The 108550-nt window shown below is 45.8% G+C and overlaps 1 protein-coding gene and 1 long non-coding RNA gene across 2 annotated transcripts; one reads left to right on the top strand and one right to left on the bottom strand.

Moving 5' to 3' along the window:
- Positions 1-19608: 19608 nt before the first annotated feature.
- Positions 19609-71074, bottom strand: RGS10 (regulator of G protein signaling 10). The gene is made up of 5 exons (XM_010601222.3): positions 70941-71074; positions 55001-55119; positions 53548-53634; positions 40600-40743; positions 19609-20878 (listed from the first exon to the last, which is right to left on the bottom strand). The coding sequence occupies exons 1-5, from the start codon at positions 70987-70989 to the stop codon at positions 20732-20734; spliced, it is 546 nt and encodes a 181-aa protein (XP_010599524.1). The 5' UTR covers positions 70990-71074; the 3' UTR covers positions 19609-20731.
- LOC111748510 (uncharacterized) lies at positions 41792-46932 on the top strand. The gene is made up of 2 exons (XR_002784219.2): positions 41792-46276; positions 46365-46932. It is a non-coding gene; the product is annotated as an uncharacterized LOC111748510 (long non-coding RNA).
- Positions 71075-108550: the final 37476 nt, after the last annotated feature.

Raw genomic sequence — 108550 nt, 5'->3', positions numbered from 1 at the left:
GCACACAGCCACTAAATCTGATACATGAATTCAGCAAGGTCTTGGGATACAAAGTCAACATGTAAAAATCAATTGCATACCTATATACTAGCAACAAAGAGTTGGAAAACAAAATTTAAAAATCAATGCCATTTTCAACAGCACCAAAAAACAAAATACCTAGGGGATAAATTTAACAAAAGATAGACATAGCTGCACTACAAGTCAAAATTCATTGCTGAGAGAAATTAAAGAAGACTTAAATAAGTGGAGAGATATGCCAGGCTCATGGGTTGGGAGACTCAATATTGTAAACATGCCAATTTCCCAGAAACTTAACTATGCTTTCAATGGAATTCTAATCAAGACCCCAGCAGACTTTTCGTAAAGGTTGATAATCTGATACTAAAATCTATATGGAAGTGTAACAGACCTAAAAGAGCCAAGATAATCTTGAAAAAAAAAAGTAAATTTGGAGGATTATACTACAGATTTTAAGACTTCTATAAAATGACAGTAACGAAGACAGTGTGTTCTGGCATTAGATAGACAAATAGATCAATGGAGCAGAATAGAGAATCCAGAAATAGACTCACAATTATATGATCCATTGTTTTTTGACAAAGGAAAATTTTGGTAACAAATGATGCTGAATCAACTGAATATCTGTGTGTGTGTGTGTGTATACATATTTTTTTAATTGAAACTTTCCCATACTTCACACCATTCACAAAATAGATTTCAGACATAAATGTAAAAGTTAAAGCTATAAAGCTCCTAGAAGAAAACACAGGAGTCTAACTTACAAACTGGTGGTAGGCCAACAGTTCTTAACCTCCCCTTCCCCGCACCCCCACCCCACACGACTATCTGGAGCTCCCAGAAGAAATACAGCCCTGTCTACCCATTTTAGACTTCTGACCTCCAGAACTATAAGAGAACACATTTGTGTTGTTTTAAGCCACTGTATTTGTAGTAATCTGTTGCAACAGGAAACAAATACAGTAATCGATACTAGTGCATTCCGTATCTCAATAGTGCTTTACTATTACGATGTAATTGAGTGCTTCACTGCTCACCAAGCGTTTTCCATCCTCGTCTCCCTAACTGGGTTATAAGCAATTTAAGGGCATCAACAGCCTTTAGATGTCTCTTGAACTCGGTGATGTCCAACACAGCTCTAGGAACTTGGGAGGGGAGGAAGGAAGGAAAAGGCTAATATTTATTCACTACACACTGTCTCACAGGCGCTCTCCTCAAAGTTTTATATGCTTTATCTCCTTAAATCTTTACACCCCTAAAAAAAAGGAAGAAAAAGGAATCTCTCTATTTTATAAGCTCAATGACATTTTATAAGTCCTCATGTTTCTATTGCTTATTTCCCTTTGGGCTTTGTGGGTTGTCAGTAAAGTTCCATTTGAAAACTCCTGCCAGTGTCCTTTAAGCCAAGAGAAATGAAAAGACAGAATCCACTTTGCCCACACTTGGCCAGAGAGCAGAGCCAGGCCCACTGTGGGGCTAAGGGGGACCCTGGGCCAGGAGAGCGGGTTTTAGTCGGCTCTGTAGTCACTGGCTCCCTGACCTCGGGCAAGTTACTTATATCCCTAAACCTAAATCTCTGTAAAATTCATTCAACATCCATTCTACAGACATTTATTGAGGTCTCACCCTGTAACAGGCACTGTTCTCGGCCCTAGAAAAACAGAAATAAACAAAAGAAGGGGAAGTCCCTGCTCCCACTGGGCTTACATTGTAAGGGATGGGAGGGGGAAGTAAATTAATGCCAAGAAGAAAGCAATAAAGCAGCTGGAAGCAACCAAAATGTCCTTCAGCAGGTGAACGGCTAAACACACTGGTACGTAGAATACTATTACAGAATACTATCAGCAACGAATAAACTATTCATACACACAACTTGGATGGATCTCTGGGGAATTACAGCAATTTCAAAAAGGTCACATGCTGTATGATTCCATTTATATGTCATTCTCAAAAATATCAAAATTATAAAGACAGAGAACAAATTAGTGGTTGCCAGGGGTTAGGGATGATGGGGTGGAGGAGGGGGGTGGGTGTGATTATAAAGGGTAGCATGAAAGAAAGGAGTCCTGGTGGTACGGTGGTTATGTGCGCGGCTGCTAACCGCAAGGTTAGCTGTTTGAACCCACCGGCCACTCCATTGGAGAAAGATGTGGCAGCCTGCTTCTGTAAAGATGACAGCCTTGGAAACCCTATGGGGCGGTTCTACTCTGTCCTATAGGGTCACTATGATCAGAATCGACCCGGGAGCGGTGGGTTTAGCTTGGTTTTTAGCACAAGAGACATCTTTGTGGTGGTGGAAGAGTTCTCTTGATTGTGGTGGTGGTTACATCAACCTAAATGTGACGAAATGGCATAGAACCCCCCCCCCCCCCACACACACACGGTGCCAGTGTGCGCTTCCTGGTGTGCTGTGCAGCTGGGTTTCCTCCTGTGTCTTCCACAATGCCCTGAGGAAAGTTGGACTGGTGGTCCTGTCTCCTCCAGTCCTAAACACAGGAGCCCCATCCCACTTATAGGTGGAACACCAGTGTGTGTTCAAGGTAATCAGAGCCAGACAACCCAGAACTGGAGAGAATCATTAAGTTCAAGCCTTTGGTCTGCCTACCAGGGGCCCAGGGGGTGTTCATAGCACCCCATTTTCTTGGAACGAAGGGAATTTGTCACTGTCTTCAGATCTCTAAGGAACAGTGGCCTATGCAAAACATCTTCATTAATGAAGATAATAACAATTATCAATATATCAGCTCATGTGCTTAACATGCATCCTTCATTCAGCTCTCCCAGATGGTTTGGGTATCATTATGATTGTTATCCCTATTTTACAGATGGGGACACTGAGGCTTACAGAAGTAAAACAACCTATCCAAGGTCATACAACTAGTAAGTGATGGAACTAGGAATCAAAACCCAGGTCTGTCAATTCCAAAGGCCTCACTTTTTCTTTTTTGAAGGGTTGGTGAAAAGTATTACCTGCAAGATCCCCCTTATCCATGGAAGTGAGTTTTCATCTCTTCTGTTGTCCTCTGGAGATATTCCATGTACATATAGCTCTTTTTTTTCTTAGTCAAAATGGCGGCTACATACATCGCTCTCTGCTGGCTTTTTTCACTTAGCAGTAGATCTTGAAGATCGTATCAGTTCATATAGATTTGTCTCATCTCTTTTTACCTGCTTAGTATTTCGCGTATATGGACCATATCCATTTTGTAGCCAATCCTCTGTAACTGAGCATTTAAGTGGGTTCCAGAGATTTCTTACCCCAAAAGATACTGATGATCACTGATAAACCACACTGCCTCTGGACAAGCCATGTGGCCATTTCCTTTCTCTAGGCCTAGGCACCTTCATCCTTCGAATGAGGAAGTAAACATGAAGGTTCCTTCCTTCTTTCTACAGCCTCCGGCCTGCTGGTGGAAAAGGGCTGGACCTGTGTTCTCATCCCCTCCTGGCATGGTACCAACGGTCTATAGGATGGGTAGAAGGGGCTGGAAGGGCCCGCTGCTCCATTTGTCTCCTCGGGGCATGGCTGTGTACGGAACCCCCAGAGGAGCCTGCCGGACATGCCTTCTCCCCTGGGAGAAGAAACACAGCACTTGCAGATGGACATCTTGCCCGGATCACTCTGTCTCTGCCCTTTCCTGCCCTTGTCTCCCTTGGGCCTGAGCCTGTAATCCACATCTTCTTTCAATTTCCTACCCTCAGGCCAACTTCCCTTCCTTCTGCTCCCTCTGCAGAGACCTGGTGGTGCTGCAGGGTGGAGCAAATGGCGGCCCTGTTAACCAGGTCAGCAGCTGCCTGTCCGTGGCCCTTCAGATGGCCCCAGGATGCCACATCCAAGAGGAGACATCTGGTAGGCAGCAGGCCTGGGGCCTCCAACAAGAAGGTGCTGGAACGTGAGGGAGCGGAGGGACATGAGGCTACAGGCAGGTTGGGAAGTCACCCCAAACCCAAGTGACCCCCACCCCAACTGAACCAAATTAAGCACTAAATGAACTAAACCAAGTTTTAGTAACTTTCTACTCTGTCATGGATTGAATTCTGTCCCCCCAAAATATCTGCCAACTTTCTAGGTCATGATTCCATCGTATGATTGTCTACCATTTTATCTTCTAATATAATTTTCCAAAAAAAAAAAAAAATTTTCCTACATATTATAAATTCTATCACTATCATGTAGTAAGATGGATTAGTGGCAGTTATATTGATGAGGTCTATAAGATTAGATAGTGTCTTCAGCCAATCTCTTTTGAGATATAAAAGACAGAAGGGAGCAGAGAGACGTGGGACCTCATACCACCAAGAAAGCAGCACCAGGAGCAAAAGCGCATTCCTTGGACCTGAGGTTCCTGCTCTGAGAAACTCCCAGACCAAGGGAAGACTGATGACAAGGACCTTCCTCTAGAGCCAACAGAGAGAGAAAGCCTTCCTTTGGAGCTGGTGCCCTGAATTTGGACTTCCAGCCTACTGGACCGTGAGAGAATAAACTCTTTTTTTTTAAAGCTATCCACTTGTGGCATTTCTGTTACAGCAGCACTAGATGACTAAGACATACTCCTACAAAGCTCCAAAGAGAAGCAGGAAAGGGAAGAGGAAAGAACGTAGACTTTGAAGTTCTAGTTTTGCATTTTTCTCAATGTGATACCAAAAAGCATACATGGGAGGCAGAGAGATCTGAGTTTGAATCCTAGCTGCAGAACAGGTTAGCAATGTGACCTGGGATAAGTTACCCTCTCTAGGTCTCAGTCTCACCAGCTATAAAGTGGGGGATACAAATGCCAACCTTATGAATTGCTGTGACAGGGCATATAGAACATCTGCCACAGTGCCCAGCATATAGTCACTACTCAATACACGTTCTTAATGTTGCTGTCCATCTTAGGTCCACTTCTCTAGAAACACAGCAAGCAATTCGCTGAGGGAAGCAGGAGCGGAGGAAGCTGGGCAAAGATGAGCTTTCAAGGGAGGTCCAGCCTCAACCTGGTCCCACAGAGAGCCCTGGAGCATGAACTGCACCACAGAGGTTGTCCCTGACCAGAGGCAGGTGGGCTGGTATACCACACCTCCCAGCCTCTAATTGCCCTTCACCCCCCTCCCACTTAAGCAGAGGTCCCCAGGCTGTGGAAAACTCCACTGCCTCAGGCAGTTTGCTTGGCACACCCCCATAGCTTTACCTTAGAATCCTGGTTCCCCTCTCCTCAACTGCTGCCTGAAAACTAGAGGAAATTGGCAGAAACCTGTTTAGGCACCGTGTTGTCGTTCAGGATAACCTTTTAGTCCTCATCCATAGTAACTTCCTCGACTCTGGGTGTAGTTTAACTTCCATTTTCTGAACACACGATGCACGAAACCCCATTGCACCTGCGTAGTATGTTTAAGAATGCTGCTGACATAACTTGTATGAACTTTCTACATGTAAACCCCTTAAAAGTAACCTTCCCCCTCACTCTTGCTGAGCGGTCTTGGCGGCAGCAGCGCCAACTGTTTCCTGTCCTTGCGCAATGAAATGAAGGCACTTTTCTGCTTTTCTCACTTCGATCTCTCGTTTATGGGCTGAAATGAGTCAGGTCAAGCAGAACCTGGGGTTTCCCCCTGTCAACACAGTGGCCCCCACGGGAGGAGCAGGAATGGGCTGGGAAGAGTCTCCTTGTTCTTCTTGACTATGGGCAGGTTTTCTCCTCAGAAACTGCCTCCAGCCCCCAGGAGATGTTCAGGGTCTGCTAATTCCAGGGACCCCACCTGCCCCCTTAGCTGTCCTGGGAGGGGCCTTGTTCAGAGGGTCTGAGAGGCGGAGGCTCCTATCTGCCTCCTTCACTGGGGCTCTTCCTCAGTCTCTCCCTGACTCTCTTTTGCTCTCCATAGCTTGCACTGCATCTCTTTGTCTGCCTGTGCCTCCATTCTCTGTCTTTCCCTCAGTTTCTGTCTCTGCTGGTTCCTCTGTCCCTGAGTCTTTCTGTGTCTCTCTTTTGTCTTGCTGTCTCTCGCCCTCGTTCATCTCTGGCTGAGTATCTATTTCTGTCTAGTTCTATCACTCTTGATCTCTCTGTATCTCTGCCTATCTCTCATATGTTCTCTCTCTCCTGTTCCACTTGCCTTTAGCACCCCCCTCACCCTCGGTTTTCTCTCTCTGAAAAGAACTCCATTCCCCAAGTGCCGAACCTCAGTTCTCCGAGGTTCCCAGGAAGGTGGTGTCTGGGGACTCGAAGGCCACCAGAGCCCTCGCAGTGAAGCAGTCGGCAGCTTCCCCAGCGGCCCGGCCCAAGGAGCTGTAGCCGTGACTACCCCTCCATGTGGTCAATTAGCTCATTTGTCTCTAATGCATCCCACATGGAGCAACAACCAACTCCAGGTCCACTCTCATCCCAGGCCCCCTTCCTTCCAAGGACCTTTGTCATTGAGAGCTTCTGGACTCAGTGGAGAATAGGGCAGGGATGGGCAGCATGATCCCAGCCAGCAGCATCTGAGGGGCAACTAATTGGGCTTTCTGAATTTTTCCCCCAGCTTGTCCAGCCCACCTTGGTTTGGAGTTGGCAGCCCATGCTGGGCTAGAATGGTGCAATGCAAGCTGAAATACCTGGGGGCCATGAGGAGACCCTACTCCTCTCCAGAAACATGGCCAGGCTTTTGCCGGGACTGGGAGCAAAGGGTAGTCCCAGACAGGACCTCTTGCCTGGCCCTGCCCCCAGGCTCTGGCTGGGCATAATTGGCCCAGATTCAGCCAGCAGGGTGGGTCATGTTCATTCCCTCTGCCGCCCTCTGTGGGATCCACTCCACCCGGCCCAGTGGACAAGTGCCCCAGGCCTCTTTCAGCAGCTGACCAAGACCTTCCAAGTTCACCCCTGTGTCATTTCCAGCTCCGTGGCCATTCAGGCCCCATTTTAACTGGAAGTGGGTTGGCAAGGAGCTAACAAAGAGCTCCCAGCCAACCTCCTCGCCCTCGAGCTTTTTATTCTAAAGCCATCTTTATGCCAGTCTCATAAAAAGGAGCCCAAACCAGCAACCAGAAAGAAAACCAACAATAAAAATGTGGAGGGCTCAGTGGATTTTTACCCTGGGTCCTTGTGGGTACAGAGAGAGGTCCCTTTGTGTGGCCCGGGCTTGGCCTGTGACAGGGACTGAGCATCTAAGTTTCCTGAGCCACTGGCCAGCTACAAAGTCAGAAAGTTTCTCTTCTGCAGTGGCCCGGGGCTCACTGGAAATTCCAAGAACAACAAGTGGGTTTGAGGTTAGAAAGCGTAGTTCAGAGGTTTTGCTCATGTTTTTGTAAGAGATACACAAGTATTCACTCAAGTAATGGAAAAGCTTAGATGATTTAAACATTGCAGAGAGCAAGGGCAAGATGATGTCACAGTCGCTGGCTTACCCGCCCCCTCCCGGGCCCAGGCTGTGGGCATTGTTTTCAGAATAGCCTTTGTCCCCATTGGTGCCAAACTTGGAGGTGGGTGTTGGGGCCACTTCTAGAGGACTCGGAGAGGGGCCAGGACATGGCACCAATTCTACAACAGAATTTGTTAAACTCCTGGAGGGCTGGAGAAGGAATGGTTTTTTAAAAAATAAGCTTTTTATTCTCTTAAATAGAATTGAGTTGAACTTTATCCCTGTCCTCCGAGGTCTGCCTAACAGGTATTTCTGTTTATTCTGTTCTCCACATTCTTCACATACCCACTGCCCAGGTCTGAGCTCATGAGTAGTCCTTAGGGGCAGGGAATCTGTTTCTGTTTGCTTTGAATGGATCCCCCTGACAGACATTTATAGAGGAAATCATTAGAGAGCAGAGACCAGGAATTCAGAGCTGTCGCTCACCTGCCCAGAGGCTCCTGGTGGTCTCCAGCCACATTAGAGACCACTTGTGCACGGGCATGCTCAGTAGTATGCCGGCAAACGTAACAACAGGCTCTCAGGAGAGGGAGGTGAAAAGCCCTGATCTGTAGCGTTTGCCAATTTCCACAGTGTAAATATTTCTAAAAAATCCAGTTGACATCGAGTCGCCTCCAACTCACAGCGACCCATGTGTGTCGGAATAGAACTCGCTCCACAGGGTTTTCAGTGGCAGATGTTTCAGAAGTAGATTGCCATAGCTTTCTACCTACGCACCTCTGGGTGTACTTGAACCTCCAACCTTTCAGTTAGCAGCCGAATCCCGTCAGCATTTGCAGTATCCTGTAAATACTCCCACCAGGGCTGATTTTGCCACTGTGATGTCACTGAACGTTGGGAAGGGATGTGCATTATCAACTCTCACAGCCTGAAGGTACTGACCCAGCACAGCATCTTGGGGACGGTTGGGGGTGGAGACAAATGGCCTCTTAGCCAGGGAGACTCCTCGTTCTGTAGTCCATTACAGCCCCCGGAGGTTTGGATGCTCTTTCCTGTGGGGCACATTCCCCTTGCCAGCTTTTGCCCTTTCCCCTCATTTCCTGTTCCAGCTTCCACCCTCCTCTCCGTCCCCGGAAGTCCAGAAACTAGACGGGCAACAGTCTTCATCAACCCACTGACTGCAAAGCCAGCCAGAATAACATGCTTTTTTCCTTTTACACAGCTATAAACCAAACCAAATAAATGTATTGCTTTATTCCAGGTATGTAAAAAGAAAATATATACTCGTTATTGAAAGTGGAGGGGGGAAGGGAAATGGGTGGTGGTCACCAAGGGGACAGGCCTCACTGAAGTGGCCAGGGCAGTGTCTGCTCCAGGTCATGTGGAGTCTGGGAAGGAGGAAGAGGCAACTCAGGGCTGGAATGGGTCAGCTTAGGGCCCGAGGAGCAGAGAGACACAGAGGAAAAGGGGAGGCCTTTGAGTATGTGGAGTCCCCAAGTAATGCAAACGGCTAATGTGCTCGCTGCTAACTGAAAGGTTCAAGTCCACCCAAAGGTGCCTCGGAAGAAAAGCCTGGGGATCTACTTCCAAAAAATCAGCCACTAGGAACCCCATGGAGCACAGTTCTACTCTGACACAGATAGGGTCACCATGAGTCCAAATCAACTTGATAGCAACTGGCTTTTACTGAATATGGAGTAGGGATTCAGGGAGTGAGACCATACACACCATCTAAGGGTCTCCAGGACAAGTGACACTGATTGGCCACTTATGGCAGTGATCTAATTTTATTTTTTTAAGTAAATATATTTAAGTAAAGAAGTGAACGAACTTTTCAATGTTACCAGGTACTACCTGGGTACGGTAAGCATTCTGAAGGTGACGCCTGCAGGACTAAAGTTTGGGGAAATCTGATCTAGCCTAAGATGCTCACAAATGTTGATTGGATTGAGCCAATAAGCAACGGCCCAAGGGCTCCAGGCTGGCTGTGTTAGAGCAAGAACTGGAGCCCAGAGCCCTAGCTCCAAGTCCAGAGCCTTTCTAGCACACTCAGTGCTACACCAATTGATGTCTAGTGGCACACTCAGGGGCAGTGTAGTTCTGTGGTTAAGAAAGCAGCCTCGCAAGTCTTGTCCCTACCCCTTCCCCGCTGTGACACATTGGGCAAGTCTCTTACACTCTCTGTGCCTCTAGCCTTTACCTCACAGGGTCATGGTAAGGATTGTTGCTGTCGTTAGCTGCCCTGGAATTGGCCCCCAACCAGTGCACAAGACAAAACACTGCCCAGTCTTGTGCCATCCCTGTGATCTGTTATGGATTGAACTGTTGGGATCCACAGGGTTTCCACTGACTGATTTTCAGAAGTAGACCACAAGGCCTTTCCTCCTAGTCCCTCTTAGGTAGGAAACTCTGCTGAGACCTGTTCAGCATCATAGCAACACGCAAGTCTCCACTGACAGATGGAGACTCAGGTCTCCTGCCTGGAAGGGGGGAGTTCTTGAACCACCACTGTGTCAGCGGCTAAGCCATGCCTTTCCTTCAGCCATTTTGGAAACATGCTTCAAGCCAAACTTGCCCTTTAACCTTGGCTTTACTACCCTAAAGGAGCCCTGGTGGCCCAGTGGTTAAAGCAATCAACTGCTAACCGAAAGGCCAGAAGTTCGAAACCACCAGTGGCAGTCTGCTTCCATAGAGATTTCCAGCCTTGGAAACCCTGTGGGGTTGCTATGAGTCACAATCGACTTGAGGGCAATGGGTTTGAATTTTACACTATACTGCCTTTTCTTTCTTTCCCACAGATTTCTGCTTTATAAATCTTTGTCACCCATTATGGTTCAAAACTGCTCCATGGAGCAAAAATAAATAGAAGGGGGGGCCACTGGAGAGTGCACAGCTCAGTGCAGGACCAACTCAGGGGCACGATACAGCCAGGGGCTGAGGGCTTTGCAGCATGAGCCCAGGGTGCTTTCTGTTTAAGGGAGATACATCAGAGACCAATAACCAAACCAAAACCAAACCCAGTGCCTTCGAGTCGATTCCGACTCATAGTGACCCTATAGGACAGAGTAGAACTGCCCCATAGAGTTTCCAAGGAGTTCCTGGTAGATTTGAAATGCTGACCCTTTGGTCAGCAGCTGTAGCACTTAACCACTATGCCACCAGGGTTTCCCAGAGACCAATAGGCCACAGCAAATCAACACTGTAAGGGAAGCCTTCATAAAATGGAAACCTACAAAGGCCTCAAGATGCGGTGGGAAGAAAGCAGGCCCCATGCTCACTGCTGCGGGACCAAGGCAAGTCCCAGGGTCCTTTGGCCTCTCACTATCTGAACTGAAGGAACAAAGGGACCTATCTTACTTAATGCAAGTTTGCAGCGTTAGTAGCGTCTTGGAACTTCTTTTTCTCAACATTAAAGAAAAGAAAAAAATCCAGTGAACTTGCTTCATCTCTTAAGAAACTAACTCTGTGGTTTCTATAACCCCAACTTGAGCAAAACTGGAACATCAGAAAATTCCTTCCTTCTGTGGCATTTCATAAAATCTTCCGATGCAATGCCTGATCCATTTCCCCCATTTCCATGATAGAGAGCTGGTGGACCAGGTGGCCTTGATTGAGTTCCTTTTGAGGCTGTCTCCAAAATATATTTATTTCCTTGCCCCCTTTTTCCGTCTCTGTGCCTTGCCCCCTCCCTCACCTCATCTGGGACCCAGAGAAGGGAGCTCTTGTTGACAGGGCTGATCCAGCAGCTTGCCCTCTTTGAGATGAGCTGCCAAGGAGTTCGTTTGCTTTTCTTTTTCATCTAAACCCCAAATACCTCAGACCCAGCACCTGTCATTTTTTTTCTAGCAAATCCTTTGAACTTGCTGCAAGTTGAACCATAACGCGGTTTTGTTTCTCGGTTGCAATTTATGTTGCCTTCCCCCGACTCCACTTGCTTCCAAGAAAATCCCTCTTCTTCCCTTCCTACCCCACCTCCCGAGAAGAAAAGAACTGGAAACAAGAGCTTCAGCAATGCCTTTCCTTGGCTCTCAGTAAACACCACAGAGAGGATAAAGCCGTGGGCTCTCTCGCCCTCCTCCCATTCACGTCTGAGTGTCTGAGCTCAGAGCATCGACAGCCCCTCGCTGGGGGAGGCAGGCAGAGGGGGCAGATGGGTACATCTAGGCGGGCCATGTGCAATTAGCAGCATCGTTTCTTTGTGTGTGCAGAATAGATAGCAGAATGCCACCACCCACATGACGCTCTGGCAAATGTACTGTCACTCATACTCAAAAACAATTCAAAGGGTCTTTTAAAAGTGCCTACAACAAGCAAAGAAAGGAATGGAAAAACAAAAAAACCAGAAGAACAATTCAGCCTTCAGTTCCAAAGTTACTTAGAGTTACCCTGGGGCCACCGAAGCCAAACGGACTTGGTCCACTCTTCAAGCCCAGGTTCAGAGGACTAGAGCCTGGTGGTCATGGGATTGTATTCATGCCCCGTGGGTAGAGGGCCAGAACCGAGGGCAGAAAATGTAAACCCAAATACCACCACCTCCCACAGGCAGCTGTCATGATGCCTCAGAGTCTGACTTTTCCCATCTGCTTAATGGGCATATCAACGCCAGCCTATCTCCAGACTTGCATTAGGCTCAAAGGAGAGGGAGGTCCCTTAGAGGAGTGAGTGCTCTGTGATCTCCAGGGTGGGGTTAGGTGAACGGAGTGCCTTGGGAAACTGCGGCCACAAAGGCAGTGCCATTCCTAAGGTAAATCCAGTGAGTGGAGAGCCTGTCTAAACCCACATCCTGCAACACAGAGACTGAACTGCGCAGCGGCAATCCCACCCTCTCCTCAGGAAGCCCAAGCATAATAAAGTAACCCTTACAAAACCCAGACCCTACATGGTCCAGTCTCAGAAATAAAGTCCAGTGTGTTTTTCTTTTGTTTCCCCACAACTCTGAAGAAGATCCAAATACCGAGTTCTGGGACCTTATTAAAACCCCCATTTCTCCCCCACCCAACCCCTTCTCACCCCTCCACCCCTGGCAGCCATCCTGGCACCTCCCCTGCTTTTCTCTCCCTTATCCCTCCCCCCCTTCCGGTAGTATGCAGCTTAGTGGTGGGAAGGATGCTTCCTGTTTAGTGTGTATGTGAAGGGAGGGCAGGCTGACGAGGGGGCAGTCAGTGATGGGCTTCTCCTGGGCCGCTGGGAAGCAGGCGAGGCTCCCAGGTTAATATTTATTCTCACCACAACTGTTTTGTTTGATGGTGTCCTAAAAGCTTTCCAGGACCCCAAATTAAAGTCTCGTGCAAGTGTGGAAACAAATCGTGCCTTTTGGGATATTTTTTTCTGTCCTAAATCTCCCTTTAAGTTCATTTCCTACTTTCCCTCGGGTAAAAATGAATATTTTTGCCCCCACCCACCTCTCTTAAAAAGCATCTTCCAAAACATAAACCCACGGCCTCTCAGAGTTGGATGAAGCTTTAGAGTTCAGCTAGTCCAATCCCAGGGGGTGTTTGAATCTCTGTATGACATCCCAGCAGGTAGCTGTCCAGCCTCTGCTTGCATGCCTCTAGTGACGAGGAACTCTCCTCCTACCTCCTGAGGCTGAGCAGACAGTGTTCAACTTCTCCCCAAACAAATCTTCCCCAAAGAGCCTGTGGCCTTCTCATGTCCTCAGAACCCTTCTCATCCCACAACCTGACGCCCAGCAGTGGTGGTGGGATGTCTAAGGGAATGACCCAAAAGTATCCACAGTGTCTGTTGCATAGTTGTTGTTGTTGTTGTTAGCTGCCATGGGGTCGACTCTGGTGGCTTTAGGAATAGTAACTACATTTCAGAACAAAAGTCATGTGAAGAGGGAAGGAGAAAGAAGCGATTTGGAGATAAGTTTTTAAGCTTCAGCCATGGGAAAGGGAGAAGATTATACCTCAACCTTCTTCAACCTTTCAGCCTATGTACACGTGACCAGTCACTTCTTGATCTCTTTGTTCATATAACTTTAGTACCAGGAAGTTTATTATACAATGTCCTGCAGCTCTTTAAGTAATAATCGCCCATGAAAGCATTGTTTCCAAGCATTAAAAAAAAAAAAAAAAGATTAGCATTGCTTTTAAAAATGAATGAAATGAGCGAGAAACAGTCTCCTCCCACTGGTGGACCAAACCACAGAAGGACAGGCAGGCGGGCTGGCAGAGGAGAGGCCGAGGGGTGGGGAGAGTCAGGGGGTTAGGATCCTGTAAAGGAGGTGGCAGAAGAAAACTTCCTTGCAAGCCCAGGAAGTGCCTGGAAACCTCACCTTCCTGCCAACACAGCCATGGAACTGTGGGGCCTGGGAAAGGGGGTGGGACCAGCTACCCCACCTGCCTGCTCAGTTCCAGCCCCCATCCCACTCACACCTGGAAGCCAGGGCAGACTTGGCTCACATGGCTCAGATCTGGCAGTTCCAAGACTGTTCCTTCTGGGACCTGGGTGCTCAGGAGCAGGTGAGCACAAAGCCCCTTGACAGTTGGACCTGGGGAGGGGGCACTGCAGGGCGTCTCTTTGGGGATTCCCAGGATTGGCACCTAAGGCCTCGTCCTCCACAGACAGCCAGCTGCTCTGTCCCTCCACAGCTCACCAGCTCGCCCCTAAGCTCCAGCTGGGAACTTTAGGAAGGCTGTCCTCCTCCTCTGGGTCCCCAGGGTGGAGCCTGGAGAGCCTGGGCATCCTGGACACCACCTGGATAGCCCTTCCCTGGGAAACCATTCATTGCATGCCAAGGGAAAGCCACTGAGGGTACGAGCTGCTCTTCCTAGGAACACCTACTGGATTCCCTCATCGTCTGGAGATGGAGAGGGGACAACCAGCTCACTGCCTTCCTTCTACTTTTCCCTGGAGTCACACTCCAGCCCACTCCGCTCCACGAGAACATTCTCTCACATTCACCAGGGGCCTGATTGCCACCCAGGGGCCTTCTTCCTGACTTCCTTGCCTTTGACTTGGCCACTGTTCTCAAAACTTGGCTCCAGGTTGGAAATGGAGCTGCATCTGCCACCCAGGTCTCCCACTCACCTCACTGGCTGTCCCTGGCACATCTTCCTCTGGACTTCCATGTGTAGCTGCACCTGAGGCCCTCACCCTCTCCTGCTCTGAGAGCCCACCTACGTTCAAGACTCCCATCATTCCAATGACATTCAGATCCAGCTCACTGGTCCTGGGGCTCTTCCCGGGAACACTCAAACAACATAGGGGGCGTTTTAAGGGGAGGGGGCTGGGCAGTGAAAAGAGCCCAGCCCAGGAGTCAGGAATCAGACCAGACCAGAAATCTGCTACCCTTCTCTGTGAGGCCTTGGGACCATAATAATAGGGTTGCTGAGTTGGAATCGACTCGATGGCAATGGGCTTTGGGTTTATGTATGTATTTATGGAGTACCTGATGGTGCAAATGGTTAAGCGCTTGGCAGCTAACAAAAAGGCTAGACGTTCAAGTCTACCCTGGAGGTGCCTCAGAAGAAAGAAAGTCCTGGCGATTTACTTCTAAAAAATCTTCGATTGAAAACTCGACGGAGCATAGTTCTTCTCTGACACACCCGGGTTTGCCATGAGTCAGAATCAACTCCACAGCAATGGGTTGGGTTTTGATTTCATTTTTCAGAAGATTGTCAGGCCTTTCTTCCAAGGTGCCTGTGCGTGGACTCGAACTGCCATCCTTTTGGTTAGCAGCCAAGCTTAACCATTTGGGCCATCCATGGACACTGCAAATTTAGTAAAGGTGGACCCAGATTTTCGTATCTCCTGGTCATGGCAAGTGACCTCAGTGCCTAGGAAAATGCAGAGAAACCCTCCCTCGGAGAGGGTCAGGGATGGTCCTCCTGGGAGCTCAGGGCTTCACCTCTGCAATCAGCCAGAATCTGTCAATATAAATATTTACCTCACAGCCCGCAGCCCCATATTTCTTCCCTGTTCTTCCTACGAAGGGGAGAGGGGCGACATGTGGACCAAAAGCCACGTACTTGAAAGGCGTTCCTCGTCTGGAGACCAGTAAGCAGCACATTCCTTTCCTGGGAAACATCTCTATCAGGATGACATCTGTTACTCTCAGACGATGCGTATGCCATAACAGTTTTAAAAATGGGGTTTAAATGCTTAAATAAGAAGAAAACAGCTTGGCCGCACTGCAAAACAGCATGTCAACTGTGCTGGAGTTAGCACAGGGAAACATTTATCTTCCCAGGAGAGCTTGAAACTGGACTTTAAAGGAGCGTTTGGCTCAGGCCCCCTGCTCATCCTGCAGAGGAGTGAGAAGAAAGAGCATGGCTGGGTGGCAGCCTCTCCCCGAGAAAGAGAGGCAGAGTCATTTTCTAGCCGTAATGGCCCCAACCTGCCTGGACTGAAATTTGGCCTAGCCTGGGGTCCTGAAAGATTATGATGTGGGATCAAAACAACCTGGTCTCCCATCTTAGCTCCACCAGCTGTGAGCCGTGGTGACCAGGTGGGAGTCCCTCAATACCAGTGAAATGACACTGAACACCCGCCCACATCTGAGACTTTCTGCAGTGCATCGGGCACAATGGCTGGCAAGTGGGAAATGTTAACCAGCTGCCATCCAGTGGACTCCAGCTCATGGCAACCCCCGTGTGTGTCGGAGTAGAACCATGTTCCACAGGGTTTCCAATGGCTGATCTTTCAGAAGTAGATTGCCAGGCCTTTCTTCCAGGGTGCCTCTGAGTGGCCTTGAATCTCCAGGCTTTTGGTTAGTAACTGAGTGTGTTAACTGCACGATCCAAGGACTCCTGGTCAATGGCAGGAGTGTGGAAAAGAGAATGATCAGGCCACTTCCAACTCCCCCTACCCAGTGATTTTTCAGGAATGGGGAAAGGCGCCCCCTTTTCTCCAGGCAGATGCAGCATCGAGCCATGCACAAGGTCTCATGAGAGGAGCACCCCCGCAGCTAAGGACTCCAGCTCAGGGCAACCTGCTGGCCCCCATTCGAACACCTTGAAAGAGGGACTCTCAGGTTTTGTCTTGAGCAACTTTGGACTTGCCAAGCTTTCCGATGCCCGTGCCCACGAGATCCAAGGAGAGCCTTGGCTCTGCCTGAGGTTCTAGATCATTCCAACCCACTGATCCCACCGCCTCCCCAGCAGTACACCAGGTTTCTTCCTTCCCTGCCTGGCACCAGCCCTTTTGCCAGGGCTCACCACGTTGTCCACAGCTAAGCTTGTGGAGAAAAGCAATTTAAAACCCTGGAAGCTAATGGTACAACAATACTATTTAACAAATAAAGGCAAGTTCTAGAACATCCGCGGCCAAAATGAAAGCAAATACAGAGTGAGTCACAGCTGTAGCTCGCCTCATGGTTGGCAAAGCTTGTAAACAACGCACGCTCCGAAGTCAGAGCTGGGGCCTGGGCACCGGGGGCCCAGTGAATCGGCTCCCAACTATACGACTCATAAAACGACGTGTCCCCATCCTCCAACCCTAACAGGCAACTTCACTTACTCTGCATTCCCTGGAGTTATGCATTGAATTGTGTCCTCCAAAGCATGTGTTGTAAATCTTAAAGCCCCGTACCCGTGGATGTGATCCCATTTGGTAATAGGACCTTGTTGTGTTAATGAGACCATATCGGTGCAGAGGGTGTCTTAAACCTATCATCTTGGAGATATGAAAAAACCAGATTCGGCACAGAGAAGGAAGCACAAATGGAAGGGAAGATACATGCCACATGAAGATCACTAACGAAGTGAAAGACCAAAGCTGAAACGAGACAAGGACCTTCCCCCAGAGCTGACAGAGACAGAAATGCTTCCCTTAGAGCTGGTGCCCTGAATTTGACTTCTAGACTCCTGTGAGAGAAGAAATTTGTTTGTTAAAGCCACCCCCTTTTGTTTCTGTTACAGCAGCACTAGGTAACTAAGACACCTGAGAATGAAATAGAAAGTGACCATCCTGAGAGCACCCACCTCCAGTGAACATGAAGTGTGACATCCTGGTATCTGGGGAAAGACAAAACCACCGGCGTATGAACTTAGAGATGAGCACAGCCAGGCTGCCACGTCCCATGGGTGACTCCCCCAGGGGCTGGTCGCTCCCTCACAGTAGAGCTTTTCAGAAAGACCCCTCCTTTCATCTTCTGACCAGTTGCTCTGAAGGTGGGTTTATGCCTCATTCTTTTGTCCCCCATGTGCCTGTATAATACGCTACTTGGTTTGGGAAGTGACAAGTGCTCGTGAAGTATGTATTTTGTGAGAAAATCAGCATATTTGCCCAAAAACCAGTATTGCCCCAGCCCTGGGCTTCTCTGAGCACTGTCCAGGCTGAGGAAGGACAGAAGGGAGCTGGGTCAGGAGTCAGGGCTTGGTTCCAGTTTCAGACTTCACCACTCACAAGCACACCTGCTGGTGCAACACTGCCGTCATTTCTTTCGGTTTTCCCGTCTCTAAAACGGCAGTAATAGCTGCTCTCACACTTTTTATGATTTGAGGCAGTGAGGGAGAAGCACTTTGGAACTGCAAGTGTGACATGCTTGCTGAAGGTGAGCGAGAGCAAAGATGTAGGACCAAGGAAAGGAAATGAGCCACAACTTACCCTCAGAAAAGCGGGCAGGTAAGCAGAGTGGATATGAAGGTATAATAAATGACTACAAAGTCACAAAGGAAAAGGTCCTTCAGGCTGTGCTTTCTGCACCAGGAAAATAAAGACCAAGGCATAAACTCAGGAGCTAGCAGATATCATAAACATGTTAGAGGCCTGTTGTAATGCAATAGAGAATGGTGGGGTCTGTGGCCAAGTGGGAATTACACACACACACACACACACACACACACACTGCCTCAATCATTCACATTGAAAGTTTAAACCATGCCAGCCCAAATACAACCAAATGTATCCTGTAGCCTATGGACTGAGGGTCTGAGACCCCTGTGGATTCCACTGGAGCAAGGATCGTCATGCCTGCTTTAGTTCCCACAGTGAATCTCAGTCCCTAAAACGGTTCCTAGCACATGGTAAAACCAGTTGCCATGGAGTCCCTTCCGACTCACGGCAACCCCACATGTGTCCGAGTAGAATGATGCCCCATGGGGTCTTCAATGGCTAATGTTTCAGAAATAGATCACTAGGTCTTTCTTCTGAGGTGCCTCTGGGTGAACTCAAACTTCCAACCTTTTGGTTAGCAGCCGAGCTTGTTAACCGCTTGCATCACCCAGAGACTAGCACATGAGAGACACAATTGAATCAGTGGACGGATGGACAGACACAGGGATGAGAGTGAAAGGCTGGCTAGAAGCTTCCATCTGGCCAAGTGGGTTCCTACACTTCGGTCTCAGTCCTGCTCTTGGTTCAGGAGCCTAGATTATGTACGCGCCTCAGTTCTTCCATCGGTAGATGCAGGCAGCCAGGCAGGGGCGAGTTGGAGGAAGTGGCATGAGCTCACGCTGGTAGGAGTTGGCTGGGGCTAAACTCACGAGGCTTAGCGTCCCACTGTGTTCTCCAGCAGCTCCTAAGGGAAGGGCTTCTCTTCCGGCAGACAATCTCCTCACTAACTGGCCATTTTCCTTTATTCAAGAGCTTATAAGATCACCACCCCAAATGGCCTCTGAGCCCGGTGTAAAAGGGTAAAAAGGAAAGAGATCTCCTCGCCCACCTCAGCCTCAGGGACCTGCCTAGTTCAGCTCTCTGGGGGAGGACAGTTCCGTGGCACCCCTAGATCACCCCCGTATGCAGTGGCTGGGTCTCCATCCCTGGACTTTCTCAGTTAGTGCGCTGACAGTTGAGCTAGAGAGCCTGTGTTGTTATTGACCCTTCCCCTCTATGGCGTATCAATCTCCTCTGCTTGGAAGTGGACTGGCTTTTTCTGATGGCAGGGATGACAGGGCACCTGGGTGTCCTTCTCAGCATCAATATCTCATACAAGGTTCTGAAGATGGAAAGAGAAGAGACAGGAGGCAGCCTGTTGGGAGGGACCTGGGGGAGGGTAGGTATCCCTTCTGTAGGGGGCCGGGTGGCACTTACTGCTTCTGATGAATGCCCAGCTGGGTGACTCAATTCTCGGCAGTGAATGGCTCCCCATAGGCCATCCTTTCCCCTCACCCAAGATGGGAGGAGGTGGGGGGTAGGGAATGGATGAGCCTAGAGTATCTGGGGGGCCACAAAGTAATGACTATATGACCTGGTTTACCCAGAACTGAGCCAGTGCGTGCATACTGCCCCAGTGTAATTATTAACTCATCTCTCTGAAAATTATCCTGATTTGATGGATAAATTATAAGGTTACCTCGACACTGAGTTCTTCAAATGGGCTGGAAGGCTCACAAGTAACAGAGTGAGGTTGGTTGCTTTATTTGTGAAGTAGGAGTTTAAGGTCTGCAAACCGGCTGGGGCAGGCCTGCAGCAGCACCCCGCACCTGCAATGGCAGGACTCCCAGCAGAAGGGAGCCCTGGCCGCCCCTGGCCCTGGGTCTCCACTCTAAAGAGGAGTTACCTGGGCAGGCTGAGCTGGCCTAGGCCAAGTACGGCTCCTTCACAGCCTCCGCCCAGGAGAGGAGACTTTCAAAGACACCGTTTCTTCCCCAGGTTGAAGCCTCTAGCCTGAAGTTAACAAGTCTTGCAAAGGGTAGGAGTTGAATAGAAATGGGCTGAGGGAGAAGGGGAACAGCCACCCCACCAACTCCATCTTCAGTGCTCGCCTGGAGCTAGGCTCCCATTCAACACCACCTTGCGTTGCCATGGGGACCCTGAACAATTTCCCATGTGTCTTTTCTGCTTCCTGGTTGAGACCTTGTTTCTGTCAAGATGAACTATTTATCTGTGTTACATGAAATGTCATGGATTGGGGGCAAAACCAGGACCAACCCACGCACGAGAAATTGTAATAACCCTCTGACTATGTTCACACACAGCTCCCCCAAACCTTTAGAGGCCGTCGGTGATTAATTTTCTATTTCTAGCACTAGACTCATTCTCGAGAAGTATTTAACCCAAAGGCGCTTGACAGGCGATGCCCCCGGCGGCCTGAGTCCACCAGACCCACTCATTCTTGAGCCAATCTGCATGGTAATTGTCAGGACAGACCTGGACCCTCGCCCCAGGGGCAAAGACTTCCAAGGTAAAGTGCTTCTGGGATTCACCTGTGGCCTCATGCGAAGTTTAATCAAGCTACAAAATGCTCAAAATGTCCAGTGTTTCAGGGTCTTCCCACCCCCTTCTTTGCATGTATGTGTGCGAATCGAAACTTCAAAGCTGTTTGTTTTTTTATGTAAGATTAGCCATCATGCAAAACTTACTGGTCAAGCAGTTAATAAAATACATGTATCCCGTGGAAGGGTGTTGTATGTTTCAGTCCTTGCAAATAACAAAGCAACTATCAACCCAGCCAGGTCTTGACAGTGAGTCCGTTGCTCCTTCAAGCGGAGGCCCCGGCTCTTTGGGGGATTCACGTGTTATAAGTTCTGGAGGCTCTTTTAGCTGCAGTTTGGGTATCGGGTAGATCTTCTTCTTCGTCCTCAGTTCTCCTGTGTTTTAAAAATAAGTCGGACTTTAAGAAGCGGCTGTAGCTGTCATACTTCATAAGATTGAAAATCTAAGGAAGAAAAGAAAACGTGTTGGAAGTCTGAGGCTACAAACCATCCGATCAAATACGTATTAAATCCTTACCACGCGCCAGAGAATACAGACATGTACAAGACACACAGAGAGCAAGCTCAGGGAAGCCATACGGTGGGCAGAGCAGACTCCCTGAAGGTTTGGGTCAATCTGAAATAGCTCATGGGACGTATAGTTTAGAGTCACATGAACAAAAGCATCTGTATTTTCTGCTGAAGTCCAGGTTCACACAGCACCACCTCATACCCTCATTATCAAGAAGTCAAGGAAACTCCACTTTATTCTACTAGATAACACAGGGACGCATTGCTCCAAGACCTTTAGATGACAGGACAGGAACAGTAATCCATCACTGAGACAACGGTGTCATAGAAGTCCCTGTCATATCAGATGCTGCCAATATTAAGACCCGCAGAAAGGATGGCATCTGAGACTTCAAATAAACCTGCTATTTCGCCAAGAAACAAAGTGGGACTTACTCAGTGCAGGGTGGCTGTTGTTGTGAGCTGTTGTTGAGTTGGCCCCTGACTCGTGGAGACCCTATGCACGATGAGCCCTGACGCTGCCCCTGGCCCAGCATCATCCCCATGGCTGGATGCAGACCAGACTGTTGTGGCCCACAGGGTTCTCACTAACTGCTTTTCAGAAGTAAATCGTCAGGCCTTTCTTCCTCGTCTGGAAGTTCTGCTGAAACCTCTCCAGCATCATAGCCATATACAAGCCTCCAGTGATAGATGGGTGGTGGCTGCACATGAGGTGCGCTGGCCGGGAATGGAACCCGGATCTCCCGCATAGAAGCGAGAACTCCACCACTGAACCACCACAGCCCCATCCAGGCAGGGTAGGAGAAGAAAATCGCAGTCTCAGCAAGGGGCGGCTTCAGGGACAGCCCCCAATGAAAGAAAACAGCAGTCGGCTGCAGAACGCAAACACCTGCGTGATCACACTGGCTGAGGCATGACTCTGAGATGATTATAACATATACTCGGGGGGTGAGGAGGACCCTGACCTGGCCTAAACTGGCTGCAACACCACCAGTCCCCAAGGGCTGTCCCCAGGCACAGAAGACTCTGGCTCTTCTCCATGGTCCCTATCCCAGCACCCACCATCCTTGCCCACCTCATTGATAAGCCATCCATCCTCTCCCCTCACCCCACAAACCAACCCAGTTGCCGGTCACCCTACAAAAGAGGCAGGGAAAGGAGAAGGGGGGAGCACTTGCTGGCTACCAAGGGGTACAATCTGTTTTGAAAAACCACTCACCATTTCTTTCTCTCTTCCTCTCGACTTAACTTTGAGGGCATTCTGCAGGCTGCTCCTGGGGGGTGCTAAGAATTCATGCACTAACAGGCTCAGCAAAGTAGAAATTTCCCGAGATGTCTAGAATGCTGCGTGCTGCCAGGCCAGGTTGTCAAGTGGATGGTAAAACTCTGACATCTCCCAACACACACACAAACTATTTTGTGAATTAAATGTCTGATGGATGATGCTAAGAACTCAGACATCTGCTGGCGGGATAGGAGGGAGCCTCAGGACAGAAGTGGAATGTTACAGCTTCAATTTCCCAGGATGGCCTCAGCCGCAGGAGGACGCCTGCAGAGCTCACAACCCAGGGAAAAACAGGGTTTTTAATTTCTTTAAATGACTAAATGACTGCCTACCCTTGCCCTGGGTTCCTTCCAGTCTTGCCCAGGATCTCCAGCTTCTCACAAAGACCACGTCACCTTAACCCCCATTTTGTACCTCTCTATACTGATTATCAGAGGCCTGGTGGTGCAGTGGTTAAGAGCTTGGCTGCTAAGCAAAAGGTTGGCAGCTCAAATCCACCAGCGGCTCCTTGGAAACCCTATGGGGAGATTCTCCGGTCGTACAGGGTTGCTATGAGTCAGAATTGACTCAAAGGCAACGGGTTTGAGTTTTATACTGATGATCAAGGAGCTCCGGTGGCACAGTGGTTAAAGCACTTGGCAGCTAACCAAACAGTTACTTCACGGAAGAAAGATGTGGCAGTCTGCTTCTATAAGGATTTACAGCCTTGAAAACCCTATGGGGTGGTTCTACTCTGTCCGATAGGGTCACTATGAGTTGGAATCAACTCCACCACCGTGAGTTTGGTTAGTAGGTATACCGGTTACCAAGGAGCCCTGGTGGCACAATGGTTAAGTGCTCAGCTACTAACTGAAAGGTCAGAGATTCAAACCCACCAGTAGCTTCATGGGAGAAAAGACCTAGCGATTTGTCCCTGTAAAGATTACAGCCTTGGAAACCCTATGGAGCAGTACTGTCCTACAGTGATGCTCTGAGTCGGAATAGGCTTGACGGCACACAACAATAACAACATACTGGTGATCTAGAGGGCAAGAGTAGCTCAGAAGTGGAATTCTTGCCTTCCGTGAGGGAGAGCTGGGTTTGATTCCCCACCAACGCGCCCCATGCACAGCCACCACCTGCCTGTCAGTGGACACTTTCATGTTGCTATGACACTGAACAGGTTTCAGCGGAGCTTCCAGGCTAAAATGGACTAGAAAGGCCTGGTGATCTACTTCTGAAAATCAGCCAGTGAAAACCCTGTGAATCACAAGGTTCTGGCCTGCAAACCATCACGGGGCTGGTGCAGGACCGGGCAGCGTTTCGTTCCAGTATGTGTGGGCTTGACATGAGTCCAGGGCCAACTCAATGGCAGCTAATAGTAACAACATGCCAGTTATCTATTTTATGTCAATTCTGTAACCCTAGATGTGATTTGCAGAGGTTTGGAGAAATCATTAAAACAAAAACTCCGAGAAGATACAAAAATCATAGCCAGGGACAAGGGGGATGAGGAACACCATTGTCATTTTGGCCTCCCCTAAATGTGCCAAGCAGGTACCCCCATCCTTCCCCACCTGCAAGACTTGGGCCTTTCGTGCGCAAGACCTCCCAAAGGAAATTTCCAGGTGCCCACCTCATTCAAAGCCTTGAACAGATGGATGCTCAAAGTATGACTGATGAAGCCAGCTTTGTGAGTGCCCCTCCGATACCCAGCCTGTCACCCTCCTGCACCCAGACCCACAGCCCAAGGGACCCACCATCTGAGCAGGATGCGGTGTCTCATCTGAGCCTCCGCGTAGGAGTGCAGCTTCCTGTTTGCCTGTAGTGGCTCTGAGGCTCGTACTTCAAAGAAGGGAAGAAAAGGGCCCACTGGAGCCCCAGAGGGCGGTGGAGGCGGAGAGGGGAGAGGCCAGCTTGGCTGAGAGAACAGCGTGGAAAGTCATGCCAGGTGACGTGAAGGGGCTCCGGAGGGCCCAGGAGACTGCAGGCACATCAGAGGGGAGTGGACTGCTATTTCACAGGAGCATAAGGGCCACTCATGGGCACGAGTGAAGTGACCGTGAGCACAGAAATCCTGCAGGCTGGGGGTTCTTCCCTGCGAGCCTTACTGCCGCCAGTGCTGCTCCGAGTCACTGTGGAGTGAGATTTGAGGAAGGGAAGGGCATGGCTCCTGGTGGCCTCATCTTTCCAGGCTGTGAGCTGCCTAGTATCTCTACAAAGGGTCTGCAGGACAGAATTCCCAGGGAGTCTCCTGAGCACTGGCCTGGGAGCCTATGCAATAGGGCCGGCCCATCACAGAGCCACTGACGGATGGCACTTTGCCAGCATGGCTGAGGAAGTGGAGACAGCTCCCAAACTCTCTCCCAAGAGGGTGACCAAAGATCTGAGTGCAGCTACTGACCACAGCCTTATTTATCATAGAGGTCAATGGTCATGACTGGGCTTCAGTAAATGTTTACCATGTGAGCAAACAGAAACTACCCTGTGAGCAACAGCAGGGGACTGGAGAGAGGAGTCAGGTCAGTACTGGTACTGCCCAGAGCGGCACTATGCACCCAGCTACCAAGCACCTGGCACTGCACCACTCGGTCCCTCCTTTAATCCTTATGTGAGGGCCCTGGTTTTACAGACAAGGAAACTGGGCTCAGAGGCCCAGTGCTTTGCCCACCCTGGTGAGTGACAGAGATAGGATGTGAAGACTGACAGCTGCCTCTTGGGACACACTCCTAGCCCCTGTGATCTACTGCCACAGGTACGGCAGAACATGCCGTCATTAAAAACGATGTCTGCAGAGAATACAGATAGAAGGCAACTGTACATGAGTGTTAAATGACCAAATACTACATTTCAAAACTGGACCCTACACCAAAATCAATGATCCCAAATTTATTCTTTACATATGTGTGCGTGGTGTGCGTGTGCAAATAGGAAATGTTGTTGGGTGTCATAGAGTCAATTCCAACTCATAGCAACTCCATGTGACAGAACAGAACTGCCCCATAGGGCTTCCTAGGCTGTAATCTTTCTTTTTCTATTGTACTTTAGATGAAGGTTTACAGAACAAACTAGTTTCTCATTAAACAGTACACATATTGTTTTATGACATTGGTTAACAACCCCACAACAGGTCAACACTCTCCCTTCTCAACCTTGGGTTCCTTATTACCAGCTTTCCTGTCCCCTCCTGCCTTCTAGCCTTTGCCCCAGGGCTCATGTGCCCCCTTTAGTCTCATTTTGTTTTATGAGCCTGTCCACTCTTTGGCTGAAGGGTGAACTTCAGAAGTGACTTCATTACTGAGCTGAAAGGGTGTCTAGAGGCCATACTCTTAGGGTTTCTCCAGTCTCTGTCAGGCCAGCAGTCTTTCTTTTTGAGTTAGAATTTTCTTCTACATTTTTCTCCAGCTCTGTCTGGGACCCTCTATTATGATCCCAGTCAGTGGTGGTAGCCGGGCACCATCTAATTACACTGGACTCAGTCTGGCGAAGGCTGTAGATGTGGTCCATTAGTCCTTTTGACTAATCTTTCCCTTGTATCTTTAGTTTTCTTCATTCTTCCTTGCTCCTAAAGGGGTGAGACCAGTGGAGTAAACTAGATGGCTGTTCACAGGCTTTTAAGACCCCAGACGCTACTCACCAAAGTAGAATGTAGAACATTTTCTTTAAACTATGTTATGCCAATTGGGCTAGATGTTCCCTGAGACCATGGTCCCCACATAGGCATTTGTCAGGTCTTTTCTCCTATGGAGTGGCTTGGTAGGTTCAAACTGCCAACCTTTTGGTTAGCAGCTGAGTGCTTAACCATTGTACCAACAGGGCTCCTTAAGTAGGAAATAAATACCCCCAAAGGTCAGCTAATTGATTCTGCTTACTCCTACTCAAGCCCAGGAAATGCAGTGGTCCCAGGGGTCCCCATGGAGAGAAACTGACCTCACCCGGGACTGAACCGTGACCATCCCTGGCCAACATGGTCAGACGCCTCAAGATGTTGCAGAGAAGAGAAAGAAGAAAGTAGAGACAAACCTGGGGTGTAGGAGGGGAGGCTCAAGGTGGGCAGGAAGCATCCAAGAAAAGCCAGATGCTAAAGCAGATGGTCAACCCAGGGGACTGGCGGGCGATGAAGCAGAAAACCAAGTTAGCAGCTAAGCTGCGTTCTGTACCTTGGTTTTGGGGATTTTTTGTTTACTTTTTTTTTTTTTTATTCCAAAACAGCTGCATCTCAGCAGGGCTCTGAGCTTTGGCAGCCCCCATCTGTGAGCTGCAGGCCTGGACGGTAAACTGTTTAACATCCTTGCCTTGGGACCCAATCCTGCAGGCTTCTGGAGGCTGGCCTCTTGGTGGAGGATGAGAAGGGTGCCTCCCTGCCAATGTACTGCCATCCACAAGGGTCCTGCACCACAAAGCCCCTAAACAACCAGGGCACCCCCTCCCCTCCAAATCCCAGCCAGTGCAGGGATCGATGGGAATGTGCCATTGTACAAGGAAAAACACCCAACTTCAGGTGTAAGCTCTTTAGGACGTGCTGCTTCCAGAAAGGACTCCGTCACCGGCACGTGCTCACCCACCGAAGAGTGAGGAGCTTAACTTGCCTGGAAGCTGCTCGGGGAACATTTCATCACTGTCTCAATTAATGGCATTTCAAGCCCAATAAATATTTTAACACTTCTCAAAGACAAGTACATGAAAAGGCCTAAGCTAAACACGCATCTTCCCCTCTCCCCTTTAACACCCTCCGGCACGTTATTTCAACAGGGTTCAAGGGAAAAAAAATAATCCTTTAATGCGACAGAACATTTTAGTAATGTGATTTCATATTTGCTTTAAGAACTTGGCTTAATTTTTATATGAAAATTGCTGAATGAAGGCAGCAAGCAGTGCCGAGCCCGAGGCACGGTTCTAAAATGTGTTTCCTCTCCACACACACACACACACACACACACACACACACACACGCAGAGGCTCTATACACTTAAGACTTATTATTCACAGACTCTGTATTTACAAAGGCACCGAACTAAAACCAAAAAACCAAACCTGTTGCCATTGAGTTGACTCTGATTCATAGCAACCATACAGGACAGAGTAGAACTGCCCACTGGGGTTTCCATGCAGCGGCTGATGGATTTGAACTGCCGATCTTTTGGTTAGCAGCCGAGCTCTTACCCACTGCTGAGTTGGAATTGACCCGACGGCGATGGGTAAATGTACCTACTCGCTAAAATTTATTTTGACTCCAAAATCAATACTTGCAGCACCCTCACGGTCATTCACAGACATGCACACGTCCCCAGCTGAGGCTGAACAAGGCGAACTCTGCTTTCCTGTTTCAGCTCTCAGACTGTAAACAGGAGTTCGTTTTGCGGTCTATTCAGCACCACATTTTTCATGTTTATCCTTTCTGTTGGTGGTCTTGCTGTTTAAAATGACCCCAAGTGTATTGCTGAAGTGCCATTCGTGTTCCTCAGAGCCAGAAGGCTGTGATGTGCTATTGTGGATTGAATTGTGTTCTCCCCACACATGTGTTGTAAATCCTAACCCATTTGGGAATACGGCTTTCTCTGTTATGTTAACAAGGCAGATCAGGGTAGGGTGTATCTTAAGCCAATCATCTTTGAGATATAAAAAGAGCTGATTGGGCACAGAGAAGCAAGTACATGTCACATGAAGATCACCAAGGAACCGAGGAACAGAGGTCAAAAGCGTCAAGGACCTTCCCCTAGAGCTGGTGCCCTGAATTAGGACTTTGAGCCTTCTAAACTGTGAGAAAATAAATTTTTGTTCATTAAAGTCACCCACTTATGGTATTTGTTATAGCAGCACTAAATAACTAAGACACATGCCTTACAGAGAAGATATGTGTTAGATTAGCTTCATCCAGGCATGAGTTATAGGGCAGCTGGCCTTGAGTTCAATGTGAATGAATCAACCAAAACCAAAAACCAAACCTGTTGTCATCAGGTTGATTCCGACTCATGGCAACCTCATGTGTTATAAAGCAGGACTGCTCTGTAGGGATTTCTTGGCCATTATCTTTACGGAAGCAGATCACCAGGTCTTTCTTCCAAGGCACCTCTGGGTGGGTTTGAACTACTAGCTTACAGGTCAGTAGTCCAGCACAAACCATTTGCACCACTCAATGAATCAACACTATATATTAAGTAATGTGTCTTTAAACGGAAACACACATAAGGTTATGCATTGACAAAAAATGTTGTGACCAGAGGCTCACAGGAACCTAATCCTGCTATGGATTGAACTGAATTTCCCCTAGAAGCAATGGCTCAGTTGTTGCTAATTCAGTATTGGAGACAACTTTCTAGAACACAGCTGCTGTGAACTGACTGTACATACTGTCACACCCACATGAACAGACAGGAAGTGGGAAGAATCAAGTCCCTCTCCCTCTAACCTCAGACAATGCAATGATGACAGAGATGGCTGGCCCTGAAGAGGCTGCTGGAGCAGGGTACAAATGGGGCGTTCCCACCCCAGAGATGAGGGGTACCTCCCTCCTCTGATGTGGGATGGGTGTCCTTAGAGCAGGCTGACAGAGGGCAGGTGAACAAAGCAGCTCAAGGCAGCCTTCACCCCAAAGTGCAAGAGTGGCCACCTGGAGGGTCTACAGCCTGAGACGAGGCTCCAGCCTCTTAGATGGTACTGACAGGTTCCTGGATCCAGTACTAAAAAGCTTCGGTGCTGCTTTGAGCACTTTTTTCTAGAGTCTTTGACACTCAGACCCAAAACCCAAATGGTACTGCTTTCTACTTGGAGTGAAGGCGTTTTATCTTTGCTTTTTGCCATCACGAAGAGAGCTAAGTGCTATTCTGGCGCCCAGCCTTTCCTTCCTCTTCCCCTAAACACCATGTTAAAGTTGTAAAAAAAAATCTCAAAGTCTTTCAAATCCTGTCCTTCATGCCCCGTCCCTCATAAAGCAAATGGCTGTGGAAGCCGCAGGCGGCCAACCTTTCTTCCATTTAAGCTAAAAATCAAGGCTTGCCCTCTCAGGCGTTGCACGCTGGAAAACGCCAGGTTCTGCACGGGGCTTGCTCTACGGGAACGAATGTCAGCTGGCACCCACAGGACAGAAACATCCAGAATACCCACTCCAGCCTCCCCATTGTGGTTAAAGGAGCTCAGGCCAGGGTCTCTTTTGAAGAAATAAGGGGCTAGGGGAGGAGTGCACCCCACGTGGCTCCTGGAGGCAAAGCAGCCCCTCATCAATGGCGAGTCCTCATCAGCTGGACCAACCCTTATTTCTCTCTGAAAAGGAGGGATTTCTTACTTCTTGACGTCCCTGGTGGTGCAAACAGTTAAGCGCTCAGCTGCTAACTGAAAGGTTGGAGGTTTGAGTCCACGCAGAGGTACCTCGGAAGAAAAGTCTGGTGATCTACTTCCAAAAAAATCAGCCACTGAAAACTGTATGGAGCACAGTGCTACTCTGACACACATGGGGTCGCCATGAGTGGGGATCAACTCCATGGCAGCTGGCTGGTTGGTTTCTTACTTCTTGGATCCTGAGTAAATTCAAAGAAACTACATTGTTAAAAAGAGACCCAGTTCATGGTTCTTTTCTCTGTCCCAGGATGTGGCTGGGAGCACTCACACCTCCCTGAAGACTTGTTTTTGTTTTTTTTTTTTTAAATAATTTTTACTGTGCTCTAAGTGAAAGTTTACAAATCAAGTCAGTCTGTCACATATAAGCTTATATACACCTTACTACATACTCCCATTTATTCTGCCCCTAATGAGTTGGCCCGCTCCCTCCTTCCAGCCTCTCCTTTCATGACAATTTTGCCAGTTTCTAACCCTCTCTACCCTCCCATCTCCCCTCCAGAGAGGAGATGCCAACACAGTCTCAAGTGTCCACCTGATACAAGTAGCTCACTCTTCATCAGCATCTCTCTCCAACCCATTGTCCAGTCCCTTCCATGTCTGGTGAGTTGTCTTCGGGAATGGTTCCTGTCCTGGGCCAACAGAAGGTTTGGGGACCATGACCGCCAGCATTCCTCTAGTCTCAGTCAGACCATTAAGTCTGGTCTTTTTATGAGAATGTGGGGTCTGCATCCCACTGATCTCCTGCTCCTTCAGGGGTTCTTTGTTGTGCTCCCTGTCAGGACAGTCATCGGTTGTGGCCGGGCACCAACTAGTTCTTCTGGTCTCAGGATGATGTAAGTCTCTGGTTCATGGGGCCCTTTCTGTCTCTTGGGCTCACAGTTATCGTGTGATCTTGGTGTTCTTCATTCTCCTTTGATCCAGGTGGGTTGAGACCAATTGATGCATCTTAGATGGCCGCTTGTTAGCATTTAAGACCCCAGACGCCACACTTCAAAGTGGGATGCAGAATGTTTTCATAATAGAATTATTTTGCCAATTGACTTAGAAGTCCCCTTAAGCCATAGTCCCCAAGCCCCCGCCCTTGCTCCACTGACCTTTGAAGCATTCAGTTTATCCCGGAAACTTCTTTGCTTTTGGTCCAGTCCAGTTGAGCTGACCTTCCGTGTATTGAGTATTGTCCTTAAAGTAGTTCTTATCTACTAACTAATCAGTAAATAACCCTCTCCCACCCTCCCTCCCTCCCCACCTCGTAACCACAAAAGAATGTGTTCTTCTCAGTTTATACTATTTCTCAAGATCTTATAATAGTGGTCTTATACAATATTTGTCCTTTCGCATCTGACTAATATCACTTAGCATAATGCCTTCCAGGTTCCTCCATGTTATGAAATGCTTCACAGATTCATCACTATTCTTTATCAATGCGTAGTATTCCATTGTGTGAATATACCACAATTTATTTAACCATTCATCCGTTGATGGACACCTTGGTTGCTTCCAGCTTTTTGCTATTGTAAACAGAGCTGCAATAAACATGGGTGTGCATATATCTGTTCGTGTGAAGGCTCTTATTTCTCTAGGGTATATTCCAAGGAGTGGGATTTCTGGGTGGTATGGTAGTTCTATTTCTAACTTTTTAAGAAAATGCCAGATAGATTTCCAAAGTGGTTGTACCATTCCCACCAGCAGTGTATAAGACTTCCAATCTCTCCGCAGCCTCTCCAACATTTATTATTTTGTGTTTTTTGGATTAATGCCAGCCTTGTTGGAGGGAGATGGAATCTCATCGTAGTTTTAATTTGCATTTCTCTAATAGCTAATGATCAAGAGCATTTTCTCATGTATCTGTTAGCTGTCTGAATATCTTCTTTAGTGAAGTGCATGTTCATATCCGTTTTGATTGGGTTGTTTGTCTTGTGGTTGAGTTTTAACAGAATCGTGTAGATTTTAGAGATCAGGCGCTGGTCGGAGATGTCATAGCTGAAAATTCTTTCCCAATCTGTAGGTGGTCTTTTTACTCTTTTGGTGAAGTCTTTAGATGAGCGTAGGTGTTTGATTTTTAGGAGTTCCCAGTTATCTGGTTTCTCTTTGTCATTTTTGGTAATGTTTTGTATTCTGTTTATGCCTTGTATCAGGGCTCCTAACATTGTCCCTATTTTTTCTTCCATGATCTTTATCGTTTTAGTCTTTATGTTTAGGTCTTTGATCCACTTGGAGTTAGTTTTTGTGCATGGTGTGAGGTATGGGTCCTGTTTCATTTTTTTGCAAATGGATATCCAGTTATGCCAGCACCATTTGTTAAAAAGACTATCTTTTCCCCAATTAACTGACACTGGGCCTTTGTCAAATATCAGCTGCTCATATGTGGATGGATTTATATCTGGGTTCTCAATTCTGTTCCATTGGTCTATGTGCCTGTTGTTGTACCAGTACCAGGCTGTTTTGACTACTGTGGCTCTAAAATCAGGTAGAGTGAGGCCTCCCACTTTCTTCTTCTTTTTCAGTAATGCTTTACTTATCTGGGGCTTCTTTCCCTTCCATATGAAGTTGGTGATTTGTTTCTCCATCACATTAAAAAATGTCATTGGAATTTGGATCGGAAGTGCATTGTATGTATAGATGGCTTTTGGTAGAATAGACATTTTTACTATGTTATAGACTTGTTTTTAACAGGACTTCAAACTGGTTTGCTCTGGCTCGAACCCCTGCTGAGAATTTGCATGTCTAACAAGTTCCCAGGCAATGCTAATGCTGCTGGTTAGGGACCAATTCTGAGAACCACCAGTGGAGCCACCAAAACCCACTGCCATGGAGTTGATTCCAACTCATAGCGACCCTATAGGACAGAGCGGAACTGCCCCACAGGGCTTCCAAGGAGCGAATGGTGGGTTAGAACCGCTGACCTTTTGGTTTGTAGCTGTAGCTCGCCGTAGCTCTTAACCACTGTGCCACCAGGGCCCCATTAGTGGAGCAGTGGGTTTCAAAGTTTATTACACATAAGAATCACCTGGGGATCGTGTTAGGATGTAGATTCTGATTCAGTATATCTGGGGTAGAAATGCAAATCCTCAGCAGGGGTTCATACCGGAAGGAAACTGTTTTTAAGCATCAGAAGGTTAAGGTCTTCCTTTTCCTAGTGGAGAGGACACCTCCACTCTGCCTTCCTCAGGCTAGACTTTGGCACCAACTCCAAAGTCCAGGTGAGGGCGTCCAGGCAGCACATGAAATTCCACTTTGAAGTGTAGGCATTGGGATCCCTAAAATTTACAGAAGGATAAGCACCCCTCTCCCCCTCAGACCTGCGACCTTTTGTGTGGACAGAGAAAGCAGCCACCTAAAGTTAAAGCTGCCTTTTGAGATGATCCTGATCTTTCTATCTTCACAAATCTTGCTGTTTCAGGGGAAACAGGTCATGCCGTGCTGTGGGATCCAAACAAGAGGCTGGACAGCAAGAAAGCCCGTAAAGTGGGGCTGAGGAACTTGCAGGACCAGGTTTTTGTTTTAAACCTTGCACATACACAAACTCAAGTCACTGCAGATTTCAAAGTGTTCCACTCTTCCAAAGAATTGACAAAAAAAAAAAACAAAAAAAACCCTCCTGGTATAATAAGTGATTCTAGAAAGGTTGCAGGATACAAGGCTAATATACAAAAGTCAATTGTTTTCCCACATGCCAGCAATGAACAATTGGGATGTGAAATTAAAAACACAGCATCATTTACACTAAACAAACAAACAAACTATTGCTGTCGAGTTGATTCCGACTCATAGCGACCCTATAGGACAGAGTAGAATTGCCCCATAGAGTTTCCAAGGAGCGCCTGGTGGATTCGAACTGCTGACCTTTTGGTTAGCAGCTGTAGCTTTTAACCACTACACCACCAGGATTTCCTCATTTACATTATTACCCCAAAAAAGGAATTCTTAGGTATAAATCTTACAAAATAAATAAATCTATATGAAGGAAACTACAATATACCGATGAAAAAAAAATCAAAGATTTAAATAAATGGAGAGATAGTCTATGTTCAAGCAGGGACCTGAGGTTGAGGGCAAAAGGCAGGTGAACTCTGCCACATTTTAGGAAGTCACATTAAGACAGTTTCTCAGCCTCAGCGCTATTGACATTTGGGGCTGGAGAATTGTTGAAGAGGCTGTCCTGTGCATTGTAGGATGTTTAGCAGCATCCCTGGCTTCTACCCACCAGATGCCGGTAGGGCTCTTCTCCCTTTGTGACAACCCAAGATGCCTGCAGACATTGCCCCAGTAGAGAGCCACTGTACTAAGGTAACATCCATCTTCCTGCTATGTTCCACGGGACACGAACAGTTAACACTTATGGAGGGCTGAGCAAACACCAGGCGCTGCACTAAGGAATCACATCACAAACGCGACTTCACTTCACCCTCAAGACCACCTGATCATAGCTCCTACTTCACAAATGAGGAAACCGAGGCAGGGAGGGGCTGAATCTCTGCCCAAGCCCTCAAACCTGTGACTCATTGCCTTCAAGTTGATTTCACAATTCATAGCGATCCTATAGGACAGAGAAGAACTGTTCCTTAGGGTTTCCAAGGCTGTAAATCTTTACAGAAGCAGATCACCACCTCTTTCTCCTACAGAGCTGCTGGTGGATTCGAACCACCGACCTTTCAATTAGCAGCCGAGCGCTTAACCACTGTGCCACCAGGGCTTCTTGCCCATGTTCCCAGAGAAGAAGGAAGGTGTCAGGTCTAAGGAAAAAGGTTGTGGCTGTTTAGGAGCGACTGTTTAACAGCAGGGGACTGATCGGGGTAGACTGCTTTGCAGCATCGCTCAGGGAGGCAGCTAAGTGTTTGCAAGCCCAGTATTACAGATAAGAACACAGAAGCTGCACTAAGAAATAGGACCCACCTGGAGTCAGATGGATGTCAGGTGCTAACCTAGCCTGCAGTGATGATGACATGAATCCAAGCTTAGCATCCAGGATGTGACTACTGGGGAGAAGTGGAGGTTCAGAGCCACGTCAGGCCGTCTGGGACAAGCGATGAGCCATAGTCAGGAGGTCACTGTTTGCAGCTGACTTGCTCTGCACTGAGTCGTCCCCGTTCTCTTGCCCGGCTGGTGAGGGACAGGCACAGCTGGTGCTGGGGATCAGAGCCAGGCTGCCCAGGCTTCAAGCAAGCCAAACGTTATTAGCCCAACTGGCACATTCTATAAATAGCCACCACTCAAAATTCCCCAAATTAAACTGGTTGCCACAGCCTCTGGGCCTGACCCCAGCCAGTCCCTTCCCCATTAGCTTCCACAACCCCCATCACCCACTACGCTCCAGCCACACTAACTTCCTGGTCCTAAATACACCCAGCTGATGCCTGCCCCAGGGCCTTTGCATGTGCCTTTCTCTGGAAGGTTCTGCCCACAGGTCTTCTCACCCACTTCCCCCTTGTCATTCAGGTCTGTCACCTCCTCAGGAAGCCCTCCCTGACCACCAGACCAATAGCAGGCCCCTCCCAGGTACTCTTAGCCCATCACCCTGTTGTATTTCCTTCTTAGTATTTCTCTTGCTCTGATGTGATCTGTTTATTATTGGTCTCCCCCAACCAGGACGGAGGCCCCATGTGGGTGGACAGTCTCTGCTGATCCTTGCTGCACCCCGAGTTCCTAGCAGCTAAACAAAGACAACAATCTCGAGGCAAGTTCTAGACACTTTCTGCGCCTATCTTTGTATCTGTAAAATAAGGGTTGCTGTTAGCCGCTGCTGAGTCAGTACTGACCCCCATGTGTTATAGAATAGAACTGCTCCACACGGTTTTGGCTGTAATCTAAAGGAATGCAGGTCACCAGGCCTTTCTTCTGCACTGCTGGGTGGATCTGAACTGCCAACCTTTAGGTTAGCAGCCAAGCGCAAACTGTTTGTGCCACCCAAACCCAAACTAAAAACCAAACTCGCGGTCCTTGAGTCGACTCTGACACACAGTGACTCTACAGGACGAAGTAGAACTGCCCCATAAAGTTTTCTAGGCTGTAATCGTCACAGAAACAGATCACCAGGTCTTTTCTCCCATGGAGCCACTGGTGGGTTCGAACTGCCGACCTTTTGGTTCGCAGCTGAGTGCTTAACCACTGCGCCACTGGAGCTTATTTTGTGCCACCTAGGGACTTAGAGAACTGGGTTTTAGGGACTTAGAGGAGCCCTGGTGGTGCAGTGGTTAAAGTGTTTGACCGCTAGCCAAAAGGTCAGCAGTTTGAAACCACCAGCAGCCCCACAGGAGAAAGATGTGGCAGTCGGCTTCCAAAAAGATTACGGCCTTGGAAACCCTATGGGGTTGCTATGAGTTGGAATCAACTTGATGGCAGTGGATTTGTTTTTTTTTTTTTTGAGGGACCTTAAAATAGGGTTAATGGAGCCTGGCGGCACAATGGTTAAGAGCTTAAGAGCTCAAGAGTTCAGCTGCTAACCAAAAGGTCAGCAGTTCAAATCCACCAGCCACTCCTTAGAAACTCTATGGGGCAGTTATACTCTGTTCTACAGGGTCACTATAAGTCAGAATCGACTTGATGGCAATGGGTTAATAGGGTTAATATATCTAAATTAGGCTGGTGTTGCCTGGCACAGAATAAATTCTCAATGTGATTTTTTTTTTTTTTTAAAGACACTTAAGAAAATTGTAATTTCTCAAAGAAACCAACTCTTCACCAAGTGGCCGTCTTCCTTTCTGCTTTCCACAGCTTGACCTCGTCCAGTAGCAGCCTTTGACTCCAGGCTAAAGAGCCAAAGAAAGGCCCACAACATGACCTGCCTCTCTGGCTTCACTGGCACCCCCTGGGCTCTAGCTGCAGAACTGAGTAAATCAGAGAACCAGCTGCCCACTGGCTTCACTGGCACCTCCTGGGCTCTAGCTGCTGAACTGAGTAAATCGGAGAACCAGCTGCCCACTGGCTTCACTGGGACCCCCTGGGCTCTAGCTGCTGAACTGAGTAAATCAGAGAACCAGCTGCCCACTGGCTTCACTGGCACCCCCTGGGCTCTAGCTGCTGAACTGAGTAAATCGGAGAACCAGCTGCCCACTGGCTTCACTGGCACCCCCTGGGCTCTAGCTGCAGAGCTGAGTAAATCAGAGAACCAGCTGCCCACTGACAGCAATCTTCCAGGTAATCAAGTTCACCGCCCAAACTTCTCTTAGGATGTTTTGATGAAATACTTGCTAAAATGTATAACACATTCTTCACAAAACACGTTGGTCATAATTTAACTTCTGTTTGATGATTTGGGGTCACTAGGAGCCCTGGTATTGCAGTGGTTAAAGCGCTCAGCTGTTAACCGAAAGGCAGGTGGTTTGAACCCATCAGCCACACCGCAGGAGAAAGATGTGACAGTCTGCTTCCATAAAGATTTACAGCCTTGGAAACCCTATGGGGCAGTTCTACTCTGTCCTATAGGGTTGCTATGAGTTGGAACTGACTCGAAAGCAGTGGGATAAGGACCACGAATCATGCCAGGGTTCTGTGGGACAGGGACACCCACAGTGTGGTGTGTGGGGCTCTGGCCCCACGACCGGTGGCTCCCAATTACTGCAGTGTGGTTTTGTGTCTAGTATCATTTTTCTTTCTCCTCTTAGTCTCTTAGTCACCACTTCTTGCCACCTATTATTCTAACTAACCAACACCTTCTAATCTGCTGTGAACTGAAAAGCAGAAATTGTTAGAACCATGTGTAAACCAAGAGTAAACAGGATCTGAATGAAGGTCAGAGACGCTCGCCCTTAAATAAATACACAGATACCTTAGTTTCCTACAGCAGCTGTAATAGAAATACCACAAGTGGGTGGCTTATAAAGAACAGAAATTTATTTTCTCACAGTTTAGGAAGTTAGAAGTCTGAATTCAGGGCACTAGCTCTAGGGGAAGGCTCGCTCTCTCTCTGTCGGCTCTGGGGGAGGATCGTCTCAGCTTTTGTAGCTCTGCGATGCCTTGGTGACCTTCACGTGACATCTATTATCAGTGTTTTCTCCTGTTTTTAATCTGCTTTTTTTTTTTTATAACTCAGGAGTGATTAGGTTTAGGACATCCTGCACTGATACGGCCTTACTAGCATTAACAAAGAAACCCTATCCCCAAACCGGATTACATCCACAGGCACAGGGGTTAGTATTCTAACACATATTTTGCAGGGAGGCGGGGGGGGTCCACAATTCAAACCCTAACAACAGGTCATCTAATGTGATGTTCAGAGAGGGTTTTCTGGATCCTTCTAGGTTGCGGGCTGTGCCCCACAGAGTCAACGCTGTCATATCAGCAGCGCCCAGAGCAGCAGGCACTGCCCTGCCATAAGGGAAAGCTCAGGCTATCTGAGGTTTTCTTGCGGAGTGGGTGCTGGGAGCTCGGGAGGTGTCCTGCTCAGCCAGCAACTTGATAAAGCCACTCAGCCTCCGGCCAAGCCAAAGCTGCAGAGGAGGCTTTTTATTAAGTTCTGTGAAATCGCATGGTTCCAAACAAATTCCCCTCAGCTTTGCTCTCCTTCACTGAGGAAAACAGGGCTCTTTTGGGGGCTGTCTGGGAGCAGAGTACCATAAACCATGCAGATTATATGTCTTCAGTTACTAGGAAGGTCCCTCAGCAGCAGAGTTTTCAGAAGTGAAATGGAACCCAGAGCCCCTTCACAGGTACCCACTGTGGAAGCAGCTCGGACTCCAAATACCTTGTGTTAGGGATTGAACTGTGTCCCCCACCCCCAAATATGTGTTGAATTCCTGGCCCCTGCGCCTGTGGAGGTGATTCTGTTTGGAAAGAGAGCTTTTCTTCTGCTATGTTAATGAGGTCCTAGCTTTGTAGGGTGGGTCCCAAACCTCATTACTTCTGAGTTAGAAAGAGTGGAATAGGCACAGGGACACACACACAAGGGGCAGACAGGTGCCATCTGAACATCATCTACAAGCCAAGGAACGCCAAAAAACCAAGGAATGCTGCGGTGACTCACAAGGAAGGAAGAGACGTAGCCGAGACCCTCATTTGGACTTTTAGCCTCCACAACTGTGAGAAAATAAAATTCTGTTCTTTAAAGCCACTCACTTGTGGTGTTTGTGTTGCCCATGTGGCTATAGGCACAAGAACAGCTTTCTCACCATGCATTCCACTTCCTTTTCCCTCCACAAATCCATGTCCACAGCATCCTTCCCATCGACCCAGAATCACCACCTCCAGGAAGCCCTCAGCAAGCCTTCCGTGCTAACTCCAGCTCCTTCAACCCTCATTTAATTCAGAATTCATATGGGAATTGCCACTGCATCAACTGGAAAACATTCTCAAACTGCTTCTTATCTTTGTGTTTTCTCCCCGTATGTCTGTTTTCTAGCTGATGCTGAGCAGAGGGGAGGCCACCTGGATGCAGACATGTCTGAGCTCTGTGATCAAAAAAGGCCAACTAAGGCAGGAAGCCAGCAGTTCTCACAGTCCCGGGACCTGCAGCCTTAGCACCACCTGGGAACTTGGTAGGAATGCAAACTCTCGGCCCACCTGAGTGTGGTGGTTAACCCTGGGTATGGGCCCAGCCATCTGTCTTAACAAGCCCTCCAGGTGACTGGGGCCCGCTCAAGTTTGTGGGATTAAGCTAAAAGCTGGTCTCCACCTGGATGCCAGGTAGGACGGTGCTGCCTCAAAAAGGTCACGGCCAGCAGATACGTGAATTTTGTCTGTGTTCTATTTGTCTGCAAGTTTGTTTATATCACTTTCTAAGAACAAAGAGCCCTGGTGGCACAGTGGTTAAGTGCTCAGCTGCTAACTTAAAGGTTGGCGGTGCAAACTCACCAGCCACTCCTTGGGAGAAAAGATGTGGCAGTTTGCTTCCATGAAGATCACAGCCTTTGGAAACCCTATGGGGCAGCTCTACTCTATCCTATAGGGTCATCATGAGTCAGAATTGACTCACCGGCAACAGGTTTGGTTTTTTTAAAGAACAGAGCCTAGTCAAGTCTATAAATTCATGTCAAAAAGTCTTTCAAATTTCATCCCCTTTGCCTGTTACTGCTGTCATTCCTAAGAAAATTTGCCAGAAAAGCAAAGTTTATCCCTGATGGGTCCATTTTAAAAGCCTTATTTTTCCTGCTTTCCTAAGTGGAATATGCTGCCGAATGCTAACCTTTTCATCACGGCCCAGGGGCCACCGGCTGAACCGGCTTACAGTATTAGGCCGCCAGAAGTAGGTGGAGCTGTGTGGATGATTGCACAAAAACAGCCACTTTGCTTTCTAGATTTTTTTCTGTCTGTCCCTACAGACAGTTATCACGTGTTGCTTCCTCGGTGTGGGTTCCGCAAATAGCCCCCACCATCACCACCGAATGCCACTGAGTCGATCCCCACTCACAGCGACCCCGTGTGTGTCAGAGTAGAACTGCGCTCCACAGGGTTTTCAATAGCTGGTTTTTTTGAAAGCAGATTGCCAGGCCTTTCTTCTGAGGCTCCTCTGGGTAGACTCAAACCTCCAACATTTTGGTAAGTAGTTGAGGGCTTAACCATTTGGGGCACCCAAGGACTCCTCAAATAGCTCCCCCAAAAAACCAAACCCAATGGCACTGAGTCAATTCTGACTCACAGCAGCCCTACAGAGCAGAGTAGAGCTGCCCCATAGGATTTCCAAGGCTGTAATCTTTATGGAAGCAGACTGTCACATCTTTCTCCCACAGAGTGGATGGTGGGTTCAAACCATTGGCCTTTTGGTTGCCAACTGAGCACTTAACCACTGTGCCACCAGGAGTCCTTCGAATAGCCCCAGCCTTCCTCTCGTCTAGGCTGAGAAGGCAGATAACTCAGCTGGTTCAAAATGTGTGTAGCTCAAGAGCAAACGGCACCAGGGTGGGGGATGGGTGCAGAGGCGCCCCTCTAGGTCAAGTCCAGATTCCAGATTTCAATACACCGTCCCACAGTCCTGGGCCCTCAACATGCCCCAGCTCTCCCAGCCCAAGGCTGGAAGAGATGATGGCTTCTAGAAGTCCAACACTTGGTGTTTCACTGACTTCTTCAAGGCCTGGAAGAAATACAGGTTTTCAAATCAAAGTATAGGCAGGGAAGCCAGGTTACCTGGTCCTGGAGTTTCTGGAACATCAGAGGGTGTGGTTCTTCCAGAATCTTCTCATTGAGCTGGGACTGGCCCTCCACGTTGACTTGGGATGAGGCTTTACTGGACAGGAAGGTCATGTAGATCTCCTTGGCCTTTTCCTGCATCTGGAAGGGACACAGGGAGCCTGTCTGTTATCTTCCAGCACAGCCTTCCCAGCCTGAGCCCAGCTTCCCGCTCTGGCCAGGCGGGGCCTCAGAGGAACTGCCAGGGCAAGTAAGCAGCCCGGCCCTGCCGCCCCGGGGGCTCTGCTGCTGCTCCCCAGTTAAACTCTATCTGCAAGGGCTCCCAGTCAGCCTAGCCTCCAACCCCCTCCCTTTTCATGCACCTACAGTCACACCTCCAGTAACAAAATCACTTCCCTGCCCGTTGGAGGAACGACTGAAAGAATCATCGCCCAGAGTAAGCATTTAGGACCATCCTGTGAATTCTCCAAATTTAAGGCTCATGGTAATATTACGCAGCCATAAAAAGGAACAAAGTGCTGACGCATGCTACCACATGGATGAATTTGAAAACATGATGCTGAGTGAAAGAAGCCAGTCACAAAGGACCACATGCTGTATGGCTCCATTATATGAAATGTCCAAAATAGGCAAATCCAGAGACAGAAAGCAGATTCTTGGTTGCCAGGCCCTGGGGACTTGCGGGGAGTGGGAAGGACTACTAAAAGGACACCTTTCTCACCTTTTGGGTGGTGAGAAAGTTCTAGAACTAGATAGTGGTGATAGTTGTACAACATCATGAATGTACTTAATGCCACTGAATTTACACTTTAAAATGGTAATTTTTATGTTATGTTTATTTTACCACAATTAAAAAAAAACACACAAGTTAGACCACACACATACATCCCTACCAGCTATTAAGTACCTACTATGCCCCAGATGAAGGAGTCCTGGTGGCAAAGTGGTTAAAGCATTGACTGTTAACTGGAAGGTCAGCAGTTTGAAACCACCAGCAGCTCCGTGGGAGAAAGATGGGGCAGTCTGCTTCTGTAGAGATTTACAGCCTCAGAAACCCTATGGGGTCGCCATGAGTTGGAACCAACTCAACGGCAGTGGGTATGCCCCAGACACATGACAGGTGTTTTGCAGTCAAGGCCTCCTTTCCTTAAACCTCTGAAAATCCAGCGAAGTGCCTTTTTTCTATTATGCCACTTTCCTGACAAAGACACAGAGACCAGGAGAGGGGATGTGGCTTGCTCAGGGGCCACAGCGAGACTTAGAGTTGCAGGGCTCCAGGTCAAGTGGAATGTCAGCTTTCCAGAGCAGAAGTTTTTGTTTGTTTCTTTGTTTGCTTTTTCAGGTAATGGAATACTGACAACTTTGACAAGCTGTCAGTGATTTCATTTTACTCTGCGCAACAATCAATGCCCATGGAAGCAGCAGTTAAGAAATCAAATGATGTATTGCACTGGGAAAATTGGCTGCAAAAGATCTCTTTAAAGCTCTAAAATGCAAAGATGTTGCAAAAATGCAAGGACTAAGGTGCACCTGACCCAAGCCATGTTCTTTTCAACTGCCTTATATGCACGCAAAAGCTAGACAACGAATAAGGAAGACTGAGGAAGAATTGATGCCCTTGAATTACAGTGTTGGCGAAGATATTGAACATCCCATGGACTGCTAGAAGAGCAAACAAATCAGTCTTAGAAGAATATAATCAGAATGCTCCTTAGAAACAAGGATGGTGAGACTTTAGCTGGCTTACTTTGGATACGTCATCAGGAAAGACCAATTGCTAGAAAAGGACATCATTGTTGGTAAAGCAAAGGGTCAGGGAAGGCAAGGAAGGCCCTCAGTGAGACAGATTGAAGGAGTAGCCAAAACAATAGACTAAAACATAGCAACAATCATGAAGATGGTGCAAGACTGGGCAATGTTTCGTTCTGTTATACATAAGGTCTCTATGAGTGGAAGCCAACTCAACACCAACTAACAAACAACACAACAACAGTGAGATACTAAATGTAAGCAATGGACAGAGGACCTGCTACCAGCCCTGCAGCCCCTAAGTGCTGGGGCCCCTAAGTGCGTAGATTCCAGCCACCTTAAAAGTCTCGTAAGCAGAGCTAAAAGGCTGAAGGCTCACCTGCACTCTTGTGCCCTGAAAATCCCAGTGGCTAGCGCAGTAACACTCCCTGATGGAAGGAGACGAACCTCAGGGCAAATGCTTTGTGTGAAACAGTATGCTCACCGCCCATTGCCGGGGCAGCAGATGCTGCAGCCTGGTCCCTCAGGACCTCCCCCAAGTTCTATTTTCTTTTCGAGAAGGAAGCTTCCTGTGCACTTACCACACTGGCGGCAAAGATGGGGGCCGTTTCTCTAAACATGATTCTGAAGTATTACCTTACTGTACAGAGGAAGCAGCCCATAAAGCTTCTGAAGTACAGAGCTATGATTTGTGGTGGGGCCGGGGGCTCAGGGGGCCTGGAGCACAGCCCTTCTCTGCAGAAAGCCCAGCTGGGTCTCTGCACAGGCTCCAGAGCTGGGCTGAGAAATCCCCAGCCCTAAAAACCCTCTGACTTTAATGGAAACTGTCAGAAGGCTTCAATACCTGGTGCTTGAAAGCTGGGGAACAGAAGTTCTTTAGTTTTTTGTTTTTTTTTGGTTCTGAAGACTCACTGACTAAAGTCCCGCTAAGTCCCAAGCCTGACTGTCTCCTGTTCTTCCAGAAAGCAAGCCTTGCCAACACCTGCAGAAAGATACCCAGGTGGGCATCAATACCCAAGGCCATGGGGACTGTTGTTTATTGATGAGCAGTGTGAACAGTTAAATGGATGCCAGACTCAAAGACACAGACACGTATCAAGAGAAATGTGGATACTCCAGGGACAAATCTGGGGACCATCAGTGAAACCCAGATGGGGTGGCACTTTGGAACTGCTTGCCTCTCAAAGACCCACCACTCCAAACAGCCATGGGCCTCCTCCCTCCACCCCCATCCTGTCAGGAAGGAACTTTTTTTTTTTTTGGAAAACCACTTCCTGTTTTAAAGCGACTTCATGAAAGCAGAATTTCAGCAGGTAAAATCAACAGCCTCCATACAATGAGAAAGGCAACATGAGTAATTTTGGACTTTCTTATGACAAAAAAATGAAGGACCTCGACAACTAGAACAGTTTCTCAACCACTTTGAATCTATTTACCTTCATTTGAACGTCTTCTAGAACATGTAAAAAGTGATAAATACAATGTAATCTTCCGTGCTTTATGTATAATAAGAGCTTCTGTAACGGTACTTATGCCTTTGATGTGTTTTCCCCTCAAGACGACCAACCGTGTTTGATAAGTGAATATTAAGTACATACGTGATCCGCTGAGAATAGCTTAAAAAAAAAATCAGCAAACTCCACGTAGAGCTTGGAGACAAGGGTCACTTTAGTCTTTCTCCTTGAACACACACAATCACACACACACATTCACAGACGCACACACGACCATGTGAATCCAGGCTATCTTGGGTAGCCCTGAAAAAAAGCCTAGTGAGTAGCTTAGAATCCCTGGGTGGTGCAAACAGTTAACACACTCAGCTGCTAACTGAAAGCTTCGAAGTTCAAGCTCACCCAGAGGTACTTCAGAAGAAAAGCCTGGCAATCTACTTCCGAAAAATCAGCCACTGAAAACCCTACAGAGTACATTTCTACTCTGACACACATGGGGTTGCCATGAGTTGCAGTCCACTCAATGGCAACAGGCTTTTTTAGTGAGCAGCCTGAGGAGGGGTGGGAGCAGCCAGAGGAGCGTAAGCAGGCTCCTGGGTAGGCTGTAGGTCTCCCAACTCCAGCATCGAGCCCACCACAGCCCCTCCTGAGTCTCTGAGAATGAGCAGTGTGGGGTCCCCAGAAGCCCAGAGCCCACGTTGCCAGCCCCACCCCCGCCCCCACCCTGCCCCCTGCCAGGGGAAGGTTCCAGCAGCTTCAGAGCTTTTCTGGGCTGGGACAGGAAGTGCGACTGAGAAGGGGAACCCTGAGACTGCCGACCGCAGCCAGTCACGGGAAAGCCTGGTGTCCACGCCGAGACACATCACAAGAAAGAAGAACTGGGACTGGCAGCTATTTTGGTAGATTTTCCGAATAGATCTGTTACCCTGATGGTAGCTGCTGTCAGGATAGGAACAAAAACACCCATTCAGGGGCAGAGCCCCCGACGTCCACAATTCGGGGTGTGACCTGGAGACCCGGTTGCCTTCTCTGGTCTTACAGACCCACTCAGTCACAGCCTGGGACTGGCCGGTCCCCTCGCACAGAGATGCTGCCCCCGAAGGAGCTGGAAAAGGTGCCTGGGCCTGTGTGTTAACTCTCAATTTTCCAGAGACAAGCTCCTCCCAGACACCCCACAAACCCGGGGCCTCAGCCAGGAAGAGTCCTCAGCAAGCAGTCTGTGATTTGAACCCGCTCCCATTTGAACACGAGTCCACAGCAGCAAATTCCCTGTGACATCAGCCCCAGGATCATCATTGGCTCAGAACAGCGGCATGAGGCCCCAAAGCTCAGATGAGCGTGGCTTTGTGTTTGCTGGTGCCCCTCTCCTCCCATAAACATGCTTAAACTTTGTCGGTTAGGAAATAAAAACAAAACCTCCTTTCAGGCCACGTACCCTAGAGCTAATGGCCTCACCGCCTCCACTGTCTAGATGAAACGTCTCAAAGGGAAAGCGTGCACTTCTTGTCTCATTTCCTCCATCCGTCGCTCAGCCCTATATTTCAGGATCTCTCTCAGGCACCTGGTCTGCTCACCATCCTGCCTTCTTCCTCTTCCCCACTCCCTCCACAGCAAGGGCTGCCTCTTCCTTATTCCCCTACACCTCCCTAGCCTCTGTCTATTCTATAAATGCTGGGGTCCTGCCCTCAGCTGACCGCTGTTTTGACTCGCACCCAAGATTTTGGCCCAACCCTGTCCTCACGCTACAGACTAGGGTTGTTGTTGTTCGTTGCTGTCGAGTCCAACTCATAGCGACCCCATGCGTGCAGAGTAGAGCCACTCCATAGGGTTTTCAAGGCTGTGACCTTTCAGGAGTTCTTACTTCAAAGGCATCTCTAGGTAGGTTCAAACCACCAACCTTTTGGCTTGTAAGTGAGCACTTAATCGTTTGTGCCACCTAGGGACTACTACTGACCCTTATACCCAACTGATTTCAGGAAATGTGGGCTTGAATGTCCCACCGACACCTCAAACTTAACCTGAAGGAGAGAAGCAGCCCCCTCCTCACTAGCAGGGCCTGCAGTCTCTACTCTGCGAAGCTGGAACCCAGGGTCCCCCTAACACCCTCACCCCATGTCCAACCAGTCACCGAGTTCTGCTCATGTCATCTGCCTCCAGAACATACCGTCAGTCCTCTCCATTCCTGCCACTCTGCTGGAGGGATAATGGGAGGGGGCACACAAGAAAAGTAAAAGATCAACCCCCTAACTTTACTAACATCAGATACAGGAAGAGAGAACACAGAAAATAGCAAATAAGTGGTACACGACTATTTCTGAGAGCAGGTTTGGGAAATGCGAAGTGGATGGAGGAACAGCAAGGGCTCGGCAGACATCACGAGGAGCCACCTGAGGCCCGGCCACGCTGGGAGGGGGTGCAGCAGAAACAGGCCTTTCCGCCCAGCGTGCTCCAAATGCAGGCCTTCAGGGAATCAGGTAACCCAGAGGCCCCTGGGTCCTCAACACCCCCACCCTGAGCATTCAGTGACTGTCTCCTTGTCTTCCTTCTCTCTCCCTACCCCAGGAGAATTCCTGCCAGCTGCTCTCCACCAAAATGAGGGGATCAATCAGGAGAAAGGAGGATCAATCCCGGAAACAGGAAACTAGAGTTTTCTCCACTCAAGAAGGCTCCAGAAGAGAGGCGGGAAAGCACACCGGAATGAGATGAAATCCACAGGCAGCACCAAAATGCCAACCATCAGGGTGCGACCCACTAGGAGGAGACCCCCAGCAAGAGACCTGAGGACCCTTGTTCGGAGAAAAGAAGAAGCAAAAGTAGAAATGATTCAGTAGGAGGATTCAAAGATAAAGTGGTAATCTCCATAAGATAAAAACCAAACCCATCGCCATGGAGTCGATTCCGACTTATAGTGACCCTGTAGGACAGAGGAGAACTGCTCCATAGGGTTTTCAAGGAGCGCCTGGTGGATTCGAACTTTTGGTTAGCAGCTGAGCACTTTAACCACTACGCCACCAAGGTTTCCCCAAAAGATAAGTAGGAACCAAAAGTCAAATACATGAAAACAGAAAAAGAAAAAAAAAAGATAAAATTAAAGCTCAATCCAGGGGAAAGCCATTGTTGAAAAAGAGAACAGAGAAAAAGGCAAGAAAGACATTACCTAATAATAATGAGACCATTTCCTAGAACTGTAACTTCCCAGATGAAAAAGCTTTAAAAACAAAGTGCCCACACAATGAACCACCTCCTCCCTGCAAAGTCCCTGATTGCACGGTTTTAGAATACGGGTGATGTACAGGTGATGAAGAGCCTGCAATACTCCAGAGAGAAAGGAAGCAAAACAAAACAAATCAGTTTACGTGTAAAATGCTGATTCTCAACAAAAGCAGAAGACAGTGGGACAATATCTCTGTGAAGTTCATTTCAACCTAGAATTCTATGCTCTATCAATGAAATGGGGGAGTAGGAAAAAAATTTTTTTTCTCTCAACGAGGTCTTTACTGTCTATCTCCCATGCCCCCTTTCTCAGGAATTCCTGCCAGCCGCTCTCCACCAAAATGAGGGGATGAATCAGGAGAAAGGAGGCTCCATCCCGGAAACGGGAGGTGGCAGAGAACGCCCAGGGTGGTGCAAAGGAAGGCCGGAGGGCACCACGCAGAAGGCTGACATTAATCAGCCCAGGGGAGTGGGCGTCAAGGACTCAGGGAGGCGTGTCCCCGGGGAAATTAAATCAGAGATTAGCCAACAGACAGCCTGACCCCAGGCAACATCGCAACAAGAGGCATTTTAAAGGGCTACAGGAAAATGTGAAAATAGGAAAAGCAAAAAATCCCAAGAAGGAAAATACATTTGTAGCATCCTATTTGGCTGAGCAGTGAACAGTATACATGAAATCTAATAATGAAAATACCGTCGCAGGGGTGTAAGCCAACTAAATCTCAGCTGCAGTAAGGGGAAATCAGAACATAACATCTACAACTGACGGCGTGAGCTTAGAAACAGGACTTTAAGTACCCGGAGATGCAGCTAAAGGAGTGAAAGGCAGCTCGAACAAGACTCCATGCTGGAAGACAGCACAGCACCGAGGCTCAAATCTAGATTTTGCACATGCTCCCCTTTAACTTTAACCTCCCTGGATCTCAGTTTTATCATCCATAAAATGGGTATGGTATCAGCAGCAACAAGACTCCGCAAGCTAAATAAATATATTGGCCAGCTTAATTCTGCGGGTAGTCACCAGTTGGGAACCTTGGGACACGATGAATTCTAGAGCCCTGTTATGGGTTGAATTATGCTCCCCGCAAAAAATATGCACTGGAATCCTGGCCCCTGTACCCATAAATATGATTCTGTTTGGAAACAAGAGTTTTCTTTGTTATGTTAATTAGGTCATGCCCTAGTAGGGTGGATTCTAAACCTAATCACTTCTGAGTCATAAAAAGAGCAGAAGGGACAGGGAAACACAAAGGGGAAGACACTGGAGAAGACAGCTACACATGGCAGATGTACCTGCAAGCCCAGGAACTCCAAGGATGACCATCTACTCGAAGCTGAAATAGACAAAGAAGGGCCCCCCCCCGCCACCCCGAGCCATGGCCTGAACTTGGGCTTCTCACCTGAACTGTGAGAAAAGGCATTTCTGTTCTTTAAAGCTAAAAAAAAAAAAAATGAGTATGATAACAGCAATAGTACCTACCTTGTATGTTTGTGGAAGATTAAACAAAATAATACAAGTAAAAGCCCTTAGAACAGTGCCCAGGACAAAATACCTAAGCAAATGTCACCCACGGTTATTGTTGTTACTGCTGTTATTTTGACTTGTTGCTCCTGTTGTTAGGTGCCCTCCAGTTAGCTCCCAACTCACGGCGGCTCCACGCACAATGGACAAAATGCATTCTAGCCCTGCGCCAGCCCCATGATTGGTTTCGGATCAAACCACTGTGATCCGTACGGTTTTCACTGGCTGACTTTTCCGAAGTAGATCGCCAGGCATTTCTTCCAAGGCACCTCTGCATGCAGTCAAAACCCTAATCTTTCAATTAGCAGCTGAGCGTGTTAACCATCTGCACCACCCCGGGACGCCAATAAATAACATAGATGCCCCTCAAAGAACTCTGTAAACTCTAAAACACTATAAAATACATGACACTATTATATTGAAGTACTAGAGCAAATTATGACTATTAGAAACCAAGCACCATCCCATCAGCTACCCCCCTCACCAAGTCTCAGTTTGGTTTTTACAAATCTGTACAAGCTGTATCCCCTTCAGTTCCTGCCACATAGTTAACAGGCTCAGTAGAGAGTGTGCTGATTAATGAAAGAATAAACAGATTCAGTATAGCCAAGAATGAAGACCTTCTTGGAGCTTTTGCTGAGGTTTCTGAAACATAAAAGCCGCTTTGTTTTAGAAAATAGATATATTTCACATGCTATCATGGGGAAGAAGCACTTTATAGAAGAAGGTTAAACCATATAAACAAATTGCAAAGGGAGAAGGGACTGCTTTGAAAGCTGACCACTCAAGGTGGACACAGGCAGGGAGGGGTAGGAGGTGTTGCCCCTCTGTCTAAGTTCTGGCTTCCCTGCCATGTACACAGAGTGTCCAGACCTTCCCAAACTCAAGGGCGGCGTTCCTGCCTGCCAGGGTGCAGCACAGACCAGGGAAGGTAGCTGGGCACCAAGACGTCCCACTGTTGAGCGCTTCTGAGAGTAAGAGCCCCAGCAGAATAGACAGCGTGCTCATGTTTGAAGTTCCCCCTCAAAGGCTGTGGCTGCACCCCAAGGAAGGCGGGGAGACCAGGCCCTGCTTGTGGTCAGGGGGAGTTGGGGATCTGCTGACTGGAGTGGAGAGAATACATTCATCCTAGAAAGAAGAAGTGGAATTGCGCTGAGAGAGGGAATGGCAACACAGAAAACGAATAAGCAAATTATACAGGACATTAGAAGCTGCTCGGTGCTATAGGCCAAGGGGCAGCGGTGGTTCAGTGGTGGAATTCTCCCCTTCCGTACTTGATTCCTGGTTACATTGCCTGCCAATATGCCTCATGTGCAGCTGTCACCCATCTGTCATTGGAGGCTTGCATGTTGCCATGATGCTGGACAAAGCCCTGACAGCACAGTCGTTAAAGTGCTTGGCTGCTAAGCGAAAGGTCAGCAGTTCAAACCCCCCAGCTGCTCCGTGGGAGAAAGATGTGGCAGTCTGCTCCTGTAAAGATTTACACCCTTGAAAACCCTGTCGAGGAGATCTATTCTGTCCTACAGGCAACTAGAGTCAGAATCGACTCAACGGCAATGAGTTTAGTTTTTTTGGTTTATGATACTGAACAGGTTTCAGTGGAGCTTCCAGACTAAGAGAGACTGGGAAGAAAGACCAGGCAATCTACTTCCAAAAGTCAGCCAAGTGGAAACTCTATGGATCACAAGAGTCCACTCTGCAACCCATGATGGGAATGGCACAGGACCAGGGAGCATTTCATTCTGTTGTGCACAGAGTCGCCATGAGTCAGGGGCTGACTCGACAGCAGTTAACAACAACATCAAGTGCTATAGCGAGAACCAGTTGGATAGTCCAAGTAAAATGGAAAAAAAAAAAAAGTTCCATTTAAAACAAGGAAGGCAAAAGTGAGATTTGCGTTGATCCTAAAGCTGCCTTAGCTGACAGGCTGAGCAAGGGAAACCCTCCCAGCCATGCCTGCTGGGCCAGATGTGACAAGTCTGCTCTAAAATTCAGTTGGGCCGCCTTCTCCCATTGCCGAGGTCCTCCTCCCCTTTTATAAATTAAACTTAAAACTTCCTCCCTGCTTTTCCTTCCCACACAGTTTACCCCACTGGAGAATGTAGGGGCCCTGGAGTCAGAGACCCATGGGTGTGAGTCCTGGTTCCGCCTCCAATGAGCTGGAGTCCTCGGTGAGATGCTCTGCCTCTCTGCCCGTCTCTGCACCTGCACTCATGGGTGGCTCTGTGGGATAACCAGACGGGGTATCTCCAGGGCACGGGCACCTCGGACATCACAGATGCATCTACCCTTCCTAGCACCTGCATCCCAGGCAGCTCGGGGTGCGGGCAGCTTTCGCTGCACTGAAGGAATCGCCAGGCACGTGATGGCCAGGCACGTTACAGACTTAAGGATGCAAACCTTCAAGGTGTTGTATGTTGAGGGATCGGGGAGATGCAGAGAAGGGCTGCCTGATTCTGGAAGCTCTCTCTATATACGGTGCAGACAGGGTGGTGCAACTCAGCACCAGGGCTACCCACCCTGAAAGGCAGGAGGAAGCCCATCGAAGGTTTCATAACCTCTCACCCAATGAACACACATTAAAGTCCTGCAATGGCTGCCCAGGGTCCTAGCAGGGGCCCATTCCTCAACTTGGCACACAGGTTCTCACCCAGCCTCAGCCTCAACCAGAGCCAGCTCCCCCTCAAAAAAACACTTTGCACATGCTGTTCCCTCTTCCAGGAACGCTGTTCCCTCTTCCAGGAACACTGTTCCCCACCTCCACACCCACTGCAGCTCCCAGTTTAAAAGTCATTTCCCCAGGGCCCTCCCTGATAGCCCACTGCCAATGCTTCCACGGCACCACACTGCCCATTTTCACACTCACTGCACTCAGGAGGGCTGTTGAATCACCAGCTTCCCCTCCAGATGCAGGTTCCCTAGAGAAGTTCATTGTCTTGTCCTGTGGGACCTCCAGTTCCTGTCACAATGCCTGATACTGAGTAGCACTCCACTGGGAGTTAGTGAATTAAACTGAACTGAGGAACAAACCCTGTGGTGTGCAGGGGAAAAAGGACTGAGTGAAGTCCAGGGTGATGGTCCAAGCCCAGCTCTGCCACGGGGGGTCCGCTTCCTCTCCCTGGGCCTCAACTTCCTTGCCGACAAGCAGGGAGAGTGTGCTAGCTGACCTTTAGGCCCTTCCCATCGCTACAACTCAAAGGATAAAGCAGATGAGTGATACCTGTTCACCTGCTGACTCAGAGTTGCAATTTTAGGGTCAGGCTAGAAGAATCAGTTGCACCCGTTGCCATCGAGTCAACTCCAACTCATGGTGACCTCACGTGTCAGAGTAGAACTGTCCCCCATAGGGTTTTCAGTGGCCGATTTTTCAGAAGTTGATTGCCAGGCCTTTCTTCCAAGGTAATTCTGGGTGGACTCAAACCTCTACCCTTTCTGCTTGCAGTCAGCATTTGTGCCTCTCAGGGCCTCCCCTTTAGTTGCACAGCCTGGGGTTTACTGATGGGTGTCCCTGTCCTGGGTGCTGAGGATGAAGACCAAGGGACACTCTTGCCCTGAAGGAAGTCAGTCCACACCCCAGCTTTCTGAAGCAGGTCTTCTCACTTGCTCTCTCACTTTTCCCCTGAGGTGTTCATCCTCCAGGAGGCTCAGGACAAACCACCTGAGGGGAGAAGAAGCCAGAGGAAAGCAAAAGCCAGATGCCACGGCCAATGATGGCTTTCCAGGCCCACCAGGAAATTCACAGTAAAGGAAGTCCATCTTAGAGAGCTCCTCGGCCACCAACAGAGTGGAAGACAGCTGAGGAAGGGCTCACTGCGGCACCAGGGAATGTGTGTTCCAGTCCTGCAGAGCCTCTGAATATCCTATGACATACACTTCCTGAGCTGTTGCCTACAAACACTCAATGGCTGCTGGCCTGTGGATTCTGGCTTTTGGAGATGCTGTATAGAGGCTGAAACCTGGCAGCCACAAGCCACATCTGCATGCGGACGTGCTTTGTTTGGCAGGCAAGGTTGCAAATTTCTCAAAAATTAGCTCCAACATTTAAAAATCAGATGATTCCACACAAGAATCCAAATGTCCAGCTTCTCCAGAAAAATAGGCAGCCCTGGGCTGAAGAAAGACCCCTTAGGGTCCCGGGGACAAGCGTGGCCAAGTTAAGACTGAAGAGACTACTATCCATGAGCTGGTAGAGACAGAACTTGAAGCAGGAAAAGCCCAGACAGCCACAGACCCCACAGTGTTCATTGCCAAACTTGGTAAACAACCAGCTGCAGTCCCCACCACTCCCTATAGCCTTGCGCCAGCAGCCTCACTCATTCACACTGCTTACCCAGCCCCTGTAGACATTTAGCTAGTAGCCTTTTGGGAACACACAGGCATAGGCCTTGTGAACACACTCAATCCTCAGGCCTCTTCCTTTTAATCCCACCCACCGCCCCTTACACCCAACCTTCAGTGATGGAAAATTCAGCTGACATTGGGAAGCTGACATCAGCTACCCCCTACAAAGAGCACACATCCACCTAGGAGAACAGTCAGAAACTTCCGTGAAGAGTGCCTGCCAACTACGGGACGTTCTGTATAGATATACTGAATAACCGACAATCCATCAGATGCATGTTGTGCTTTTATCCCTACATATCTGCTTAGCGTTTTATTACCTCCGTACAAAATACCGACATGTCAAATTCTGGGAGAATCATCCTCATAACTTATTCATGAAGAAAAAAAATCATAAGCAATGATGAACCCTAAATGGCCTAAATCGTTATTTTTACTTTAAATATTTGTCCATTTGAATAGCTCCATTTAAGACTAGACTCACACACTGTTTTTAAAATAATTAATATTTGATCAACACAAGATACCTAGCCTGAAGCTTAAACCTTCCAAATCCATATGAACCAGGTTTCTTTAGGCAACTTCGTAATCTACTGGAAAGGTAGCTTTAACTTTATAAGGAGAGAGAAAAAGCAAATCAAGACAATGATTACAGAATGGGAGATATACCTGTCTCTTATCTTGCATTTTCTTAAAGTCTTCACATGCCAGCCAAAACAAAACATTTTCTTCGCTGAATTCCTTTTTTAAAAACTCCTATGGATAAAAAGAAAAAAAATCATACAGTAAACTACCTTAAAAAAGATTTTTTTTTTTTAATGCATTCTTTTCAAGGACTGATTTGGCAAGTAAGAATGGTTCAACTACCCTTTAAAAACCCCACCCTGTAAAGCAAAGTGTAAGTTTAATGTCAAAGCCAAAATTTTAGGAAGAGTGAAAATGAAGAAAGAATCTACCAGCAAGTCTAGCTGACAATAAATTACCAAAAAGTAAATTAAAGTGAAAGATATATTAGTTCCTTCCAGCCAGTGTTTAAACAAAGTACATTCCTCTATAATCAGGCTATTTTTTTTTTTTTTTTAGCAGAAGAAAAAGAAAACATATTAAGTATTTCTAAAAATGCCATGAGGAAAATGATTTTCAGTTGGAGGCGTGTTTTCTCCTGGCAGATGTCGGCAGATGTTGAGGAGCTGGCAGCGCTGGCAGCTACCCTGTGCTCCCTGAGATCCGCAAGGAGCCTACAGCAGCCTGGTGCCCAGGCACAGTAGGGTCCCTGGTACTGCCTGCCACCCTCTCCCTGGGAGCCAAGACAGAGACCAAGAGCCAGGAGGGCTTATCCTAGCCTGACCCAAGTTCAAAGACAGAAGCTAGTGGGACCCAAGCAGATTCAAGGCATTCTTGAAATTCATATGTGGTTCTCCTAGCAGACACCTGGGGTTTCTGCTGGGCTAAACAGCTATTTCCAGGTGGCACTGACACTTCCCCAACCCTGGGTCTCTCCTCTTTGAGTTCCCTTTTACCAAGCTCTTTTTGCCAGCTGTTGGCAGCCTCTCTTACTTTGTGGCTAATGGTATCCTGAGAATCCCTGAGGCACACGAGAGCAAGCCTTCAAATCAAAGAGACGTAGACTCCCCCTTCCCAGGTGTCACAGAGCTGGAATTCCTCGTACAAACAGACCCCCAACGAACCCAGTACCTTTCCTCATCACCTCCAACCTCTCCCACTCTCACAAACTGGAAGCAGACTGCATGCCCGTTGGAGTTGGTCTGCCTTGGTAATGGCAGATGGGAAGTCCTTGCTCTCAAGGGGGGACCGAACCTGCTGCCATCGAGTCAATTCCGACTCATGGCGACCCCATGTGTTACAGAATAGAACTGTTCCATAGGGTTTTCTCGGCTGTAATCTTTACAGAAGCAGATTGCCAGGCCTTTCTTCCACGGTGCTGCTGGGTGGATTTGAACTACCCACCTTTAGGTTAGTAGTTGAGTGCAAACCATGTGTGCCACCCAGGGACCTCAAAGTGGGACAAACGGTGTTAAAAACTGGCCCGATCCCTCCCCCCACACTCAGCTAAACCTCTTCACGTTTTGCATCAATCCCGATCAACAATGAAAAGGCAAACCCTAAATCTTTTCACGCCTTCTGGGTCTTCAAGCAGATTCTCCAGGGAGGTTGCCCACTTGGTCGTGCTTTTGAGGTTCTGGTGGCTGCTGCTGGAACTCCCATCCCGGTCGTGGATGTCTGCGAAACAAAGTTTAGACTGGGTATGTGGTCCAAAGACACTGCCATGTAAAAACCCTATATACAATGGTCACCATCGGCATTGCCATCGTGGCTCGCGGTCTACGTACCAGGCTCCCTTTTAGGTGTTTAACACAACTCACTCGTGCTAGTCCTCATGACAACCCTATGTGGTAGGCACTACTATTGCCTCCATTTTACAGATGAGGAAAACTGAGGCTCAGAGCAATGAAGGGACTTGTCATTTCCTTGACACACTCCATCCATTCACCCTAACCATGTATCCACAGGCCAACTCCCAGGCAGCCTCAAGTTCCGCTCAAGCCCCCTCCCAGGGAACCTAGGCTCCACAGGGACCGCTTCGCCAAGGTTACCATCATATACAATTCACAGTCTTATAATAATCTTCCTGTGTTCCATTTGCATCACTGACTGCCATTATCCTGTGTTTGTTCATCTTGCACCTCCAGCACCTAGCTTGCTGCCTGGAGCATAAATCAAAGTGTGGAGCAGGACCAGGACTAGGATGAGGCAGGTGAGGTACTCACTGCAGGTGCAAAACTTAAGGGGATTGCCAAATAAACTCAGGCATCAAGATAAATGACGTTTCCCCCTCCCCAATATTTCAAAAAAAAATCAAAATTAGAGACAAAAAAATCCATGTTGGGACGAACAAAACACTAGAATTTTAAACAAAGATGAGATGGGTACTACTGATCTTTCCCTTTCGCCTCAGGCTCCAGTGCCATTCGGCACCACCATCATTGTTGATCTTGTCTTGATTTAAAATTCTGAAATTTTGTTCATCCTGTGTGTTTTTGCATTCAATATTTTCTTAAAATATTGCATTAAATACCATTTATCTTGATGACAAGGAGTCCTGGTGGTGCAACAGTTAAGCAGTCGACTGCTGAGAGGTTGGAGGTTCAAACCCACCCAGCATCTGAGTGAGAGAAAAGCCTGGTAATCTGCTCCCATAAAGATTACAGCCTAGGCTTGCAAGCAGCCATCTAAGATACATCAGCTGGTCCCAACTCACCTGGGGCAAAGGAGAACGAAGAACACCAAAGACGCAAGGAAAATATCAGCCAAGAGACAAAAGGGCCACATAAACCAGAGACTCCATCAACCTGAGACCAGAAGAACTAGATGGGGCCTGGCCACCAACAATGAACACCCCAACAGGGAATGCAACAGAGAGTCCCTGACAGAGCAAGAGAAAAGTGGGGTGCAGAACTCAAATTAACATAAAAAGACCAGACTTAATGGTCTGAGACTAGAGGAACCCCAGAAGACATGGCCCCCGGACTCTCTGTTAACCCAGAACTAAAACCATTCCCGAAACCAACTCTTCAGACAAAGATTAGACAGGACTATAAAACATAAAATAATACTCGTGAAGAGTGTGCTTCTTAGCACATGAAACTAAATGGCAGCTCCTGTCCGGAGGTGGGATAAGAAGCCAGAAAGGGACAGGAGCTGGTTGAATGGACACAGAAAATCTGGGATGGAAAGGAGGAGTGTGCTGTCACACTGTAGGGATAGCAACTAGGGTCACATAACAATACGTGTATAAACGTATAAACGTTTGTATGAGAAACTAACTTGAGCTGTAAACTTTCACTTAAAGCACAATTAAAAAAAAAAAAGATTACAGCCTAGAAAACACTATGGGGCAATTCTACTCTGTCACATGGGGTCGCTATGAGTCAGAATCGACCTGACGGCACCCAATACGAACATCTTGATGACAGAGTTTTTTTGGCACCGTATGAGTCAGAATCAACTTGACAGCAATGGGTTTGGGGTGTAGAGTGAATGAATGATGCCCTCCTTACTCAAGGCACTTAAAAAACCTCTTGAGGAAAGGAAAGGGGAGAGAGGAACTCCAACTAACGGCTTGGCTACTTGCCTAAAGGAGGAAGTGGTCACGTAGACATCCTTCCTTCTACGGAGTTTGGGCCCTTCCTTATGTCAGGGAAAAAGCATGCAACATCACTTCAAGACAGGACCAGGTTCAAAACCCGGTAAGGCCAATTTGAACCGTGTGACTGACCCAGGGCAAAATTCTTGTGTGTAAAAATGAAGATAACCCCCTAACTCTTGGGGTATCCTAAGGATTAAAAGAGGAAGCCCTCAGGCACCTAGTGGTAGACGTGGCTCCCAGCAGACTCCCCACAAACATCAGTTCCTCTCTTTCTTTCCTTAAAAAAAAAAAAAAAAAAAGATCCGTCAAGGGAACTACTAATTTTACACCTAACACTTTCCCCGTTGACTTTTTTCTCCCCAAAGGCAGAGATGTGTTTCTGTAAGGACAAGTTTGAATCCAGGAGAAAATAAACTTCTAATAAAGAAATTAAAAAAAAAAAAAAAGAAATCAGCAGAAATGTATTGATCCATGATCAGGAAATCACTTTAAAAGGATAAATGACAAGTCTTATGAATATTAATTGCTGCAAACAGCTGGAATCACAGAGCTAAAATTTTTCAGAAAATTTGTATCAGAACACACTGGACTTAATAGTAATTGAGCTTCTCTGATATTCTATTAGGAGTCAACTCATGCATTAATCTCTTAACTACTTAAGAGACCCTATCTCCCGGCAAGGAGGAAACCACCTGGATTTTAGGCATTCATGGGTTGATGGGCTAAATGAAGCAGACGCCATAAACACAGTGGAGGCTGGGTTTTAATATGCACTGGAGATGGAATACACATGAGAATTACTTAGGATGCATCCATTCTTCTAATCGAGAAGCAAACCCACTCGAGCGCACCACCAGATGGACCCGACACTTCTCTAAAGTGAATCTTCAGTTCCTGGTTATTAAATTAGTTCCCTGCTTTCTTTGTAAATGCTGGAGCAGCAAGCTTCTGAACATGGAGCTGCTCCCCAACAACGCATAAATCAAATTAAAACATCATGATTATTTAGAAATTTCTGCAACAGAGTTCATTCCTGTGAGCATCGCACTAATTTATTCTTCTCTTCTGTAAGCAGAGCATACAGTGAGACAGTTTATTCCATTCCACTCGCAGGCCTTCTCTTAAGTAAATAAACGCAGAGACACGAGTTTGATATTCCACAATCTTAAGCTGCCACAAATTTCTCTTGCCATTGCAGAACTACTTTGGCCATGAGTTTTCAACCTTGGTCTGAAATCGCTCCAAAACTCTCGACATTCTTTTCAGTAATAAACCAAGCCACACTGGGCTTTCACTGCCATGCTGTCTTGCAAATAAATATATGTGGTGAATCCTCACTTAGCCGTCAGTGTTCCTAGTAGCCAGAGCTCCTGGTTAACTGACAGTTAAGTCAGCTGGCCCCAGTGTTAGGCAATTGCTCCCTCCCCTTTATTTTATATTCTAATCTTTTTTGTATATTAGGTTGCTGGACTGGCTTTCATTTGAACAGAAAGTTTTACAACTCAAAAATATGTGAACTCCACTGAGCTGGTCTGTTGTTATTGTTAGCTGCCATCGAGTTGCTGACTCATGGCGACCCCACACACATCGGAACAAAACGCTGCCCAGTCCTGCGCCATCCCCATAATCGGGTGCAGATAGGACCAGTGTGATCCACAGGATTTTCACTGGCTGATTTCTGGAAGTAGATTGCCAGACCCTTCTCCCTAGTCTGCCTTAGTCTGGAAACACCATTGATACCTATTTCGCATCATAGCATCATGCAACCCTCCACTGACAAACAGTGGCTGCTCGTGAGGTGCACTAGCCAGGAATTGAACCTGGGTCTCCCACATGAAACACGAGAATTCTATCACTGAACCACCACAATCCCCTTCTTTTAGAGACTGGGAAACAAAGGCCCACAGGATGTAATGTCCTGTCCAAGGTGTAACCCAGCTAAGGAACCACAGGGATAGAATCACAGGGTAGAATCACCAGGTGGGACCCATGTGTGAGGGCAACTGCGCCCACCGGAACCACAGTCATGGAACCCAGGGCTCCTCAGAACATAGTCAGAAAACTGGTGGGCCCTTCCATTCACTCCCCTGGGCTACCATCTCCCTTGCACCAAATGCAATGAAATACCCTTCCCACTGCCACTATCATGGAAGAGCTTGGAATTTTCAGGGATGTCTTGGCAAGTACACCAAGGTGCAGCTACTCTCAGTAGCCATGGTTTAAAAAAAAAGTCTGGTTACCTGGTTTCCTGGCTCTGGGGCCTTAGATAAAGAACAATTCCCTGGCGCCCTTTTGCCCACCTTCTGCTCCCAGCAGTCCCCTCCATAGGGTTCTCCTGGCCACCGTGTGCCTGTCAAGTGGTTTCACTTTTCCTAGAAATATTGGATTTTTCCAAGACTTCTTGTCTTTCAACTTTGATTAAGGCTTCTGGCCATTTTTTTTTTTTTTTTTGCTTTTTGGGTGGAAGGGGAGAGGCTTTCTGATTGCTATCCATTTAGATAGATCTTGATGGTGCATCATTTGCAAATTCCATTCACTCAGTGGTGTCTCTCTTTTCCAAGTCACCTTCCCAGAGCTCCGATGAGCCTGAGCAGAGGTTTGCTTCATTTGGCCCTGCTTGGACACCATCCTTTAACTTGGGGCATTGCCAGTACCCAGGGTCCCTTGCTCAGGATACTGCTGCCATTTTCTGATGCATCCCAGCCATCTCAGCCCACTTTAGATGTTATAGTCAGTTCAGGAATGTACAGGAGAAATAACAACCTTTCTCGATAGCAAGCAGATTTGCTTCTGAACTAACGACAAAAACAAAGCCAAGATTTCACCGCATCCAGTGATTCCTCCCAACTCATGGCACTTGCGGCCACATAGCTCCAATGCCCACCCCCCTTTTTTCATTGATAAAAGTTTCCATTTTAAATGGATTATGCAAGAAAGCAAGTTTGGAATGCAAAGTGGAAAAAATATTAATTATATTTTTCTAGCCACTTTAAGATCTTTCTGGCTAGTAAGGAGTTGTTTGTGATCACATTTGTTGGTCTCCATTTTGTCCTGCTCTGTTTATGTTTTCTTTTGTTTGAGTCCAACTGTCAAAAATTTTCCCAATGGGAGGAAAAAAAAAAAAAATCTCCTAGGCCCTTTCAAGCATTTTTGATCTTCAAATTTTTGCATGAGCAGTGCTTATTTTTCAATAAATTTATCTTCAGATTCATTATTCAGGAGCTGATAATAATAGTTAACACTTACAAATCTATGATGTGTTGGGTACTGCTCCAGGAGCCCTGGTGGTGTAGTGGTTAAGTGCTCAACTACTAACAGAAAGGTCAGCAGGTCAAACCCATCAGCTTCTTGGTAGAAGAAAGATGTGGCAGTTGCTTCTATAAAGATTGTTGTTGCTCGACCAAAAAAAAAAAAAAAGAGTAGCTGCTGAGGCTGCTGATGTACAACCCAAATCCTCATGGGACTTGGCTTCTTGGTTAGGAGGTTTAGGGTCATGGTTTCATGGGACATCCCAGTTAATTGGCCTAATAACTTGTTTAGTGCTTCTGTTCTATCTCCTAGTTCACTGCATAGGGCCTGGGATCTTAAAGGCTTGCAAGCAGCCATCCAAGGTACAACAATTGGTCTCTATTCGCCTGGAGCAACAGAGGAAGAAGGAGCTCAGGTACAGAAGGAGGCAATGGAATGTGTGGCTACTGTCTCCATGAACAACTGCCTCCTTTGCCCTGAGACCAGAAGAACTGGATGGTGCCCGCTACCATTACCAAACGTTTTGATCAAAGATTCTATAGAATCCTGATTAAAGGAGGAAAATGCAGAACATAATTGCAAATTCTCATGGATTCCAGGATCCTAGAGCCATGAAGACTGGATGGGCCTCCGAAACAATAGCCCTGAGATAATCTTTAAATCTTAAACCGAACAATGGTTTAGCTTAACTAGTAAAAAAATGCCTGTCTTGAGCATCATATTCGTATAAGAACTATCTATATGGGATCATATTGACAATAGCAACTTGAAAGATTAGATAGGAACCTTGAGGGGGCAGTGAATTTATGTTAATGGAGGAGGAACAAGACAAAAAAGAAGGGGGAGTGAGAATGGTTAGTTGCACAACTCAAAGAATATAATCAAAGTCACTAAATGGTACTTGTAGAAACTCTTGAATTGTTGTGTGCTTTGCTGTGTATATTCTTAACGACACCAAAATAAATTAAAAAAAAAAAAAAAAGATTGTTGTTAGGTGCTGTAGAATCTGTTCCCACTCATAGCAACCCTATGTACAACAGAACGAAACACTGCCCAGTCCTGTGCCGTCCTCACAACCATTGCTATGATAGACCCCATTGTTGCGGCCACTGTATCAATCTGTCCCCTTGAGGGTCCTCCTCTTTTTCGCTGACCCTCTGCTTTACCAAGCATGATGTCCTTCTCCAGGGACTGGTCCCTCCTGATAACATGTCCCAAGTACCATGAGACGAAGTCTTGCCATCCTGGCTTCTAAGGAGCATTCTGGCTGTACTTCTTCAGAAACAGATCTGTTTGTTCTTCTGGCAGTCTATGGTATATTCAATATCCTTCACCAACACCATAATTCAAAGGCTTCAATTCTTCCTCAGTCTTCCTTATTCATTATCCAGTATTCACATGCATATGAGGCAACTGAAAATGCCATGGCTTGGGTCAAGGAACCTTAGTCTTCAAGGAGAAGTCTTTGCATTTTAACACTTTAATGAAGTCTTTTGCAGCAGACTTGCCCAGTGCAATATGTCATTTGATTTCTTGATTGCTGCTTGCATGGTTGTTGATTGTGGATCCAAGTAAAATGAAATCCCTTGACAACTTCTGTGTTTTTTCCATTTATCATGCTGTTACTTATTGGTCCAGTTATCAGCCTAGGGTCGCTACGAGCCAAAATCGACTTGGCTGCAATGGGCTAATGGAGTACTTCTCCAAGCATTTTGTATGTATTAAGTCATTCAATTCCCACAAAATAACCTTTTGATATGGTTAATATCATCCCCACTTTACAGATGTGGAAACTAGGGCACAGTCTCTTGCAGCTAAGAAATAGGGAGTCATGGTCCAAGCCCAGGCAGTCTGGCTCCAGAGTCCATGCTCTGAACCATGAGGCTCTACTGCCATTTTTATTTCCAGTGTCTGCTCGTCTTCCCACTCAAAGAAGCCAGAGCATGGCCACCTTGAAGAGACTGATAAAATCACGTGGTGGGGAGAAGACCAAGAAAACTGAGTAAGAGTCCAATTCCATCCAGAAACAAAAGTCACATTAGACTGCGGCGGAATCATTTAGCACGCAAACACAACACACAGACATTTTCCAGAGACTTTCCTGCCGTTCCACGTGGTTTCTGAGTCCAGAAGGAGCCATTATTTCAAAGGCAGGCGTAGCATCGCAGGGCAGATGGCTGGGGCTGGTTCCTCGAGGCAAACTGCGTCATGCACTATTTATAGATGCTGTGATGTCATAGCTAACAGAGACCTTCTCCAGACCTTCGTCCCTCGGAAATCCATACTGAAAAGGCATCTGAGTGCTTAAAGCTAAAAGTCTGCAGGAAGGGCTATGTAATGATCAGGCATAGACAATTTCCCCAAGCCAAATAAGATTCTGGTAATGTAGTTAAGGAGCCCTGGTGGCACAGTGGTTAAGAGCTCGGCCGCTAATCAAAAGGTCAGCAGTTCGAATCCACCAGCCGCTCCCTGGGAACCCTATGGGGAGGTTCTACTCTGTTCCATAGGGTTGCTATAAGTTGGAATTGACTTGACCACAAAGGGTTAACGTGGTTAAAGACTCAGCTGCTAAACAAAAGGTCAGTGGTTTGAACCCACCAGCCACCCTGCTTGGAGAAAAGACCTGGTGATCTCTTCCTGTAAAGATTTACAGCCCAGGAAACCCTGAAACCCTATGGGGCAGTTCTGCTCTGTCCTATAGTGTCACAATGAGTCAGAAATGACTGGATGGCACACAACAACATCACCACCACAATATCCAGCTTCCTCAACAAAGTGAACCAACATCCTAAAAGGGTATGTCCTAAATATATTCAAAGTGCACAGAAAATTAAAACAAACTAGACATTCAAGACGAGGAAAAGACAGAAACCTATGTTAACCCTAAATTCTAAAGTGGTTTAAAATGCTCTGCTTTTCAGAGACGTCCCAGAGAAAGAGCCAAAAAAAACCAAAACCAAACGCAGTGCCATCAAGTTGATTCTGACTCATTGTGACCCTACAGGACAGAGTAGAACTGCCCCACAGGGTTTCCAAGGAGCGCCTGGCAGATTCGAACTGCCGACCCCTCAGTTAGCAGCCGAAGCACTTAACCACTACGCCAAGAGAAAGAGCACAGCCCACAAAACTTAAAAGTTTTATCTATCCATAGGAATCGCCAATACCATATCCACAGCACTGCATTTAACAAAGAAAAATCAAAGTCTTCCCAACTCAGAAGCAGAGTCAGTTTGTTACAACTGATGAGTCAAACTGGGTCATGGAAACACTCTATCTAAATAGTACTTAAGTGTTTATCTGCTCCAGGATCTAGCTTCTGAGAATAACTACCCTGCAGGCATGCAATTCCCCTGGTGGGTTGATTTGGGTGAACTGCAGTTAGCAAAAAAATAATAAAAATTAAAATAGTACTAATAGCAAACATCAAAGACAAGAGCAGGAAAACAGGTTACAGAAAGTTGCTCAGCTCAGAAAGGGTATCGTGTGGCATTGTTTCACAGAGGTCAGGGGCCTCAAAGTAAGTGCTCGTGGCACGCTTCCAAAGGTGGCCCATACACCTCTCCTGCGTCTGCCCAGGATGATCCCCGCAGCCCTGCCTCGCGCTGCTTGGCTGAGGACACCCCCTTACGTTCCATGCTCTGGGATCCACCTGCAAGCTCCACGCAAAGCAAACACACTGCTGCCTCTTCAAAGTCGCCTGGTTGGAGAAAGGCAGGGGGCTACGGGGCTCCCAGGCACCCTTGGGTCCAAAGGAAAAACAAGCCTCAACGTCCTCTTTTAGTGAACCAAACACCAGATGGTCACTGGTTTCCAGTTTCTACCAGAGGGAAGGAAGTAAGGCTGCCGTATTCATAGCCTCCTTAGAATTCTCACTCTCTAGACAAAGGCAGAAAAAATAAAATTGCCCGGAAGCCTGTCCTGAGGGTGAAAACGAAGACCCTGCATTGATTGTCTTCACGCCCCCAGAAGCCCCCGGTTTCCTCTGGGGCCTGACCCTCACGAATAAACATGCCCTCAGACTCCTCCTACCCTGCTTCATCCTCCCCAGCCCCTGCCTTGAGACAAAATAAGTGACTTTTCCCCTCCAATATCAGTCAGGTAGACAGTGCTGTCTTTGAGACCAAGGGCTGTGTCTCCCTCAGGTCATAGAGTGTCTGGCACATATTTATGTATTTCCATTGATAAGTGTGGAAACCCTGGTGGTGTAGTGGTTAAGAGCTACAGCTGCTAACCAAAAGGTTGGCAGCTCGAATATACCAGGTGCTCCTTGGAAACCCTATGGGGAAATTCTACTCTGCCCTACAGGGTCGCTGAGTTGGAGTCGACTTGACCGCAGTGGGTTATTGATAAGTGTTTTTGTGTTGGCACTGGGCTAGGAGACTCAGGGCCAGGGAGGGTGATGACAGGCAATAAAAATAGCGGACATTTACAGAGAACAGGCTGTATTCCATCTAAACTTCACAACTCTTGGAAGTTGGTTCCATCATTGGCCCAATTTTACAAATGCAGAATCTGAAGCACAGGGGATTTAAATAACTTGCCCAAAGGTACAAACAAGGAAGTGGATGAGCTGGGACTCAACCCGAGATTGTCTGGCTTCAAAGTCTGGGGAGGGAAGGGTAGTAAAAGATGCAAGAAATGAAAGGAAATAGAACTTAAAATTAATTGAGAAGAGGAACCCGGGAGTTCCCTGATGGCCATCTGCCCGCAATGTCACAGCTGCCATGAAATTTTCTCCAATGGTCCATGAAGAAATGAGAATAAGGATAAGGAAATATTTACCAAGTGACTTTTGTTGATAGGGTAATGACCCAACTCACTGCCGTCGAGTGGATTCCAACTCATAGCGACCCTAGAGGACAGAGTAGAACTGCCACATAGAGTTTCCAAGGAGCGCCTGGTGGATTTGAACTGCCAACCTTTTGGTTAGGAGCCATAGCACTTAACCACTATGCTACCAGGGTAATGACAGTCTTGGTTGTTGTTGTTTTTCTCCCCCCCTTGGAATGGAAAATTGTATTTATCTGTTGTTGTTAGCTGCAGTAGAGTTGGTCCCTCATTCATGGCGACCCCATGCACAATGGGATCCAATCACTGTGATCCATAGGGTTTTTCACTGGCTGATTTTTGGAAGTAGAGTGCCTGGCCTTTCTTCCTAGTCTTAGTGTGGATGCTCCACGGAAACATGTTCAGCAACATAGCAACATGAACGCCTCCACTGACAGATGGGTGATGGCTGCACTTGAGGTGCACTGGCCGGGAATTGAACCCGGGTCTCCTGCATGAAAGGTGAGAATTCTATCATGTGGTACAAAATTCAGAGATACAAAAAGAAGCAGAGTGAAATAGGTCTTCTGCTCACCCCTGCCCTTCAGCTACCCAGTGCTCCTCCCTGGAAGCACCAGCCACTGGCAGCTTCTCCTGTACTGTAGAGAGTTATTTACCTGAGGTCATGTCTATCTACTATTTCGGGTGTCCTTTCTCTTAGGAAATGATAAAGACAGTTGATGCTGACGTTGCTGGAGCAGAGAGGAAAGAAGGAAGGGAAGAAAGAAGGTAAGCTGTCAACTCGACATTGTCGTTGTTAGCTGCCATTGAGTCTGCCTGACTCCTGGTGACCCCACATACAACAGAACAAAATGCCGCCCAGTCCTGCGCCATCATCGTGATCAGTTGCAGATCGGACCATTGTGACCCATATGGTTTCCACTGGCCGATTTTCAGTCACTGACAGACGGCTGGTGGCTGAGGGTTGGGGGCAGTATGGCCTAGAAGGGCAGGACCTGCTGGGGGCAGAGAAACCTAGGCTTAGTGACAGAAGGAGGGGGTGCCCTTGGGAGCAAAGGCACAGGGGGTAGGAGAAACTGGGTGGGAGGGAAGGCAAGCTGCATTGCAGGTCCCTGGGTGCCTTGGTGGCACGATGGTTAAGAGCTCGGCTGCTAACCAAAAGGTCAGCAGTTTGTCCTACCAGCCGCTCCTTGGAAACCCTATGGGGCAATTCTACTCTGTCCTATAGGGTCGCTATGAGTCGGAATTGACTCGATGGCATCGGGTTTGGCTTTTTTGTTTGTTTGCTTTTGGGTGCCCAGTAGGAGCCCTGATAGCACTGTGGTTAAGTGCTTGGTTGCTAACCTAAAGGTCAGTGGTTCAAACGTACTACAGAGTGCAGAAGAAAAATGTGGCAGTCTGCTTCTGTAAAGATTATAGCCTTGGAAACTCTGTGGGGCAGTCCTACTCTGTCCCACAGGGTCACTATGAGTCGGAATCAACTCGATGGCAACAGGTTTGGTCTGAGTGCCCAGCAAAGAGTGTCAGCTTGGCAAGGCCCTGGAGAGCTGGGAACTGGCTTTGAAGGGAAACTTGTCCCCGGAAGTCTGCAGGGGCTGTTTCACTCGCCCAACGCCTCCTGACAGCTCTTATCCAGGGCCTGCTGCTGTGGCCAGCCTGGGCCCCCCTACCCCCACCACCACACCCGCCTGCTGAAGTCGAGAGCTATCTGGGGGAAGCAGAAGAAATGGGTGAGGGTAAACTTAGTACAGTTTAAACAGTAAGCTCCCAGAACCCAGTGTCAGGGGGAGAAGGCTCACTCAACCCAGGAGGGGCACGACTCAGTTCACCGGGAGCCCAAGGAATGGGCCAGGCTAGCACCTGCCTAGGTTCCCAAACATCTAAGAGCCAGGGAAGGAGATGCCTCTAGAATGCACCTCAGCCCACCACCATCTACAGGTTGCTCCTGGCAGTTCAGAGCTGGTTCGAGAGCCAGCTAGCTGGCAGGCCGACCACAACTGTACAACCCTGTCGGTCAGCTGCCCGCTCTCGCCCGGCACTCTGGCCGTGCAGGCCAGGCCCTGCTTTGCACTCCCAGAGCTGGCAGGCCTGGACCAGTGACGTTCCTTAGGAGAACTTTCCCAACCGCCAAGGCTGCCTTGCTGCTGGTTGTTCAAACAAAGATATTAAATTGCTATGTGGACTGTTACCTGTAAATAAAAACATAAGCCCAGCCATAAATCTGAAAATGTTCCGAGGGTTTAATGGGACAATGTATAAAAGGCCCAGTGCAGGGGCCCAGCCTGCCTGGCAGGTGTAGGGATTCCCCTGGTGGGTCACCCCCTCAGTCTGGTGGGGGGTGTCTGTGGTTTTGGCTTTGTTTTTCAGATGACAGCACCCCAGTTACAAACAATGCCAGTCTTTGTGGGGGGCGGGAGGTGTTCTCACGCTTCAGTGGCTTAAGAATCACTTGGGTCACTTATTGAAAATATAGCCTACTGTCCCTCCCCACCTCTGGTCCCCAAAAATGAATTAGTGGGTCTAGGGCCAGCACTAGGAAGCTGTATTTTATCAAGCCCCTCCTCACGGCTTTTGTTAGTGGAACACACTTTGAGGAACCTTGGAAAGGAGAACAAGAGAGTTCCACTTCAAACCTTGGAAGGAGGGGTTAGGAACTCCGAGCCCCCCACCTGGGGACATTCTTTTGAATAGGATTTTGCTGAAAAGCAGCAAAGGGCTAAAGAAAAGGTATTCAGGGAGGCAGGGCTGCAGCCAGCACCCAAATCAGGGACCCAGCTTTTGTAGGGCCTGAAGCTTATGCAATTTGGGGAATTCTCTTTAAGAAAAACAACTCAAAATTACAAAAAAAAAAAATCACTTGAGAGCCTGGGAAGGGGTCCGTATGAGTGAGGGGACCCAAGGACCATGCTTGGCTAACTTTCCATTAACTCCACCTCTAAACCTGTTGCCGCTGAGTCCATTCCAACTCACAGCAACCCTCTAAGATGGAGTAGAACTACCCCATAAGGTTTCCAAGGTTTAAACTGCCCACCTTTGGGTTAGCAGGCTGAGCTCTCAACCACTGCACCACCAGGCCTCCAAAACTCCATCTCTAGGTTCCCCTTTTCTCGCTGGGCTTCACTATTTCCACTGCTTGGCGGTGATGACCAGGGGGACTCCCCTGTCTTTTCCCATCTGGTGGGCAGACTTTAAACCTAAAAATTCTAAGGAAACGAGGCTCTCAGGGTCCAGGTCTCTAACACCACTCTGCACTATTTAGCTCCTGCCCTTTCTACCAGCGGCCTGCCCACATTTCATCAGGCTTAAAATGAGATGCCCTGAAAGAAGTATACTTCCCTGAGGTCCCTGAAACTTCCTCCCGTCTTTCTGGGGTGCAACCTGGCCACATGCAATAGCACCCCACAACCGTGTAGCGCCCAAGATTCCGTTATTCTACTTGAGATACTTCAACTCCAAAATGATCCAAAGCAATGAGTAACCTCTGCGGGGGGGGGGGGGGGGGGGCTGTGGCTCTAGTGTTAACAGGAAAAGGAGGAAATCATAGCCCCTTACAATTATTACAAGTTAACCACGTGCCAGGCATTGTACTAGGGGCTTCATATGAGTTAGTGTATTTAGTCCTCACAACTCTATGAAATCCATTTTACAGATGGGGTAACTGATGCAGCTGGTAAACTCTCCTGCGGGGGGCGGCTGGAGAAACTTGATTTTTCGCATTTGCTGGTTTCCACAGTATAAATATCTCGCCACAGCCAATTTCAAGCTACTTTATGGTTTAGCAGGAAACCCTGGTGGCGTAGTGGTTAAGTGCTACAGCTGCTAACCAAGAGGTCGGAGGTTCAAATCCACCAGGCGCTCCTTGGAAGCTCTATGGGGCAGTTCTACTCTGTCCTATAGGGTCGCTATGAGTCGAAATTGACTCGACAGCAGTGGGTTTGGTTTTTCGGTTATGGTTTAGCAAGGTCCCTGGGTAGTACAAGAGGTTTGCACTCTACTGTTAACCTAAAGAGGAGCCCTGGTGGCACAATGGTTAAGTGCTCCGCTGATAACCAAAAGATCAGCAGTTTGAATCCACCAGCAGCTCTGCAGAAGAAAAGGCCCGTTGATCTGATCCGGTAAAGATTACAGCCTAGGAAACCCTATGGGGCAGTTCTGCTCTGTCTTATAGGGTTGCTATGAGTCGGAATCAACTCAAAGGCACACAACAACAATACTAACCTTAAGGTTGACGGTTCCAAAGTGGCACTGTGGAAGAAAGACCTGGGGATCTGCTTCTGTAAGACTACAGCCAAGAAAACCCTATGGAGCAATTCTACTCTGGAACACAGGGGGTTGCCTTGAGTTGCAATCATATCAACAGCAATGGGTTTTGTGGTTGCTCCCAACCACCATTGAAATTGAGGCACAGAGAGGTCAAGTAACTTGTCAAAGGTTGCTGAATTGGGAAACATTAGAGTCAAATTTGGAACCAAGAGTTTAACTGAGTGTACGTTCTGATCACTGCTCCATAAGCCTGTGAACGTCCAACAGCAGCAGGGTAGAGCTAAAACGAACACTCACAAGGAAATCCTTTGAATCAAATCAACATGCTTATATGATCACTAACCGAGTGCTTACTGTGTGCACACCAAGAACATAAGCTCTTTACCGTAGCCCTATAAAGTCTGTACTTCGTTAGGATTGCCCTGAATTATTAAACACAATGATTTAATCTGATGGGTGGGGGACCACTCCAATTAAGTGCTGAAGGAGGGGTAGCTATTATTATTCCCATTTTGCAGACCCTTAGCTGCACAGGGAGGTTACTCTGTGGTGGAGGGGGGATTCAGACCCAGACAATCTGGTTCCAGTCGACACTCTTAAACACAATGCTTATCATAAAATATGATGTGAGGTGAAAAAAGGAAACAAGCCAGAAGGTACGGACTTGTAGCTCTAGGCAGAAGTGGATCTCGGATCTTGGAGTGGGAGATGGCAGTAAATCCTCTCAAGAGTCAGGCAAACCTGGGTTTGAAAGATTCATGCTCCACCACCCACTGTGCTTTGGGGCAGGTTACCCAACGCTCCAGCCTTTAGTTTCCTGCTCTGTGACCCCCACACCTATCTCACCGTTGTCCTAAGGTTGAAGGGAGAAGTCACAGAACGCGGTGGACACAGGCCCTAGCTCACATTAAGCACTCAACGGGTCGTGGCTGTTATTGTGCTCAAAAAGGGTAAGAGAACTGTAATCAAGGACATGGTTTCAAGTTGTGGGTCCGGCTGGTCCAGATGTGCCAGCCACGCAGAGTCCTTTGCACCTTGCACGCTTCCCTGGCGCGAACCACAGACTTGCCTCCTCTCCCTCCTGTGGTTCACCCACATTCACACCCCGGCAGTTGGGCTCCGCGTGCAGAGCAGAAGGCCCCAGCGCCCAGGCCAGGCAGTCCGTCGGATGCCCGGGTCCAGCCCGCCTTCTCCCGGCGCGCTCGGGCATCCTTCCCACCAACGCGGCCGCGGAGCAGAGAACTCCAGAAGGGGGCCCCGCCGGCGTTCTGCTTTCGGAGTCGAGGTACCGCACTACCTCCAAAGTTTAGGGGTGTTTTGGTTCTCCTTCTACTCCCAGACACTCACTAAAAAGAAAACTGCTGCGGTTCCTCTTTCAGACAATTTTCCTGCCGGAGCCCTCCTCGGGCTCTGCGCTCCCGCTGCAGCGCGGACCGCTGAGGCGCGGGGAGAAGGGGCGCGGGCTGCCGGACTCCAGTCAGGACGCTTGGCCGAGCCGCACCCGAGCCCGGGCTGGAGGGTAGCCGATGCCCGGAGCACGAAGCGCAGCCCCCGGGGGCCCCCGATCCCGCCCGCAGGCCCCGGGGCCGCTTACCTGACGGCGGCCTCTTCCTGCTCAGCCGGCTCACGGCGCGGTTGAACATCGCCGCGGGCGGCCGGGGGGAAGGAGAGCGCCCGCGGAGCCGCCAAGCCCAAAGGCTGCGAGAAGGAGCAGGAGGGCGAGGAGCAGGAGGAGGAGGGCGAGGGGAGGAGCAGCGCGCAGCACCGCCCGCGCCGGGCCCCGCCACCGCCCGCCACCCCGCCCCGCGCCGCGTGGCGCGCTCTGAGCGCCCTGCCCGCCCGCGCCTGAGGCCGGCGGTCCCGCCCTGGGGTTCGGGGGTGCAGGCGGGCCTGAGTGCCCCTCCCCGCGCGGAGCCGGCCAGCACCCGCACTGGGGTGCACTCGCCTCAGGGAGCCCTGCCAAGCGGTCTGGGGCGTCCCTGGGCCCCCTTGCCGCTCCGCGGGGCTCCCAGGAGATGCTCTCCTGGGCCCCGCCCCTCCGGCTCCCGACTCCGGCGGCCGCCCGGGTCTCCCCCCTCTTCCTGCAGCTCGGGAGAAACGGGGCGCGGGCGGGAGTCCCGCGGGGCGCCAGGCGGGGTCGCCTCCCGGTTCCCAGACGGGAAGCGGAGGCTCCCAGAGGCCTCCCGGCACTGCAAAGCCCGTATGCGCCCTGGGCCCGCGGCCTCCGCTTTGCACCGGGTGCTAAGCCCCGGGATTCCAGGACCCCCGCGCGCCCCGGCCCGTGCCCCAACTTGGACACAGCCTTCTACGGCCGCGAGCGCTGGCGGGGCGTCGCCGGGCCGGGGCCGCGGTGCCTGCGCGCGGAGCGAGGGTGGGCGCCCTCTCCCGGGCGCCGGGACTCGAGCGCTTTCTCCCTGAGCCTGTAGGCTCCGGGGCGGGCCTCCAGGGAGTTCTGGAGGAAGCCCTCAGTCGCCTCGCAGAGCGGCGCCTTCGCCCCGCATACCGGCCAGCCCAGGGCATTTTTCTAACTTTGGGGACACGTGGGTGCAGCGCCCGCATCACTCGGGCCGCCACTGCGCGCTCAGCCTGATGTCCCTTTCCCGCTGCCAGTCACTTGCGCGGCGCCACGCGCTCCACTCTCCTCTTTAAGCTCATTTTTTCTGCAAACGGCCCAAGATCTTCCTGTGCGTTTGGTTTACGAGGGATTGTCTTTCTGGCGTGTCTTCTTTTTCTCCTTGTGTATCTGGCTTTGTCTCTAAATCGGCCTTTATTTTTAGCTGTGCTAATTGCTATTTTTCCAAGCCGTTCCCCTGTCATTGGCCCCCCTCCACCCATCCTTTCACAGTATTTCCACTAGCTGGAATTTTCTTTCATATCTTCTATTCTGAGCTTCCTCTTCGACTAATTTTTTCTCCCTCCTTCTACCCACCTTCCAGTCTTAGTTCCACCCTTTCTCTTTCCTTTATGGTTGCTTCTCATTTCTGTCCTTCCCAACAGCCAAGTCATTTTTTCTAGGCACTCTCTGTTGCTGGGAGAGGTTTTCCCCGGCCCTTTAGGTTCAGGGGGTTTTCAGCTGTAACCCAAGGAGGCCAGAGTGACCGTGAAGAGGTTTAGAACCTAGACCTCCCAACCAGTTGTTGGCATACTCCGGGTAGGGTGCGCCTATGCGAGGTTCCACCCTGTTGTAGTGGGATCAGCCTGTTAAAAGTATAGGCAGAATTCTCCCCAGTTCCAAGAGTAGGACTTTTATTATTACTTTATTTCATCCCTAGAGAACATTTCTGGCAAGATGGAGCTTACATAAAAATTAGCAATATCTTCAACATGGCACCACATCCCTGAATCATTTCTAGGACCAATGTCCCAATGTCCTGCAGGATAGAAGCAGGCAAAATACAGCAATGCGCACAAACAAACCATCATTTCTTCCCGTGACTTTTTCTGAAGAAAATTCTAGACTCTGGGAGAGCATTGAACATTATTTACATAAATGCTTTTGAATGTTATTTATTATACACTTCTATCACGCTTTTGGAGGCCTGGGTGGTACAGTAATTAACCAGCTGGGCTGACCTAAGGGTTGGAGGATTGAGTCCACCTAGAGATGCCTTGGAAGAAAGGCCTGGTCATCTACTTCTGCAAAATCAGCCATCGAGGACCCTAAGGAGCACAGTTCGGCTCTGATACACATGGGGTTGCTGTGAGTGGAAATCCAGTCCAGAGCGACTGGTTTTTTGTTATTGTTTATTTTATTGTATTTTTGGTGAAAGTTTATACAGACAATTAGGTTCTCATTTAACAATTTTGATATTGTTCAGTGGCAGTGGTTACATTCTTCACAATGTATCAGCATTCTCATTATTTCCATTTTGGTTGTTCTGTTTCCATTAATCTAGCTTTTCTGTCCCCCGTTGCCTTGTCATCTTTGGTCTAGAGTAAATGTTTACCATTTGGTTTCATCTAGATGATTATTTTTGAGGAGCACAGTACTCATGGGTGATATTATCTTTCGGGCCAATCCGTCCTCTAGGAGTGGTTTGAGTATCAAGTTTAAAGAGGATCTTAGGGCAATAGTCTCATGGGTTCATCTAGTCTCTACTGGTCCAGCAAGTCTGGCCTTTTAGCAGCAACTGTTTCTTGTTTTGTTTTATCACATCTTTGGAGTGGAGGCTGGTACTTGATTTCCACTGCTCCTGTTAAGAAATCAGAGGCTCCTCTGTAAAAAAAAGGAACCAGGACCCATACCTCATATCTCACACCATACACAAAAACTAACTCAAACTGGACCAAAGACCTAAGGATAAAACCTAAAATTATAAAGATCATAGAGAAAAAAATAGGGACAATGCTTGGGGCCCTAATATACGGCATGACTAGAGTACCAAACATAACTAAAAATGCACATACAGCAGAAGATGAACAAGATGACTGGGACCTCCTAAAAATTAAACAGTCATGCTCAGCAAAAGACTTCCCCAAAAGAATCAAAAGAGAACCTACAGACTGGGGGGAAAAATTTGGCTACCACATATCCGACAAGGGAATAATCTCTAAAATTTATAGAAAATGTCAACATCTCAACAATAAAAAAAGACAATTTATCCAATTAAAAATTGGGCAAAGGATATGAACAGACACCAGAGAAGACATTCAGGCAGCTAACAAACGTATGAAGAAATGCTCGCGATCATTAGCTATTGTTGTTGTTGTTGTTGTTAAGGGCCACCAAGTCAGTTCCGACTCACAGAGACCATATGCACAACAGAACAAAACACTGACCGGTCCTGCACCATCGTCACAATTGTTGCTATGCTTGAGTTTTGCAGCCACTCTTTCAATCCATCTCACTGAGGGTCTTCCTTTTTTTCACTGATCCTCTACTTTTCCAAGAATGATGTCCTTCTCCAGGGACTGATCCCTCTTGATAACATGTCCAAAATAGGTGAAACATAGCTTTGCCATCCTTGCTTCTAAGTAGCATTCTGGTTGTACTCCTTCCAAGACAGATTTGTTCATTCTTTTGGCAGTCCATGGTATATTCAATATTCTTCACCAACACCAGAATTAAAAGTCATTAATTCTTCCTCAGTCTTCCTTATTCATTGTCCACCTTTCATATGCATATGAAATGATTGAAAACCCCATGGCTTGGGTCAGGCACATCTTAGTCCTCAAGGTGACATCTTTGCTTTTCCACACTTTAAAGAAGTCTTTTGCAGCCAATTTGACCAATGCAATGCATCTTTTGATTTCTTGACTGCAGCTTCCATGGGTGTTGATCGTGGATACAAGTAAAATGAAATACTTGACAACCTCAATCTTTTCTCCATTCTTCATGATGTTGCTTATTTGTTCACTTGTGAGGATTTTTGTTGTCTTTATGTTGAGGTGTAATTCATACCAGAGGCAGTAGTCTTTGATCTTCATCAGTAAATGCTTCAAGTCCTCTTCACTTTCAGCAAATAAGGTTGTCATCTGCATATCACAGGTTGTTAATGAGTCTTCCTCCAATCCTGATTCCTCATTCTTCTTTATATAGTCCAGTTTCCCAGATTATTTGCTCAGCATACAGATTAAATAGGTATGGTGAAAGAATACAACCCTGAGGCACACCTTTCCTGACTTTAAATCATGCAGTATCCCCTTGTTCTGTTTGAACGACTGCCTCTTGATCCATGTACAGATTCCTCATGAGCACAAGTACGTGTTCCAGAATTCCCATTCTTCACAATGTTACCCATGATTTGTGATGATCCACACATTTGAATGCCTTTGCAGAGTCAATAAAACACAGGTAAACATCTTTCTGGTATTCTCTGCTTTCGGCCAGGATCCATCTGACATCAGCGATGATATCCCTGGTTCCACGTCCTCTTCTAAATCCAGCTTGAATTTCTGGCAATTCCCTGTTGATATACTGCTGCAGCCACTTTTGAATGCTTTTCAGCAAAATTTTGCTGGCATGTGATATTAATGATATTGTTTGATAATTTCTGCATTCAGTTGGATCTCCTTTCTTGGGAATAGGCATAAATATGGATCTCTTCCAGTCCGGTGGCCAGGTAGCTGTCTTCCAAATTTCTTGGCGTAGATGAGTGAGCGCTTCCAGTGCCACATCCATTTGTTGAAACATCTCAATTGGTATTTCGTCAATTCCCAGAGCCTTGTTTTTCGCCAATGCCTTCAGCGCAGCTTGGACTTCTTCCTTCAGCACCATCGGTCCCTGATTATATGTTACCTCCTGAAATGGTTGAACGTCTATCAATTCTTTTTGGTATAGTGACTCTGTGTATTCCTTCCATCTTCTTTTGATGCTTCCCGTGTCATTTAATATTTTCCCCTTAGAATCCTTCAGTATTGCAACTTGAGGCTTGAATTTTTTCTTCAGTCCTTTCAGCTTGAGAAATGCTGAGCATGTTCTTCCCTTTTGGTTTTCTATCTCCAGCTCTTTGCACATGTCATCACACTTTACTTTGTCTTCTTGAGCCACGCTTTGAAACCTTCTGTTCAGCTCTTTTAGTTCATCATTTTTTCCTTTTGCTTTAGCTACTTGATGTTCAAGAGCAAGTTTCAGAGTCTCATCTGACATCCATTTAGGTCTTTTTTTTCTCTCCTGTCTTTTTAATAACTTCTTGCTTTCTTCACTTATGATGTCCTTGCACAACTTGTCTGGTCTTCGATCATCAGTGTTCCCCATGTCAAATGTATTCTTGAGATGGTCTCTAAATTCAGGTGGGATATACTCAAGGTCCTACTTTGGCTCTCATGGACTTGTTCTAATATTCTTCAGTTTCAACTTGAACTTGCATATCAATAATTGATGTTCTGATCTGCAGTTGGCCCCTGGCCTTGCTCTGACTGATGGTATTGAGCTTTTCTATCATCTTTTTCCACAGCTGTAATAGATTTGACTCCTGTGTATTCCATCTAGTGAGGTCCATGTGTATAGTCACTGTTTATGTTGGTGAAAAAAAGTATTTGCAATGAAGAAGTTGTTTGTCTTGCAAAATTCAATCATGCAATCTCCAGCATTGTTTCTAGCACCAACGCCATATTTTCCAACTACCAATCCTTCTTCTTTGTTTCCAACTTTCGCATTCCAATCACCAGTAATTATCAGTGCATGTTCGATCCATTTCAGACTGCAGAAGTTGGTAAAAACTTCAATTTCTTCATCTTTGGCCTTAGTGGTTGGTGTGTAAATTTGAATAACAGTCATATTAACTGCTCCTCCTTGTAGGTGTATGGATATTATCCTATCACTGACAGCATTGTACTTTAGGATCTTGAAATGTTCTTTTTGACAATGAATGCAACACCATTCCTCTTCAAGTTCTCATTCCCAGCACAGTAGACTATATGATTGCCCAATTAAAAATGACCAATACCAGTCCATTTCAGCTCACTAATGCCTAGGATATCCATCTTTATGCTTCCCATTTCATTTTTGATGACTTTCAATTTTCCTAGATTCATACTCCATACATTCCAGGTTCTGATTATTAATGAATGTTTCTGGCTGTTTCTTCTTATTTTTAGTCATGCCACATCAGCGAATGGAGGTCCCAAAAGCTTGACTTGATCTATGTCATAAAGGTCAACTCTACTTTGAAGAGGCAGCTCTTCCCCAGTAGTCTTTTGAGTGCCTTCCAACCTGAGGGCTCATTTTCCGACACTGTATCAGACAATGTCCCACTGCTATTCATAAGGTTTTCACTGGCTAATTCTTTTCAGAAGTAGACTGCCAGGTTCTTCTTCCTAGTCTGTCTTAGTCTGGAAGCTCAGCTGAAGCCTGTGTGCCATGGGTGACCCTGCTGGTATTTGAATACCAGTGGCATAGCTTCTAGCATCACAGCAACACACAAGTCCCCACAGTATCACAAACTGACAGATGGTATTGAACAGATGTAAATCAAAACTACAGTTAGATGCTATGTCACCCTGACATTACTGGCACAAATCAAAAACACAGAAAATAACAAATGTTGATGAGGTTTCAGGGAGATTGGAACTCTTATATACTGTTGATAGGAATGTAAAATGATACAACTACTTTGGAAAACGGTATGGGCGCTTCCTCAAAAAGCTAGAAATAGAAATACCATATGATCCAGCAATCTCACTCCTGGTATATACCTGAAAGAAATAAGAGCTGTGACACAAATAAACGTATGCACACCCAACTTCGTTGTAGCATTATTCACAATAGCAAAAAGATGGAAACAAAATAAGTGCTCATCAACAGAGGATGGATTAAGAAACTGTGGTACATACACAAGAGAATACTACACAATGATAAAGAATAATGATGAATCCACAAAACATCTCACAGAATGGATGAATTTGGAGGACATTATACTGAGTGAAATAAGTCAGTCACAAGAGGACAGATATTTTATGATACCACTACTATAAAGTAACAACAAAAATGTTTACGCACAGAAAAAAAAACTAAAGACATTCTTTGATGGTTACCAGGGATGGGAGGGGGAGGGAGAGAAAATAACCAATTAGATAGAAGACACAAGTTAATATGGGTGAAGGGAAAGGCAATACATAATATGGGGGAAGTCAGTACAACATGACCAAGACAAGAGAGGGCACTGAAAGGAAGGTAAGAACAAAGGGCAACTACGGTCACAACTCACTCGACGACATTGGGTTTGCTTACGGTAAATACTATAGCTTAGACAGTCCTGCAGCAATAATATTAACAAATGATACTTTACGAACGGACAAATAGGTAGATAGGTATGCCAAGAGTTGTGGGAGGTTGTAGGGAACACCCCCACTGGCAAATATAGGTTTGATGGTGGATATTTCTATGTATACAACTGTAGGTGTGGCTCATACAGAGCACACAAGGAGTATAATCAGGGAAACCTCTTAGACATAACCAAACACCTCATGGGATAAAGTTCCTAGGCTAGAAGACAAAGGACCATAGACTTGGGGGACATCTACGTCAATTGGCACAACATAGTACATAAAGATAAGGTGTGCATCCTATCTGGTGAGTAGTAAATACCTCAGGTTTTACAAGCTTGCAAACAGTCATCCAAGATACAACTATTGGTCTCCTCTTGTCTGGAGCAAGGGAGAGTGAAGGAGAGCAAAGACTCAAGGGAGCAATTAGTCCAAAGGACTAATGGACCCCGAGTATCACAGCCTACACGACCAGAAGAACTAGATGTTGCCCGGCTACCACTACCAGCTGTTCTGACTGGGATCACAAAAGAGGGTCCTGACAGAGTGGGAGAAAATCGTAGAACAAAAAAAAATCAAATTCACAAAAAAGACCAGACTTGATGGTCTGACAGATACTGGAGGAACCCCAAGACTATGGCCTTAAGATACTCTTCTGACCTGGAAATGACGCCATTCTCAGAGACCACCCTCCAAACAATAGATAGTATATAAAATAAACAATAATTCCCGAGAGGAATGTACTCCTTAGAACAATCAATTATACAAGATCAAAAGGGCATTATCTGCCCAAAAGCAAAGATGAGAAGGCAGGAAGGGGCAGAAAATCAGGGGAAACCAGGGCAGAAACGGAGAGAGTGCTGACACATTGTGGGGAATGAAACCAAGGTCATGAAACACTGACGTACAAACTATCAAATGGGAAACTAATTTGCTCTGCAAACTTTTACCTAAAGCACAATAAAAAAGAAAGAAAGAAATGAGAGGCTTGTCATCAATTCAACAAGTAAATTACACCCAAACAGATGATAGAGGAGGTGTAAAAAGTGCATGGCCTAGTCCTAGCCTATGGAAGGCTTATAAGTCTGTGGGGCATCTATAAACCCATTGCCATCGAGTCGATTCTGACTCATAGCCACCCTACAGGACAGAGTAGAACTGCCCCATAGAGTTTCCAAGGAGTGCCTGGTGGATTTGAACTGCCGACCTTTTGATTAGCAGCCTTAGCACTTAACTACTCCACCACCAGGCATCTATAAAGTGAGAAAAGCATCTCAGGTGCAGGGTGTGAGTCCTGGTCCTAGGCAAAAAAGCAAACCCTCCGTTAATTCCAACCCATAGTGCCCGTAGGCTTTCCAAGTACCCACCTTTTGGTTAGCAGCCAAATGCTTAACCACTGTGCTACTAGGGCTCCTCTGGTCCTAGAGGAGGGTTTTAAAGGCTGGCAGAGTCCTAGATCCAAACTAGGTCACTTCCTTCCCATATAAATGAATTTGGGCAGCCCACCTCCCCAGAAAACATCTCCAGAGATCAAATTACAAGTAAACCTAATGCAGAAAATAAGGAGACCATGCAATGGGAGAAAAGTTAGGCACAGACAGCCAAGTTATTATTAGTTGCCGGGTCCACCCAACCCTGTCATGAAAAACCCTGGTGTGGCCTGGTACACACTATGTACTCCTTCTGAGCTAAGTACTCTGGGCCTTTCTGAAATAAAGGGAAAAAATAACCATTTCAAACCCCTTTCATTGTCCTGTTAGCTTATCACATCAACAACCAAAAAACCAAACCCATTGTGGTCAAGTTGATTCTGACTCATAGCGACCCCATAGGACAGAGCAGAACTGCCCCCCAGGGTTTCCAAGGGGCAGCTGATGGATTCAAACTGCTCACCTTTTGGATAACAGTTGAGCTCTTTAACCACTGTGCCACCGGGGTAAAAAATAAAGACCCGTGATTGAGATGTCATCTTGGTTATCTAGTGCTGCTATAACAGAAATACCACAAGTGGATGGCTTTAATAAAGAGAAGCTTATTCCCTTACTGTCCAGCAGGCTAGAAGTCTGAATTCAGGGTGCTAGCTCCAGGGGAAGGCTTTCTTCCTCTGTTAGCTCTGGAGAAAAGTCTTTGTCATCAGCCTTCCCTTGATCTGGGAGCATCTCAGCACAGGTACCTCAGGTTCAAAGGATGTGCTCTGCTCCCACACTGCTTTCTTGGTGGTATGAGGTCCCCCATGTCTCTGCTTGCTTCTCTGTTTTATATCTCAAAAGAGATTGACTTAAGACACTAATCAATACAACGGCCACTAATCCATCTCATTAAGTCACAGTGATAGGATTTACAACACAGAGGGAAATCACATCAGATGACAAAATGGTAGACAATCATTCAATACTGGGAATCATGACCTAGCCAAGTTGACAGATATTTTGGGGGGACACAATTCAATCCATGACAGATGGACACAGTTTAAAATTTTTGTTTTGAGACACTGAAAGGCTGTCTTTGTAAAATTGGTATAAATACCTGTTTTAAGTGCCAAAAAATCCCAAAGTTAATGTGCACTTTACAGAAGGCCGAGTATAAAATATAAAGCCTCTGGCCTCTAAAGCTTGTCAAAGAGCACACACACATACGACATGATGAAGTTCTACTTGTGGTTTGCATTTGGGCTGGTGATCCTCACCATCTAAACAGCCTCATGACTCTAAGTTCAGCACCACTTCCTGCAGCTCATCTTAGGCCCTCACAAACTCTGGTAATCAACCTGGGCAAGACGTGGACCAGCAGCTGGACCACCTCTCTACCCTGCTGGTCTTACTTTTCATTCAAAGACGGTCAAATTGGGCAAGAGGCAAGAGCCCTGGATAGCTTCTGGGATAGAATTCCAGCGTTCATTGATTTAAGAGTTCAGTACTTTTTATTCCACTTAGAAACTTTAACAATTGCTAAGCTGTGGAGTCCCTGAGTGGCACAAATGGCTAAGCGCTCTGCTACTAATTGAAAGGCTGGCACTTTGAATCCAACCTGAGGTGCCTTGGAAGAAAAGCCTGGCAATCTAGTTCCAAAAAATCAGCCATTGAAAACCATATTGAAGAAGAAAACTAAAGACACGAGGGAAAGATTAGTCCAAAGATCTAATGGACAACTACCATGGCCTCCACAAGTCTGAGTCCAGTACAGCTAAATGGTGCCTGGTTACCACCACTGACTGCTCTGACAGGAATCACAATAGAGGGTCCCAGACAGAGCTGGAGTAAAATGTAGAACAAAATTTTAACTCACAGACACAAAAAAGACCATACTTGCTGGCCTGACAGAGACTGGAAAAACCCCAAGAGTATGGCCCCTGGACACCCTTTTATCTCAGTCATGAAGTCGCTCCTGAGGTTCATCCTTCAGCCAAAGATTAGACAGGCCCATAAAACAAAACGAGACTAAAGGTGCACACCAGCCCAGGGGCAAGGATGAGAGGGCAGGAGGGGACAGGAAAGGTGGTAACAGGGAACCCAAGGTTGAGAAGGCAGAATGTTGACATGTCATGGGGTTGTTAACCAATGTCATAAAACAATATGTGTACTAACTGTTTAATGAGAAACTAGTTTTTCTTTAAACCTTCATCTAAAGCACAATTTAAAAAAAAAAAAAGAAAGAAAACCCTATTGAACATAGTTCTACTCTGACACAAACAAGGTCGCCGTAAGTTGGAATTGATTCAATGGCAACCAGATTTTTTTTTAAACCGTGCGTATATTTTGAGTCTCTTATAACTTGAATATATATAACAAGAATATACATTACATATATAATATATAATATAAATGTGTGTGTATAATGGACTATAAGGAGCCCTGGTGGTGCAGTGGTTAAAATGATTGACTGCTAACCAAAAGGTCGGCAGTTGGAAACCACCAGTGGCTCCGTGGGAGAAAGATGTGGAAGTCTGCTTCCATAGAGATTTCCAACCTTGGAAACCCTATAGGGTCTCGATGAGTTGGAATCGACTCAAAGGCAGTGGGCATGATAGATTATACACAATCTTCTTCTGAGGCCTGTGAAGAGGAGAGGTCTAGTAAAATAACAAATAAGTACCTGACGTGGAGTGGAGAGGCGTGGGAACCAATCCTGGCCTTACGACAGACCAGCTGTGTGTACTTAAACACATCACGGCCTCTTGGGATTGAAAAGAAAAGATGCCACCTACATCCTAAGGGTGTGGTGTCCAATAGCAATAAACAAGAAAGCACCTGGCCCAGTGCCCAGCACATGTAGGCGCGCAAAAAAATTCCTGGAACCTGACTGATTTACACCCCTTACAACGCTGTTTTAATAAATAGTAAGCTTTAGCCTACACGTGGGGAAAAGCGGCTTTTTTTTTTAATTAGGAGAAGTCGGCAGGGTTGGTATCAGTGTGATGCAATGGACACTTAGACGTGGTGAAGGGGGAAAGCAGATTGTTACAGCCTCTCTGGAAGCCAAGAGAGGCAGATACACTAAGATGAGCATGTGGCAACATGTACAAGAGCCACCAAAACATTCATCCCTATCCGTCCAGTGACTAATCCTACGACTGGCAATTCATGCCAAAGAAACAATAAGAGATAAGAAGATTTATGTATAAAGTTTAACATCGCTTTTTTTTTCAGTGCTATTTATAATAGCTTTAAAAATGCCCATTGATAGAATTATTAAGTTACGGTATATTCCTGTAGTGGAATACTTAACAGTTGTAAAAACTGTGTGAAGAATATTGGGTGATTCTGATGAAGCTTTCACTGAAAAAATCAAGATGCAGTTATAGATAACTTTTTCAGTGTGTGTGTGGGCAGGGGAACATTATGTTTGTGTATAGAAAGCTTGCAAGAAACGACACCAAGCTGTTAATAGTACTTATTTGCAAATGATGGGATTATGGTGATTTTAATTTTCATTATCATCCTTTCTTGTTTTGCAAAATTTCTGCAGTTGTTATTGCTGTTGTGTGCTGTCGAGTCCATTCCAAATCATAGTGGCCCTATAGGACAGAGAAGAACGGCTCCATAGGGTTCCGAGGCTATAATCTTTATGGGAGTGGATTGCCACATCTTTCTCCCTCAGAGGGGCTGGTAGGTTGCAACTGCCAACCTTTTGGTTAGCAACCAAGTGATTAACCACTTTGCCACCAGGGCACCTTGTCTGCAGTATATATGCCTTTATGCAGGGGGGAAAAAAATCAGTAGCTGGAAACTGGCCAAAAACTCTACTAGATTTAACTCCATAAAATATTTAAACCCACATTTTTACAACATTAGTTTTGCTTTCTTAAAATTGTAGTTTCCCATGAAAGGAGCCAGAAGACAGTGACTTCCTTTCCCATCTTTGATCCCCCTTGCATTTTAAGAGTCACACACTCATGGCATGTCACAGCTGGAGGAAACTGTGGAGATCACACATTATGCTGTACGTCAGGAAACCCAGGCCCAGAAAGCAGCTGGACTTGGGTTTAGCTGATCCTTGATGTGAGGTTTCCTGACTCCTAGGCAGGTGGTCCTCTTGGTATTTCACCCCTGGCTTGTACCATGCTAACATCCATGAAGCTGTACTAAAAAAAAGAAGATCCCTATACAAGAAAGAATCCCTGAGGGAGCAGGGGAGCAGTGGGATGCAGACCCCAAATTCTCGTAAAAAGACCAGACTTAATGGTCTAACTGAGACTAGAATGACCCCAGAGGTCATGGTCCCCAGACCTCCTGTTAACCCAAGACAGGAACCATTCCTGAAGCTAACTCTTCAGACAGGGATTGGATTGAGCTACGGGATAGACAATGATACTGGTGAAGAATGAGCTTCCTGGATCAAGTAGACACACGAGACTATGTTGGCATCTCCTGTCTGAAGGAGAGATGAGAGGGTAGAGAGGGTCAGAAACTTGTGGAATGGACACAAAAAGCAAGAGTGGAGGGAAGGAGTGTGCTGTCTTATTAAGGGGAGAGCAATTAGGAGTACATAGCAAGGTGTTCATAAATTTTTATATGAGAGTTGGACTCGATTTGTAAACTTGCACTTAAAGCACAATAAAAATTTAAAAAAAAAAAAAAAAGAAGATCTCTTATGTAACCTTAAAATTCTAATTGAAGGCCCTGGATAACCAAAGCATTATTGAAGAACAAAGTAGGAGGCCTCACATTACCTGATCTCAGAACCTACTATACAGCCACAGTAGTCAAAATAGCCTGGTACTGGTATAAAGACAGACACATAGACCAGTGGAACAGAATGGAGAACCCAGATGTAAATCCATCCACCTATGGTCAGCTGATCTTTGACAAAGGACCAAAATCCATTAAATGGGGGAAAAGAGTCTTTAACAAATGGTGCTGGCAAAACTGAATGCCCATCTATAAAAAGATGAAACAGGACCCATACCTCATACCATGCACAAAAACTAACTCAAAATGGATCAAAAACCTAAATATAAAACCTAAAACAATAGAGTTCGTGGAAGAAAAAATAGGGACAACACTAGGGGCCCTAATACATGGCATACAGTATGAACCATAACTAACAACACACAGACACCAGAAGATAAAGCAGATAACTGTTGTCCTTAGGTGCCACCAAGTCAGTTCTGACTCATATCGACTCTATGTACAACAGAACAAAGCATGAAGATGGCTCTTGCCAAGTCCTGCACCATCTTCACAGTCGTTGTTATGCTTTAGTCCATTGTTGCAGCCACTGTGCCAATCCGTCTCCTTGAGGATCTTCCTCTTTTTCACTGACCCTCTACTTTATCAAGTATGATGTCCTTCTTCAGGGACTGATCCCTCCTGATAACATGTCCAAAGTATGTGAGACGAAGTCTCACCACCCTTGCTTCTAAGGAGCATTCTGGCTGTACCTCTTCCAAGACAGATTTGTTCATTCTTTTGGCTGTCCTTAGTATATTCAATATTCTTCACCAACACCATAATTCAAAGGCATCAATTCTTCTCCAGTCTTCCTTATTCATCGTCCAGCTTTCGCATGCATATAAGGTGACTGAAAACGTCATGTCTTGGGTTAGGCGTACCCTAGTCCCACCAAATGCTCTGACAGGGATCACAACAGATAGTCCTAGGGAGGGTGAGAGAACAAAATTCAAATTCACAAAAAAAGACCAGACTTACATGACTGGAGGAACCCCCAAGACTATGGCCCCCGAACACCCTACTAACTCAGAACTAAAGCCACTCCCGAAGTCCACCTATCAGCCAAAGATCAGACAGGCCCATAAAACAAATAAAAACACATGTGAGGAATGTGCTTCTTAGTTCAATTGAGTATACAAGAACAAATGGGCAACACCTTCTCAAAAGCAAAGATGAGAAGGCATCAATGGGCAGGAAAACTGGATGAATGGACACTGAGAACCCAGGGTGGAAAGGGAAAGGGGGAGAGTGCTGACACATTGTAGAGATTGCAACTAATGTCACAAAACAATTTGTGTATAAAATTTTTGAATGAAAAACTAATTCGTGCTGTAAACTTTCACCTAAAACACAATAAAATTACTTAAAAAAAAAAAATCTTCCAGCCTGTACCCATTACCCAATTCCAAAACCCCTTCCACATTTTAGGTATCTGTTAGAGCACTACCCCGCTGTTGGGTACCAAGTTCTGTCTTAGTTATCTAGTGCTGCTATAACAGAAATACCACAAGTGGATGGCTTTAACAAACAGAAATCTATTTTCTCACAGATTAGGAGGCTAGAAGTCTGAATTCAGAGCACTGGCTCTAGGAAAACTCTTTCTCTTGGCTCTGGAGGAAGGTCCTTGTCTCTTCAGCTTCTGGTTCTTTTGAGATCTCCATGTGGCTTAGCATCTGTCTTACCCCATCTCTGCCTCTCTGCTCGCTTGTTTAATCTCTTTTATATCTCAAAAGAGATTCACTCAACATACAACCTATACTAATCCTGCCTCATAAACATAACAAAGACACCCCATTCCCCAAATGGGATTATAATCACAGGCATAGAGGCTAGGACTTACAACACTTATTTTGGGGGGACACAAGTCAATCCATAACAACACCCATGCGACCTCCAAAACACTTTGCTCAAACACTTTAGCATCTGGTCACAGTTTCTCTCTCTTTCCCCATCTTTGGTCATTGTTCTCAACAGCATCATCCATGTTGTTGATCACAAAATTTATTAACAGCTCTCACTTTCACTCCATTACACTTTAGCCACAATTTGGATTTTCTCATGACTAAGAACCACCCACTGCTTAGATCTCTAGTCAGTTTTCCCTTTCTGACACATCTCCTCACTTCCTTCTCCTGTCCCCACATACCAACTCAATCTGTCTTTTGTCCTTGTCAGCCCATCAAAAAACACCAATTAATGCCTGGAACAGTAGAAGAAGAGGGGCAGTCAGAAACAGAAGGAGGAAATGAAATATGTGCCTAATTACTTCCATGAATAAACACCTCATTTGCCATGAGACCAGAAGAACTGGATGGTGCCTGGCTACCATTACCGAACATTTTGATCAAAGATTCTGTAGGAGATTCCTGATCAAAAGGAGGAAAGAGTGTGGAAAAGGAAATTCTCATAGAGTCCAGATTTTCTGGTGCAATTAAGATTGGATGAGCCCCTTGGAACTGTTGCCCTGAGATAATCTTTAAACCTTAAAACTTAAATCAAAAATATTCCCTGAGAGCATGAGAGCAGTGTGATGCAGATTCCAAATTCTTGTAAAATGAACAGACTTAATGGTCAGACTGGGACTAGAAGGACCCAGAGGCCATGGTCCCCAGACCTTCTGTTACCCCAAGGCAGGAACCATTCCAAAAGCTAACTCTTCATACAGGGATTGGACTGGAATATGGGATGGAAAATGATGCTGGCAAAGAAGGAGCTTCTTGGATCAAGTAGACACATGACACTATGTTGACATCTCCTGTCTGGAGGGCAGATGAGAGGGCAGAGGGGGCCAGAAGCTACCCAAATGGACACAAGGAGAGAGAGTGGAGGGAAGAACTGTGCTATCTCATTAGAGGGAGAGCAGTTAGGAGTGTCTGGCAAGGTGTATGTAAATTTTTGTATGAGAGACTGACCTGATTTGTAAACTTTCACTTAAAGCACAATAAAAATTAATTGAAAAAAATTCCCTGAAGTCTTCTTTAAACCAAACAATAAAAAAAAAAAAAAAATAGGTTAGCTTATTTAGTTATTATGAATGTTTGGCTTGAACGCTGTGCTCTTTGGAAGCATTATCTATATGGGATCAAATCGACAACAGCAACTGGAAAGGCAGATAGGAAGCTTAGGGGACAGTGAGTTTATGTTAATGGGGAGGAACAACATGGAAAATGAGGATGAGATTGGTTGCACACCTTTAATTAATGTAATCAATGTCACTGAATGGTACCTGTAGAAATTGTTGAATTGGTGTATGTCTTGCTGTGTATACTTTCAATAACAATTAAAAAAAAATACCAATTAATAGAGACCAGGGTTTATTAGTGGTTAACAGGGGTGGGCAGGCAGAAGGAAGAAAAGGGGACTTGTTCCTTAAGGGACACTGAGCTTCTGTTAAGGGTAGTAGTGATGGTTGAACATGGTAAACGTAATTAATGTAACTGAATTATACATGTAAAAAATGCTGAAACGACCACTGTCTTGTTACATATATGTTTACTATGATAAAATAGTAATAATAAGAAAAGTATAATTGAGATTTTCCAGCTAAAAAGTGTAGATTAATTCTATCACTAGGAAGTTATATTTCTCCGATCTAAAAACCAAGACAAATCTCCTCACTACGCTTCAGCAAAGTATGTCAAATGAGTGATCCATCCTCTGTTTTAAGTCATCTCAGCTCATGCTCTGAAACCCTCTCCAGTCTGACTGCCACTCCACCGAACCGCTCTCACCTAAGTCACCAGTGACTTCTACCTTGGGAAATCTCAGTCCCCATCTTACTGGACCCTTTTGAGTTAGTTGCTTATTCCCTTCCTCTTGAAACACACTCTGCCCTTGACACAGGACTCTGCTTTCCTGGTTTTTCTGCCTCATTTGCTGTCACACACACACACACACACACACACACACACACACACACACCCCTCCCATTTCCTCTCAGTGGTGATGTGACAAAGGCTTAGTCTTTGGATCTCTTTTCGCTTACACACTAACTACCTTGACAATCTCATCAAGATGCATGGCTTTAAATGCCATTTTAATACCATAGGACTTCCATCCTTATACTTCCAGCCTGGACCTGCCTACTTGACAGTGGGCATCTCTTCTTGGATGCCTAACAAGACATCTCAAACTTCATGTGTCCAAATCAGAATTCCCTTTCTTCCTGCCCAAACCAGCTCCACTTGCAGCCTTCTCCGTCTCAATTAAAGGCAGCTCCATCCTTCCAGTTGCTCAGGCCAATGATCTTGGAGTCATTCCTGGACATCATTTTTCTCACACCTCACATCTGCCCGGTCTACCTTCAGATTAAACCCAGATTCCCGCACTTCTCACCACCTCTGTCAGGGTCAGCCTAGGCCAAGCCCCAGCCATTGCCTGAATTACTGTAGTAGCCTCCTAAAGGTCTCCCTGCTTCCACCTCGCCTTACTAGTTGCTGTGGAGTCAATTCCAACTCCTGGTGACGCCATATGTGTTAGAGCAGAACCGTGCTCCATAGGGTTTTCAATTGCTGATTTTTCAGAAGTAGATGGCCAGATCTTTCTTCTGAGACATTTCCAAATGGATTTGAACTGCCAACCTTTCAGTTAGCAGCCAAGCGTGTTAACCATCTGCACACTGTTCTAAACACAGCAACCAGTGGGATTCTTTTAAAACAGTGGAGGTCACATCATGTCAATCCCCACCTCCAAACTTCTAGCCTACTGGGCTGTGAGAGAATAAACTTCTCTTTGTTAGAGCCATCCACTTGTGGTATTTCTGTTATAGCAGTACTAGATGGCTAAGATAGCAACCAATGTCACAAAACAATATGTGTATTAATTGTTTAATGAGAAACTAATTTTCTCTGTAAACCTTCATCTAAGGTACTATAAAAAAAGCACAATAAAAAAATAAATATAACAAACTTAAAAATGCAAAAAAAGAAGGGAGCCCCTCCCCCCACACACCCATGCCTTTTTTTTTAACTCCATCCATCCCTACCATATTTTTCTCCATAGCAAGTATCACCTTCTAATACCCTATAATTTACTTGCTTACTATGTTCATTGTCTGCTTCTCTCTAGAGCCCCTACAGCTGCCGTACCTTAATTACACTTGCCCTTGAGAGTGAGCTGAGTGAAGTCAGGAGTGTTCACGGTTATGTTCACTGCTCCTCGCTCCAAGAAGTGTGCCTGTTACACAGTAAACACTCAAGGAAACTTGATGGGGAATCAAGAGAAGAAATACTGATCTCCTCTCTCCCAAAATACCATGAAGATGACAGGAAAGGCATAAAAACAAGGTATAGTTCACCTGGACAAGGTATATGAGAAAGGAAGCAGGAACGGAAAAGAGAGTTCAGCAAATCTGAAAGCGGATGGAGAAGTAGAAACAGATTCAACAGAAAGAGGAAGCTACAGCGTCCTGCGGGCGGAGGGGCGCAGTGAAAGCAGGCTGGCTGGCCCTGCAGCCTCAGAAGGCCTCCTGATAGAAGGGCACAGAGGCAGAAAGTGGGGAAGGCGAGGGCTGAAGGCAGGGATTGGATAAAAGTCTGTATAGGGAACCTCAAGTCTCCTCCACTCTCACCCCAGAAACCAGAGTTTATTTTTGGAAATACTGAGTCACAGAGGCAGAGCTGAGGGGGCAGGTGAGGCTCTGGGCTTTCAGTGGGGAAGAAGTGAAGGTCTACATACGGAATTGGGAGGCATCTTCCCAGGCCTCTCACCTCCCCTCCCTGGCCAGAAGGCCAGCAGCCAGGTGTACTAGAAAATTGTAATACCCCACTCAAAAAAAAAAAAAAAACACAACAGATGTTAACATTTAGGGGTTCCCAGAAGTTAGTACTGCCCAGTCACAGAGAAATACATTCAGCCAGCCTCTTCCACACACATACACAGCTTCTGAATAGCTTTTGACGTCTCCTTCTCAAATATGAGGCATGGCCAAGGATCACAGACATTTAAGGAATGTCTCCAAATGAAAGAGACCAAAAATGATAAAACAAATAAATGTAAGAATTTAGGGGAAAGACAATAGAAGTAGAAATAAATCTTAAAAATAAAAACTGTAATTATCTTAAAGAAACTATTGTATCCTTAAAACAAGTGAGCTTGGAATATAAAATAAAGTTTGAATAAAACATTTCAATAAAGAAATTGGAAGATAAAGTCAAGGAAATCTTCTAAAAATTGGAAAAGACAAAGAAATTTCAAAATAGGAGAGAAGGGGAAAAAATTGGAGAATCAGTCCAAGAGATAGGAGTTTCAGAAAGACATTACAGAGAAAAAGTTATGGAGGAAATTAAACATAATTCAAGAAAATTGCCCAGAGCTGAAGAAAAAAAAAAAAAAAAGCCTAAAACCAAACCCATTGCTGTTGAGTCGATTCCGACTCATTGGGACCCTATAGGACAGAGTAGAACTGCCCCATTCGGTTCCCAAGGAGCACCTGGTGCACTCGAACTGCCTGCCGACTTCTTGGTTAGCAGCCATAGCCCTTAACCACTACGTTGAGCTGAGCAAATTAAAAAAAAAAATTTTTTTTTTATTATATTGTGCTTTAGGTGAAAGTTTACTGAGCAAATAGTTTCTCATTCAAAAATTTATACACAAATTGTTTTGTGACATTGATTACAATCCCTTCAGTATGTCAGCACTCTCCTCCTTTGCCTTTACACCCAGGCTCCGCATTTCCCTTCATCCAGTTTTCTTGTCCCTCCCTGCCTTCTCATCTTCGCTTTTGGGCAGCTGTTGCCCATTTGGTCTCATATACTTGATTGAACTAAGAAGCACATTCCTCACGTGTGTTATTGTTTTACAGGCCCATCTAATCTTTGGCTGAAAGGTGAACTTTGGGAGTAACTTCAGTTCTGAGTTAGAAGGGTGTCTCGGGGCCATAGTCTCAAGGGTTCCTCCAATCTCTACCAGACCAATAAGCTCTTTTGTGATTTTGGATTTTGTTCTACATTTCTCTCCCACTCTGTCTGGGACCCTCTATTGTGATCACTGTCAGAGTAGTCTGTGGTGGTAGCCAGGCACAATCTAGTTCTTCTGGGCTCAGGCTGGTGGAGGCTGTGTTTCATGTGGTCCATTAGTCCTGTGGACTAATAGTTTCCTCTGTCTTTGGTTTTCTTCCTTCTCCTTTGCTCCAGACGGGATGGGACCAATAGATGTATCTTAAGACCCCAGATGCTACTCACCAAAGTAGGATGTAGAACATTTTCTTTGTGACTATGTTATGCCAGTTGACCTAGATGTCCCCAGCCTTCAACCTCAGTAACTCGGTCCCTCAAGGTGTTCGGATGTATCTAGGAAGCTTCTATGATTCTGCACCCTTTGTGCTCTATTATATATATGATTATGCATGCAATACATACAAATATTTATGTAAAAATATCCACAGCCTAACCTAAATATGTATGTGGGTATACTCCAATATGCCCTCCTTCCCCTATTAAGCATACGTATCTGCTTGTAAGTTACTTGTTTTTACTGTTGTTGTAAGATTGTATATGCCACAGTATTTACTGTGGTTGCCTCTTTTTTTTTCCCCCGTGTTCCTCTAAGTGTCTTCCTTTGCCTTGGTCAAGTTGTGCTGACTTCCCCTATATTGTGTATTGTCTTTCACTTCACCAAAGTTAACACTTGTCTGCTATCTAGGTACTGATTTCCCACCCTTTCCCACCCTCGCAGACATCAAAAATTGTCTTTCTGTGTGCAAACAAACCTTTTTTTGAGTTTTTATAATAGTGGTCTCATATAATACTTGTCCTTTTGTGATTGGCTTATTTCATTCAGCATAATGCCCTCCAGATTGATCTATGTTGTGAGATGCTTTGAAATTCATCATAGTTTTTCTACTGGAAACCTAGAGGTATAGTGGTTAAGTGCTATGGCTGCCAACCAAAGGGTGAGCAGTTCGAATCCACCAGGCGCTCCTTGGAAACTCTATGGGGCAGATCCACTCTGTCCTATAGGGTCGCTATGAGTCAGAATTGACTCGATGGCAGCAGGTTTGATTTTTCAGGTTTTAGTAGTCCATTGCATGTGTGCACTATAGTTTGTTTATCCACTCATCTGTTGATGGGCGCTTAGGTTGTTTCCATTTTTTTGCTATTCTAAATAATGCTGCAATGAACATGGATATGCATATGTCTCTTCCTGTGATGGCTCTTACTTCTCGAGGATATATTCCTAGGAGTGGGATTGCTGGACCATATGGTATTTCTATTTCTAGCTTTTTAACAAAGTGCCATATCTTTTTCCTTAGTGGTTGCACCATTTTACATTCCCACCAGCAGTATATGAGACTTCCTATCTCTCCACAACCTCATCACCATTTACTGTTTTCTGAATTTTTGATCAGTGCCATTCTTACAGGTGTGAGATGGTTATCTCATCGTGGTTTTGATTTGCATCTCTGTAATGGCTAATGGGAAACCCTAGTGGAGTAGTGGTTAAGTCCTATGGCTTCTAGCCAAAAGGTTGGCAGTTCAAATCCACCAGGCACTCCTTGGAAACTCTATGGGGCAGTTCTACTCTGTCCTGTAGTGTTGCTATGAGTTGGAACCAACTCAAATGCAATAGGTTTGGTGTGGTAATGGCTAATGAGCATCTTTTCATGTATCTTTTGGTCACCTGAATGTCGCCTTTGATGAAGTGTCTGTTCATGTCCTTTGCTCATTTTGTGATTGGGTTGCTTATCTTTTTATTGTTCAGCTGTTGAAGTTTTCTGTATATTTTAGAGATTAAACCTTTATCAGTATGTCATTACCAAAGCTTTTTTTCCCAGTGTGTAGGTTCTTTTTATTCTCTTGGAAAACTGTCTTGGTGAGCATAAGTATTTAATTTTTAGGAAGTCCCAGTTATTTAGTTTATCTTCTGGAATTTGTGCATTTTTAGTTAAGCCTGATATTCTATTTACCCCATAAATTAGGGCCCCTAGCATTGTCCCTGTGTTTTCTTTCATGAACTTTATAGTTTTAGGTTTACATTTAGGTCTTTGATCCAGTTTGAGTTAGTTTTTGTGTATGGGGTGAGGTATGGGTCCTATTTCATTTTTCTGCAAATGGATATCCAGTTTTGCCAGCACCACTTGTCAAAGATCAGGTGTCCATAGGTGGATGGATTTACTTCTGGGTCTTCCTCAATTCCGTCCCATTGGTCAACGTGTCTGTTGTACCAGTACCAGGCTGTTTTGACTACCACAGCTGTATAGTAGGTTCTGAGATCGGGTAGTATGAGGCCTCCTACCTTGTTCTTCTTTTTCAGTAATGTTTTACTTAACTGAGGGCTTTGTTCCTTCCATATAAAGTTGGTGATTAATTTTTCCATCTCATTAAAGAATGTTCTTGGAATTTGGATCAAGATTGCATTGTATCTATAGGTTGCTTTGGGTAGTATTGACATTTTTGCAATGTTGAGTCTTCCTATCCATGAGAATGTATGTATTTCCATTTATGAAGTTCTTTTGGTTTCTTGCAGTAGTGTTTTGTAGTTGTTTCTTTTTTTTTATAAATATTTTACATCCTAGTTAGGTTTATTTCTAAGTAATTTATCTTTTGGGGGCTACTGTAAATGGTATTGTTTTCCTGATTTCCTTTTTGGAGTTCTCATTGTTAGTGTAGAGGAATCCAACTGATTTTTGTATGTTGATCTTGTACCCCACCACTTGCTGAATCCTTCTATTAGAATTGAAAATATTTCATCTCCACATTGGAAAAGTCCATGAAATGGACACGACGACTGAAGGAAGGCCTACAATTAAGTGTACCATCATGAAATTTCAAATCATAAAGACAATTTCCAAAAACCTACAAGGAGAATAAACAGGACACATGCAAAGAATCAGAAACTAGAATGTGATTGGACTTCTTGGAAAACTAGGGGAGGATATGCTGCAAAAATACGAGTGGATACAGAAAGGAGTCCTGGCGGTGCAGTCATTAGGCATTCAGCTACTAACTGAAAGGTGGGCAGTTCGAATCCACTGGCCACTCCGAGGGAGAAAGATGTGGCAGTATGCCCGTGACGATTACAGCCTTGGAAACCCTATGGTGCAGCTCTACTCTGTTCTACAGCGTCACCACGAGTCAAAATGGAGTTGACAGCAATGGGTTTGGTTTTATTGGAAATTCAAAAGAAAGGAAAACACAAAGACTCCAGGGAACAGGGGCCCTAACACGAGACAGCAAAGTACCCTTCAGGATGACAGGTGTGTGGAGCGTCTAGGGCAGCCAGTCCAGAAGGAAGCATGAGAGTCAAGGTCTTCGGGAGGGTTATTCCTATAAGGAAAATAAACCAATCATCTGATGAGTTTGAATGGAAATTGTTGAAAAGCACTTGAGAAATCTGAGAAATTAGACTTGATAAAACACTAGAAAAGTTGACAAAATCAGCAACTATAAAAATACCGGCAGCAAGGAAAACAGCGCCTGATTGTAGCACAAGCAGACGAAATCATGTGACCTGAAGTATAATAATTGGGTAATAGTGACAGCTCCGACCAGTGGGCATTACAAGGTTCAGAAGGTAAATTAGCATAAAGTTTTAGCCTTGTAGGTATATTGATACATGTAATCTGAGCTTCTGAAAAATGTTATAACTACAGGGATTTTTAAAAAAATAATTTTTATTGTGCTTAAAGTGAAAGTTTATAAATCAAGTTAGTCTGTCACATATAAGCTTATATACACCTTACTACATACTCCCATTTACTCTCCCCCTAATGAGTCAGCCCGCTCCCTCCTTCTAGTCTCTCCTTTAGTGACAATTTTGCCAGTTTCTAACCCTCTCTACCCTCCCATCTCCCCTCCAGACAGGAGATGCCAACACAGTCTCAAGTGTCCACCTGATACAAGTAGCTCACTCTTCATCAGCATCTCTCTCCAACCCATTGTCCAGTCCCTTCCATGTCTGATGAGCTGTCTTTGGGAATGGTTCCCGTCCTGCACCAACAGAAGGTTTGGGGACCATGACCGCCAGGATTTTTCTAGTCAGTCAGACCATTAAGTCTGGTCTTTTTATGAGAATTTGGGGTCTGCATCCCACTGTTCTCCTGCTCCCTCAGGGGTTCTCTGTTGTGCTCCCTGTCAGGGCAGTCATCGGTTGTGGCCGGGCACCAACTAGTTCTTCTGGTCTCAGGATGATGTAAGTCTCTGGTTCATGTGGCCCTTTCTGTCTCTTGGGCTCATAGTTATTGTGTGACCTTGGTGTTCTTCATTCTCCTTTGATCCAGATGGGTTGAGACCAATTGATGCATCTTAGATGGCCGCTTGTTAGCATTTAAGACCCCAGACGCCACACTTCAAAGTGGGATGCAGAATGTTTTCATAATAGAATTTATTTTGCCAATTGACTTAGAAGTCCCCTTAAGCCATAGTCCCCAAACCCCTGCCCTTGCTCCGCTGACCTTCAAAGCATTCAGTTTATCTGGAAACTTCTTTGCTTTTGGTCCAGTCCAGTTGAGCTGACCTTACCTGTACTGAGTATTGTCCTTCCCTTCATCTAAAGTAGTTCTCATCTAGTAACTAATCAGTAAATAACCCTCTCCCACCCTTCCTCCCTCCCCCCCTCGTAACCAAAAAAGAATTTGTTCTTCTCAGTTTATACTATTTCTCAAGATCTTATAATAGTGGTCTTATACAATATTTGTCCTTTCGCCTCTGACTAATTTCACTCAGCATAATGCCTTCCAGGTTCCTCCATATTATGAAATGTTTCATAGATTCGTCACTGTTCTTTACCGATGCGTAGTATTCCATTGTGTGAATATACCACAATTTATTTAACCATTCATCCGTTGATGGACACCTTGGTTGCTTCCAGCTTTTTGCTATTTTAAACAGTGCTGCAATAAACATGGGTGTGCATATATCTGTTCGTGTAAAGGCTCTTATTTCTCTAGGATATATTCCGAGGAGTGGGATTGCTGGGTCATATGGTAGTTCTATTTCTAACTTTTTAAGAAAACGCCAGATAGATTTCCAAAGTGGTTGTACCGTTTTACATTTCCACCAGCAGTGTATAAGAGTTCCAATCTCTCCGCAGCCTCTCCAACATTTATTATTTTGTGTTTTTTGGATTAATGCCAGCCTTGTTGGAGTGAGATGGAATCTCATCGTAGTTTTAATTTGCATTTCTCTAATGGCTAATGATCGGGAGCATTTTCTCATGTATCTGTTAGCTGCCTGAGTATCTTCTTTAGTGAAGTGCGTGTTCATATCCTTTGCCCACTTCTTGATTGGGTTGTTTGTCTTTTTGTGGTTGAGTTTTAACAGATTCATATAGATTTTAGAGATCAGGCTCTGGTCGGAGATGTCATAGCTGAAAATTTTTTCCCAGTCTGTAGGTGGTCTTTTTACTCTTTTGGTGAAGTCTTTAGATGAGCATAGGTGTTTGATTTTTAGGAGCTCCCAGTTATCTGGTTTCTCTTCAGGGATGTTTTTATTAAAAAGTAATTTCTGCTGAAACACTGCACAAAAATTTCATAGACAGTCATTTTGGTGTCACTTCCTTTGACAATGTCATCTGTTGTGGTCTACACCCCCTACACCTCTGTAATGATGCCACTGTCCTTAATTCTAAGGCCTTCCACAACCTCAGGTCATTCACATTCTCTTGGGTATTCCTAGTGGTGAACAGTATCTTGTGAACCTAATTGGCTTTTGGAAACTGCCGAAAACTATTTGGTGTTAAGTTGGCAGAATGATGTGGATGGTAGGGCAGTGAAGTGCTGGTGATAGGCTATGAGACCACAGCTACAATGCAGCAGGGCCAGTTTACTGGTGCGATTTAGAAACACGCCTGAAAATGATTTCCAAGGAATCAACATTTGCGAAAAGTATTGCAGTGACTGCTTTTAAGACAAACACACATTTCACATTTTGGATATACAAAATCTGGCATGATTAAAAGACATTCACTTTATAAAAGTGTTATGGATTGGATTGTGTCCCCCCAAAATATATGTTGTAAATCCTAACCCCTATACCTCTGGTTGCGGAGCCCAGGTGGCACAGTGGTTAAGTGCCATGTTGCTTACTGAAAGCTGCTCTACAGGAGAAAAACGTGGCAGTATAAAGATTAAAAAACATAAGCAAAACCAAACCTGTCGCCCTCAAGCCGATTCTGACTCACAGCAACCCTATAGGACAGATTAGAACTGCCCCACATGGTTCCAAGGAGCAGCTGATGGATTCGAACTGCTGACCTTTTGGTTAGCAGCTGAGCTCTTAACCTCTGCACACCAGGGCTCCTCTGTAAGGGTTACAGCACTGGAAACTCAGGGCGACCCTACAGCACAGGGTAGAACTGCCCCATAGGGTTTCCCAGGCTGTAAGTCTTCACAGAAGCAGACGGCCACATCGTTCTCACCAGGAGTTGCTGGTGGGTTGGAACTTTTGGTTAGCAGCCAAACACTTCAACCACCGTGCCACCAGAGCTCCTTACTACTTAACAAAAACAATGAGCTTTCTATAAATAAGCCCCAAAAGACAATTAATTAAAAAATGTTTTAAAAATAATATACTTCAATTTCTCTGATATTGAAAAATACAAAAGTGCTTAGTGGTTTTTACTAAAAGTCAGTCTTCTATTGATCTATGCTTATAATTTCCAAAACTCTCTAAAAGTTTTTAAAAATTATAAAACCCAATAATTAGAAAGCAATTTTCAAAAGAAAGGTCATTTATAAACTGTTTCCATTTACGATTTTCAAGTACCTTTTTATCAGCCATCGAATTTCTCCTAAAAGCCATTTTAATACCGATTTTATATGTGGTTGTAGAAAATGTCAAAAAGGCTATACGGAAACCACCTAACAAAAATGCAGGGCCCGTAAATCTGCAAATCACATTATTCTTCATTAAATTTTAACCAGCTACAAACTTCCTGAATTATAAATTCCTAGATGCACGGTGGCGACATTCTCAGGAAATGTACTTTGGTTTACAGGATTGACATTCTTATCAGGTGTTAAAAGGAGTGTGTGTTCTTATTATTAGTGATTCAGAGAATTTTTGCGCCCTAGAGCTGAAATAACAAAGTCAAAACTTAGATTCTTAGGTTTTGAAGATATTTAGGGAGGGAAATATTTGTATGTGTGTATACATGTGTATACATATATGTACACACACACATACACATACATTTATATGTGTATATATACACACATATATGAATACATACACACATATATACACACATTTATATATGTACACACATACACACATATGTGTATATATATATACACCTTTTCAGTCAGGGTCACCAGAAAATTTTTTCACCCTTAACATAAACAACATAGGGTTTTTAAGCCTGTGATCTTTCAGAAACAGGTCACCGACCTGTCTTCCAAGGTGCCTCTTGGTGGGTCTGAACTGCCAACCTTTAGGCTACTAGTCAAAGCGTTAACAACTGTTTGTGCCATTGAGTCGCAATCTACTCAATGGCAATGAACAATGTATATATACATATGTACACATCTATCTACATATATGGAAACCCTGCTGGCGTAGTGGTTAAGTGCTACGGCTCCTAACCAAGAGGTCGGCAGTTCAAATCCACCAGGCGCTCCTTGGAAACTCCATGGGGCAGTTCTACTCTGGCCTATAGGGTTGCTATGAGTCAGAATCAACTTGACAGCAGGTTTGGTTATCTACATATATGTAGGTGTGTGTGTACGTATGTCTGTGTGTGTGTACGTATGTCTGTGTGTGTGTATAAACACATGTATATATTTAAATATATTTAAATGAAAAGCAGTGAGGGTTTCCAGCACAGCAGTTAGATAAATGCATGTCAGAGACAGTCTGTATAGCTTACGCCTCGTGGGAGTACTCATTAATTCCACACAGGGACCTGGCAATCGTCAGATCCAAAATTTTCAGTCCAGAGACCTTTTCATGAAGGAGTTCCTTTATGGGGAGGAAAAGACCACACATTTCTGGTTACCAGGATTGTTAGATGGTCCCTACTGATGAAGACAGGAGGCTCCATGAACAGTCGTTTTGTATGCTTCTAGCCATAAATACCAAAATACTTTCTTTAATAGCTCTAAGTCCCACACAGTTACATTTTGGACTCAGTCCACATTTTAAAGGGATTTGAAGATACAGGTAAAATGTGTTGCCAGGCACTATTTACAACCTCAAACAATCTTTCCCAATGAGACCCACTCTGTTCTCAGCCCCCACTACCCAAAATCTTAGTCGGGGTCACCAGAAAGTTTTCTCACCCTTAACATAAACAACAGTAAATTCTCCAAATGCAAACATACCAGTCTTGACCTCATAGGCTAAGTGGACAGGTGATGGCTGAGGAATAAAGATGTACCTGCTACACGTTGCAGGGATTTAGAGCCTACTCCTTGGAAACTCTATGGGGCAGCTCTACTCTGTCCTATAGGGTCGCTATGAGTCGGAATCGACTCGACGGCACTGGGTTTCTGGGTAGTATTACTGAGGCTGATGACCCACATTATTTGTGTCTAGTGTTCTTATGCCACAGGTAGATTACGATCACCGTAAAGTAGGGTACTGGGTTCCTGTGAAGGGTGATGAAAAGTCTGGAAACAGATAACGCTGATGTTGCACAGCATGGTGAATGTAATTAATGTCACGAATGGTTAAAAAAAAAAAAAAGGTTGAAATAGTAAATGTTTTGCTATATTTATTTCACCAAAAAACAAAATAAATCACCGCAATTTCAGTCAAGAGGAAATTTATTAATAAGGTAATGATTAAGTATGATCTTAATACCCCTAACTTGTTAAATAACTAAGTTCTAAGGTACAACAGAATAGCATATGGCACTGAAAATTAGCTGTATGTAACAAGGACGAAACTCATGGTAGTAAGCAAAGTAAGCCAGACACAAAAGAATGTATGCTGCATAATTTCATTTATATAAAGTTCAAATATAGCCAAACTAGTCTATGGTCCTAGAAGTCAGGTAGTGGCTATCTTAGGGAAAGAGTGGAGGTTCAAGACTGGGAGAGTGCACGGAGGAGGCTTCTGGGGTGCTGGTGATGTCAAATTTCCTGACCTGGGTGCCATTTACAGGAATGTGTTCACTTTGTAAAAATTCAGATCTGTACACATACGGTGTGTATTTTTTCTGTGTAACATTTTATTTTTTAAAAGTATATGTATGGTGGAGACCAGGTAGGGAGCTACTACAGTAGGCTAGATGAAAGACAGTAGTGTCAACTAAGGTAAGAATAGAGAGTAGATCCTATACACCAATAAAGTGAACTATGAAGAGGATCAAGAAAGCAATACCATTTATAATAGCACCTAAAAAAAAAAAAAAAACTTAAGAATAAATCTAATAAAAAAAAAATCTAATAGGGAACATAAAAGACCTATGCAAAGAAAACTACAAAACACTATTGCAAGAAACCAAACGAGACCTACATAAACGGAAAAACATACCATGTGCATGGATAGGCAGGCTCTACATTGTGAAAATGTCAATTCTACCCAAAGCAATCTATAAATACAATGCAATCCTGATCCAAATACCAACAGCATTCTTTAACGAGATGGAAAAACTAATTAACTTTATATGGAAAGAGGCCCTGGATAAATAAAGCACTATTGAAGAAAAAGAATAAAGTAGGACTTACACTACCTGACCTCAGAACCTAATATATAGCTACAGTAGTCAAGATAGCCTAGTATTAGTACAATGACAGACACACTGACCAATGGAACAGAATCGAGGACCCAGATGTAAATTCATTCACCTATGGTCACTTGATCTTCAATAAAGGCCCAAAATCCATTAAATGGGGAAAACACAGTGTTTTTAACAAATGGTGCTGGCAAAACTGGATGTTCACCTGTAAAAAAAAAAAAAAAAAAACAGGACCCACACCTCACACCATACACAAAAACTAATTCAAAATGGATCAAAGGCCTAAATATAAAACAAAAAACTATAATGAGCATGTTGTTGTTGTTAGGTGCTGTCAAGTTGGTTCCAACTCATAGCAACCCTATGTACAACAGAACAAAACACTGCTGGCCCTGCACCATCCTCACAATCGTTATGCTTGAAGAAGAAATCCAGTCAACAGTAGAGACCCTAATGCACAGCATAAAGAGCATACAAACCATAACTAAAATACACAAACACCACTTCTGGAAGTGGTTAAAAGCTTTTGAGCTAGAAAACTGGGATATTCTAAAAATTAAACACTGAAACGCACATCAAAAGAATTCACCAAAAGAGTAAAAACAGAACCTTAAGACTGGGCAAAAATGGCTGCCTATGACAAATTCCACAAAGGTCTGATCTCTAAAATCTATAGGAAAATCCAACACCTCTACAACAAGAAGACAAATAATCCAGTTAAAAATGGGCAAAGGATACAGGCACTTCACCAAAGAACATATACAGGCACTTCACCAAAGAACATATTCAGGCAGCTAACAGACACACGCGAAAATGCTCCAGATCGCTAGCCATTAGCCATTAGGGAAACGCAAATCCAAACTACAATGTGATACCATTCACCCCAGCACTACTGGCTCGAAGCAAAAACCCAGAAAATAACAAACGTTGGAGAAGCTGTGGGGAGCTTGAAACTCTTATGCACTGCTGGTGAGAATGTAAAATGGTACAACCATTTTGGAGAACAGTATGGCACTTCCTTAAAAAGCCAGAAATAGAAATACCATATGATTGAGCAATCCCACTCCTGCAAACATATTCTAGAGAATAAAGAGCCATCACACAACTAAACATAGGCACACCCATATCCATCGCAGTTTTATTCACAACGGCAAAAAGATGGAAACAACCTAAATGCCCATCAATAGATGAATGGATAAACAAACTATGGTATATACATGCAATGAAATACTATTTAACAATAAAGAACAACGATGAATCTATGGAACATCTCACAACATGGATGAGTCTAGGGGGTGCTATGCTGAGTGAAATAAATCACAAAAGGACAAAGACTGTATGAAACCACTATTACAAAAACTCACGAAAAGGTTTACACACAAAAAGTAACAATCTTTGATGGTTACTAGGGAGAGAAGGGGTGGGGAGGGAAAAACACTAGACAGTAGGTAAGTGGTAACTTTGGTGATGGCTAAGACAGTACACAATATTGGAGAAGCCAGCACAACTTGTACAAGGCAAGGTCATAAAGCTTCATAGACACATCTAAACTCCCTGAGGGAACGAATTACTGGGCTAAGGGCTGGGGTACCAAGGTCTTGCAGGACATCTAGCTCAACTGGCATAACAGAGTTCATTAAGAAAATGTTCTACACCCAACTTTGGTGAGTAGCGTCTGGGGCCTTGAAAGCCTGTAAGACTCCCTACTGGTCCCACGCTGTCTGCAGTAAGCGAGAATGAAGGAAAACAGACACAAGGGAAAGATTAGTCCAAAGGATTAATGGACCATGACTACCACAGCCTCCACCAGATTGAGTCCAGCACAACTAGATGGTGCCTAGCTACCACAACAGGCTGCTCTAACAGTGATCATAAAAGAGGGTCCCAGACAGAGCTGGAGAAAAACGTAGAACAAAATTCTAACACACACGCTCACAAAAGAACAGACCTATGGGTCTGACAGAGACTAGAGAAACCCTGAGGCTAAGGCTCCCGGAAGCCTTTTTAACTCAGTACTGAAGTTGCTCCTGAGGTTTACCCTCCAGCCAAAGATTAGACAGGCCCATAAAACAAAACGAGACTAAATGGGCACACCAGCCTAGAAGCAAGAACGAGAAGGCAGGAGGGTACAGGAAAGCTGGCAACAGGGAACCCAAGGTCAAGAAGGGGAGAGTGTTGACATGTCGTGGGGTTGGCAACCAATGTCACAAAACAAATGTGTTGTTTAATGAGAAACTAATTTTCTCTGTAAACTTTATCTGAAGTACATTTTGGGGAAAAAAAGCCATTTCGTAATGTTAATATATATCGGTCATTCCGTAATTGTTCCTTGGACTTGGACGGAGCGGCGGTGGCAACATGCTTGCCCGTTTCCTCACTTTCACCTATTCTCTGATATTCGTTGGACTCGAGCAGACATGGCTCTAGCAGCATGCTTGTCCGTTTTCCCACTTTTGCTTATTCTGCAGTATTTCCTTGGATTCGGGCAGACGTTAGCTCTGACAGCACGCTTGTCAGCTTTCCACTTTGCCTTTTTGAATATATGCCGAATAAAACTTTTTTTGCTCTTTAAAAAAAAAAGGATAAAGACAAGGCCTATAGAGTGACATGTTTTTGTTTTTTCATTTGCATTTTGTCACCAGTCTATTAAATGACCAACAAACCCAATGTCAAAACATTCACTTGAAAGAGGTAGTAAATTTGAGTAAGGCTATGTGCAAATGTAAGTAATTTACAGATGTATTAGAATTCAAACCTTCTTGCATTTGACAGTACAGAACTAGATTCAGGGCAGAGATGTAACAGCCAACCAAACTAAGAATATAAGGCCTTCAGTAAACATTCTCATGATAAAAGGGCAAAGGAAACTTTAAATAATATACTATTTTAACTGTGCCCTTACAAGGGGGATATCAAACCGTGAAAAATCAATGTTTCCACAGGACTACTACAGATTTTTTATAAGTTGTTTTATCAGCACTCTAACTTAAACAATTAAGAGATTTCCTATTCTTACCAGTTTCTCAGTAAATATGTAGGTGCACATGCTGACGTTATACGTCTCTGTGCTGTATAATCACCACTTCAAGAATCTTAACTGTCACTTTCATGGCTACTGCCATGTTTAAAATTGGCTGTTATACTCAGAGGCCTCTCGTCCAGGAACCCAATGTGACGTCTGGGAGCCCTTCCTCCTAAAACAGAACCGTCCACAAGCTTTCTGACCCCTGGTCGCATAGTGCTTAACAGCTCGGCTGCTAAACAAAATGTTGGCAGTTCAAATCCACCAGCCACTGCTTGGAAACCCTATGGGGCAGTTGTACTGTGTCCTATGAGTTGGAAGCGACTTGACAACACCTAACAACACAAGCTTTCTAAAAGGAGCTCTGGTGAGGCAGCGGTTAAGTGCCTGGCTGCTAACTGAAAGGCTGGCAATTTGAACCCACCAGCAGCCCCTTGGGAGAAAAGACCTGATGATCTACTTCGGTAAAGATTAGGAAATCCTATGGGCCATTCTACTCTGTCGTATAGGGTCGCTATGAGTCAGAATCAACTCAACAGCACACGATAACACAAGCTTTCTGGCACCATCGTCCAGTATCACCCACATTCTTGAAGAGTGCTACACAGGGGCACCTATGGTACTAATCACCTTTGAAGGATGTTTGTCAAACTACATTGGGTGGCAGTCACAGAGGGTATAAACTCCCAAAGACCTAGTTTTCTTGGAAATCATGCGACCATGGCCAATAGGTTTATCCTCTCCCTCCCAATTGTAAGAGCCAGAAAAGGAAAAAAGGAACCAGTGTTTAACCCAGTCCAATTAGTTTAATTCTACTTCAGGCCACCGTATCTTACACCACAACTGTGGAGCCCCGGAGACTCCATTTTAACCAGCACCCCAGTTAATTTCGGCACACACTGGAGCAGAATACCAGGTAGTGTTCTGGTTTCAAGGGGGAGATGAAAATGTTGACCTTCACCTCCTCATTCGCATCCATGCATCCAACAAACATTTATTCAACACCTACCATGTGCCAAGCACTGCTATAGATCCTAGGGGTTAGTGTAGTTAACAAAATAAAGTTCCTGCCCTCCTGGAATTTACATTCTAATAGACAAAGACCGACATAATCAAAAAGATATAAAAACAGTGAAGGACCCAGGGAATGAAGTTATCCATTATATAAAAATAAGATTCCCGAGTATAAGCTAAAGGTGAATTTTTGAAGAAAGTTCATTTTACTGAAGATGCTCAGTTGTTTTAAAGCAGTAACATCTGCCCCAAAATCTAGTATATGCGTAGATACATTATTAAATAAGCCAACCAAAACCAAACCCACTGCCCTCGAGTCAATTCCGACTCAGAGCGACTCTACAGGACAGAGCAGAACTGCCCCACAGAGTTTCCAAGGAGCGCCTGGCGGATTTGAACTGCCGACCTCTTGGTTAGCAGCCATAGCACTTAACCACTACGCCACCAGGGTTTCCTTATTAAATAAAGACATACCTTAAAGGAAATTACAAAGAAACTATCAGGGCCAGTAAAGAGACAAAAATGTCTGTAGTTATTTTACTTTAAATAATAACCCTCGAAGTCTCCTAGTCTTGGTAAACTATATAATCTTATACAGTAAAACCTGCAAAAGCCGGAACCTGAGTAAGGTGGAAACCTGTCAGAGAAGGAAAACTAAAATACTTTCCACTAGTAGAGAACGATAGAAAAGTCCTAAGACTGCACCGTGTCAAAGGCGGGAAACTTGTGAGACCTGGAAAAGCCAAGCAGTCCCACTGAGTTCCGGCTCTCACGGGTTTCACTGTACTAAGCACACATGAAAATATCAACCCCTGCTGCCTGGCTCTGCGTGCATAGCTGACAGCACTGGCCCAGGACTGTCTGGTCGCATGTCAGTGCTCCACTGCATCCAAGATTTTCCCTCCTTCATTATGCTCATCACCGCCCCTTTCCCAAGCCGAATCCTCATTAGAGAGATAGGCAAGTATGAGCTACGCTGTACACTAAAATACAACCAAACCAAAGGAAATTAGCTAAAAATGTTTTTTTTTTTTTTTTTGCAGGTTTAGCCTTTTCAAAAGAAAGTCAACATAGATTACAAATGGGCATCCCCAATTATTTTTTAACTATGTGATGACTATGCAGTAGCTTCATTACAAACACAATCATACAAGCCACAGATGGAACAATTCAGCTCATGACTTTCAGCCTGTAAAATGAACTGAATGTGAAAACCTGAAATTTAGACAGTGTTAATGTCGGTTCTCAGAGCACGCACAGCTGCACATGGTCACGGATTTCACGCCCATTTTGTCCAGATGGTTTCAGACTTTCTCTCATTGGTATACACAAACCTAAGATATAGTAAGAGGGGGAGGAACACACACATGCACATGGCTGGGCAAGTTACGGTATCTACTGGCTCTATATAGCAAAACCAGGTTTACTTAAAAATGCCCCAATCCTGCAGTACCACGTAATAAACAGAATCGTCACAGAACTCCTGTCACTTCACAAGAACAAAGCAAGTCGAAACAGGAGGTCCACAGGCAAGCTAAGCCCAGCTATAAGATCAACAAATGGACAGCCTGACCATGAGACATCGCTTTTAAACATACAATTACCCTGCAGACACTTCACCAAAGACATTCAGGTGGCTAACACGAACATGAAGAGATGCTCGTGATCATTAGCCATTAGAGAGATGCAAATCAAAACTGGGATACCATCTCACCCCAGCAATAATGGCACTGATCCAAAAAACACAAAACGACAATTGCTGGCGAGGTTGTGGGGAGATTGGAACTCCTATACACTGCCGATGGGAATGTAAAATGGTACAACCACTATGCAAAACGGTATGGCACATCCTTAAAAAGCCAGAAATAGAAATACCGTATAATTCAGCAATTCCACTCCTAGAAGTATATCCTAGAGAAGAGCCGTCACACAAATAGACATATGCACACCCCTGTTCACTGCAGCATTATTCACATTAGCAAAAAGACAGAAACAACCTAAATGCCCATCAACAAATGAACAGATAAACAATCTAATACATACACACAACGGAATACTGTGCAACGATAAAGACTATGGTCAATCTGTGGAATATCTCAAGCCACGAATAAACCTGGAAGACATTATGCTGAGTGAAACGTCAATCACAAATGGACAAATACTGCATGAAACCACTAAGTCAAGAAAAGGTTTACACACAGAAATATTCTTTGATGGTTACCGGGGAGGAGAGAGGGAAAATCACCAACCAGACAGTAGACATGTTAACTCTGGTGAAGTGAAAGGCAATACACAACTTGGGGGAAGTCAGCACAACATGACCAAGCCAAGGAAAGAAGACCCTGAGAGGTACAACACGGGGAGGTCAGGGTGGTCATGGGGAGAGTACTGACGCATTGTGGGGATTGCAACCAACGTCATGGAACAATTTGTGTATAAATTTTTGAATGGGAAACTAATTTGCTCTATAAACCTTCACCTAAAAAAAAAAAAAAATACAATTACCCTGGCTTTCCTCTAACAGCTATAAAACAGTACTTCAGTTTTATTCACGTTGGCAAGTTTTCTAATTTGACTTCAAGACATTAGATGTAGGTCACTTTCCCAGAAGAATATCTCAGAAAAGCAATGGTTTTCAAAAAATATAACAATTTTGAAAATTAAATTTTAATCTAAGTATTATACCCACGTTGGGGACTTTGAGAAAAAAAATTATTGGTACACCTAAAGCAGAGGGTCAGTGAAAGAGAGGAAGACCCTCAATGAGATGGACTGACACAGTGGCTCCAACAGGCTCGAGCAGAGCAACAGTTGTGAGTATGGCTCAGGATAGGGCAGTGTTTCGTTCTCTTGTCCATAGGGTTACTGAGTCGGAACTGACTCAGTGGCACCTAGTAACCTTTTATCAAGTGCTACTCTAATAGACATTGTTTAAAATCAAACTATGAAAGTTAAGTGGATTAATCTGTATCTTCCCCCAAGCAAAGGTCTAATTCTACAAAAAAACCAATCCTCCTCTCCCCCCAGGGTAAGAAACAAATATATTTTTCTCTATTTCCGAGATATAAATTTAAGTTCCTGGAAATTTTAAAGCTAGTTCTAAAACCCGAAGTCATTCTTAACGCTAAAGGAGGTATTTACACAAAGTACCTTATGAATTCATGTACCTAGCCTATCTGCACTACTTTTCCAAAATAAATGCATTTTAAGTAGAAAACGGGAGTTTGGTTTTCATATTAAGACAGCATTTAAACACTATTAATTCATCATAATTTGGAATAAAACTATTCCTAAGTCATAATTCTTCATATAATTTCCTTGTTAAAAATGGAATAACGTGGCAATCTAATTCCCAGTAACCTACTGGAACACTGTTATGGGGATATTTACCCTTAAGTAAAATCCACTCATTTAGACCATTTAAGGGTGAAGGCATACATAAACTAGTAGAAGTCTAATAAGAAATCATTTTTGCATCTTTCCAATACGTTCTAAAAATGCAACTTCAATATTAACATTACTAAGCAGCAGCCCCAACGAAGACTTTCAATTAGGTAAGATTTGGGCATACCTGCCAAAGCGTTTAGAATGTTTCTAAAACTCCTTTTCCAAACGCAGTCTTTACACACAGATACTACCAAAGATCAACCTATTGTTGCTAGATGTCATCAA

This window comes from Loxodonta africana, chromosome 16, assembly GCF_030014295.1.
Source record: "Loxodonta africana isolate mLoxAfr1 chromosome 16, mLoxAfr1.hap2, whole genome shotgun sequence".
Taxonomy (NCBI): domain Eukaryota; kingdom Metazoa; phylum Chordata; class Mammalia; order Proboscidea; family Elephantidae; genus Loxodonta; species Loxodonta africana.
This window is presented reverse-complemented; position numbering and strand designations above follow the sequence as displayed.

Bases quoted from the DNA above. Each gene is read 5' to 3' on its own strand.
- RGS10 (XM_010601222.3), bottom strand. From the start codon at position 70,989: ATGTTCAACCGCGCCGTGAGCCGGCTGAGCAGGAAGAGGCCGCCGTCA. The intron at 53,635-55,000 runs GTTTGCCTTTTC...TTTTATCCATAG, and splicing joins AAGGCGTGAAAAGATTTAGG to GAGTTTTTAAAAAAGGAATT. The intron at 20,879-40,599 runs GTAACCTGGCTT...TTTCTTCCTTAG, and splicing joins TCCAGAAACTCCAGGACCAG to ATTTTCAATCTTATGAAGTA.